This window comes from Danaus plexippus (genome assembly GCF_018135715.1).
Source record: "Danaus plexippus chromosome 9 unlocalized genomic scaffold, MEX_DaPlex mxdp_24, whole genome shotgun sequence".
Classification (NCBI taxonomy): Eukaryota; Metazoa; Arthropoda; class Insecta; order Lepidoptera; family Nymphalidae; genus Danaus; species Danaus plexippus.
In genome coordinates this window covers 297,436-419,331 of record NW_026869847.1, presented here as the reverse complement: position 1 = coordinate 419,331, position 121,896 = coordinate 297,436, and the positions used below count along the sequence as shown (strand labels likewise).

Sequence of the window (121,896 nt, the reverse complement as noted above, 5' to 3'; positions counted from 1 at the left end):
TAGACGTAGCCTGTTCAATTATAGCTTGGGAATTAAGCGGGAATTGTTTAAAGCATAAAAACACACCTGCCTCGGAGTATCCAACTGATAGGATGGTTTCGTACTGTTTTATTACATACTTATTTCCTTTAAAAAAGCTAATTACAATGTAACATTATATAGTTACGGTCGCATGCTAATTATCCGTAAAAGTCATTTAATATGTGCAAGCAGCCAGGACGGGACGACTCCTAGCATTTTTATGGGAATCACCTTTTGTTGTAGTAAAATATTTGGATTGATATTACGAGTCTTTTTCCAACTCCACTTACAACGAGAGAGGGTCGTGAAGTAAGTCGAGACTGTGTCACGTTTGAAGAATTATTTAAAATGTACGCACTAAAGTAAAGAAGCCATTATATTTATGATTATAAGTTGTCATATTTAAAAAAGCTAACATTGCTATGTATGAAAATATGTAATAATTTTTATATTGAGAAAAATTTTTCTTTGAGTAAATTTATTTAAAAAATATTAAGTCCGTATAAAAAATATCAAATTTGTGTGAACGTTTCTAAAATATATCTAAAGAGCGGTTAGATTGTATAACCTAAAGGTAGGGGATAGGGCTATACTGATTATTTGTAGCCAACTCCCTCCACTCGCTTCAGGTTGCCTTCTCTCAGCAGATAGACGTGAACTATTTGTTATTGTAAATGATTTATGATGATAGTAATACTGAACTTAAAGTACGAGTTACGGTGGCACACGCTGTATGTACATATATGTTGCACCACACAAACAAAAACAGCACAATAAGGCATTACCTCTGACGTTATGTATACTAGTACATGTATTATGTACAATGCTTATATACAAATTAAAATGTCATTTAATCACGCAACAGACGATCATTTATTTAGCTAACTATTTATAATACTGGAATTCAGTTAAAATGCAAATTACATTAGCAACGTAATTTATGTTAATGAGCAATAAATGTTTAGTTATAATTAAAGCGTCATTAAAAAAATTAAATATCTTTTCATTTATATTAATATGATCACACACTTGCGGAGTGATCTCAGATAGTACGGACTCGAATTTCCTCTCGAACATATTCCTCGCCTCAGATCAACCTGTACACTATCTAATGTATTCAGTCAGCTGATGTCACTGTCAAACCAATCCGAATGTCACTTGATTGACAGTGATGAGATATCGACCCGTCACCCGTCACCCGTCACTCGTCACCCGTCACCTGTCACCCGTCAACTGTCACGTGACAACATTATTCTCTGAACCGAACGATTTTCTATTCTACAACGTTAATTTAAAGTATGAATACACTATATTTATAAATATAATTTACATATTATTGAATATTATTTATATTTATTATGTGATAACAAGATAAATATTCTAATTGATCTATTTAATATGTAAATATCTATCAACAGTTTCCTAACCTTAACAAATTCCAAAAGCAAAAAAAAAAGAAGGAAGGCCGTCTCATTCAAGGGTCATATTTTGTTCTTCATAAACTTGTTCATGTTACTTTTTATATTTTATTGAGTTGTGTCCGCGTCCGAGACCGTCTGATACTAGTTTAAGATCATTCAGTCATCAACTATTCGTATCCTACTTATACAGCGATCCTTGCACTATATTGTCAACAACATATTAAAACATAACATATTGAAAGCGTTTCTCTACAAATAGACAATTCCTATACCAAGAAATTTGCTCTTCTCAATAAGCTAAGCTGTGTCGACTGTAGAGTGTGTGTGTGTGTGTGTGTGTGTGTGTGTGGTGTATGAGGGAGGGTGGTGGGGGAAGAGGGGGATGGTAGTGCGAACCTTAAGTGAATGAGAACAAAACGAAGGGGACACCGCGTTGATGTAGATTTACGTGCGGCGGCGGGTGCAGTACCGTGCTGACCTGCTCCAGGAGCCCGTGGAGACTCCCTTCGGATCACATTACTTAATGACACTACATATATAACCTGAAGGTTTAGTTTTCCGTTATGACTTATTCCGATAATGAAACTTTCCGGCAGTTTTTGCCAAAATTCACCTCATAACACCTACTTGTAGAGACTTCAACAGCTTTCGTGAGGACAGGTCGCTTCTATCGGCGATGTATCATTTGGTCTGTATCGCTGTCGTCACCGGCCTCCAGCGTCTACACAAGCCGCGTATTCTTTAACACTCGCTAGACTCCACGGGTCCCTTGTCCATTATTTGAGACAGGATCGCGAGCTGTAGATAGCACGGCGGCAGACATTTTTTGCTGTCCATTTTGTTTGTTTGGTTTATTTTTGTTTTCGCTTTGTCCACATACGCTAATACTGACTACCGCTTGTAGGCTCTATGTCCTTAAGGAATTCTTTTGCCGGACTCGTGGAGCATTCAATTTGCAAATAATAACCCACAGTCTGTCCGTTATCGCCCTCCTTAAGATAAACGACTGTTGCTCTTCTTGAAATCTTGACGATATGTTTAAATTATTGTTAACAAAATGTTATTAACGACTAACAGTAACGCCACTTCTCAGTGATGTGAACATAACCAGACATCTACAGAGCACCGCAACACAAGTCCGAAGAAAAATAATGTAGTAATATACATTTAGTATGTATCTAAAGAAGACGGGCTGCTAAAGTTATTTAATTAGTGTCGTGATAATATTCAGGAGACGTATAGATATTGTGTTTTTGATAAACGAATAAAACGCAAGGTATTACTGAGCAGCCTTCACACAAACATTTAATGACTATTATCTTTAAACGTAAAGACGACATAAACACGTGTCAAATTAAAAAGTCCCCTGTTAGCATTAATGATATTAAAATATTTGCCTTTGTTCTGTTGAGGACATTCCAGCAAATTACGTGACGTGTAGTGAAAATAACGCTATGTACACACTCGTAATGCTGGCTAATTATATCGGCTTTGTGGAGGTTGACATCGACGGGGTGGTGACACCGCAGCACACCACAACACCACACAGCGTCACCAGCACTCGGACAGCTGCTCATTAAAGTGTGGTTGCGCGCACGCACGCCTCGAGATACTTTCAGAGTTTTAAACGCATTTCGCTGCTATCTGTCATCGGGAGCGGACGTGTCCCCGGATAGATTACATCTCACCCCGGTGGTCATTATAATAAACTCAGCCGGGATACGCACGGATACCAGCTCAGGGAACCAATCGAATCCATCTCGTTATATACAAGCTTAGGCACACTGCACCATGTGCCGCGGGGCGTCTGCTGGCTCTTGGTGGCTGAGACTTGTAATTCACACGATTCTTATTTTATAGATGTGGAACATTAATTCGGTTACTGTCTGTTCAACGAAAATTTTATAATTAGATAACCGAAAAGGAAACCTCGCAATGATATCTTATACGAATTAGTACCTAAGTAACTTTTAAAAGGACCTTACTTAGTAGATAAACAAATATAGATATAAAAATGGATGTATACCTACTATCGAAAAAAATTTAAAAGGCGAGTTATCTTTTAAAGATGACTTAGAACCACTCGAAAACTGTCCTATACAATTTTCTCTTGATAATAGAAATAGTAGGTACAATTACTTATGACAACTAGGAATTCATTTTTTTTAATTCATTATGGCCAAATTTAGTTAAAAATTATATGAGGTTCAGTCTGTCCATTGACTTAGTTAAGAACTGGAAGTAAGTAGTAAAATGTATAAAAAGAGAAATAAATACATGAAATAATTATAAAAAATGCCTGAATATTTGCTTAGATTCATAAAAACGACGAGTTGTTTAGACTTATTTCTTTATTTTTAATACAAAAATGGGTCAGCACTCTTGAAATTTTCCGCATTTCCGTAAGCATTTAGCGCACTTATTGTTCGATTTATCTGATAAGAGACGTGACCTTGGGCTTATCAACGACACACGTTCGTCAAGACTCAACGTGTGATATGACAACGTGAGATCGCGAAAAGAATATATCGATTGGGCGCATTGATTAAGCGAAAAAGATTGTACAAAACAGAAAAATACACAAAACGAACCAAAAAAACGGGAAGATGAAGTAAGAAAGTCACGAACACAATATCGGTGGTCATAACGCGAGGTTATGGTGAGGAGGCTCATCTCCGAGGCCGCAATCTAAGTTGGCTCGTTGTCGGTCCGTTAGTGTGCCCACTATACCGACGATATCTTCCAAACTTTTAATGAATCACCGTGTTTTTGTTTCTCCACGCACACTTTACCAACTTTGGCGCTTTTCTTCTCTATACAATGATCATATTTAATATTTCTGATAGCCTTCTACATTTCACTTTGTTAACGACATTACGTTCCTTCGTTCCGTTGTTTAGTATGTTATTAATCTTATATATAATATATTTTTCACTCCATTCTCTTTCCATTTCTCCTAAATTATTTTGATATAAAATAATATTTCAGATTTAATATTTCAGACTTCGACATAATTTTCAAACTACTAACTTTTAATTAATTCGAACGATGCTTGCAACGCCATCTGTTTTCATTGTCTAACAACTAAGAAATATTTTAGTATTAATTATAATAATTTCCTCACGCTCCTACTCTACCTCATTGTAATGTTTAAAATCCACATTAGAAGTTACAAATGGCTTCCCGTGCTCCTGGCACCTGCATGACGTGTGAATTTTAATTAAATATATGCTTATTACATTAAAGGGGTGTAAAAAAAATAAGTTTTATTTTATTTTAAATACGTTTATATTATTGTTTACTGTATTATAATTTTTATTGCATGTCTATAAATTCCTTTGCCCCTACACAACCTTTTCTCGTACTAAATTGGCGCGTTTAGTCAGTTTAGTGACAGGTGGCGCCATCTTTGGATCTCATCAGTTAAATAAAACCTGCCCTTTTAATAATAACAATGACTTCATGTTTATGGTGAAATATTAATAATAATTTTATGTTATAAAAGACATAAAAAACAATGACACTCGTTAGAAATTATTTTATTGGTAGGAAATAAAAGATTCAACAAGAAACCGGTTGACGTTTAATAATTAAGATCGAAACGAAGAAAATATATGATAGTGTGATAAATTATTTATTGTGTAATAAACAGTGTAATGATCCAAGTGGTATATAAAAGGTAAACCATTTACGGATATGTTTTATTTAATAAGCATGCAACCCGCGCTTAGTTGTAACGAACGCGGCATAATACAGTGAATATAATGCAGTCAAGTGATCTCGAATGTACGATGGTCTGCTTATGTGTTTTTTATTTATCATGTTTAATTAAGCGAATCGTGGCTCGATGGCGGATGGCGGATGGCGGATGGCCATTGTCCGACTTACCTGTTCAGCGATTTAAATCTGGTCTGTTCCCGCCGACCGGTTACAAGGACTTGTCATCTGCCTTTTTATTTTCCTTAATTTATTTACCCCTCAATATACCACAACACTGAGCCACCATATATCAAAATATTTGTATGTCGTACTCATATCAACACGTGCACAAAGTATCACATTTAAAAAATTATTCAGTCTTCATCATCAAATATCATAGAACAGTCTGTTTATTTTTTTTAATTCGTGTTACCATAACAGAGCAAAGACATTCCGATGTTCAGCCGAACTTTTCCGGTGTATTATCAACGGTGAGTGTTTCGCGCCACGCGTTCAAAACATGGGACGCGTCGAGCGCGTCTGCTGACTTCTGCGAGCTGTCAGTGGCATCCGTCAAACGGGGGCGGACCGCCGAGGGTCGGGCCTCGAACGACTTCGGCTAACTTCGGAACGCTCTTTCCCGCAGACGCAAGGTGATCTGAGTCACAGTGATATTTGCGTACTCGATTTTTCTTATTGATACCGATTATTCGACAAATTACAAATACATCCTGGTGAGTGTTACGTTTGTTCTACTTTTAAATCATACCATATTGCATATATACCGAATTCGAATATTGTATTGAGTATTTCATAAACGTATTTTTAGCAGACTGTAGTTATAAACTTTTAGTAACGAAAACTTGTTTTAAGTAAAAAGGCTATTCATAATCATGTTCAGTATAAATTATAATATTCATTAGGTGCTACGTAACGACTTGCGAGGGCTTCGAACATGTTTTAATTTTTAATTATTGTTTTATAACCTCAAAATTTTGACGTGTAAGTAGTTTGCGCTCCATCATTCATAGATGTCGCTGCCAGCCAGAGTTACAACTGAGGTGCAATTATAAACTTTATGGGCTTTATTAATTAACTTTTTAATATTTCTTTTTAACTGTATTTCATTTATCATTTTTATGTTTTCGTTATATCTAACTTATACTTTCCAGATCTTCACAAATGACACAAAATTTATATTTTTATATACACATACCTTTGGGTATGTATATATATAAAAAATAATTATATGTATTGGAGACAAATACAAATATTCTACATAAAAATTACAGACCATTTTTGTACGTTTTGAGAATTGCGATCTAAGTTAGAGTTTCTTAGGAAGATATTGTCAGGTCGCTTTAGCGAACCTTCCTTTCTTGAGTCAGCGCGGAGATACATAGGTAGTACGTAATAATGTTTAATTGAATTCTTAGATATTGTCTACAAATGTTTAGTTCTTATTGAGGCGATGTAAGCTGAGATACAGTTAAACTTAATATGTGAAAAAATGTTAAACAAGAAATTCCATGATGTGACACGTTAGTTATATTTATGCAGCGGTTATGTTTAAAAGCTGGTACCGACTAGAACCTTGCCCAATTCATAGTATTTGTTATAAGACATTGTGAAAATTGAAAAGGTTCCTTTATTGTTCAAGCCAAGTAAGCATACTAAGGCTGTCGCAGTCCAAGCTCAGCTCCCTCATTCAGTGTCCGACTGTTATGAAGTATGAGGTCCAGACTCCAGAGTAAAAATGTGGCCGATGTTCATTGTTTAAGTGTGAGGATTTCCATCGTCGTACATTATCGTCATAAATACAATATATAAATCCTGTATTGGGAGCCGGTAGTGTACACCAAGCGGCAAGCGGCAAGCGCACATCCACCAGCGTTACGTCATTCACGTTATTTCGTGTACGACTTTAACAACTCTCTTTCTGTTCTCACATTCGTTTCGCATGCATGTTAATTCCGTCCCTCCGTGGAAGTCGTCCAGTACCCGTGACTCCTAGGATCTCTTTATATTTCTCACTGACATCTCCAGCGTCTCGTCGTCTGTGAGGGTTTGTTTAAACGACGAAATCTCAACGAAATAGTTAAAACCGAACATTACTCGCATTTTATTTTTATCAATATCCGTCAATATATTCCATTCCATTTATCTATTTCTTCGGTATAACTTATTTAAGGAGATATTAAAATATTATCGTTTTATTAAAGTAATAATGAAAAAAAAAAACATCGCCGTTCTACATTTACGCCTCAAATCTCAATATAAAATAAAATTGAATTTTTAATCAACTGCCTGTTTGTTTGAAATCAAAACTGCTTGTTCGATGAAATTGTCATTTACAAAAGTTCAACTTAAGGAAGTAATATTTTAAGTACCCTAAGATTATTAACAGATACAACACACACGTCACACACACCTGCAAAGGTGCACGACGTTAAATAAAAATTACTCAAATAAAGTGCTCAATTATAAATAAAATACAATTTTATGGTTCACTAGGAAAATAGCATTAGTCGGATATGACAAGAAACTTGACGTCTGCCTTATTAATAACTTATGTTAATAAAAATATATGATCGTGAGAAACAAACAATAAGCAGAATGACGTTCACGGAACTGTTCATGAATATTAATAGTTGCGTGTATTATATAATAGCTAATAGATGAAATAAAAACACTTAAAACACAGGTGAAGCTGGTAGCGGGCGGGTTGTATGCGGCCAGTTGTAGTACATTAATGTGTGTGTTCACAATCAACCAATTAGCAGGCAATTACAGAAATCATTCGTTAACACTGACGTACAATCTGCAGTATGAACACGCGCTTATAATTTTATTTGACTTATAATCTACGTCTCATTAGTCTGACCAGCTGCTAATTTATTTATAGGCTCGAAACCTCGCCGCGAATTTTGATATTATTTTTACTGATGGAGATAGTTGCAAAGGAGTTGTTTAAATATATATAATATAAAGTATGAATATTTATGAAGTACCTACAGACTACAGCATGATTTCGTAAAAAATTTTGATCGATATATGTTGAAGACAAATTTATTTAAATAAAATAAACAAAGATGTATGTCATATTTTTCTCGTGAATCATCTGGGAGTTACGGTGGAGGAAGTCCCTTTATCTCCAGCCTCTATTTGCATGAACTTTCATCCGAATTGGGTTAAAAGCGAAAGTCGTAATGTGTATTAAAAATAAACACGGCCACGAACCGGCAGCGCCATCTATTGTCCGTGTAAGGTGACTTCGTACAAAATACGACGTTTATGACGGACTGCTGGGAATGTAGTTTATATTTTTAATTTCAGATTATATCTTATTTTTAGTTATGATTAATACTATTGAGACATCATTTAATTTCACTAAAAAGATTAGTGTGAAATAAATTTAAATTGTCCACACACGTCCTCATAAATTTTCATTATAGGTACCTGTTATTTTGGCGACAAACATTTAAGTATGGTTCGTGGACAAAACTTTTCAATATATTATGACTTCCATTTCAACGACCCTCACTTTTTGTACCATTACCTTTAATTATTACCAGTAAAATTAAGACGGTATGTTGTACATTCATCTGTATGTATGTGTTAAATATTAACTGCATTAATATCTTGAGAGGTAAATCGGAGCTTATATTTTATCTCATAAATCTATAATTAAAAAAAATTTTACTTCAAGGAAGCTGACACCTGAACACTGATATAATTCTTAGTGAATCTTAACTATGAAATCTTTATCAAACTTTAAAAATCACCCCACGAGTGTTCCGGAGCGAACTACAAATATACAAAAAACATAATTTACGACCGACAAACAATACTAGTGATGCATCACTCGTCATAATGGCCAGATTACTAACGTCTACATGTGACAGATTTATTACTGTTCGCATAATAGTGGCCTGAGAAAGAAACTCGCCCCGCTCGTCGGCTCGGGGAGACACGTGTGAAGATGTACGGCACCAGGACTCAGGACGGAGCGGACGGTCACGTGACACCCGCTGATCGCTCGATGATCGTCCGCTCGCGAAAGGCGCCGGCTAGAATGTGATCAGGAAAAAGTCGTCGTCCCGAAATATCTGAGCGGGTCGTGTCATATAATGTATAATGCACTAATTAATAATAAATCACTTGTCCCGGATTACACGTGACGCGGCCCGACGAACGTATCCGGCACGGGACGGGCTTTCATTTTTATTTTTCATTATTTTTATTTACAAAATAATAATTTACGAGCCGAGAGACCGCCTTCCGAGAGATTTAGCGAGTGTGTCATAGACTCGGGGACGCGATCTGTGTTGAATTATAGGCATCCCGCCTTTACGGTTGACTCCGGAAAGGTTGATATATCGTCATATTAATAATTTTTATTATTAAAATTCATAATGTCGACTGCAAAGGAAAATCAGATTACGGAACAATAAATACTTCGTTTCGCTCTTATGGAGAAATAAACAAACGCTCCATCTATAAGAGGCCTGTAATTACATTTCGTTTAATGAGGCTTATTTTTTTCAACCGATATACTCGGAGATGAGTTCGATATTAATCGCACTTAATTTTTTTAATGTTCCACATACGTTCTAGACCGCCGTGTCATTCTTTAATTCGCCACACAGATGTTCACGTAATCATCGGATCGTACAAACTGGCACATTACGACGGTTATCATCAATTAAAACATTATATCATATATAATGATCTCCATCTGTCTCCAGCCTGGTGACCGGCCGGCGAGTGCTGACGGAGGAACGTCCCGGTTGTATTACAAGACCGAGTACTAATTCGCCCGTACTCCCACTCGCCCGTACTCGATTATTTATAATAATATGGTTTTGTACGTTTTGTTTTCGATTCAACATAAATAAGATATGTTATTTAAAGTCAATATATCACTTGACAGGTGGTAGGAGACTCCTCGCCGGAGGAGAGGCTAATAGAGACCCTACAGTCGCGTATTAGTGCTCAGAATCGCTCGCAGAGGCCGTCGGGTCGTCGGGTCGGAGCAGACGTTTCATAAGATTTATAAATATATCAAAGTAAAGCTTTGTGTGAATGCAGTGAGAGATTTTAATCAACGTCCGAACGCACGGCAATAAGTCCGGGACCGGGGTTCGACTCCCGGCGCACGGACAGGATGCTCTCGAAGATAACCATTCGTTACAGAAAAATTACTCGTCGATCAAAAATTATAAATGTCCAGAATAATTTGACGCCGTATGACTCGTCAGCATTCAATGTTTTATTAATTAGGTATATTCTAAGAAGTCTCTTATATCCATCGTAGGTACTGTCGCGAGCGTTACACATAGACCTTACTAAAATTGTAGCTGTGTCTGGTTCCAGCACGATAGGCCGGAGACGAACCAATAAGTATAATGAGAAGGAGCAGCCTGTATGAACCTGCGACGTTAAATCTGTTATTTGTTATTGGACAACCTGACACACTCCTCCGACCGTAATGATATTGTAATTTATGACAACAATACGTCACACTATGGATACCGACGTACAGACGGAGATAAACATATATACCTATACACACGTATTATATATAAATTATCTTTATCGAGTATGGACGGTTTGTTTTAAATTGCTTGTCATATTTCAACTTCGCCGAAGATTTAGATCAATCGAACACGCGAGCGTCTCCGCGGTTCATTCCTATATGTATACGGCGGAAGGTGCCCACACTGTATGTATTTCTAATAAACAAAAAGCACGTCGGCTTCCACGGTGTGTGTATATACCGCGGGACAGCTCTATAATAACGACTCCGGTCGGAGCGGCCGTGATTTATGCCATTTATTAAGTGACTGTGACACCATCGACATTACTACACGTTAATTGTCCGTCCACTGCCCGGGACTCATACGACTGGCGCCATCTAGTGGCGCGCACAAGTGATGAAGGACGGTAAGGCGGGAGATCTCCGGCCGAGCTGATGATGGAGGGGAGCGCGTCAGGGTAATGGGCCGAGAGGAAGCGTCGCGGAGTATTCGTGGGCAGCGAAGTGTTCGTTGCGTCGGCGGCTGCGGGCTGGCGCGGCGACTCGGGAACGCTAATCGATGCGCGGCACTGCGCTGTCTTCCGACGGCGGCCATTACGCACCTTTATGACCAGCTCGGCCTCCGCCCCGCGCGCCCCGCGGCCGCCCTGCCGTCGCCCCCGCTCTAAGGCGGCACATGACGAATCAATATGCCGCCGACCGACTCGACACTTATTTATTTGACGCGATTTATTAGCCGAATGCCTGTAAACTTTTATGCGCCCCCTCCGAGCGAGGGATGCTTTATGATGGACACGGCCGTGATAAAATTCTATGTTTCTGCTGCCGTCTACTTTTATTGCGATTTGGAACAGATGTCAGGAGAATTCGGAGGGCTTTCTGTGGGCGAAATTATTCCTAAATTTTAACGACGAAACGTGTCGGTTCTATCCTTTATGCGATACCTCCAGCGTCTAGCGTCCCATCCGACGGAGAGGTTCTCATTAAAATATTAAACAACTCCGCTCACATACATACGTACATTCGTAATAATTCATCTGAACGATCGCTCCTGGTTAACGTTTCGCGAAACACCTTGTATTGTAGCGGGAGAGAGGAATTAACAAAATAATTACAAACTACTTCAATGAAAAAGATAATCAAGAGCTTTTCCTTTTCTACAGTCGCGTAAGACTTTGTCTACTGTTTCTTTGTTCTCGCAAAAGAAACAAAAACTTAAATCCAGATCTGAGCAATCTGAGTCCTGAAATCACAATTTATTTGTTTTTAAATTAAATTTAGTCTCATAACTATTCACGAGTACTTATAGAAAAATAGTTTTATCACAGGGACCGTAAATATCGATAAACATTAAGATTTTTGAAGCGACGAAAAAAAGTAATAAAATTATTTTGAAAATTAATTTAAAGTTTCAAAAGTTTTTTTCATTTAGTCATTCTGTTTCGGTTGAATATTTCTAATAACTCGCAACAGTCAAACGAACAGGACACGGTTCAAACGGCAGCTAGTTTAACATTAATGTCCGCGGAACTGCAATTAACGTGACTTACTTTTAATTTGCTCGCGAGTTCTAGACAAAACGTCGGATGGGAAGTGTACCTATTTTTTTTTGTCAAATATTGCGGAAGGAAGACGTCGCTTCCGTCGTTTGTCTGTTTAGATGTTTTTTATGCTAATCGCGGAGATTTCGTAGATTTTCTTTTAGCACGGCATTTATTTAAAGAGGCCGCGGTCACCCTTAAGGTATTAGCGACGCGGTGACCACGCTTCGCGGTAGTCCGCGGATAGGATGTCGACACTAACAACTAAACTAAACTATGAGTAGCCGGACCTCGGATATCAAGCGCGTCGTACTCCGAGCGATGTGTATTGTACCTACAATACCTAATACAGATTTTTGTTTCATCGGCGCTCTTCCGTAGTGTATAGACGAACCGGGCGACATAATAACCGTAAATCATAAACATTTATTTACGTAACTGGAGGAACAAAATGAACCTCATATAATATATATTATATCGTGTATGATGTTTTGAAATCTGTCCCGCCGGTCGGCGGACTGTTAATTTTTACGGGCGCTGTCTTTATGAAGCATGGTCGCCGTAACGTTTTATGGCCGCCATAGACGAGGACAAAGCAAACGACTTTGTAGTCTAATTAATTTGATAATAAAACACCTCAGCGACCTTACAATGTTTACATGTTTTTACGTATCAAGTTTTGATAGACGAGTATTACGAGTACAGTGGAATCTAATGTAGCTGTACTAGTGTCGGTACTGGCACCTCCAACTACACTTATTCGATGTATGTTTTATAACCAACACTAAGGTGATTAAAATATGTTTTGTCAAAACGAATTATCTAAAGATTTTTGTTGTCAAGTTCCGAGACTAGTGTCTACAATGTTTAAGACGCTACACGCGCCGTACTATAATCTTGCCAGATCCACCTTTTCTCTGTTCATAATACAAGGATATGGAAACACTTCGTGACCTCCATCTTAGTTTGTACGAAGTGCGAAAAACAAACGCGTCTGATCAATCCGCCGATTGAAGGTGGCCCACTTGCGAATGCAAATGTAAAACAATTTCCCTCCCCCCCTCATCCCCCGACCCTCGCGGCGCCCTCCTCTCCGCCAGCCTCGACCCCGGCCGGAGTTTGCTCTCGTACTCGGATGCATAACAGACAAACAGGCTAATCCTGGAGTTATCGTAAATTGTCAGTTTATGACGTGCGGAACGATGCGGAACGGGGGGTAGAGTTTTCTAATTTGGCCCCCCTCGCGCGCCCCCTCACTCCCGTCCCCCTCACTCTTCACTTCTCACCGCCTTCGCCCCTTTGATGCGCTAATTCGTGTAAGCAGTTTCTGAACGTGCTCGTTTCCACTTCACCCCGCTCTCCCCCTCCCATCCCTTCACAGTACACTCGGCTCGGTCTCCGGAGGAGCTCTTAACACCACCCAGTAGGAGCCATTTTAACACGGCACATATGCAATCCCACCTTGCAAGGTTATCGCCGGCTTTCACATAGAGTCGTGCAATTTACATACATTTGTTTGTTGTTAGGTTTTTAAATTGCGTATTAACGGTGTTAATAGTCGATGCTGTTTCGGTGAACGTGGAAAATTAAAAACTTATGAGTATCACCCGCATTACTTACATTTTAATTTTTCGTATAGCATTAAAAACGTCGACTAATATTTTTTTTATAAATGTCTGAAAATATGAAGGCTGTTCAGCTTCAGAGTTTCTGTTGGAATTTATTTATAATGATATTTTGAGATCTTTCAGAAGGTATGACGAAAAACTAACACATATAACACCTGTTCTCAAATATTATTTTACCTGTAAAAATTATTATTTATCTTAATACTTCCCTCATGAAATCATTAGGTAATATTAAACATTAGTACCAATCTTTCTTTAACAGTCCTAGGTGTCTGATGATAAAAGCTGTACGGTCTACCTATCCGTCCGTCCGTCCGTGTGTTGTGTGTACTTGTGTGTGCGTGTATGTGTGTGGATGCGCGCGATGCGGCCGTCCTGCGCGGGCGCATCACCAATTAATACTGTTCATTTAATCGATTTCTTCAATTATTCCCTTTTGATATACGTTAATCCGTCGAAGTCAGCCTCCCGGGATATTGTTGGCTATAATTACGTGGGAGGCGACCTCTATTGACAAGTATTGATGTTTTTAATCTGATGTTAGGATAAGACATCAGTATGCGCGTCCGTCCGCTTTTGATTTGTTGCCGGCCGGCTCATTGGCCAGTAATTATTGTATTTCGACGCGATATTCCTTGGCATTTCTTCTCGGCCTGATTTATTCGGAGTCGTATGATTTTTTTGGTCCTTGTTTTTATTACAATAAATATATTTTTCGTTCATCTCCGCCGGCTCCCCGGGGTGTCTGTAATACGTCATCCTTCAACACGTTACTCGGTAGGACACATGATCACTTCCATTAGGACGGCTCTCCCGACGGATTAGCGCCGCCATCGCCGACTAATGAGATGGAGAAAATATTGGAAATACGACAAATAATATACGTGACGGGCCGCAGCTGAGACCAGGGCTCCGGTGACGGCTACATGCGGATAGCTCATAGCTGATGACACGGGGGTACACGGAGAGGATTCCATTACTATTGGATAGTCATACGAATCTGTTTAAATATTGCTTCGAAATAACATTCATAATTGTTTGAGCAGATCGCGTACATTTTTGCACAAATGACGCTTGATTTCAGAATCTGCTTTTGTCTCGTCGCCGCATTCCATTATATTCCTTGTTACTTAAAATACTCAACAAAATCAGACGACCTCCATCTGTTATCTGTGAGCCCAGCACGTGGTGCGGTAATCCGGAGTCCGAACACGGTGCTTAATATAAAACACAATATTTGTCATTTAGTCTATTTCACAAGCCTTTTTCTAACACCACCTTATCCCTATATAATTAATTACCTTCATACATTATTAGCGACACAAACGCCGAGGTGATGGATTAACGTCAGACGGGAATTTCCATTAAAAACGCAAACAAAGTGGGTAAAATTGCATCCAGCTAATATTCCCTTGCCAATCATCTCGCAAGTCAATTTTCAATTTTCCCTCTTAATAAGCACGTCAACGGCGCTTCGGAACAATACACAAGTGTTTTTAATTTTATTGCGCGCTCTAAATTAAACATTGTACACACGAAACAGCGTTGATATGTGAGGGGGCAGTCTAAACTATGGGTATATACTGAGATTTTTTGTTGATAAAATATTAGATATTTGCAATATTTGAGGCTTTTTTTGTTGATTCTTCTCGGTCGGCACTTAAAAATTTTAGTATTCGTGTCATTATGAGAGAGATATCATTATTAATTAACGTAAAAATAAAATAAAATAACTTTAATTTCCCTGACCGGTTAGATATGGAAATAGTATACAAAATAATTTAAAACTTCACATTATTTCTAAAGTCTTAACATTACAATATAAGATATTTTATTATGAACATTAACAGGTCGGATAGTTTATCTACAACAATTTCGCCAAATACACCAATAGCAGAGTGGCGCAGTGGAAGCGTGCTGGGCCCATAACCCAGAGGTCCGTGGATCGAAACCACGCTCTGCTAAAACACTTTTTGTCTTTTTTATTTTTTCTAGAGTTTAAAGATTTCCATTACTATACAAGCAAAATTTTAATACGTAATTCATTGAGCTTCTTTTAGTTATTCGTGTTAAATCATAAAAGTGGCGCCATCTAGGAAAAGATTATGTATTATTTTGAAAATTTGATTTCTCAATCACTTTACAATATAGAAGTGTGAAATAACAGTAATTAATTGTAACTAATAAAAACGTTATTATAGTATAAAATTTAATAGCTAAGTTTCATATTATTTAATTAGTCGGTATATTATCGCAACGGATTCTGTCTCCGTTTAACACAGCCGAGGTACAATTTAAATGGTAATAATATTACTATTGATGTTTAATAACAGTGAACGTACACAGACTACAGACGACAGAGCACAGTACAGTCTACAGACATTCAAGACCGTCGAGTTTCAACTCCATTAGCGGGCGTCGGGCGAGATTTATGTTTAATTGAAATCTTGGAGTTTATTGTGGACTCCTGATTTATGACGTCACACTATATAACCGTCGGGGATACATTGTTTGATTGACTTCGGGCTGAGAGGTGAGGGGTACTGGGGTGGAAGAGGGAGGGGGGAGGGGGTGGAGGCACCCATATACGCAGCTTCTAGTTAGAAACATTTTTTTTTTCTATCCTCTAAGTATATAATGATGGTAATAAACTAGCAATTATTTCATTTTTATAACTTACAAGGGAGCTGATACTAGTCATTTAGATTAACGAACGTCAAGGAGATGTATCGTGTTGTATCAAGTATACAGGTCCTGGGTGATTGTTGAAGTTACGACTATGAGTGGAGTGTTTGAAGCCAGTTAAAGTATCTATGGTGATCGAGTAACTCACTTGAGAGTTGTAACTTATAACTATGAGTGAAGCGTCTGTGATCTATATCGGAAATCTCTTTAGCATACAGGATCTTCATTTTTGCAAACAGAACACTTCGTTAGTCGATAGGTCAACTCCATATTGTTTTTTTTTACTAATATAAGTAAAATAACTGAGGTGAACTACAATCCTTTAAATATACAGCCATCGTCCATACTTCTTGGAAAATTTATTAATGAATTAAAAAACGTTGATATACTTATCCATACATCTCGATCCAGATTCCAGAGCTACACTAACCTTGCAAGTCTTCAACTCTGCTCATACAATTTAATTTTCACTAGATATGTACACCGTTTTGGATCTGATTGTAAGTACAATGTCCGACGTCCTAACTGACAGTTCATAACCAGGTCTATAGTTATATCAAATAAATGCTCAGTAACAAAACATTCTCTTCACGTTCTTAAATGGTATAATTCTTTCGTCCGTCCAATATACTAGTTTTCACAGGGCGTGTATGTCTGTGTGTGTGTTCGTATTAATCTCCCCTCATATATCGTCCGTCCTGTCATTAAGGGCTGTCCATGAATAATATTAAACTCAGTCATTTTCATCTCGGTATAAGTACAAATGAAGTCATCCTCCTCTCGCAGGCGACATTAGCATCTATCGCATGGAGTCTAAAGCCTACAGTCGTGTCTAACCCGCGGGAGGTCAGCACGAGAAGGAACGAACACATCAATTTCCACAAATCCGTGTCAAGTTTAAAAAAAAAAGCATTATAAATATCTCGTTTCCACATATTATTTATTGGCCGCCGGCGTGGTGCGGCGTGGCGCGGCCCGGTGCCTTGTGGTTCCTTGTGGTGCAGAGATCCAGCCTCCGACGTCTGCTTAACGATGACGAATACGAGATACGTTTGTGGAGTCGTTTACAATGACGCGTGATATATCGAAGAAGCGAGCGCATCATAAAAAACGCGGCGGGGTGCGCTAGCGACGAGCTCTCATTGGACGGAGAGCGCACAGAACTTCACTGATGATGGCCGGCAGACGGACGATTGACAGGGAGACCCCACATACATACATAGGTAGAAAGAGCAGAAAAAATATGTATCAAAAAGTTTTTGAGCAGACAAATGGCTCGCTTGTACATAAGAAGGTTCCACTGAGAACGCTCGGCAGGACAGGGAGCATGTAGTATATGGTCTTCAGGGATAGTGACGTGTATTAAACGGTTCAAAGGATATCTCATATCAAATTTACATGAACTTTAAAATTTAAATTAGAAAATATAGAATGAAAAATTGATCGAAGCGAGTAGGAATCGAACCTGTAACATAATTTCACGAATTTACAAAATTTCAACATTCCTGACAGCCGAGGTACATATGTTTACTTTGCAATTTATTTATTTCTCTTGGAAAACAATAGTTTGTTTGCTCTCCCTCCTAATCAAATCACATATTCCATTCTCTTTAAGATCTGTTCAGCACTTTTCGTATTCCTAAATTATTTGTCCCATATTCAAGCTTGAGAAGAAACAAAAATTATTTACATTACAAATCCAATGTACGATATTCAAAACAGTTTTCTCTAAAGTAACATTGTAAAGGATCGTATCAAAAAACTAATGTTTGTAGACTTACACATTCGGGGAAAGTTAATCTGTTTACCCTTGTCTGGGAACAGAGGTGAGGGTTCACACTTCAGATACCGCTCTCGGTGAACTGAATGTTTCAGACGGACAACCCTAGCCATACATATAATATAAAAGTACATATGTACATATATATGTAAAACTGCATCAGTAGGTACTCATTGTTTTAAGACCATATATAAATGGTTCGTATTAAACGGTTTTATTTCTGTCAAATCATTGGTTCTAGTAGATATACTCCGATACTAGGTATTTATATTCACAAAACACACACATTTGATAAATTAAACTTCACACGAATGTAATTAAGTTAACCGAAGAAATACTTTACACTGGAACAAAAGAATAGTAGGTACAGTATATAGACGCCGAACAGAGAAACACACGCCGACGTGCAAGTTGAAGCAGGTTGATCGGCTAGTTGGGAGGGAATCAATTATAATTCCCATTAGATTTAGGCGGGGCCATGGATTTATAGCCACCGCAAAAATGCACCTTGCGACTCCATACCGGACGTCGGTATAATATTGTATTGCTCTACGAGTAACATTACATTCAACAGTACCCCGCTAGTTACCGGGTTGAGAACATTTTCTATCGTTTCTATTATCATGTTTCATTTATTTTCCACTTCAAGTACTTCATGATGTTACCTGGATTATAGTTACTAAGAATCGTTAGTTTTTATTACGGAGCGGAATCAAATCAACGCACATTATTTTGGCTTAAAGACATCAATGTTGTTGATAAGTTTAAACAGACAAAGAACGACAAATGACAGCGACCGACTGTACTGGTTGCTCACTGTACTAATTAGTTAAGGTGTGATAATATAATGTATGTATGTTTAATATATATGTGTGTGTTTGTGTATGTGTGTGCGTGTAATATTAAACAATTAAAGTTTTAAAGTCTTCTTCCACAGTCCATTGTTCTGTAGGTGAGTCGTGAGGGCGCCGCGATCGATGCCGACGTCGTTATTAGGACGACAGCCTTTGACGACGCGGCCTGCTCTCGGTTCGGACTCCACCTCGACACATTTCTATAATATTATGTTACGATACTTTAAAGTTAGGACTATTGTGGTCTATTATGAAAAATTAATCCTGCTTTTAATCCTACGTTACTGTATCATAAGAACACTTTTTTTCGAATTAATTCGGAGTAAGACTCTGCCACTTTTAAAATATTGTCCTAACATATACTGTTTTTTGGTATTCGTGTTTCTATAATATTTTGCCGAACAGCGAGCACGCCGGGTATGTACGAGACGTCCACTCGCGGACAAGTGAATGACGAACGTCACACACACTCGAACAAATACTTTTATGTAATATTTTGTTTATTTACAAACCGCTGTTGAATATTTAAAAACCTTGTCGAACACCGTCATATTATTATGCTTCTAAAACAATTTCAATACACAGCTTAAATGTCACTATGCAAAGTGCAAACACATCCCTTGACAAAGAGCTTAGAATAAGGGCCCATTGTTCCGAGTGTTGCGTTATTGAATTTATTAATTTAAAATCTTCAATCTAAAATTACCATGAATACTAAAGGCCATGAATTTGTGCTAGGTTAATAATACTGAGCCTAGATATTTTTCATCACAAATTAATCAAGAAAGTTTTAGAGAGAAATTATGAAAGTGAAAACAGATAAAGAATAATCATCTACTCGATTAGTATAGCAATGTGCCTAAATAATAAGAATATGAATGTCAATGTTCCGTCACTGTTGCAGTTATGATATCGTAGTTAATTTATATTAATACGACGACTAGCAACATCGCTAATGAAAAAGGCGAATTATTAAATACACCGCGGTCGGTGTAATGACATTGATGACATTAATGACATGTCGGTGACAGCGGCGTGTCATTTGTCAACAGTCGTTTGCCAGTCGTTTGTCTGACACAATGGTGTCGGGCGGTGCGGGGACGGCGGGGACGGCCGTCACACTGTCTATTAAACGACGATTCGACATTTCGACTTACTCAAAAACATTACAAACGATTATTCGTACGGAAAATGGTACGAACGAGTTTCTAAGTAAAGCCCTATGTTAACGTACTTTCACCTAATGATTTATTATTTTTCACCGATATTTAAATGTAATTTAATGAACACTAAGTTGTGTAAGCCGTTATAAGTTTGAGTAATCTCGACGAGTTGCTTTGATTGCGAGCGCGATACAACAGTGTCGAGCTAGGTAGGAATCAGTGTCCGATCTAATTCCCAGCCGACTGTCGTGAAAGTATAGTAGAACGGCGATGGAATCGGACAGGTGAACGGCGCATTATTAATGACCCTTTGATTTGTACCTCGGACTTGTCCTTCGTTATGTACACGGCATTATGTACTATTCGCTGTCGACATAATCTCATAATAAAAACACCCTTTCACAACGATCGCACGGGCTCACTTTAAAATTTATAGGATGTCATATTGCACCAGTTCCTTATTTAGTCGCCGGCTCGACGACAATCACATTCCCATTCGACTTCGCTAATGGTAACGGTGTAATAGATAGTTCTATGCAAATACCGGGTTATGACAAAACAAAGTTTCGCTGTAATGAGACCTCGGTGACTTGCATATATTATCGATCATCACGAAACGGCTAGGTATTCAGTAGTTAAATAATCCTAAGCATATTTACTGCCCCAGTTCATCGCGACGACCTCCGAGACGTCACCGCTTAATATCTATGCACCACGCGATTAACGAGTTATTTCCACCCCTCGACGATGTCACCACCCGTCCACCCGCGGCGCTATCCTTCCTCCGCTATCAATCTTGTCAGCGATCTTTGTCTTAAGTTTATGCTGCAATTTTCAGATGCTCTCGCCTCACGATGACGACGATGACAACCATCTTTGCATTAAATGTAATGCCACTATTATTGGCCTCGATAACTATGTGAAACACAGAAAACAAGGATGCCGTAAAAGAAAAATCGATTCTAAACCAGAACTCGCTTCCATTGATCCATTGGAAGCGACTTATAACCTCGGTGCGGACGTATTCTTTCAATCTTTGGAGTTGCAGAGCAGCGTGAAGAGGTCACCGCTATCTCGACTGACGCCTCCAACACCCGTTACAAAAAATAATATCGATAAAAAAAACTCATTGAATGTAGCGTCAACGTCTAGAGACATCCCTAGAATTAGTCCCATTGAAAGTAATTTAAGGGGTGAAGATTGGATTGGCGGTCACAGCTTGAGGATAGGGAGTAACGAAGATAACCAGACTAAATTAATCAACGCTGTGGCCAATATCAGCGGATCTGTTAAAAAAGAACCCCTAAATTCCTATAATATAACTAACTTTAGCGTCTACAAAGAAGACAATGATTCTGAAGAATCGAATGTTTCGGAAGAAGAGGACGAAGATGAAATAGTCGTTGATGAAGGTTCATGGCCACCTCCACCCAACTACACCGGTGGCAAATGGCGACCAGCGTCACCAGAACAGGAATGGGATGTTAGAGAAGAACAGGAACAAGTCGACCGGGACTACGACTATGACGCTCCTCCGCCAGAACACACCAAGGGAAAATGGATTCCGGGGGCTAACGAAAGAACTCAAATCATGCAAACTACTATTCAAACCAAAGGCTCTGTCCAGTACTGGTGCGGTCCGTGCAATCGGCGACTAGGCTCTAGAGCTATTTACGAAAAACATTTGAAATCAAACTTGCACATGAGAAAAGTCCTTCCTGAACAGGAGTTGGAATTTTCTGGAAGTTTGGTTTCCACTAATAATTCCCTAGTTAGACCCAGATCAGCTGGTGCAGCGATGTTTGTTAGCGCCGTTTATTCATCGCCGACAAGAAAAAGAAGTAAAAAAGAGTCAAAAGTTAGCATTAAAATGAATAAAAAGAAAAGGAAAAGAACATCGTGCTTTGTTCAATGCTCCGGCTGTAAGACCAGAGTAAAAAGAAATTTAATGGGGAAACATTTGATATCTCACTACCACTTCAGAAAGGGAACCGTCGTTAAGAACTTTTTATACAAACAATTAGTGCTCAATAACATAGACGCTATCGTGCACCAAGCCCCTTTCCAATGCAGTCCATGCAAATTTTACACCAACTGGCAAACCAACTTTATGCAACACTGGAACTCAGAAGAACACAAAAGTACCATTTCATCAATAGAGGGTGTATATTGGTGTTCATTTTGTAAATTTGAGTCGGAAACGTGTGAGGAGATGTCCGCCCATATAACGAGCACTGAACACGGGGAAGTGGCGTCAGTTATTAATAGGTCTATGCCCATTATAATACGCAAGAAATCTGTAATAAAATGTCATACGTGCCCGATGATGTTCCGATACAATGTGGAAGTAAAACATCATTGTCGTACAACGGGGCATGACTTGCCGTACTCCGCCAGCGACATCTATCAGGAAGTGCATCGATGTCATCACTGTAAAAAGAAATTCAAGTTATCCATCTCACTTGTGGCGCATTTAAAAAAGAGACACAATGACAGCGTATATTTCTGTCTCCTTTGTTCGAAGACCTTTAATTCAGCCGTAGAAGTCAAGAATCATCGGCAGAGCACAGAGCACCGAGTCAAGAGGTTAGAAGTATTGCGCGAGCGAGGACTACTCACCAAAGACATATCGAAGAAGTGCCCTTATTGTCCTCAGTATGTCGTGTTAAAAAATACGTTGGAACTGAGGGAGCACATCATAAACGTTCATCCGAGCATTAAGAAAAAGTAAGTTGATTGTTAGAAACTTATCGTGTGCCAATTATTGGGCCTTCCATTACTTTAACACCAACCAACTCACTTGCCAATTGACAAAATTCTAGAATTTCCTAAGATTCTACCATTTGGTTCTTAATGTTTTTTTATGTTCTTTCTCAGCCGATAACTTGTAAGTTTCGTCCATTGTATCTTTTATATTACAGAGGTAAAATATTTAATAACCGCTGAATATTTTTTTTTTAATATTTGACAGGTATAGGCAAGTTGTTTATCTATATAGAATTAGCTAATGATACCTATGACTTAAAAAAACTTGACATGACAACTATGAGCTGCTGCCATTAATAATTGTTATAGACAGGAAATGTAAGACTTATTAATGAATTTATTTCAGATGTCCCAAATGCGGAAAGGAATTCATTTTCTCTCAGGAGGTGTCGCGGCACATTCGCTCCAACGCTTGTAAGCTACACAATCCAGAAGCACTTCAGTCATCCATTACATGGAAGTGCAGCCAGTGTCTGTTCGTCACGGACTCGCAGGCGGAGTGCTTCTTCCACGAGGTCCTGCACACGGAACCGAGCACCGAGACTACTAAGACGAATAAAATTATCAAAAAATACAAATGTCCGCTTTGTCCAAAAACCTTCAGGAAGCCATCGCTCAGGTTGCACTTGAGACAGCACACTTTCGAGAGGCCTTTAGTTTGTACTATCTGCGGAGCTAACTTCACGCGGCAGTCGACTCTGGCCAACCACACGCGGACCGAGCACAGCGACCGGCGACCCGGCACCGACGACCCCGCCGAGGATCAGACTCTCAAGTGTCTGAAGTGCAAAAAAACATTTGACCGAAGGTAGGTCGCTCCGTACAGAACTTGCCCGCATTAAAGCACCATACCAACAGTCGGCTAAGTCGCTGAATGAGCTGTTAATGCCCTCTCTTGAGATCTTTTGCTGTAATCATCATTTATTAGATTTTTAATGACGCTTAATTTAAATGAATATTCAGTGAGCATTCAATGTATGGTCGACGAATTTCCTTTAAAAGAATGACATGCGTTGAATGGATATAAGTTTAAAGAAATCGTTTATTGTTGTGAGTCGGGACTTTATATGATTTTTATTTTACGACTTTTGTTGGTATAAATTGATACAAAGAATTGAAACACAAGCTTGTTGAGTTGTCGTTAACTATCAGTCTGTCAGTGTTCAGGTTGTTAGGAATACACAGTGAACTAGCTAATGAATTATTACACATATATCCCTGGCTCCGGATGACTGACACGTCTAGCCTCAAATTTGTTTCCATTGTGATAAATGCTACTAATATGCGTCACATTAATTTGGGTTATCGCCTCGTCCCGTATCTGCACCGTTCACCAAGGATCCGAGGTGGGTGGTAGCGGGTTCGATGCGCCACGTTGCTGAGCTGCGGCGTACGAATTTAACATCGCGTCACATCACGTTGCATGTCAACATCAATTTGCATCACCGACGGCCCCCGGATGCGTCCGTGTCAGCCGTCACACAACTCCTTCACAAATATAAGGAAACATAATTTGACACCCGCTTTGATAGAACATTCCCGGCCGCCGTTGTCGGCGATGATGTTTTTATACCCGACTGTAATAAATTCCCCCGGATACTCGATTCAAAGACGCTCAGATAGAGTGCCGCTTGATTTTATTAAAAACACATGCATCGGTTTTGCGGATCGTCAAACGTGTGCCAAACGATCTCCGAGTGTACTTCGGCAATCCTCTCATGGAAATATTTATGTTGAAGTATATTAATAAAACTCTCGCTCCTGTCATGTTTCCCGCCGCGTCATAACATCTCGTGAATTCGATTTAATTCGTCGGTCCGTGGTGACGGTGAAGCGACATTTAAAGCCGTAGACAAAGGAATGTCGCGCGACACTAACGGCGGTCATACGGAACAGCACAGAAGTAAAGATTAGTTCTCATTAAAGTGCGAGACGTAATTCGAGCCGCAGACCGCATGAATCAAGTCAGCACCGCCATTAGTGGAAGTTTCATCGTATCTAGAACATTGTGGAGCCATTGAGGGAGTCTAACACCGTTGATGATCTAACTTGTGTAATATCTTATGCATTATTGCGCCCGGTGCCTGCATTAATGCACGGAGAGCGCTAACGTTCACCCAGCGGATGCCACGAAACTGTCAATGGCGCCATTGCCAGATCTAACATTAGCATTACGACTTATAACTTCGACTGTACTCTGTACCGCTGTCCGCTGTCCGCTGTCCGCTATCACTAATAAAACATATGACATACTCCCCAGGCCCGACACACTCACACCCGACGTATTATTCTAATCATATTTTTCTTATATCGTCCTCACTCAGTAGTGATAAGTACAGTTATAAAAATTATAGACTTTTTTTATATTTTTAAATAAATTATGAGATTTTGAAATATAAGGTTTTTATGTCATGTATAGAGTTCATATAACTATCAACTACTTAACGCGAAACCAAAAATTCAACTCAAAAAGAACGTTCGGAATCTGTTTAGGCTGTAAAGAAATATGAAGTTCCTCAGTAGTAAAGAGGCGCGACGTCCTCGGGAGGTCGGATTATTGGATAATAATCCCATCATCAGATAATTGCATGTATTGAATTCAAAAAGAATGAAGAAATAAGTTTTATAACAAGAGAGACAGCAACGCCCGTAAAACACTATAGAAACTGCACGTGCAAACCGGTTACTGGATGATGAACCGACAGTTTGTGACTTACTAGGCTTTCTTCTAAATTTCGAAAAATAAAAATATAAAATGACTCTATTTAACTCCCTACGCACTATAAAAACACTTAATCTATATTCATATAATTAAGAGATAGTTTAAGACAAACACATTATTGTCATTCTACGACAGATTTATATACTGCGAATGATTCTATAGAAATCCTCTAGAACTCTCTTAAACTCCTAAATGTAAGCGACACAGTAATAAAAGTATCAATTAACGACCAGTCCGTAGTACGTAATATATGGTGACACAGCACTCGGGCCCTACTCCGTCCGTCACATTCCGGCGCGGAGAGAATTCCTCACCGCGCGTCCTCCGTCGCCTCGGCCGAATTTAATAATGTAATTAAGGCGAACTCTGTATTTATTACCCGTTTACTAATTCACGTGATTGCATCAATCCTCCCGCACTCCAACAAAATATCTGTGTAACGAGCGTTCGTAATGATCGCGAGAGCGAATTTAACTTGTAGGAATGTTCACGTATTAATATATATTATCATACAATATTATATTACGCACACCTTTTTAAAACTAAAACTTATATATTATCACGTCATTTTATTTCGTCCGTCTATCGCATGTCGCATTACACCCTTCTGCGGACTGTCTCACTGACCCTGTTGCAGTTATATACCTACTTTTTTTAAATGAAACTAGTATTATTCGGATTTACTACGCGGATTTTATTATTTAAAAACTACATAATCCCGACGTTTCGGTTACTTTGCAGCAACCATGATCACGGGCAGACGAGGAGACACCTTGTCTGCCCGTGATCATGGTTGCTGCAAAGTAACCGAAACGTCGGGATTATGTAGTTTTTAAATAATAAAATCCGCGTAGTAAATCCGAATAACACTAGTTTCATTTAAATGAATACTCGCGAAAATCTTAGATCTCATTATGTATATATATATATATATATATATATATATATATATATCTAATATAATACAAGAATATTAAACAATGTAGCGTAAATTATACAAGAAAATAGATATAAATACGTAGTACGCATAACTTATATCTCTGATAGAAAAGTTATTGTAATTTAAAATATGATTTTTGTTTGGCTTTTTAAAAAAAGGAACTTACGAAAACTGTGTTCTTTATTAGCTGTGTTCTTTCTCATACATCAATCATTAAAACATTATTAAAAGGTGATTTTAATAACATAAAGAGATTTTTTTTTATTGCGAGTTGGACGCCGCGATCAAAAAAGATTCACTCTAATAATGAGATCTAGGACCAACTGACAGACACTCACACCTCGTCTGCTCGTGATCACGGTCGCTGAAAAGTAACCGAAACGTCGGGAAGATGTAGTTTTTTACAAAAATAAATCACGCGTAGTTTATCCGAAAAATATTAGTTTCATTTAAAAGATTCACTCTACCGTGGATTTATAAAACTACAAACAAAACTTTATTAATGGCAACAGTGACAGACATTTTTTTCGTTTATTTAAGAGGTTTTTTTAAATCCTTGCTTCAGTTAACCTTAAATCCATAACTACAACTAGTGAACCCCTGACCTGTGACATGTAACCCTTCAGAGTGTCCCTGACTCATCACGAGGTGACGTGTGAGGGTGTGGAGCGCCGCTGTCCCCACCCCGACTGCTCCTACATCGCCTCTACCGTGGCTCAACTCACCAGGTTACACTTTACTACTAATAATGTTTTCAATAAACACTAACTATTCAGTATAAGACGGAATTGTTTTGACAAAAAAATGTACTTCTTTATTTTATTTTGAGTTTCAAGTTTCAACTAATCGATGATCACTATATTCATAAAGTTATATTGTTGGGGGAATAGTGAATTTTATTCTATTATATATTTATCAGTAATTCTCTTCGCAACCCGTTTAACGGCTCCTTACTAATAATTTCAGTATACTGCCACCTATAGGACAAGCATGGTACTTTTCTTATAATTTGGATTACTCGCTAAGAGTTTCACTCGGTCATAATGCTTGTAGTTAATAGATGGCGCTAGTAGTCATATTAATTAAATACGTCTTTTTCCAGGCATCGTTATGGGCATAAAGAAATTGTAAAGCAGTACGAATGTCCGCACTGCGACTTCAAAGCCGAAAAATCGAGTCATATGAAGAGGCATTTGTTTTGTCACGAACGTATTAAGCCTTACGCCTGTCCTCATTGTGACTTCACGTGCGGTAGTCTGGTAAGACATATTTATGTTGGTAACCGGGCAGTGAAAATATTACTCTGAACTTCCTGCGCCTTCTAAATCTAAGCCTACATTATAATAAGTAATGTGTTATTTAAATATACTCTACTTCTTAAGACCCATACATTTCATCCTTTTTTTACCGATGTTAGTGTAATGTAATGACAATACAACATGGATTTTACTACTAACATTGGTACTGTTATGTCTCGTACATATCTGAAGCAACACAGTCTAGTGTTCACGTGTGTATGGCTTCTGTCCGTCGTCAGGAGAACCTCCGTAAGCACGCGGTCCACAGCAAGCTCCACGTGGGCCTGTGCTTATACTCGTGTCCTCAATCCTGCGGCTTCTCGTCGGACCGCGCGGCGTCGCTCCGCCGACACCTGACGTCCTGTCACAGTGACGTGTACGACGCGCCCGCCGCCAACAGAACTGTCAAGACGCTGCTCATGACGGACGACGCGCTGTAGACTATACAACCACTGACATACACTTAATAAAGATAATATTAAATATTACATATTTCGTTATATTTATTCCTTATGATAACCTTGAGCACTAAAAATGTCGCTTTGACATATATTGAATTAAAACGACGATCGAATTAAATACAGAAAGCCTTGTCTTTATATATCTGTATAACATGCAGCACCTTGTAGATAGTGATGTTTAGTGTGAATTTAGCCTCATAGCAGAGTTAGTATTGACTCGTTGTTATTGATGTTCTCCTCTCATGAAGGCGCCGCGCCGCTGTTTGTCTTCCGTGTAACGACGGTTTTATTGTTATAAGAAACATTTATGTTGATGATCCTCTGAGAAACGACACTGTTTACGTTGACGGGAGTGAAAGCCGCTGGTGATGGGTGATATAAAACACGAGGCGGTGATCAATAAAAATATAAATTTTCTTATCAAACATACACGGTCGTAAACTTTATTTGTTTATTGTATATGAAAAGTATTTTAAGGAAACGCTGTTGATGAATCTAATCGTTGTAAAATATGTTTATTACCATCAGGAAAAAATACTACAAATTCCGTTAGAGGATCATTTCGTGAGAGATAATTGTTTAAATCCATTTTTCCTTGCGATGGGTTTCAACTCGCCTTATTAGGGTCGTCTGGATACACAGATACAGTACGTCCCTTTAAACGCACTGTCATCGCGCCAATTACACTTCAATTTTATCGATTACTGCAAAAAGCGCAAAACAATTATTTAACTATTTATTACTATCTCTTAGGTTATGGGATTTATCCACAAAAACAAACGTTACTTTCAGCGATCAAATTATATTTATTAAGAGAAAACGTATTGACAAGAACACAGAGTTAACAAAAAGTGACATCACACAAGTCGTGATGTGAATGTTAGTTCAAAATTGACAGCGACAGTGACAGTGGCGCCAAATTTAAATTTTCAAGTTTCTTTTATTAATTCTAATACTCCCACTAAAATTTAACTTTATTCTTTACACAATATTTCAAAATTCTCAAAAAAATATATAAACTTAACCAAATATCTGATCTCTCAGATAAACAAATATTTGGGTTGATAGGGCTTTTGTCAAAATATCTGCTAATTGCTCTTTACTTGAAACATAATTAATTTTGATTAAACCCAATTCAACCTTTTCCCTTATAAAGTTATATTTAACATCTATGTGTTTTGTACGCTTATGATAGACAGGGTTATTAATAAGTCTAATGGCACTTTGATTGTCTACATACAATGTGACACATTTAAAACTATCACCCAAGTCTGCCATAATTTGCTGCAACCATAAAATTTCTTTTGCAGATTCAGAGGCTGCTACAAATTCTGCCTCAGTTGTGGAGAGAGCAACGGTCTTTTGTTTTTGACTAGACCATGTTATTGGTCCACCATTCATTTTAAAAATATAACCCGTTGTAGATTTACGAGTATCTACATCACTAGCAAAATCAGAGTCTGAATATCCAATCAGATCACTGCTTTCTCCATATTTTATACATAAATCTATGGTGTTAATAAGGTATCTAATTATACGTTTAACAGCATTTACATGTTGTTGACTAGGATTGTTTACATATCGGCTTAATACATTCACTGAAAAGGAAATATCAGGTCTAGAAACAGAGCTCAAAAATAGCAGGCAACCTATAGCCTCCCGATAAGGAAAGTTAACAACATTCTCATCTAGATTCTTTGTGATAATAACATTTACATCTGCTGGCGTACTGGCAGCATTTGCAGTACTCATACAAAATTTATCAATAATTTCCTTTATATAATTTCTCTGATAAATACAAATACAGTTATTTTTTCGTTCAATTTCCATTCCCACAAAATATTTTAAATTTAATTCTTTAATTTTAAAAGCTTTGTTTAAGTACTCTATTATTTCTTTAATAAGTTGTTTACTTGAGGAAATTACAAGGGCATCATCAACATATATTATTAAGAATACTTTTATTTTATCAAAAGTGCCAACATAAACACAATTGTCAGCCTGAGACTGTATAAAACCATATTTCTTTAGGAAATCAGTAAATCTTTTGTTCCAGCATCTAGATGCTTGTTTAAGACCGTATAAAGACTTATTCAATTTCAACACAAAATCATTCTTAACAGATACACCCTTAGGAAACTCAATAAAAATATCTTCCTCAAGAAACCCATTGAGAAATGCAGTTTTAACATCAAACTGTTGAATTTCTAAATTATATTTAGCTGCAATAGAAAGAATAATTCTTATTGAATCATATCTAGTTGTTGGTGAAAATATTTCTTGATAATCAACATCTTTTATCTGATTATAACCACGTGCACACAAACGAGCTTTATAACGAATAACTTTATTATTTTCATTCTTCTTAACAGTAAAGACCCATTTCGTAGTAAGGGTTCGTTGACCACATCTTTTCACCATAGTCCAAGTATTATTAACTTTCAATGCAGATAGTTCTTCTTTGATAGCTTCTGACCATTTATCTTTCTGAGGACTTCTTATTGCTTCTTCATATGATTGAGGTATTGACAATTCTATAAGATTGGCTTCAAAACGCCTATTATGCCTTGGTCTCAAGTTGATACTTCGTGATTCTATGTCACTCAATTCTTGAGATGGTTCATATACTGGATCGTCACTATTGCAACTCAACAAACTATCTTCATTCTCAGATGATGGTATTTCAGTTACACTATCATCTACATTTTCTGACTCAGGAATTTCTGTCTCCTGGCTTACAGGTATATCATTATCAATTATACATATTTCTGCAATGTTCTTTCTAGTTTCTGGCACTTGCTGTTCATCAAAGATGACATTTCTTGATATTTTTATCTTCTTGTTATTTAAGTTGTACATCCTATAATTGGTATTATCATACCCAACTAAAATCATCTTCTCACTCTTCTTATCTAATTTTTTTTTCAACTGATCTGGAATGTGAACATAACCAACACTTCCAAACACCTTCAAATGACCTATCTGAGGTTTTATACCATTCCATAATTCAAAAGGTGTCTTATTAGGGCACTGGCTAGAAGAAGTCCTGTTTAATATATAAACTGCACAATTAACAGCTTCAGCCCATAAATCAAGGGATACATCTTTGGCATACAACATTGAACGTGCACTTTCTACTATAGTTCTTTGTTCCCTCTCAGCACGGCCATTCTGTTCTGGGGTATAGGGTGCTGTACGCTCATGAACTATCCCCTCTCTATCCAGATACTCCTGAAATATCTTGTTGACATACTCTTTCCCATTGTCAGTATGTAACACTCTAACATTATGCATGTATTGATTTTTAATAATAGCATTGTATTTCTTGAAAACTTCCATGACTTCATTTTTATTCTTAATGAAATATACATGCCTGTAACTTGTGGCTGCATCTTTAAATAATACAAAATATTTCATACCTTGTATTGATTCATGACTCATTGGTCCACATACATCACTATATACTAGATCTCCTGGCTGTAATTTTCCTCGTACAGATTTATGAAATGGCAGTCTACACTGTTTGCCATATGCACATGCTTCACAAATAAAGTCACTTTGTTCATTGTCTTTGATTTTCAAGCCTTCAACAACACTATTAGAACACATATTTTTAATTTGCTTTAGATTAATATGTCCAAGTCTCTCATGCCACATTTTAAGGTCACTTTGGGTATTTTGAACCAGGTTGCAAGTATTTGGAATCACTGTTTTTATATTTAACTCATACAAATTGTTTTCTGTAATTTTAGCAATCATGACTACTTCACTATTTTTGTAAATTAAAGCATTTGTGTCCTTTTTAATGATAGTAAAATTTTTTCTTATTATTGCCCCTTCTGAAAACAAGTTTCTTCGCAGGCTGGGAACATAGAGTACATCACACAATTCACTGTCCTCCCACTGTCCATTGACATATCTCTGAATTAGAATTTTACCAATACCAGACACTTCCACTGATTGTTTATTTCCCAATGTCAATGTTTTCTGACTGCTCTCAAAAATGTCTATAAAGAATTCCTTTCTATAGGTCATATGTGCGGAAGCACCACTATCCAATATCCAAATATCTTCTGGGTTACTTGTGTAATTACTTTCTATATTAAATGCTAACATATCTGCGCCTTCTTGCTGAGGCTTTCTGTACTTGGATTTTCTTGGTGCACGACATTCCTTTGAAAAATGACCACGCTTCCCACAATTATAGCACTCAAACCTATGTTTGCTATTAGTTTTGTTTTGATTTGGACCACTATGTTACGTACGCGCTACATATTATAAAATAAATGAACATCGCCGGGGCAACATCGTTGTATGGATAAAATATCATATAACGACTGACGCCGCTGACTCCGCGGAACGAACACCCAGCCGTGTGAACCAGAAGATTCCTGATACCACACAAGCTATGGAATGGCATTGCTATCCTAACATCGGGGCAATCATGTAGTTCTAGGTGTAGGTTATAAGTTTTAATATGTAATTTTTTATTATGATATACATATAAGTATGTTTCGTAGTTTTCCTGGAACCTCCGGTTGCCACCTTATATAATTGGCGCAGTCGGTAGGATTTCCGACGTTAGTTAGATTTAGGATTTTCTAAAATCGAAGACCGTCTAACTGACGAAGCTTTCAAGCCTTATCGGAAGTTCAGAACATTATGGAATAGGGATGGCTGCTGGAGCTCGTCACACATCGACCTAGGAAGACTACGACTAAAATTAAGTAAGTACACCAGAATCGCTCTTGTGTTACTTCTTTCCTTATTAATAAGATCCTCTATTCCTTTAAAATTGCTTCGAGCAAATTTAAGGTACATAATAGTATATAAGTAAATGAAAAATGCTATATTTTCAAAAATTAAAAGATAAATGAATTTTTCATTTTGATTTTATCCTTTCTTTAAATAAAACTTTTTTATTCTCATAAAATGAATAGATTATTAAGCATGGTTATGTTTAATTAAAACTTTTTATCCTATATCTACTCGTGTCATATTGCCTTGTCCTCTAAATTATCCTATTAATTAATTCTCCTAAGTAACCACAATAGCATTCGGTGTAATAGCGGCAGAAAGCCCGAAGTTTTAATAATAAAGTCTTCTATGGCCAATCCGATAAATTAAAACCTTGAAAAAAAAGGAACTAAGAATCTGGATCCATGGAACACTGCGGCAACATTTTACTCTGTGGAAAATGGTTGCCGATCTGCGGGTGGAGGTGTTACGTACGCGCTACATATTATAAAATAAATGAACATCGCCGGGGCAACATCGTTGTATGGATAAAATATCATATAACGACTGACGCCGCTGACTCCGCGGAACGAACACCCAGCCGTGTGAACCAGAAGATTCCTGATACCACACAAGCTATGGAATGGCATTGCTATCCTAACATCGGGGCAATCATGTAGTTCTAGGTGTAGGTTATAAGTTTTAATATGTAATTTTTTATTATGATATACATATAAGTATGTTTCGTAGTTTTCCTGGAACCTCCGGTTGCCACCTTATATAATTACTACTACTAGGTTTGTTTTGATTTGAATGTTTTTTCAATCCTTTATTGGCAACAAGAAGAGCTGTCTCTTGTTGTTGTTCATCTTCACATGCCAAACTTGCTTCTTCATCTAACAATCGAGCAGTTAAGTTAATGATTGTTTGTTGTTCTGGATCCATCGACATCCAAGCTTGCCGCAGTGGTCGATACTTGGAAGGTAAAGTACCAAGTATTTTAGTAATGATGGCCATTTCACTGACTTTTTCACCATTTTCATTTAGCTGTTTTGCCAGAGATTCTACTTTTGATATGTGTTGAGCTACACTATCATTTGGAGACATTTTATATTGATAAAATTTTTCATGGATTAACATCTTACATAGTTCACTCTTTTGTTCATATATTGATTCAAGTTTCAACATGATTTCTTTAGCAGTTTCACAATTTTCAATTAATGTGATCTGACTTAAATCCATTGACGAAGTTATGATAAACATCGCCATGCCATCGTTTTTCAACCACTCCGTACTATTTCCTTCTGGTTTCGGTATAGAAATATCAATTCCTTTTGCTTTCAGAGCACACTTAACTTGAAATTTCCACTGTCGAAAGTTATTTCCATCAAATTTTTCCAAATGCATTGACCGCGTGGGATCCATTTTGAGGTTATTCTCTCGGCCACAATGTAACTTTTTCTTTGTCTATATTTCTTCTTCACTTTTATTTCCAGAGTTCGCTGGGCCCATAACCTCTTAGGTTATGGGATTTATCCACAAAAACAAACGTTACTTTCAGCGATCAAATTATATTTATTAAGAGAAAACGTATTGACAAGAACACAGAGTTAACAAAAAGTGACATCACACAAGTCGTGATGTGAATGTTAGTTCAAAATTGACAGCGACAGTGACAGTGGCGCCAAATTTAAATTTTCAAGTTTCTTTTATTAATTCTAATACTATCGAACGCACGTAGGAAATATTATACTATTTCGGAATAAGATAGATAGATTAGAGAGATTGCCATCCTTACATCGACCCGAATTCGTATCTTTCTTCTCTTTATACTCGAAATCTCACTTGTTGCACAGCCTCTATTTCCAGTGCTATTGAATTTTTCAGAACATATATACTTGAATTTATGCTTGTCGAGTAGCGAGTTAATTTACTTTTCAGAAAATTTAACAATTTAAAAATTTTACATATTGAGAGATATAGCGTTTATGTATAAATAAGTTATGAGGAAATAGAATTAAAAAAACAATTTTATATATAAATATTACGTAAAGTGCCATCTATACTTCAAATTTAGAACTACTATCAACTCTATAATGATTCATATCAGAGACATTCAAGGTTGATGTACTTTTAATTTTTAAGATTTATTAACGTATTTTTTATTATTTTACTTAATAACTACTTGTTTTTTAATAATTTCATAAAATAGATATTTTCACCAAAAATAATCGCCCAAAGATGTTACTGGCAGCACTGCTTACAGCTGTCATGTCATCTAAATCGCGCGCCAGCTGCCGACAGCGCTTGAGGGAAAAATTATTGCTTTACAAGCGGCGTAGCGCGCTCGCATGTCTTGAAGTACATCAAATATTAATCGTTTTTTTTAGAATTAACGATCGGCAAACGTATACTTCTATATAGGACATTTACACTAAAACGAGTACACTGTTACATAATGTAAAATTAATAACTAGGGAGGTAGAAGTATTATGTATGTGTAAGTAAACAATATATATTGTAGTGCAATTATCGTTGAGAAATGCAATTTGTTGTTTATGTGTAAGTAGTGTTCTAAGGAGTTCCGTGACATCAGTAAATATGTCTTTAAAGGTAAGTTTTAAATTGTAAATTCTATTAAATGTGGAAGTAAGGTGCTGCAATGCGGTGCAAATAGCTCGATGAATATGTTGTTAACAATCCATTGAAACGAATGAACAGAAAATTGAAACGCGTTTAAATTATTTTAATTATATACCTCACGGTATATAAAGACTTAAGTAAATTGTGATTCATTATTGCGGATTATGCAATATAAATTGTTAAAGATTGAAAGGGCAGTCGATCCATTATTTCCTATTTTATATGTAATCAAAATAATCGTGCGGGAAATTAAAACATTTGATAAGACATTACATTTTCGAAAATATTTTTAAAAATCTTAATCTATCGCTATATTTTATTCAGAAATAAATAGAGTATTTGCTATTTAAAATTCCATTTAAAATCTAATTTATTATTGAATTGAAAGAATCGCGAAGTATCGATATTTTAACAAAAAAAAAACATATTTATTGAGAATTTTCATAGCATTATTAAGTTATTCTCTTAGAAGAAAAATGTAACATTATTATTGGTCGTAATATGTCGTTGTATTGATGGATAGAGCGACATACAGGATTCATCAGGAAATATGGTGACATATATTTGAGTGCACTCTGCTGTCACATGATTGCAGGTTCTATATGATTCCAAAACTATCCCTTTCTGTGTTCGTTGAACTGATCCTATAAGTTCATAACGGACTATTCTTAGTGATTCATCCAATAAAGTTAAAATCAATACGTAATTATTATTTTTTAATGACGCATTTCCTAGTCATAAACGAGATCGAGACAGATTTATAGTTAGCGGTTTGACAATCTAGTGTGTTTTCCATATTTAGACCAGTTGCCACAGTTGCTATATTCCGACCTAACCAGTTCCTAAACCAGTCGGCGCCCAGTCACTGAACGAAAAACCACTAAGGATAGTCCTCTTATGTAGTTAGTTCATTGTTAGTGTGGGCACCAGGGAGCAGGGGATAACGTCACCCCATGGGAAGATAACAATAGCGAGGCTGCTTAGGAAACCGCGACAAATACACAAAAAAACAATGTTACATTTGAATAAACACTTAATTGTCGTGTGTACAGAATGACAACAGAGGTAAGGTAACACATGTTCGGAACATTCGAAGATTCAGCCATGAAACGTTTATAATTTTCTTAAAATAAAATATATAATTATTTTTCGTATTTATTTAATCACATAATATTTCATCCCAGTAGTCCAGATAAACGTCGTCGTTGCTCTTCATGGGTAGCGCATATAGAATCGACCTTTGATAATCTATATTCATCTGGACAAAGAAAAGACAGATTCATCTGGACAAAGAAAAGATTGTTGTTCACAATGATATGTTTATTGCTTAATTAATAATCTTTAATTCAGAGATCCGGATCTCGATTTCCATACCCCCATGCTAGTCGGTTCAAAGTGACATCAATATGTAGTAATCAGACTCCTCACAGTTCTTAACTTTCATCCCATCGTCGCTGTCGTATTCAGAGTGAAACCGCATCCTCGCTCCGGAAAGGAATTAGAAATTAGGGTCACGGGAATAATTGTGACGGATACATTTCGTCTTATTGTAAATTTCTCTCCATACAAGGACTGAAGACGTCGGTATATGGATAGTTTAAGTTGAGGCTTAGAACTATGAGACATTTACTCTTTTTACGATTTTGCTGAATGTGGGCCGTTTAATAGCTTATATAGTAAAAATATCTAAAGAAGACTCGGTCGCCTGGATCGATCGTGTAGAACTGGCCACAAGTAAACAGACTGGAAGATTAAGAGATCTTTCTAAGAATATATTAATTGTATTATATTGTATTGTATTATATAGTATCATATAGTATTCATAGACGATCAACTCATAGGTATCCAATATACCTACCGCTTATAGCTGGCTCTTAAATACATCTTAATATGACAGAAGTGAACCGTGATTGCCTAATAGTAATCGTCGAAAATGGCAAATTACAACATCATGTTTTAAGATAACCGCTCTACTTGCAAAAACATATATAAAGTTGTTTTATTTACTTTAAGTAATTTGAAATAATTATGAGCACATTTCCATTAATTACAAAGGTTATTTAGAATAATTAAAAAAATGTTGGTCTCTATGAATATAAAATAAAAACCAAATATTCTAAGCGGGTCATTTGTTAAGGACATAGATTGTGTACGATTCAAGTAGACAGGTTGTGTAAGAACTAAGTTAAAAAAATTATGTCTTTTGTTTTCACACAATCAGTTTATTACTTCATAGGTCCGCTCTGTGACAACATGACAAGGTCACAATAAAACAGAATATTATATATGTCTCAGGTAAGGCTGGACCGAACATAACCAGGAAGTTACAAAATATGATGAGATGACTTCAAAATAAAAGAAATATTTCACTATGAGAATTACAACGAAAGTATCACTTACGTATCATTATGTACATAGTAGAAATAGGAACTTTATCTAGTGGTGGAGGAGCTTACTGCTTACAAGTTACGGTCATATATTTTTGAAGTTTTTATCATTTCAGTTAATCGTATTAGTGTCATGTATCTCGCTTTATCACTGAAGTAAGAAAGAAATCATACCAAGCCTAATATGGAACATAATATTGTCATTCATTGGATGATAGTTAATTAAAATTGTCCCAGGAAGTGAGCGAGTCTGAGATAATAGAGCAGAGAGTTTAATTAACTGTAATGAACTAGTTAGCGTTGCGCAAGCGCACTGGCCGGGTACCGCCTGCCAGCTTGTTGTACGGACGATGGGATTCGTATAATCCGTTAAGATTCGACCGTCACGTAACAATTAACAATTATATTGATCACTTTCACTCGTAACAATTCGACAAACTTTATCATTACTATAATAATGAGCACTGTATATCCAATAACACTATGATAACACCTGTCACCTGTTGCGTGATTACCTACCGCAGTGTAGCTGTTGTCAGAGGCAGTCAGATTTCGAGCCAAATGTGTCAGGAGTTTGACACACATTGGATATTACGTAATGATCGTAGAGAGTGAGACCACACGTACATGACCTGATGCTAATATTGATGACCTGAATGACAACTTTTAATATGACATTAATTAATCATTTGATTAATATTAATAAAATAAGTTATGTACAAGCAATTATTAATTTAAGACAAGCAACAAACAAACTTCTTTAATTAAGTTCAAGTATAACGTAATGTGTTCTTAAATTCTACAGTTTTATTTTAAATTTATTGAATATACTTAAATTCACGAAAATTATGGTTTGGTTAGGAGTACAACGTTCAATGACATTACGAATGATTTCAAAAAACATGAGATAAATGTGAAGTTCAAACACACATTCCGATTTATCTTTAGATATGACGTCTGCGTGATGTCATTTATCTGATTTCCCGGACTTAACATACTTTGATGTTGTTTCGATAGGCACGCAGTCAGCATTGTTGAGTAACCAGTGATATTGCAATAATGTTTACAAACAATAACCAACCTAATTTAGTAACCCTTATCATTATAACTAAACTATTGCATAGTTAAGAAATCCCAGAAAGTTGCCATATATTGGCAACAATTAAATTAGATAGTATCGCTTTAATCCATTTTTCCATGTAGGTACTTTAACGGGGAAATCCATAAACGGCCAAGCGAATGATATATTCCACTTAAAATATTCCAATTTTATATCATGCGAAACCTTGGTTAAGGATAATACTAGCTTGCTCCCCGGTAACTGAATTTGCATGTAATCGTGATCTACAAGAATCCATACAAACTTAACCCTGACCTCGTTTACCGAGGCCTCTAATAACAGCCTTTCCTGCACAGCAAGCCCTCCTCGTAGGAACAGTGTATACATTATAATCAATTGTATAAAAGACGACAAAACCAAAGTAGTATAAAACGCCTTCCATATTTTATGTAATATACAGTCGAAGCAGGTAGCATAGCTTAATCGATTCCCGAGCGTTCCGCGCCACGACCCCCGTTCCCGCGGCTCGTTTGACTCCCGGAAGAATTTTCATTTTCATTTTCATTTGAGCTTTGCTAGTATTATAAAAGAACAGTATAATTATTATTCTAACTTATTACTGGAAACCTTTATATTATATACTTATAATTATGTATCTCCTTTTATAAACATTACTTTATAAAGACATTTAGAAACATTTATAAACTGTATATTTACATAATAATTTATGACCCATATATAACGTCTCAAAACCTTTCCACGTCTACATACTCGTTCCAACGTTCGAGTTGTCCTAATCTGAGCCTCCCACTTATTTCCTTTTCCTAACAATGTTCCATTAAAATCTCTCTTTGATCACTCACGTCATGAATGTCGTGGTATTTTAAGAGTACGTCTTCTTTGTTAACATCATCTGTTATTTTTGTTCTTTGAATTTAATCTTCAAAGTGCTGAAAACTTGTGATAATCGTGTTTCCTCGAAAACATTTTCATTATATACAAAAAATAAAAAACAAACGGTCATACTTATCTACTTTTTATACTAATTAAAGTAATATTGAAGGACGACAGTATTTTATCATTAAAATCATCTAAATACATAGTTTAAGAAAGTACAATAATCATAGTATTTTTTAGGACGAGACATACGAATGTTAAATGTATATTCATAAAAGTAGTACGCGACCTTGGATTCAAACATTAACTGATATAAAACAGAGCTCGTTGCCAATTTATATTATTTGATGAAGTCTAAGTACACATCTCAAGGATGCTGGCGTCGCAACACATTCTCTTGATATACTTGTCATTAATTATGATAAAGGAAAATGATACAAAAATAATAAGACAAAAAACTACCGACACCATCTGTGCTCGGCTTCTAAGTCATGTGGTTTTTCTAATCGCACAAACCTAACCGACGTCTCAGACTTTTTAAATGGATCATAAACTCCCTACCGTCAATAGAGAGGTTTTTAAGAATTCATCGGTCGTGTTTAAGAAACAGATGACTTGAAGAATACAAACCAGTATCAGTAACAGGATTTTTTCATACCAGAGGTTGAATGACCCGGTGCAAACAGCGGAGTCCCATGTGGTGTGTGTAGGAACCGCGACGGAGAACGCATTCTGAAGTGAATGCAGACGTTATTGTGAGGAAAACAACTAAAAAGGACCGTCAATAAATACGGTGCCGGTGAATGTTTTGTGAACTGCATTTAGTTCCAAGGTCGTCTTGAATTCCTTGACGTGTTTTCTTTATAATTCGGAACGCCCGATCACAAATTTATTTACAATTTAGCAACCAGTCTGAATTACAAAAATTCTTCATCTAGTGTCAAGTACGAGTCCAAAATACCGTTTACATTCCATCTACTCCTCGAAATCGTTTCACAATTGTTTTGAACATTATAAACAAAGCAAGAAGCCGTTGATGGTATTGCGTTATTAAACTTATATTAAGTCGCAGTCAAAAGTCATAAGCAATCACAGTTGGCGTCATGGCGCAAATTCAATCTGAGATGTAATAATGACATTTCCTGGTAATTGCTGGCGTCGCAACCATGCAAACAATACTTGTATTATTGAATAAAAGTTAGGGCATGCCCTAAAGATCGTTGACCCTTCCAGTATTTCCTCTCCAACTTGTTTTTTTTGCTGCCTACAAATTTTTAATTTTTTTTTAAATGATAGTAAATTTTAGATCAGTTGTGAAATCTTTATAAAGAAATTATTAATTTAGTACAGAATTTATTCTTTACTAATAATAAGTTTGAAAAGAATAGAACCTTTAAAAGGTTAACAGTTTGTATAATTTAGTTTTAAAAATTTATTGTCGTCTCATCACTTACAAAATAAATTCGTTACGAAGCCAATTACAAAATAACGTTGGTGTTTTTGAAGGAATTTCCCACGACAACCTGCAATTGGTTGAGAATAATAGAAGGTTAGTTGAATGCTTCTTGATGGTTGACCATTCGACTTTCTCAAACCAGAGGTCCAAACAAACTAAACAAATGTTCTCACTCACCGTCAGTACTCCGCTAATTATAACTGTAGCTAGGTTAGAGCGCAGGGCCATTATGCAACTATAATGCACTGCTATTGTGGCTACTAACGTCACACGAGGCTACAGATTTATTGTTTTCGTGATTAATGGACGTTTATTACTTAATAAAAACATTTATTTTTCATTGAACCACTACCAAGAAACCTTCCTTCCTATTTATCTGACGACTCTCCTCAACTTTATCTGTATTTATAAATAGTTTAGAGACCTACAGATGACGCTCCGTGTGGCCGTAACCTCTAACGTGATCGGTTAGTTTGAGGTTTTGTTATCATCGTTAAGGTAATACAATGCGCTTTCTACTAAATCATGCAGTGTTTCCACGGTGGGTGGATATTAATAACATATTTGCACGCGACGCGAGAGAAAGTTTACTTTTGACACCGATAACGTTCCTTGTGGGTCACACGGCTGCGGGCAGAGCGCATCACTCACATCTTATCAAACATCTGTTACGAGGAATGAGCAGAATATAAATTTAGATTAGTCCCGAACAAACATCGCTAAGTGTTCGTTGTACGAAGACTAAGGTAATTGTAAGGTAGTTTACACTTTCTAAATAATTCAAGGTCGCTATGAAATGTTTGGCGAGAACAGAGTCATTGCTGTTAATAATGGTCACCTGTGAATTACACGGACGAGCTGGTGTCACTAACTGTAACTAGCCCTGCTTTGACGTCATCACTCGGTTCGTGACTATCAATAGAAAGTTTTCATGTAAACAATGGTTCAATGTCCTGTGTCCATTGTGATACTTAACAAAACATTTCCCTACTCGTTCTGCCCACTCCCCGTCCTCTGGATGTCCTCCTCCAGATCTCTGATGTCGTCACATTTGTTACGTAACACTGCTAATGTCAGTCCCGTTGTACGATCATCCGTCATTTTTTGTCCATCACAAAAAGCCGGCGCCGTCCGGACATAAACAACTCTCTGTTTCTAAGACGCTCGGTTCAAACACAAGTTTATAGCTTTTATATAATGTCTAGAGGCTCACCATGTCTCTCTTGAATCGAATAGTATACATTATATGTGTAGTGTAACTTTATAATGTTCGTTAATTTTTTTGCCACTATATCATACGTCTGTAACAATTATCGGAGCGAACGATAAATTATAGAAAAGAAAGCTTTTATTTATATAAATAATGAATACCAAATGAATCTTAGTAATAATTGTGTTAAACGAAGTAAAAATATACAGGAGGTTCATAACTGATTATTTAAATACTTTTTGTTGGTTAAAACAATTAACGATCTGGTTGAGGCAGTAGGCGGTAGGTACGTTTCAAATTAATTGCTGTAATTGATGCTTAATTTCGTAGTAATGATCATAATGAAATTTTTTAGACAACAACTAGTTAATTCATCATGCTCTGTTTAAAATTTAACAATAATTTAATTTTTTTACAGTAACCGAATATAACGTAAGGTACGTCGGACGAGTCGAGGCCATTTTAACTTCTATATAGACCAGTTGTATATTTTGTTGTTTCGCAATATTTATTACATTTAGATAACTTTCTAAGATTTGCTTATTAAATTTTATGATATATTTCTTCATGATTCATAATTCGGTTTAATTTTAAGATAATAATTGAAGATGAGACAATGACTTAGTTAATTGTAAGAATTTAACTTGTGTTTTTACATTGAACAGTAATAAGATACAAAATGATCGGACTTCACGTTTGAAACTCAAGGTTCTTGCTTATTAACATATTACTTGAATTATATACACAGGACGGCTGTATGTGTGTTGGTCGTTCGTTCTGAAGTGTTATATTAATCTATGTGTGCACGTTGTTTTTCATTTACCTCTGGTTTTTGTTATTCTGTGTCGTTACTATCTCAGCTGTATATGTCGTTGTATAACAGGTCATAGTGACACATAACGGTCATCTGTAAGTCTATTCTTGTGCTTTGCTCAATGCACTTTCGGGGCGATTTGGTTCTTGAATCTGGATGACCTTCTCCATTTAGATTGATTTATGTAACGATTATTAGTTGTAAGTTGCTAATATAAGTGTTCCACATTCCATGCTTATATATTTTAATCTCCGATTCATCACAACAGACGACCCAATTTAGTTAATTGTCTAGTATACTTAGTGTTATTTCAGGCGTTCCTGTTGTTGTGTTAGATAAATGTACTTCCTGAAATACTCTTCATCGTGTAAACAATGTTTTATTTCGTGTCGGACGCTACACACTACACACATTCGAGTCTTATTAAAATCTCCTTTGATATTTAGCGTTTTGTTCGTTAGTATTGGTGTCGTTATTCGCGTGTGTGTGTGTGTGTGTGTGTGTATGTATGTGAATGTAACAGGACACTCCTATATCAACATCACACAGTCACCAAATATTAAGGACATGAAATACACAACGTATTTCTTATCGGAGCTATATGAAATGTAACCCGCGAACACGATCGACCACAAATTCTCAATTTCATTTCCATTTGATCTATATCGTGTGGATTCTGTTTCCCGTCCGTACAGTACTGATATCAGTGAAATCAGAATATTTGAGATCAGTTCTTTTATTCAGTAATAATCTAATGTATTATTTGTGTCCCATGTCTGTGGTGTCGTGTGTACCTTGTCTACACACTATACATCGACTCCACTCGACTTTTCCCTCACGATATCGTCTTTACATTATGTTACCGATGACTGAACACTCAACACACTCTCTGTACGTACACACATGCACTATCGCTGTATATTTATGTATAATACTATACAATTTATTACTGTTCTTGAAGAAGGTCAAGTGAACTTGACCTTTTTTATTACTCGATAATGCTATGAAATTGGTTTCACGTTATTTAATCAATGCGTTCAGACATATTTTATCAACAATTAATTATTTTTATTTCAATATCAAAACAAATTTTATTATTTTACAAAACATTTTTATTCCCGAAAAATACGAATTGGGTCACATGAACAATGTCACGAGGTCGCTTTGTTTTAATTACAATTGAATAAAAGGTTTTATGTCAAGTATTTTTACTTTTTTTAGTCCGGATTTTCTTTAAACACGTGGACACATTGTATGGACAATGTGCCCGCTGTAGCAGGAGGTTTAGGTCAATGAATAAGAAAATTAAGGTTAAGGTTTTAAGGACACTATTTTATAAGTGTTTGTAGTGACATGTACCCGTATATGATGATACATGTGTATTATACACAGATTGAGTTTATATCAAATACAGAATTATTGTGTTCTTATAGCAGTGACTTCAGTTAGTTATAATAACGGAAAAAAAAGTACATAAGGCACTCATTTATTCAACAAGCAATTTATTAAATAACAAATTCGCCTACTTGCAACAAGTTCAGTATCATATCTATGAGGAAACTCTTAAGACGCGAAGCGTCTGCGAAATGTTGATTTAATTAAGATACTGTAAGCTTGACAAGAAACATTAAATTATCAAAGTAACTCTTAGTGAAGTGCATTTACTCTGAGAAAATTATATAAGATAGCTACTACACATGCTCAGTTGCATGTTGTTTCAACGGATAATATCTAAGAGTAAACGACACAGCAAACGTTTCAAAACTAATTCACAAGTCATGTCCACAACAATTCTCGTTCACTGATAGTAAGGTTAGATCATTAGCACTGTTTTTGCTCCTTTTTTTTTCAAACGAATGGCGTAGAGTTATAGAGAGTTATGACCGAATATTGTATGACAAATGTTGCTAGGAGCTTTGTCTGCTATCATCACATATTTCCGTATATCCCAGATTTTAAACTGCGATCAAATGGAGAGTCCTTTATAATTTTTTTTATTTAAGTTGTATAAACAAATACGTGGTCTGAAAAACACATCAGTCACCTCTGTAGTAGTAAAGGCATGAACACATTAGCGGTGAGCGGATGTGTACTGTACATTATAATATGAACAGTGTCGTTCACAAAACAGAAGAGATTCCAGACTCATGAAGTAGGCCTTTTTACCGCAATCCGCGCTACGATCACTCACTTTATACAGTACAACGAACAGATTCCTCTCCACCGAGCGACCGTCCGTCTATAACGCGACTGGGTGACTTGGAATGCAACATATAACTTATTCACAGAACAATTTATATAATATATTTAATATGTATATAAAAGAAAAGTAAAATATTACATTCCGTTGTATTCAATAATTGCTGTGTCCATCCTATATACATGGTTCAAGTCTCCCCTCGTTCCCCTCCTCTATATCCCGTCGCGGGAAATGCAATCTAGTAGCCCCATAATATATTCTATATACAAATTAAATATTGTGTGTGTTATAAGGTACATATAAGCTATTTATATCTTGATTAGCAAATTCCATAACATTTTAAACGCTTTGAATAAATGTGCAATAAAAGATAAATACTATGCAGAACACTCAAATGATTTTTATTCTTTCAAATTATCAATTCGCCGCAGGCTGTATCGTTTACCTAAACGATCGCATCGCGTGAACGGGACTGATGAAGTTACTTTGTGCGGCTCTCTGTGCCTAAACTAATGGAACTGGTTTTTTGTCATTCTCTAATAGTGTAGTCATTTTATACTATTACCTGGAAACTTTTTAAATTCATACCTATTTGTATTTTTTATTGTTTTCTCTATATAACTCCATACCTGCCTGTTATTTTTAATTGTTGCACACACCTCTCTGTTTTCAACAATCAGAATAAGGCGATCGTTTACTACAAATTAAGAGATTGCATTTTCCTTTTAGAATCAATAGTCATGTCATAGGGGGGCCGCAGCGTAATTCATGTTGTGTTTTGACGGTAAACCTTGAAGAGATGGTTATCACGATAAAATAACTGTAGAGGAAACGAGTAACCTTCGTTTAACAATGTCACAAATTTTCTTAATAATAAAAAATAATAGCGTTAATATTGTATAATATTACAGAGCAGTAATAATAAAAAAAAAGATAAAATATACTTTGTGTTAATTATATCAAAGGGGCGAGCGCTCATTACTCCGAGTCCGGATCTTATTACTACTGAACGTTGCTACTAAAATTATTATACTATTAATTTTGATATTTTACGATCTGTGTCACGCAGTCTGTGTGCTGATTTATTTTCATATGTTCTTTGTTTTCTGTATCAACAGGAGTAGAAACTGAAAATAATACTGTTGAATGGAATAATATAACTACCATAATTCATATACAGGACTGTGATGTCTACATCAAGACATCCCAATACTCCTCTTACAGCAGTAAGTCACATGTCTATTATGTCTCCTTCCAGAAAGAGTCCCGTACAGACGTACAGTTCCACCTGGCGGCGCTGAGGGGTGACTGTGAACGACTCAAACAACTGCTGGATACAGGGAAAGTACACATAGACTCCAGAGACCGGGTGAGCCTACACAGACGTAGAATACAACCTACTGTTGTATATGTTAGGTACATATGTTTATGATCTTAGAATTATTGTTGCCTCATTTATATTAGCTTCATTTAAAAAACAAGCGTGAAAATGGAGCAGCTTGCGCATTATAGTTTACACGTTTGAATCATCACACTACACACGCAGCGTTTCCCGTCTCTCATTCAACAAGGCGATTAATATTATAATGTGACAGGATTTAAGGGGACAAACGATTAACACTGGATTTTGATAACCCGCTAGTGATCAGTATTGTGTTGCAACTAGGAATTTAAATAAATTATTACAAGAATTCATCTCATGTGATTTTGTCAAAATACTGACAAATTCAAACCATCATTCCCTTTTTAGCTTATCATAAAATATTAAGATGAGGAGCGATCGATAAAAAAGTAATTGTACAGAGTTTATAAACAACTTGTCAGTCAACAAGAAGATTTATCTTAATCAAGTACTAACTCATTAACGTTGTTTATCGTTCATGAGGCGAGTATTTCTTGGTATGAACATTATTAGTACAAGTCTTTATAATGAAAGAAAAGTAAAAACACGTAGTTTGTAGTATGTTAGTTACTAATAACGGGGAAACTGAAGGCCAGTTAGAAGCGAACCCGCGTTATAAGAATGTATTCTATCAGTAATAGATCTAGCACGGCCCACGTGCTGTGCGCTCCGTTGACAACACTCCGAGAGACAACTCTTTAAGATATACATAGTACAAGATATTAACTCGACGCTGGTTCCGTGCTAGGAGATGAGTCATGGTCGTGGGGCAACACAGTGTGCCACTTTCACTAAGTATCCTTATGTTAACGAGTTGCGCAACACACGGCTTATAGCTTTAGGTTAACGACGCGCTGAACAAATGTGACGCACGAGGAACTACCGAGCGACACGTGGATAGACACACGACGAAGATTCCGACAACACAAGGAGCTGCCAAAAAACAACACGGAACGCTTATGCTTATGTGTACATACTAGATACGAGTTACAGGATAGGGAATTCATATTAAAATACATATTACAGTGACAAGACTCGCTTTGATCTATGAACGATTGATCGATGCCTTTTACAGAAAGACCTGGTCGAAAAAATAATTCTCTAAGAGAGAGACAGACGGCGCATGTTAAGACGAGCCACGGGGTCCCGTTTAAAGTTTATGAATATGAAAACATGAGTCGGTGCAGCGCGAGGCGACCTCGGACACACCACGACTCTATCTATATGTTATGTTTTATATGTCCAGGACGGCACCACTCCGCTGATCCTCTCGGCGGCCATGGGGCACACGGACTGTGTCAAGGAGTTACTGGCCCAGGGCGCAGACCCCACTTGTTGCAGAACGGTTGGTACACACTACACACTCGTTACTAGAAGATAGATATATTGATAAGTACAAAAATTATTTGTACGTTATACTTTGTTATATTTATGTCTTCCTACCTCCAAGCACTTATCCTATTTAAGTTTTCTATACCTGTGCATTCAATAATAACGGTGTTCCACATTCGTAACATTTCCCCTAAATATGCCATGAAGTTATCCCAGTATCACCGTCTCTCTTCCAGACCGGTACCAGCGCCCTGTTCTTCGCTGCTCAAGGCGGGTTCCTGGAGGCGGCGCGCGCTCTGCTGGACGCGGGCGCTCCTGTCGACGCTCCCAGTGTGGTAACTGCCAGATTCTAACACCCGACCTCCCGGCTGTACTTGTACTCTATGAATTTCTCGCTCAACACTACTCACTTATTGATACGCGGTGTATCGTGAAGGAAACAGTACGTGATATGTTGGACATCATTCTATCACAGATGTACACACATCAGCTGACTAGTGTTCCTCAAAGCTATTAAGTTAGGGAATCCTTTTCTTGTTCGTTATGACTGGAAACCAAAGCTCAACCGTCTCAATGAAAGCAGCTTCAGGCGCCGAGACTGACAGGGTGAGGTCGAAGGGGCGGCTTTATAATAGGAAGGAATATCACCTGCAGCTTAGGCTTAGGTTTGTGGAGAAACAAAAATTGCTATTTGAATCCTGACTCATACATGTCTGATTGTGCATGAGCAAGGCCCAAAATACAATACACTAACGACGCCGTAGCCACTATTTTCTCTAAACCTGGCTCCGTAAAGCTTCCCTTGTTGTCAAAACTAACGAGACTCTTTAAAAGGTGGTTCTCTATACCAATGAAAACGTAAAAATATTAGCAAATGTAAAGTTGAACGAGATCACGAAAACTGTTATTAGTTAACGGCTTCGAATGCTCGATTTAAACTTGGTTAGAATACAATAAATTAAACAATAGTTATAAGGAAAACAGAACAATATTATAAAATAGGTTTATGTCCAGGACGGCGGCACGGCTCTGTTCGTGTCGTGTCAGTGCGGTCACCTGCCCGTGGTGGAGGAACTCATACACCGAGGAGCGGACGTCAACTGCGCCATGAAGGTAAACACACACAGGCACACACACACGCACGCACGCACGCACACGCACACACAGAGCAGTACTATGAACCTTCCGTCCTGACTTCCTCTAGAGGAGCCTTGTCGCCTCGTTCACTCGTTGTTCTCTCTCTCCCGCTTCACGTGTCTCCCTGCCGGTCCGCAGGACGGCGCCACCCCGCTGTTCATCTCGTCCCAGAACGGCCACGCGTCGGTGTGTTCGGTGCTGCTGGCCGCGGGTGCCGCTGTGGACGCGCGCCGCTCGGACCGCGCCACTCCCCTGTGGATCGCGTGTCAGTGCGGACACGCGGCCGTCGTGAGGCTGCTGCTGGCGGCCTGCGCCGACGTGGACGCCCTCCGACAGGTAGGACCCGGCACTAAGTCAACCATGGCTGTCTTATCAATAAACTACCGTGTTAAGTCCTCGTACAGTAGCGTCTATCCTCCCTCTTCCCAGGACGGTGCGAGTCCCCTGTTCAAGGCGGCTCACAAGGGTCACGCGGCGGTCGTTTCCGAGCTGCTGCGGTACCGCGCTAACAGAGGCCTGTTGCCGGTGAGTGTACACACGAACTATACACTGGACACTATACATACATCACCCTGGTGTGAACAATTGACACAACACTCACAACTTGGAGCCGGCTGCGAGTCCTCCATTCTACATACATTCCTGTCACCTCGACCCGCACTATACAGATCCGCTGAGTTAACCCCGTGCTTCTGTTTGAATACCCCTACTAAAGTCCTGTTGAGTCCTCACTATTCACTCTCCTACTGTATCATGATCGCTCCACTCAGTCTCCTTCATTCCTCTCGACTCTCTCCGCCACTACTTCTCCGTACATGTCTGTTTCACTATATTATTTCTTTCTATTTCCTTTTCCTCGCCTCGTGATGTACGCAGGCTCCATTCCTGTACAATCTGTTTTACCAACATAACAGACTGGGTTTCTTTAAGATTATAGCTCGCCAAACATTTGTAGCTTCACCGTCCCCTCCCTGTCCGCCGCACGGTTCCCTGTTCCAGTCCCGTAACTGTTTTTCTTGTAGCCACCAGTTCGTCAACTTTATGAATGGGGCTTGACCTCCGGATTATTACGGAGACATTCTGCACATATTTTTTAGCTTAATCAGTAAGTAAGGCACGGGCTATAATGATCCACAGGTCATATTGTGAATGAGGTCACGTGACACAGTCCATAGACGTCGCTGCCAGTTAGTTACCAAATGTATAGATTCAACAACTTTTCCACATCTCTCTTGGAGTCTATGTGTAGGAAGTCCAGCCACAACCAGTCCGCACACACACATAATGTATTATTCTGTTTCTATCTCATCAGAACGGCCAGTCCGCCCTCCACGGCGCGGCCATGTTCGGCCACGTGTCCTGCGCGCGGCTGTTGTTGACCGGCTGTGACGTCACAGCCGCCCTCCGGCTCCGTAACGCGGCCGGGCTCACCCCGGCGCAGGCCGCCGCCGCGCACGGCCGCCACGACATCCTGAAGTACTTCGACTCGCTCAGTAAGCCGCTCTCGTGATGCCAGCGGCTGCCGGCGAGGAGTCGCTCCTCGTGTCCGCCGCGCCCGTCGCTGGCCGGATCACGAACCCGTTGTTCAGTTCCTACTTCATAACTCGACGAGTGGATGCAGCACCGCGCCCCGAGCCGTGCGCAGCGCTCGCACGGGACGCGCATGTTATATATTTTTATATGTATACAATAATATTAGTCTCAGTGAAGCACAATAAATAATAAAGATTCCCTCAGACACGGAGTAGACGCTCCCAGACTGATCTTACCCCTCCTGCCGTCGCGCCTTGTCAGTACTACTGCAGCTGTCCTGCACTATCCTCGTCCCTCGCCGTTTCTTCTTTCTTCCCGTCTCTCGTTCCTCCAGGTATCTCGTATCCTCAGCCTGTATTCACACACAGTGTACCGTATCTAATATTCTCATATATCGTCGGGTCAGTCACGAGGCGGATTTTAGTTAAGTTATTTTTAAACTAAGTTTAATTTTTTAACTTCAGTTAGATATTAACCGGTGCTTTAACTTTATTTCTTCTGTAAGTACATTTAAATCGCTAGTCAATTAGAATTTTATCTAAAACTATGAATTTGTGTTCTACGAGTCTCGGAAGAATAAAAGTAGCTGTAAATATTGTTTTAGACATAATTACTTCTTTGAAAGTTGTTTTTAATCTCGCCCCGACGCTCCTGTTCACTGTAACGTTAGTGTTGACAGCGTATTTCAGCGTACCTTATATACATCAGACTGTTATCCCCGCCCGCCCCCGCCCGCCCGCCGGTGAGTGTCGAGCGCGGGGTCGCCGGCGCGGTATTTTTATGGTTGAAATTTATTATAAATATAGTTGTTGTAAAATAATTTCGCATTTGTTATTTCCAAGCTTCTCCCGGATACATTTCGCATGCAGTGACCAGAAGCTTACTGAATTAAAAGTGCCTTAAACGTTTCAAATAATTAACTTTATTAAATTTCTGTTAAAAAAATACATATTTCGATATTAAAGTGAACCAAGTAAAATTAAAGTCATGTAACCGTTACACGTGCAGCTTTGTACGACCTAGTGTTGTATACTACACGGTACTATAACTCACTCCGTTATCCACAACAGTTTAAAGTTATGACAGACAGATAGTAATCAATGCAGAGAGCATGTTTTCATTACACTAAGTCCTGTGGACGTTTTATAAATAACTCCATTGTATCAAGATTGTGTCAGTCACGTTCCATGTTATCTAAACACAGCCGAGCGACCTCGGCCAGGGTGCAGGCCGAGGGTCGGTCACTGGCCGTGAGGGATGTGCAGTGGAAGAATAATGTTAGTGGAGCGGAGTAACGTAGCTCACAGATGTTACCGGGAATGGGAGGGACCGTGCCTGCAACGACAAATATGTTGACTTATTGTATGTAGTAGATTAATATTCAGTAGCAAATTCTTTTGTCGCTACCATTAATATAAATAACTTATTAGAATTAATAAAAGAAACTTGAAAATTTAAATTTGGCGCCACTGTCACTGTCGCTGTCAATTTTGAACTAACATTCACATCACGACTTGTGTGATGTCACTTTTTTTTTTGTTAACTCTGTGTTCTTGTCAATACGTTTTCTCTTAATAAATATAATTTGATCGCTGAAAGTAACGTTTGTTTTTGTGGATAAATCCCATAACCTAAGAGGTTATGGGCCCAGCGAACTCTGGAAATAAAAGTGAAGAAGAAATATAGACAAAGAAAAAGTTACATTGTGGCCGAGAGAATAACCTCAAAATGGATCCCACGCGGTCAATGCATTTGGAAAAATTTGATGGAAATAACTTTCGACAGTGGAAATTTCAAGTTAAGTGTGCTCTGAAAGCAAAAGGAATTGATATTTCTATACCGAAACCAGAAGGAAATAGTACGGAGTGGTTGAAAAACGATGGCATGGCGATGTTTATCATAACTTCGTCAATGGATTTAAGTCAGATCACATTAATTGAAAATTGTGAAACTGCTAAAGAAATCATGTTGAAACTTGAATCAATATATGAACAAAAGAGTGAACTATGTAAGATGTTAATCCATGAAAAATTTTATCAATATAAAATGTCTCCAAATGATAGTGTAGCTCAACACATATCAAAAGTAGAATCTCTGGCAAAACAGCTAAATGAAAATGGTGAAAAAGTCAGTGAAATGGCCATCATTACTAAAATACTTGGTACTTTACCTTCCAAGTATCGACCACTGCGGCAAGCTTGGATGTCGATGGATCCAGAACAACAAACAATCATTAACTTAACTGCTCGATTGTTAGATGAAGAAGCAAGTTTGGCATGTGAAGATGAACAACAACAAGAGACAGCTCTTCTTGTTGCCAATAAAGGATTGAAAAAACATTCAAATCAAAACAAACCTAGTAGTAGTGGTCCAAATCAAAACAAAACTAATAGCAAACATAGTTTGAGTGCTATAATTGTGGGAAGCGTGGTCATTTTTCAAAGGAATGTCGTGCACCAAGAAAATCCAAGTACAGAAAGCCTCAGCAAGAAGGCGCAGATATGTTAGCATTTAATATCGAAAGTAATTACACAAGTAACCAGAAGATATTTGGATATTGGATAGTGGTGCTTCCGCACATATGACCTATAGAAAGGAATTCTTTATAGAAATTTTTGAGAGCAGTCAGAAAACATTGACATGGGAAATAAACAATCAGTGGAAGTGTCTGGTATTGGTAAAATTCTAATTCAGAGATATGTCAATGGACAGTGGGAGGACAGTGAATTGTGTGATGTACTCTATGTTCCCAGCCTGCGAAGAAACTTGTTTTCAGAAGGGGCAATAATAAGAAAAAATTTTACTATCATTAAAAAGGACACAAATGCTTTAATTTACAAAAATAGTGAAGTAGTCATGATTGCTAAAATTACAGAAAACAATTTGTATGAGTTAAATATAAAAACAGTGATTCCAAATACTTGCAACCTGGTTCAAAATACCCAAAGTGACCTTAAAATGTGGCATGAGAGACTTGGACATATTAATCTAAAGCAAATTAAAAATATGTGTTCTAATAGTGTTGTTGAAGGCTTGAAAATCAAAGACAATGAACAAAGTGACTTTATTTGTGAAGCATGTGCATATGGCAAACAGTGTAGACTGCCATTTCATAAATCTGTACGAGGAAAATTACAGCCAGGAGATCTAGTATATAGTGATGTATGTGGACCAATGAGTCATGAATCAATACAAGGTATGAAATATTTTGTATTATTTAAAGATGCAGCCACAAGTTACAGGCATGTATATTTCATTAAGAATAAAAATGAAGTCATGGAAGTTTTCAAGAAATACAATGCTATTATTAAAAATCAATACATGCATAATGTTAGAGTGTTACATACTGACAATGGGAAAGAGTATGTCAACAAGATATTTCAGGAGTATCTGGATAGAGAGGGGATAGTTCATGAGCGTACAGCACCCTATACCCCAGAACAGAATGGCCGTGCTGAGAGGGAACAAAGAACTATAGTAGAAAGTGCACGTTCAATGTTGTATGCCAAAGATGTATCCCTTGATTTATGGGCTGAAGCTGTTAATTGTGCAGTTTATATATTAAACAGGACTTCTTCTAGCCAGTGCCCTAATAAGACACCTTTTGAATTATGGAATGGTATAAAACCTCAGATAGGTCATTTGAAGGTGTTTGGAAGTGTTGGTTATGTTCACATTCCAGATCAGTTGAGAAAAAAATTAGATAAGAAGAGTGAGAAGATGATTTTAGTTGGGTATGATAATACCAATTATAGGATGTACAACTTAAATAACAAGAAGATAAAAATATCAAGAAATGTCATCTTTGATGAACAGCAAGTGCCAGAAACTAGAAAGAACATTGCAGAAATATGTATAATTGATAATGATATACCTGTAAGCCAGGAGACAGAAATTCCTGAGTCAGAAAATGTAGATGATAGTGTAACTGAAATACCATCATCTGAGAATGAAGATAGTTTGTTGAGTTGCAATAGTGACGATCCAGTATATGAACCATCTCAAGAATTGAGTGACATAGAATCACGAAGTATCAACTTGAGACCAAGGCATAATAGGCGTTTTGAAGCCAATCTTATTGAATTGTCAATACCTCAATCATATGAAGAAGCAATAAGAAGTCCTCAGAAAGATAAATGGTCAGAAGCTATCAAAGAAGAACTATCTGCATTGAAAGTTAATAATACTTGGACTATGGTGAAAAGATGTGGTCAACGAACCCTTACTACGAAATGGGTCTTTACTGTTAAGAAGAATGAAAATAATAAAGTTATTCGTTATAAAGCTCGTTTGTGTGCACGTGGTTATAATCAGATAAAAGATGTTGATTATCAAGAAATATTTTCACCAACAACTAGATATGATTCAATAAGAATTATTCTTTCTATTGCAGCTAAATATAATTTAGAAATTCAACAGTTTGATGTTAAAACTGCATTTCTCAATGGGTTTCTTGAGGAAGATATTTTTATTGAGTTTCCTAAGGGTGTATCTGTTAAGAATGATTTTGTGTTGAAATTGAATAAGTCTTTATACGGTCTTAAACAAGCATCTAGATGCTGGAACAAAAGATTTACTGATTTCCTAAAGAAATATGGTTTTATACAGTCTCAGGCTGACAATTGTGTTTATGTTGGCACTTTTGATAAAATAAAAGTATTCTTAATAAATATGTTGATGATGCCCTTGTAATATCCTCAAGTAAACAACTTATTAAAGAAATAATAGAGTACTTAAACAAAGCTTTTAAAATTAAAGAATTAAATTTAAAATATTTTGTGGGAATGGAAATTGAACGAAAAAATAACTGTATTTGTATTTATCAGAGAAATTATATAAAGGAAATTATTGATAAATTTTGTATGAGTACTGCAAATGCTGCCAGTACGCCAGCAGATGTAAATGTTATTATCACAAAGAATCTAGATGAGAATGTTGTTAACTTTCCTTATCGGGAGGCTATAGGTTGCCTGCTATTTTTGAGCTCTGTTTCTAGACCTGATATTTCCTTTTCAGTGAATGTATTAAGCCGATATGTAAACAATCCTAGTCAACAACATGTAAATGCTGTTAAACGTATAATTAGATACCTTATTAACACCATAGATTTATGTATAAAATATGGAGAAAGCAGTGATCTGATTGGATATTCAGACTCTGATTTTGCTAGTGATGTAGATACTCGTAAATCTACAACGGGTTATATTTTTAAAATGAATGGTGGACCAATAACATGGTCTAGTCAAAAACAAAAGACCGTTGCTCTCTCCACAACTGAGGCAGAATTTGTAGCAGCCTCTGAATCTGCAAAAGAAATTTTATGGTTGCAGCAAATTATGGCAGACTTGGGTGATAGTTTTAAATGTGTCACATTGTATGTAGACAATCAAAGTGCCATTAGACTTATTAATAACCCTGTCTATCATAAACGTACAAAACACATAGATGTTAAATATAACTTTATAAGGGAAAAGGTTGAATTGGGTTTAATCAAAATTAATTATGTTTCAAGTAAAGAGCAATTAGCAGATATTTTGACAAAAGCCCTATCAACCCAAATATTTGTTTATCTGAGAGATCAGATATTTGGTTAAGTTTATATATTTTTTTTGAGAATTTTGAAATATTGTGTAAAGAATAAAGTTAAATTTTAGTGGGAGTATTAGAATTAATAAAAGAAACTTGAAAATTTAAATTTGGCGCCACTGTCACTGTCGCTGTCAATTTTGAACTAACATTCACATCACGACTTGTGTGATGTCACTTTTTTTTTTGTTAACTCTGTGTTCTTGTCAATACGTTTTCTCTTAATAAATATAATTTGATCGCTGAAAGTAACGTTTGTTTTTGTGGATAAATCCCATAACCTAAGATAACTCACAATATAAGGACAATAAAACACTTATGACAGAGTAAAACAAAACCAATCACCGTATCTACTGAAGTAGTCGATACTGTCATCAGACATGACACTGTCATCGAGAGTCTCGTCGATGGAGTGAGGAGGGGCGAGAGCTAACATCTCCCAAAACGTAAGACCCAGTGACCAAACATCTGTTCTGTTAGTGATGACTCCTCCGTGGATTACTTCCGGAGCACTCCAAGCTTCAGTACCTACAGCAAATGTATTAATTTGTTATATATATTGCAAATGGCACATTTTTTTCAGCAAATTGAAACTTTGAAATAATGAAAAAACATTAATTTTTACTTCCGATGGTGCAAACAAAGTATAAATAAATAAACTCACTCCAGGTGTAGAGCCTGTAGTGTAACAATAATGTTGTAACACCCACTGACTATAGTTCTGTTTGGTTCATATTGAACTCTAAATTTAATCGTTTCAGTGTTTGATTTATTGCTAGCGTTCATGATTGCCTCATCTATAATTACATGCAATACATTATCTTCCATCATATGAACATGTTTTATAATTACCATAGTACACAACATTGCCTGCCTTTTCCTTGTGGAAAACTCCATTCTCATCAAGAGGCAAAGTGACTCCGAAATCACAAAGTTTACAAATGATAAAATTACCATTCACCAAAATATTATATGACTTCATATCACCGTGAAGGATTTGCATCTTAGTGTGGAGATAACCTAAAGCACTGCCAATGTCAAGTGCAACCTGAAATATATTACAGTTCACTTAGTCAGGAACAGTAATGAAACCCACAAATCAATTGATATTCATGTTGTCGATAGTTCTAACATTCCAAAATATTGTAATTGAAATTATACCTTTACTATTTGCCAAGGGGCGAATGGCTCACAATCTTGTTCTTCTACTCTTTTTTCTATCATGTCACCGAGAGACAAATCACAGGCTTCCATTCCCAGGTATAAGATTTTGGATTTACTGAATGCTCTAAACCCTACGATGTTGGGATGCGACATACGCTTAAGCAGGTCGGCCTCGGCCTGCAGTCTTTCCGTGTATACTTTGTTTGGTTTTACACGCTTGTTTAACATCTTGAGAGCCCATGGTGACCGAATCTGTCCGGCTTTGGGCGATCTTACTAGCTGCATAACTGACACACCTATTTAAATAACATATTTATAAGTTAAGCATCTCAGTCGAATAACAGTTTCAGAATAACTAGTTAGAAATCTTATACCTGTTCCATAACCGAGTCTATTTAAAAATGGCGAGGGTGGAATAACGATTTTATCATCAGGTTTAATGATGTCTGTGTTTTAACTGGAGTTTTAAATTCGGCCATTGTATTAACACAATTACTACTATTTTGACAATATTTCTAGAGAATTTAATTATTTCCGTTTATATAGAAATCACATAAACAGACGAGTCACTTATTCATTAAACTGTAATATAATACTTCAAAAACAATTCAAATTGTTTAGTATTCAACGGAAAATTATAGTTTGACACTTGTAATGACATTGAAAAGTTGAAATATCTGATAGTGATTGGCTGTGTAGAGTGTACGAACAGGATCTTTTTTTTTGTAAATGTTTTTACGGCTCTGGATATGAGTCCTTTTGACCACGAACAGGATCTTTATTTTTGATATTGCCATATATAATTAAATCAATTATTATTTTTACAAAATATAAGTTAAATAGGTTATATGATAAAGAAAAGTCATTAATGTTCTTGAGCTCAAAAGCATTCTTCGAACTGTATCTTTTATATGCGCCGAATCCTGTGGAAGGGTGGGATTTTGCATCTTTTATTTCTCACCCCAAATTGACATATAAAAAAATTTGCCGCACTGTCGTAGGATTTATTTATATGTAGTGACTTCCTCTTTACCCTATTTTCCTATGAAGTTGACGTCGGCACTATCGCCGAACCTCTTTACAACACATCAAAGGCCTATTGAAAAACTTTAATATAAACAGCTATGTGAAAGGCAGTACAGCTGAACTTTTTTTGCCCTAGCTGAGAAAATATCCCTATAGGGCACTTCAAAATGTAGACATGGAAACGCAGTATAAAATTAGGATTTCCCCGGTTCAGTATTTCGTATTGCGACCCTAGTTCATTTTAAATTCAAAAGAGACAAAACTACTCAGCATTTAATGGATTCCTTACGGGTGCCAGGTCCACCGCGTTGCAGGGACAGGAGCTTCAACAGTGCTTGGGACTTGCAACCCAGGTGTAGATTTAAGGGGCCCCTGTCTAACGCGTCTTGAACGCTCACCTCCAAACTTCTCTCTATCTAACAAATTTGAAACGAGCCTACTAGAGCTGCCATTGAAGTATGTACGTTCTAAAAATAAATTGATGTTAGTTTTAGACAGGCCCAAGTATTTTAGTAGTTTATAGAGAGATTGAGCTAGTATACCTCTTTTTTTTTCGAATTGACAGTAGCTGTTAGCCCTATTGGCTTTTATAGCGTCACCGGGATGAGAGTATACCTCTTGCTCCCACTTCTAACCCTACAAAGTTACGACGGACCTATTCTTAGTGAGTTCGTTAGTGAGCTCATAATTTTTATTGACATTAGGGCATGGTCTTTGGGGAAGTTGGTTTCTCGAGTACCCGTAAGCACAACGCGTTTTAAAATTCGCGAGTACAAAAATATATCTGGTCTGGTCGCCGACACACAAACATCTTCTAGGATTTTATATTGTTTCTCATACGTATGCATCATCATAGTCCAATCCGGAGCCACTTTAAGGACAAAGTAAGGCTAGACGTTTGATTTTATAGCCCTAGTGTTCTCTCACAAAATCTATTGGTTATATTTGTTTGTTTACAACGAATAATTTTCGTTACACAAAGGTAAAATTGTTGGGATCTTGAGAATAGATATATTGAAAAATCTTTTTGTAGTCATCTGTAAAGCAAAGCATTATTTGTGTTCTCCAAAAGGGCGACTAAATGATTATGTCTGCAATTACTGTACAAATTGCAGGTTTTCACGGACTGTTTGCTTCTCTGATTTAGGGCTCTCAATTGTCTATTAAATCAGAAAATTTAAAGGAATTATTAAACATACTAAAGTCGTTACCACATATACACTCCTCGCTGTAGGTTTGGAAGTCATCCACAATAAATGGATGCTAATCTTTCTGAACGTGTTCGGTCAATGCGTTTCCTGAAACTCGTCCCCCTGAGAACTACAATAAATAAAAGAGAAAGTTACAAGAAATATAAGAGAAAGATGGATGTTAGTTTTTGTTGGTCCATATCATTTGGAATGGGAAAGCTGTCAGTTATTTCTAGAATGATAATACAACATTATACAACTTGTAAATCGATGTAATCTTGAGTGCGTCCGTTACTAATATAATTGATTGTTCCTTTTCTCAACTTATTATAATTATTAAAGTCCATTAATGTTTTTCGGTTGGTAAGGAACAGTGAAGGTCGCTGGTCAGTAAAGAAAATCAGTGAAAAACAACGAATTTATTGAATAAGAGTATCCTCTGTTGTTCTGTTTATCGTTAGTCAATGGACGGAAGTATAGTAAGGCGTGCATCACACTTTAACATTGAAAAAATCAGACAACAAAGTTTATGTTGTTGAAGTGTAGTTAGTCGTTTTATATACGAATATAAATTGAATAAAATAAATACACACTTTGATTTCGAATGTCTCAATGCAATTTTTCATTTAATCTTGATGTCAATACATAAATTAATTTGACTTCATCTGAAAGTGGGCAGCATCCTTCAGTGATTAAAAATATAAATGTTGTATATTGAATTAGTAAGGTGATTTTGAGATTCCATTTTGGTAACTATTTAATTTATCGATTCCTGTAAATCTTTACAGGCTTCAGTACGTTTTCATTTTAATAATAGAGGCTACTCTTGACAGTGACCATAAGCACTGACTTATGAGACATATCACAACTTATCTGTATAAAAATATGGCATACAAAGCGTTAGTTTCGCCCAACTAAAACAAAACATCTATGTAATGAATACATATTCTGAAGTGTATTCAGTGCCGCGGTGTAGACCCCACTTTATACAAACATTTTAATCGCTGAATATCGACTAATAATAATCGCAGTGATCGTACATCGTCCGCAGCGCCCGCGCGTGTTTGATATCATGTGGCCACAGTGATGAAATGTATTGTCCTATCAAGATGTCACTGTGCAACTCTTACAGGTATGTGAATTAGTGCGTTACCGGTTACCGATCATAAATTTAACAATTTATTAACTGATTTTGCGAACTTTGGGAAAGAGGAATTTATTAATATACCGGTTTAAATTTCTAGAAGAAATGAGAAAAAAAAAACTAGTCTATCTGAAATGTACGACTGTGAGTTCTTCGATTTGCTAGAAAGAACTGTTCTTAATTCATTCAAATGTAACGCTGTTTGGATAGTCTGGATTATGAAAGTATTAAGTAAGGTCGGTTGCAGTCACTAATCGTAGCCGAACTAAATGGAAATTAATCTACCACATATATTTTTTTATTGACAAATTAACGCCAGCAAAACAAACCGGCCGATGACTTGAACCAGAAAAAACGGTATTACATGAATAATGATAACTCGTTAGGTCCAACATTACCAGCTTTCCCTCGATTTGTTTATTACGACGTCTACTATTATATCTTCAGTCGCCATCTCTACTACATTACTTAAAATAGGTTGCACTTAGAAGTTTTCCAAACAAACAACATTTATATTTCTACTTCCCAAAAAGTATAACACAATAAATTTCGTATTATTTTTTGGTCATTTTTTAATAACGTATGTATGTCGTCGCGGCTACCATCAATCCAATTATATTAATTGTTATCAAATACAGCACACTACTAGGAGCCACCCTATGAGGAGCAAGATTACAATAACTATACTCATGATTCCTAATATTACCATTTTTCAACGAGCATTCAAATAAGCTCTTGGGCTTTACTGTCTTAAGACATTTCCATGGCGAACGAATTTTAAAAGGAAAAGTACTGTGATCCTGAAACAAATAAGAACCTAACTAAAGAAACTCATATTAAGTAAAGGTTATTAAAAATTATGTAGTTATTGTTATTATCAGATCATTTTTATAAATGTGAGTAAACAAATATTAATTTAAGACCAGTATTAGGGGATCAATATATATTGTGAACTTAAAAAAACTGCATGTAGTTCAGAGCATATTTGGAGTCGACTGTCTTAGTATACAGAAACGCGACAACTTAGAAGGTAGAAGACAGTATTTGAGAATGACAAGATAGAAGACAGTTCTTGAGTATAAAAATTTAAACATATTTATAATTGCCGAGGTTCGTCCGGAAGTTAAATAATAATAATAATAGTGAGACGAGACATAATAAAGATATGTGGTCAGATTTAGTGTCTGAGAGTTTAACAAAACATTCGAATACAATGGTATTATATTCGTTTATTTTATAAACAATGCTAAGGTACTTATAATAAGTAACAGCTCTTATAACAACCTTTAGGATGGGCTCGACGGTTGAAACTGGAAGTATTTTTTAAGGAATTCTTATTCAGCGGTTTCTATCCGCAATAGTTTTTTAATTATGTTTATATAAACGTTCAGTTCCGAGACTCCTGTAGCGTGTCTAATGCGTTCTTTCTCGTTCATTATAATGACATCTTAATTTATAACGCATTCATCCGTCCGTTTGTTAATGTTCATACATTATGATGATGTTTCGCGTGAGAGCTGAAATGTGCGTGATTGTGTTCAGCTTGAACGCTATCGTCGGCTGTTGGGAAACAAAACTAAATTACCGATCGATTCGGTTACATCACGACTGTCGAGGACGATTTAAAAATATTACAACGATAGTGTAAGTTTTATAAATTATTGTTACAAATAAGGTTTTCGTTCCAGGTTGATTGTCGGGTCGTGTATCGTGTTATCGCTTATTGACACACACGCAGCATTTACGCTCCGCCGCCCTACTGACGATAGTGATGCCAGGGACCTGGACCCACAAGAAAGTGTCTTACTGGAAGTCAAACACAATTTGAACAGACCAAACGATATCAGGAATGATTCCCAAAGAAATGCAGACGTCACTGGGCTCAGCGATGACGTCGACTTGACTTCATCACGACCACTTACAGACATAATGACGGTCACTTCGAGTGAGAGAGTTATGTCTACAGAGAAACCCATCCAAGTAAACACGGACATCTCGACAGATGCAATTTACATTGAGAAAAGTACTAATGAAAACAAAGGTACTCAGACCGCTGTTGAAAATTATGAACCCACAACATTGTATTTGCTATCACAGAGCCCAACCTTAGACGTAGAAAACAGAACTACAACTTTCAAAGAAAATTTTGCGTCTTTAAGTTCTAGTTCAGTGTCACCTCCAAGAAGCAAATCGAGTAACACTTCGCAAGAACCAAGGACTTTAAGTGTATCTGAGGTTACAAAACCATCTTGGAAGAAATATACAACGATAGAGAGAACACGTTCCAGTACCACAACTCCTAGCCCTTCGACATTAAGGGAGGCGACTACGAGCTCTACAACACTAGGGACTGGTGTGAAATCAGAAACGAAATATTTAAGGAATTTATTCCAGAATGCGTCCGATATAGCATCATTAGAGAAATTAAAAATTGAACTTTTGCTAACAACTCAAAGACAACAACTTCAGGCATCAGAAAATAAATTTTCTAGACTTTATTCATCAGCACCTCCGACAACCGATCAGTACATTAATATTCCTTCAAGCGTTTCAGAAGAAGTTCCAACGACTGAATCAAATATATCGAATGTATCTGGTGATGATAAATATACAGTGGCATCTAGGAGAGGTGGATATTTAGATTATTCAGCAAAGAGCACAGCTGATGATGTGGTTATAACTACGGAAACTTCTCCTTTAGAAGCTTATAAAGAAAAAGAAGTGCCGTATGTTAAGCACGAAGTTGAAAACGAGACTGATGTTCCTTATGAGAAGACAGGCTTTAGAATGGAGTCGCAGAGCCAGTTGGTGAGTTATGATATATATTTAAACAAAAACTTCGTTTGTACTTAAACAAAAGTGAAGAGCTAAGAGGCATCAATAAACACCACCAACCGCGACAATCAAATATTATAATTTTTACTTTTCAATATTAAAAAATTGAAGTATACTTTGATAATTATAAATAACAATAAACATATTAGTTCGCTACAATTATGCATTATGGTTCGGAACATGAAACGTCATAACTGTTCTTTCTATTTTACACTTTATCTAAAAGGAGATCTCATGTCTAATTCATCCGATAATCCGTAAAGTAGTAATTTTATTCCGGGACCACTAGTTAAAGAACTCATTGATGTGGAGATCGACTGTGTATAGTGTAGGCTTCTACCGGTATTAATTCCTTCAGTACCTATGCCCTAAGCTTTACGCCTACTATGTGCAAAACCATATTTTAGATAACTGAGGTGCTTTAGGCTATTTTTTAACTATATTTCTAATAATTAACATTATTCAAAATGTGTTGTAATTGATTATTTTCAACCTAGCAGTTTTTTTCAGAATACTTCTTAAGTACGAATGCAGGTGAAGCAGAATCACACCTTATGACTACTGCCGGACAATGTGACATATTTCAGATCACTTACCTTAAATTATTGTATTTTTCAGAATGAAGATGCTTTAAAGGAAGAATTATTGAAAGAAGACGTATTGATAGATAACGAAGAAAACGCGAAGCGTATTCGAGACGATCGGATAACTAACTCCTCGATTGTTGAAATAAATAATAACCAAGATAACCCTCAAAATAATTCTCTTATAGACGACAAGCTTATGGTGAAACCCATAGATATGAACACGGAGAAAAATACTATTTTATATCCCGTTGGTTCTAACTATAAACCTTTGAAAAAAATAGAAGTGAAACCACCGAAAGTGTTCATCAGAGACCCAGACGATAACAGTTGGCGGAACGAAAGTCTCAGTTCCTTAGGAATTGTTTTTAAATCAAAAAATTCTTCGAAGCCTTTTACACAGGTTTTGAAAAATAAGACCGAATCTGAATTGAACAAATTAAATGAAAAAGACGAGAAAAACGAAACACCAGAGCTGAGAGAACGGCTACAGAAGATGGCGGAGATCAGGAAGTCTAAGAAAAATAAAACTGACTCCTTGGGAAATGTTGTGTATTTTGATTATGAAGAAAGTGTTTCCGGAGAAAAAGTAAAAACATCAAAAGAAGAAGTTGTCACTACTTTCAATGAAACAAACTCGAACCTCGGATCTTCTGAAAAGTCTTCAGATATAACGACAACTTTATCATCATCATCATCAACAACAACAACAACCACGGAAAGATCAATTTTTGAGGAATTTAATCCTCCGTCAACAAAAAAACCGAAAAAATTCTTTAACGTTCTCGAATACTATGATAATACAGAAGACGACGACACAGACTACCTCAATATGGCTAAGATAGACATAAAAAAATACACAACAACCAAGATGTCAACCACAATGCCAAAGATAAGAGATTGGTCACGACCCACAGTTTTCGACAAGCAAACTCATGTTTCATCACCGGAAAGAAAAGGAACCGTACAGTATTTCCCGCCGCTTACAACACAGAAGGTTAACATCAACGATTACGATACTGACTTTAAATCAAAAGTGAATTCTTTCACTACTGTAAGCGAACTACCGAAGAACGTGATACCGGTGTCGACACCCCTTCCGACTAAAAAGATACATGGAACAACAATACATTACAATGAATACAAAAACCAACGAAGAGAATTTACACCAGTTCCTCAACAAAACTTCGACAAAAATTTATATCTCACAAGGCCGCCTTTAACGACCGAACTATTTACTTTACCTGGCGATGGTAGAGACGGATACGTCGTAAAGCATTACCGAGATTTCATCAATCAGGCGGCGAAAGACGAAGAATACGATAAGAATATCGATTACGCTTACATAACTCAAGCTCCTATACAAGGAGTCACCAAAACAGATCTAAACACATACCAGAAGGATAAGTCGAGACCTAACACTGGCGACGAGTACGACTACGAAACACAGTTCCGAAAAGACGTCCTACAGAGATTCGTAGACAACTTCAACCGAAACAGTCACAGGTATGTCTTGTTGTCCCTACGTCTATGTTAGTATTGTAGAGTTGAAGAGTTTGTCCTTGGTGGTGAAAGCACTAGGTTTATGAATTACTGGTCCTATTTGAAAAACAATTTTTCTTCGTTAGATACCAACTTCAGAGTTTACACTACACGATATTGGTTGTTTTTTACATTCGATCAAACATTTTAATCTCCATTCGCACTTATGAGAAAACCTGACTGATCTGAATTCTGACTGATTTGAAAAGAAAACGAATGTATATATTATCTATAAAGAACTAAATTGAGATAGTTTTTGATGTCAAATGTTAAGGTTTTTTTTATTACCTTTGCTCTTTAGCAATGTTTTGACCTTTGCCAAAAGTTAGGATAATATGTGTCCTGTTGTTGGAAAAAATGCATTTGGTAGTTTAGTTTAAGTTACTACTCTCCCACAAAAAAAAAATTCTTTTTGACTATTGATTGGCAAGAATGGGCAAGTAAGGCATATAAAAATTTAAACTAAGGCGGACATTCCTCGGCATCAAAGACTGAACTGAAGTATTGAAATGGAAAATATATTATTCAATGGTGGGGTTTTGGCGGGCTTGAGTTGACGAATAATTTTAATCTGTTCATCATATTTCTAATTAAAAAGTGACTAGAACAATGTACGCAACATGTTTTACTAATTGTAATCTCTGAACAATGGTCACCGCGAGGGACCGGGCGGGAGACTTAGTATATGAATTATTGTTTTATAAAAAAGTAAAACACAGCTTTATGTTGATATCCAACAACTTTAATTATTGATGTCTGTTGATATTTATACATTATTGTAACGTAATTGAGGATCTATACACTAAATGCTATTCACGTATTATATCGAGCTCCTCTAAGCTCCTTGTAGTTTGGATACTCCAAGACATTAGCGGACCGGAAGTACTGTTCAATCGATATAATCAACAAATGTTTACATCAACAGGTTCAAATCTGAGTTCCCGATACTGTTCAACAACAGCGTGATCCACAGTGAAGTCAACACTGGAGGCGAGGTGGCGTCGTCTCGTGCGTTCATGCGAGGTCTGTACGAGAACAGGCTGAGGTCAGGATCACGGCCGTGTGACCCTCACTGTGACGTCACCGTGGAGCTGTCCCCGGCCTACGAGTTGCACTACTACGTGCCGGAGCAGGAGGAGAGGCAAGAGGCCGCGCCGCCCACCGTCTCCTACCGCGACGTGTAGCCATCGTGTGTACCGACTGACTGTTACTCGCGAACATTCTAGTTGCCATTCACGAGTGCTTTGTAGCAAACATATATATGATAAGAACGACATTAACTTTCATCAAATAAAACCGGTTAGGGTTTAGTCTAAACATCGAAATAAACATTTAATAGAAATACGTATCCCTCAGAGATTACTTTGTCTTGTAGGTGACTGTATCTGTCACGAACAACCTTCACTTGTGTCAATGAATGTGTTATATTATATTTCGTATAATGAACCCTTTATTTTTATTCAAACGCCATCTCTGCCTCCATTGTCTGCGGTCTGGCTCTGCAGGTGCAGTCCTAAGCACTCGCTCTATGTATATATTCTTTTCTCGCTGAAGGTTGACGCCAGTCGTAAGAGTTAGGTATTTATTGTGAAACAATGTCTTCCTCAGATGCGTCAGTAGAAACTTAGGAAACTTTAATAAACTTGTAAATAACCATCTTATACGGTAGTCGTAGTTGTTAGTGCTGCATGTGTGTCGTGGTCTGTATTAAATGTAAATGTTGGCTGATATTATAATAAACTTACTGACACCAAACACGGCGTTTTAATGTTACTTAATTAAATTGAATTTTTAAAAAATAACACAGTGGACAAATATTCGTAGTTTAAGGATTACGAAAGAAGTCGAGTTATCCAACACAAATATTTTAATTTATTGGAAAGTTGTATTCTGTTTTACAAATGTACTCTTCGGGTGCAGAAAACACGAGTTAGCGCGACAGTAATGGAATGCTTACATGTATGTGTTAACTACGAGTGGTAGGAGGTGGACGACAGAAACAAGGCTGGCTGTTTAAAATACCATTTTATTGACATTTTCATTTTATAGTATGTAGTAGGCAAACATCACTCGGTCGGTAGATCGTTACCAGTTGTCATTTGAGCATCAAATATCAGATAAACGGTTCGGAAGAATGACACCGCGGAGGAAACACGGCCCGGGACGAAGCAATACACGACGCGCGATACACGACGAAGAAAAACTCAAATAAAACAAGACGACTCCATAAATGAACACATTGCTCTTTGGATAAAAAATAGTGATTTATATACAACGACGGAGCGCCGCTGGCCGGGGCCGGGCGATACAAATAAATACATAGCAACAGAGGCAGCTGAGAGACGAGCTACAAGAATGACACGAAGAGTGCAAAAACATCGGTAAAAATAACTTAAAAAAATACATCTGGAATACGACGTGGACTCGGCGTCGACCGCCGCACAGCTGTGTACGGCGCACAGCTCCCGGACACACGCGGCGACCCGAGCGGCCTCTTAATACTGCGTTTAATATAACAAACGCAGGCAAAACGTCGGCTCGGCCGGCTGCGTCATCCCGCCACAGCGAGGGCGCTGCCTGTGGCTGGCGAACGAGAACCGGTCGGTGCTCCGAGCTGCGGCGACCGGTGTAGTCGTTAGAATGTCGTTTTGTATAAAACCTGTTAATTCAATCTATCGCTTTCTTTCCACGGACTCCGCACGCCGCAAGCCGTGTGGATTTAAACGCCTAATCTTAGTACATAGACCCTAGGTCGCGCGGTGGTCCGCCTAGTGCCCTATCTATAGATAAAATTCGTCTATATCTAAACCTAAGCTCCACCGGTCGTGACGTGTCGGGGGTCGAACGCGACACGAGCATCTTAACTTTTCCTCATCCGATACGTCGATAAACAATGATATAAAAAGTAACCAATAAATATTAAAGCAATACGTCGCGCCGGAGACGCGCGGCCCGCGACGGAACCCGAGTACGGTGTCGATACATCGTAGTTTAGACTAAAAGCGACTATATACAAGGGCGCGGCTCCCCCCCTCCCCCGCTCTGTCTCGTCCCCCTCCTCCCCCTCCCCGCCCGTAATGTTATCCAGTCTTTCGTTTCCACTACACTAAGCGCTCGCACTCTAACGTCGTAGATATGGATCGAGGTCGAAGCTTCAACTAAACACTAAATAATAATAATAATAATAATAATAATAGATGGAGTGTCGAGACGGCCGCGGCTGACGAGCCGCGACACGGACACCTCGCATACACCTCACGCGTGTCACCGCCGCGAGACGAATAGGAACTGAGAGCACCAACGGAACTAGGAACTCGGTGCACTCGCTTTATAAATGCAAAACGATCGTTGCGACACGACGCGACGACACGCGGACGACACGACTCGCGTCCGGCGCTACCTGGACATGACGCGGGACCGGACACTCGGCTGCGGTAGTATCGGACGCGTGCAGCTTACCTTGTGAAAAGCGAAAAAGATAAACAAAATAATGTCCGCGAGCAAATTTCGACCTTACTTCGATAGTGAGTATGTTTCAAATTTCCGTATACTTACATAACCATATCCATAAAGCTCTAAGAGGAAGCCTCACTATAAATATATTAATTAATGTAATCATTTCATTAAATATTTTTTAAATATCATTTACACATTCATACAAACCCTAACATCACTAAAGCATCCTCGATGTCCAAACGAACCGCTACGGATCTTTCCGAACATATACTTTTTATACAATTTACATGAGGAGACGGTGACGTCACTCGCCAGCGGGACGCGCCTCTGTGACGTCACCGTCTCCTCGGAGTTAGATTCATATCGACTAGTAAACGGTTTCCTCGGCGCTGTGACGTCACTGCTGGTGTGCGATGGGTCCGAGCAGCTGAGAGGTCACACTCCGTCGGCACGACTCAGGAAACAATATCAACACTACCATCGATTCGTGCAAAAATACAAGTTCTCGATTAAATCTCTTTCATAAGACACTATATATTATATGTATTTTTTATCTTAACATGAGGGTTGTATGTTCGTTCGTGGATCCCTAAGGTGTGAGTTTTCCCTAGGGCCCGTCCTCGCCCCGTCTCCAGGCGGCTAATCATTTTATTAATCGTTAAAAGCCGTGCGCTTCTTAAATTTAAATGCCGAAGGTCATGCGCCAGCTCTTCAAAATCTTATTTTGGATATACGCCTACAACAGACCGCGATCTGTAAATTTCTAAACCCCACCCCGTCCGTAAATACCTACAACTACTAATATATACATATATAATAATTTTTGAAAGCGAACGACCTAACGTAAATGTTCGAAATTCCCAGTCCCTTCGACACGAGACCGCGAAGGGGCCAATGATGTCGAAGGTCAGACACCAACGAAGACGACTTTACAAATGAAGCAAACGGAATCCTCATATATAGATACAGCACGTGTATCGGCGCCTCGGTCGCTGACAGCCGACTGGCGGAGACGGCTCGCTCGCCCTCCTTATATAGTGTTGTGTGATGGCGGCGGCGGGGGCGGTGGTGGGGGGATGCTACTAGCTGGCCACGTGCGTCACTCGCTGGCCGAAGCTGCCTCGCAGGGAGTCTTCCATCAGTCGACAGATCTTGTCGCGGTCGGCCTGGACACGAGAGGTCGTTTTGAGCAACACTATATCGATATTATTATTATACTACTAACAGCACTCCTCCACTTCTGACTCTGAAAATACATTATCCTAAAGTTTGATTAGGATGCCTTAGTTTTAGTGGAATTCTTTCGTATATATATTTTCGTAAGATAGTTTATACATGGGCCGGTGTGCGCGTGTGTGTATGTGTGTGAGTGTGCGCGTGTGTGTCGTCTCTCACCTCGTGTATGAACCCCAGGGCGACCAGCTCTGCGGCGAGGGCGGCGGCGGAGTCTCTCCTGGTGACGGCGCACGTCAGCTGGCGGTTCATCTTGTCGTCCATACGGAGCAGGATCGTCATCTGCAGGAGGAGTTAGCGTGAGGGACGGACACAGACACGGGTCACGAACTATAATGACGGGTCTCTGTTTTTTTAACACGGTTTTATTAGCTTGGGTTGTAAGTATGAATGTAACGGGATCTTTGAGCTTAATGTTCACCGGGCTGTAGAAGTCTGAAGAATTTGAAACTTTGCACGTATCAAGGACCGATGACAATGCAACTATTTGATAACAGTGTTGCGTTATCCGCATCAGGGCCGCCAGCATTAGTGAATTCTTTTATGAATCCTCTGTAGTGGAGTGAGAGAGATAGAGCTAGTGCGCGGTCTGCAGTTAAATGATAGTTTAGAATATTTTTTTTTTAAATTAATTGAACTAAAAAATTAAAAATAAATAATAGTTAAAAAAACTCATAATGAAATTTAAGTTATTGACAGAATCCATTCAATTCAGAGTAAAAAGCGTGGGGGGGGGGGGTTGAATTGAATTATTCTGTTAATAACTTAAATTTCACTTTGAGGTGATTAACTATAAACGATCGTTTGACCTTCTACTACTGTAACATAATTTTTTTGTAATTTAATATTATTTTCTATTTTTTAGCTTGGTTAGCTATAAAAGCGTGTTTTTTTTTAATTATTTATGTTTTATATTGTGAGTTAGCAATAACAATATATTTTCAATTAAAAAAAAAGCCCAACGAGATGTGAGAAACATCTCTAGTAACACAGAATCTATAGAATCTATTGCAAGAAATCCCTTATCGATCTCTATATCTACATATGTCCTGGTATCTGACACCTGTGTGCGTCTTCCCTGCCCCGTGTATCGGTGTGTGGGTGTGTCTGAGTGCGTGTGTGAGTGTGCGCTTGTGTGTATACTAACGAGCAGGTCGTGCGTGTGCGCGGGTGCGGGCGCGGCGGGCGCGGCGGCTGGCGCGGGCTTGAGGCTGCACATCATGTTGACGACCCTCCTGGTCTCCAATCCCTCGCGCGAGGCTCGGGAGATGCGGGCGCGCTCTCTGACGCCGCGCGGGCGCGCTCGCACGGGGACGACGACCGCACGGACGAGCCGTACGCTGTCAGCGGATAGATGCCGTATCTGGAACGATTACGATATGCTGGGAATTAAAACTAGGGTCACGGAGAAGGACAAACAGACGAGTCACGTTATGAGGGACACGTTTTTATTACGAGCTCTAGATATAAAGCGGAAACTTATAAAGCGCTCGGTGTTTCTTGTAGCGCAACCGAAATGAAAAGAAACACGTAAAAAAATATTTTCTCTTTTATCAGATTCTTATTATACATTTTTTTCAGGATTTGTCGAATACTCTTCAGTAGCAACATGTGATAGTGATATATATGTGTCAGCGTGTCTGTTAGGTCAGCGTGTCTCACTTGACGTCCTCCACGAACTTCTCCAGCTTCTCCGCGTGCGGAAGGTCGCGGGCGGCCAGCTCGCTCCGCGCGCCGCCCCGGCTGCTCCAGGCCGCCACTCCGCCGCCTGAACTCATCTCGTCCGTGATCGTCTCCGATATGTTCGCTGGAAGAACGTTCACCGAAAGCGTTTTACTTTCTGACCGACTATTTAATTTAAAGACATGTCGGTACAATTCTATAAAAAACGGTCAAAATGTATAGTTTCTGTATGAGTTACCACAGGTGTTTACGAGCGTGTGCGCTGCGAGCAGTTTCAATGAATGGACTTCGAACAGTAAAGGATGGAAGAGGAGCTCCCTCGCGGTGGGCCTCTTTGATGGGTCTTTGTTGATGCATCTGGAAGCATCATATTTACAAAATTAAACATTGCCATAAAATTACCAATAAAATGTTCATTTTTCTCTACGGCGTCACCAGTGGGGTCTCTGTTCCCCGTCATCCCCTTCATACATCTTCCCTCACCTGTATATAAAGTCCTTCTGCCGTGTTTCCTCCAGAGACTCCACGGTCCTGATGACGTGTTCGTCCGTCACATGGCTGCCCGTCTCTCCGTTCCCCTGTATCTCCAGGGCGGCCGTCTCCAGCGCACACATACCGAACGAGTATATGTCCATAGCCGGGGTTACCATTTGTGATGCTGTTTGGAAAATTTTTATATTTCATAAGTTACTTGACAGGTGTAGGACGTGATTGAATGTTTTTCTGTAAATTCGCTTTCTTCGATATGCCTATATAGAAAAAATAATGTAAAAAAATAATTAATTGTACCAATTAAAGACTTTTGAGTGCATCTTTAGCAATATATTAATGTATCGTGATGGGTGACTCCTAGTACTAACATCCATATTCAGGGGCTATCAGATGCATGTTCCTCATGTTCTCCCTGCAAGTCTTCACGTGATGGTGGATGGCGTCCGGGGCCACCGAGCCGATCTTCACCAGGCCGTTGTGTTGAATGAAGATCGTATCGCACGTCAGATTGCCGTGTACTATCGGAGGAACGCAGCCATGGAGATAACTGATACATACAAATGTATATTAAACATTCATTTGACGTGTGCTGTAAGAGGTCGCGCTGTCTCCGAGGGTGTACCTGAGCGCGGAGAGTATCTGGGTGCACCATCTCTTCCAGGCTTGCAGCGGTAGACGTTTAACGTTTCGTTTGGTCCGTTTGAGGAACTGCTTCAGCGAGCCGCAGGACATGTACTCCGTTATGAATATAACCTGAACATTACCAATACAATTTTTCTTTTAAAGACCTCGGTCAGAATTCTTAGTGTATATCGTTATAATACGAACCCTCGGTTTGTCGTTGTGAGTGTCTGTCCAGTACCGGTGAAACTTGACTATATTGGGATGCTCCAGCCTGGTGAGGTTGTCGAACACCATCTGTATTTTGTCCTCCTGTGCCTTGAAGTTCTTCCGTTCGGAGAACTGCACCTCGTTCCAGACAACCTCCACCCCCTCCTCGGTGTCCATCGCGAGGTGAGCGCAGTCGATCCCGGGGACATCGCGCTGTTCCACCTGAAATTAGCACAGAGACACATTGGTTTAACTTTCATAACAAATATATCATTCAAAAGAGAATTCACAAATGTAACTACTTCATGTAGTACCCATTACAAAATTTCTTGGTATTATTTTATAAATATCTAAGAGTTTTTAGATATTCATTTTAATATCGAGAGAATAAATCTGACATATAATGTTATGTTGAATAAAAACAGATATTCCGTCTTCCCGTCATTTCAGAATAATTCTACATAAGAACAGCACATTGGAATTGAGTTAGTGAAGCAATCATTGTATGAACTTAACATTGGTGTCATTGTGATCTGTAATGTTGATAATCTGCTAGAGACAGATCGTGTATATAAGGTCGATCAATTCTGCGTCTCAACTTCAATCGAGTCATAGTCGTCCTATTTTAATATTATATATATTATCACGTATTATTTCGTTATCGTTCGCAGTTCTCTGATGATCACGGTCTGTCGTCAGTCCTCAGCGTCCTCTCGGATCAATCATTCAATTTAAATCTCTGCGCACTTCACAATCTATTTATAGTGCTTCCTCTGTGTCACGTGATGAGGACATTTATATTGTCTGTTATTTTATCGAGCGTTTTATTGTATTTCTGTATGTTATTAATAAAATGAAGCGTGTTGTGTTTGTGTCTGTGTGTTGTTTCATTACTTTGTAATGTTTCTCGTTTTCGTTCCTCTATCCCTCTGAGGGTGTAATGTTTTTGTAATGTGTCCTTGGTAAACCTTGGGGAGTTACGTCTTTAGGGACTTATTTTAGACGCTCCAAGTTTTATATATTGATTTAATTGTAAATATCAAAGTTAGTTTTAGCTCAATAAAATGATGAGACGCTGGTCTCGGCTCGATATCGAGGCGTTTACTTGTCTATGCAATAATAAATTATTTATCACCTTCAGGCTTTTAGTTAAGGCTATCGCACGAAACGGAATCGTTAATAGACTGTTTGTTATTCAGAGAGAGCACGGTGTCGTGATAATTTAAGGAATATACTCGAACCATAATTAAACAACAACTCTGACAGTTGAATAAGAATATTTGTTTTAAATGTTCCCTATAACAGTTTCATTAATTTATGTGCAGTTTTAATTTCTCTTTTAAACACTATATCACACGAGTACACACAGACCTACTGTTCATAGTATTTCAGAGAGATTGTAACGTTCAAATGGTAAACTTATTACGGAGCGTGTTGCACGCTCTCATTTGCATTTGACGGTTTCGTACCGGCCACGGCATCTTTGTCTTCATACGTAACGACTGCTCACGTTGAATGCCCTTCATTTAAACGGATTCTTTTGATAGTTATAATAAAATATTTCTACCATAGAACCACCAACCAAATCACATTTATCATCTAAACAGTTGCAGTTCTATTTCCACAAATAACTCGATCATATTGTCCTGGACTCCATCGAGGCAGTGGTTATCCAACGTCGCGTTTAAATCGCCTAATGAGCGTTTTCTCTCAACTCAATTTATTCATCGGCAAACGATGTCGACTTCGTGATGTTCAAACATCGCTACGTAACTTATTTATTATTTTTTTTAACATAAAGAGCTAACCCCTCGAGCGCGCACTCGTGTGAAAATGAGTGTAGCGACATTACTTAAAAAACTTTTCCCATTTCATTTCGGAATTTACGTTATAATTTTCTTTTAATGTTTAATTATGATATAATAATATTGTTAGAAAAAAGTCATGTAATATATTGTAAACTTGTTTTTATTAAAATGCTTCAAGTGTTTAAAGATTTAATAAAAAATATAAATGTGTACACGTGCGTGCTGTATGTAGGTGTGTCGGGTACCTTATAAAGACAAACAAACCAACGAACATTAGATACATCGGCCGGCTGTCGTGTTTCTACGTTCAGAGATTGTTTTCATCGTTAATAGTAAACATATTTCAATTGATCGTTTACTATAATTCATCGCTAGTCATTAGCCCGAGACGTTATCGACGCCGGCGCAGGGTTTGTTAACACGCACCGAGTACACAAACAACTATAATGTAGCTAACGTGTACGTACTATATATAAATATTATAAACAATGATATATTGCTACAATTGAAATTAAATGTTTAACTTAAACATATATGAAATAAATTTTTTATCAGTAATTTACAATGAACGATAAGTTTACTCGAGCAGGGATTGAATCTGGAACTTTAGGAATTTTGCCTCGCTACCGATTGGAAAATTACGCAACAGTGACTAAGCAATTTTTTTTTTAAGTTGTCAAAAACTGTAACAAGTACTTGAATTTATGTTGCCTTTGATGTCTGTAGTAACGGGTTTGGAAAAAAGCTTTGTTTTATTAAACAATATTGTCAAAATATACGTTTACTTTATATTTCATAATAAAATATGAAAAATATTGTTTATTATTTTATTTATATCTGAATATTCAACGAGAGATGACCAAGAAATATATTTTAGATCAACAACAAGTCACAACTATGACATTATTGGTTTAGTTATAAAAAAATGTTACAGGAATATGAATAACAACAGAACATTCGTCGAACTATAAGATTGCTAATGATTCAAACAATGTGACGTTACCTCTGAAATACAGCGAAAACAGAAACACTCGGCCATTGATTCATTGTAATGATATATCGAAACAGTCACTCGTACACCTCCACGATTACCAGAATCGTTAAGCGTGTTACGAATTTCACTGTAAGCGAGATGGTTGTTGAATCACCGTAACGAGCAATCACAGGGATTAATGTCTAGATATATAGAAAAATGATCTTCATAAAAATACTATTTTAAAAACATATATAATGTAAATGTTTGAAGCCTAACATATCAATTTATATCAAAACTCGTAATACCGAAAACTTTGACGTAACACCGAACAGGCGCAGCGATGTATGTTAAAAAATAGTAAATAAATTATGATTTATATGAAGAAATCATGTCTAATTCTAAGTTTGTCATTGACTGAGAAGCATTCGGGTTATACAATAACAGGGGGGGCAACAGAACGGGCGATATTATTTCCTATGAATATAAAAAGCATTCAAACACGAAACGACATTAGAACAATAAACGTAGCTAATGATTAACAGCGAGTGCGTAAAGTTTTAAAATACGTTCACGGTACGGATTCCGTATCAGACGAGCTTAAAGGCGCCGCCTGAAGCCCTGAGCCTCCGCCCCCCACACCGGCACTTGGCACGCTCGTGACATTCACGTCGCTTACAGACTGCGTCAACGAGACTATTAAGGTCGAAGGTGGTAATATATATTTACATGTATGTTATATACTTAACAATGTTAGCGTCGTCCACGACCTCCCATATAGTCTATACTCTATAGAAATGACAAGACGCGTTGTCGAAAAAGTTGTGAGCTAATCGACCCGACATTGACCTTCGACTCCAATCTGTGGATAGTGTCCGGTAGCCCGGCAGTCAGTGAGAGAGGTCCCAGGAGCGTGACGCCACACACCATCTATTCCGGTGCAGGTGCCGGCGTCACGAGCGTCGTCATAGCCATCCGTCCTCTGCATGTTTTATGTTAAACGCGCCCGTCTTCTTGTAAGACATCATTCGTCTATTATAACAGTACGTTACGAACCTCCGACCGCCTCTGCTTGTGACGTCATTGTTTATATCGGATTATCGAAACTAAAAGGAATTCTTGGCTGAAACCCTAGGACCTGTCATGTTGAATGTTCATACAAACATTCACATAAATAATAATGATTGTTATAAAATTGCTTCATGAAAGATTTACTCGGCTCGTCTCGTGACGTAACGATACGGTATTGATTTTTTTACATGAGTTCTAGCATATGATAAGCGTCTTATCATTAGTACACCCACGGCTTAGAAACATTTTCAGTACCTAATTGGTTAAAGTGTGATTCACTTTCAACCTTTTTCGGTTGATGTGTGCTGTACCCTGTGTGTATGTGCGGGTGCTGACCAGCCGCGGTGGCGAGCGTCTGTTTCTGTGATAATAGTAATATTCATTATAATTCTGCGGTTCATATCAGGCGGCTAGTCGTCCGGTGTCGTCGACCCTGCGCCGACGCAGTATTCGCCATGTCCTGGCATCACTCCAAATGCCTATGCACTATCTCTAAACATGTCCTGTTCTACTCGCTGATCCGACTCGTCTCAACTCAGACAATAAAAGTATATTATTAGTCTAGGGACGTACATTTATTATTAAAATTTTAATATATTTGTTGCGAGTCGTGTGTAATCTTACTGCATGCCGATGTCTCGATGCGTTTCAACGTCCGAGTGTTTATTTGCTAATGAACGCGTCGCCGGTTAGTAGTTGAACTATTTACTGAAACATGAGTAACCGTTCCGTTACTGCATTGTTCATTTGGTCAAATAAACGTGCGAAGCGAGTCGGTTTACTTACCTTACGTTTATCATGAGATGTAAACACAAGTCGGTGTCACTAGCTGTTTAAGACAGCGGTACAAAGCTATTTATTTGCAAATACTTTAAACGATTTTTATATATAATGTTCCTTGTGCCTATTAAATATTTATCAAGTGTTTATATAGGGTTGCTGTTAGGGAGGTGAGCAGACTGATATAATTTTAGAATTGCCGGCAATTAAATCTCTATTTCATATGTAATAAACGTCAATAGTCCACGCGGATGTTTGGGCCATAAATATTTCATTATCAGACAACTGTTTACAATGTCGTACGGGTCGAAGGTCAACAAAAAATACAATTTCGCTAGACTATTAAAGTCTATGATTAAATTATTGAATATATATGTTTAAATTGTCGTAGATTACGGTTTATGTTCGGTTAAAGTGAATCTATCCGTCTGTATATAAAACACGATTGTAATACGAACATAAGGAACAGCAGGTCGTCTTTAAATAAAACACAATAAAATGACTCCAACAGCGGAGCATGCGATTGGTGTCTCACAGCCTACCACCCACCGACCACCAATGAGATTCATCTCAACTTATCCATGACCATCATTGTATTTATTTTTCCACAGGCTCCGCTACAGTGATCTATTATTACCTAAGTCTCATAATATCTATATAAATTAGAACAAAATCTCAAGTATCCTGAGCGCTATAGTTCACTAGTAGCTTGGAAGTTAATTCTAAGTACCGAGAGAATCACGACCGTATTATTAAGTGTTAGAAGTAATGACACAATATTTTTATGTTGTACGTTGGATGTAATCGGATCAACCGCACACACTCGACGTCGTTGCTTCCACGGACATTATAAACATTCCGCAACAACGCCACTTATCCTCTTAACGGAACCTAAGACTTCGTCTACAAAGAAACACTATTCTTTGTTGACTCATCTTCGGTTCGGCTCGGTTTGCTGTACAAGCAGCCTTATTGGATTCACCAACGGGTGTATCCAACTTTAAATACATTCTATATAAAGGCGATTATCGTACAGTGTACGTCGCGGTCGGCATTCTTATCCCTTATTTGCCGTTACGACGGATGCGGCCTGCTATAAATAACACCGTATGATATTTCTTATTCTTTTTGCTGTAATGTAGCACAATAAGTAGAGTACGGCCCCGCTGTATGATCAAGTACAGAAATTGGAACATAACTTCACCCGACCTCTGTTACTACATACGTTCTCGTTTCTTTCTTGTGTAGTCCAAGTCTTTACATGGAACCTAGGTGTTATGTATAATGCTCCACCGCATATAAGTTTGGAGAGTGACTCGTCATCGTTTCCCTGAACTCGGATATATTATTTCGTTTTAAGGTACTACGCTGAACGGTTATCTCGTCACGATGTTTGAATGCTAGTACATGTCCGTCCTATTGACACGTATGACATCAAACATTCAATATTATTGTCAAATATAATTGCGCAGTTCCACGATAACAGTCACAGTCTAAATTAGATTTTAGCGCGTCACGTGTTTACTACATCACGGAGAGACCTCGCCGGCTGGACGGAACTGAGAGCGGCGGTCCTATTGTCATTAACTACGAGTTCAAACTCGATTAAATACCTTCATTAGAGATATAATGAGATCAGCGTTGAAGCGGAACTGAGCTGGTTACAATATTATAATTGCATAAATAGAAAGAGATTATGAAATAATTTTATATTAATGGCTCATTAAAGAAACTTCGATGGCACAAATTCGATCAATTCTGACGATAATAAACTTTTAAAAATAAAAACTCATTATTGCAAATTTCTTCATTTGTATCATTCAGTTACAATATAGACAACCATTTAGTGTGTGTTTGTTTGTGTTCAATAGGATCTAACGTCGTTTAGAATCAAAATGTTAAATCAGTCTGTTATTATGACACTTAGCAGATACCTTTTTTGTTTTCACCCAACTAACTGCCACGTTTGACTAAAATGATATCTCGTCAATATTATTTATATGGGATATTATTGTCTAGATAGATACTATTGTTTCTGTTATAACGAATGACCACATTTTTTTTCATTTCAAGATAGTTGTGTTTTGTTACGTAAGGTGACGTCACATGAGTGACTATTATCAGATCCGTTTATAAGATTTGTTATCACATTCTTATCAGTTATCGGTGATGGTTCGATTATCGAAAACAGACTGAAACGTATTTAATGAGAAGATATTGTAGTAGATTCGTCTAACGGCGCTGAAATGAATAAAAACTGAACGTTTTAAACGGTGGAGATTTGTTTCAGAGGATTCCTTAAAATATAAGTGTCCGTTCATTAGAGTATAAAGAAGAGAACTGGCGAGGGAGGTCTCTCCCCGAGATCAGCTTCTTTTAATATAATATGCTAGCCAGCTTTTGTTCGATCAAGTCCATTGTAACACACTACAATGGAACAGAGTCGTTATGAATTTAAACGATTTTGTTCTACAACGCTGTATGTTCTAGTAAAGCTATACTTGAATAGGCGTTACTAAAATGGAAGAATATTGAATACAGATATTTTATCAGTGACGGTTCGCCTACTAATTTATTTCATTCATTTTATATTTCCCTTTTTATCGTCAGTTATAAAATTGATCTCAGGTAAAATTTGTTACATAAATTATTTTACATTTCAGTAGCACGAAAATAACGTGAAGGTGCGCCTTCAGCATCTGTACGTCGCACAAGTCATATACTACATAATACTTGAAAATATATACAAATGTGGAACGTTCATATTGTATGAGATACTATGACGAGGAAGGAGAGGAATTGTTAGATTCAATATATTTATTTCTAGCGGACTTCCAAAGTACGTTCTCAGACAGACTCGCACGCCAGCCTTATCCGATATAATCCGATTACGTTAAGTCCATTTCGTTAGAGACCGTGTCTTGTTCAGATGTTTCTATATCGTGTACATGATGATGGCACCACTTCACCAGCAGTTACCGTCACCACCTTACTACTTAGTAATTAGTAGTAATACTCCAAAACACAGTTAAATCGCAATTGTTTCAAATAATTTTACATTCAATACATTAATATATATATAGACTGTATAAGAACCATGTCATTGTTAAAAATCAATTTTAAATATATTTTCAATTAGTATTAATTCATAGTTTAAATATGTGATATCGACTATCGTCTCCAGACAACAATAAATTGCTCGAACATGAGAAGCTATAAACGTCTATCTGTCCAATAAGATATGTTAATTACTTTGATAATAATTTGTTACGTGTGACTTTTAATGAACCGAGTGTCGGCCGCGTTATCGGCGCGCATCAACTGTTTCATAAATTAAACACACAATTGTCAAAAATATTGTTATAAAGAACAAAAAACGTACGTAACTAACAATGAGATGTATCCATAGACAGTTTATTCATTGACAGCTGAAAGTAAAGCAAGCCTATATAGCAACTGTTCTGTGATATACGTTAACCATAGCGTCGTTAATTAATCTATATTATATTTCCAATTCGGCAAGTTACTTGAGTGCGTGACGTCATCAGCGACCCCGCAGCCTCACCTTGTTTGTAGTGTATATAACTTACGAAATATTAATTGACCATCGTTACACGCGTGGACATGACATGAACTCTATGTAACATAAGACTTTTAACACATCGATACTCACTGTTCTATGTTTAAGGGAAACTTCGGTCGGTACAAAACTTATAAACTTATAAAACTTTAAACTACCTGCAGTTTTGATTGCACTCCACCGGCCCGAGGAGCAATGTAAGGTCAGAACAACTTCGTAAGATAATACTATATAAAACAAACATACATTCCAATAAGTATATAGAACGCTCTGTTCGACAAACCTACCGACTTCCGAGTATCGAGATGAAATCATCACTTTCACTCATACCAAACTTCACTTTGTTAGATTAATTAAGATAGTTATAGTCAGCAATATAATGGTTGGGGTTTTTTGTTATTTAAGACAACCTTGATATTACCATAGACCTTTCACGGGCGAGAAAGCATTACCCTTTTAGCTTTCGTGACTTACCTGAAACCAAAGGGGCTTCTTAGACTATAAATTATATATTGCAATATAAAAATAAATTTAAAATAAGAGATTTTTAGACGATGTAATAAACGTTACATTTGAATAAAATTGCTTTAACTATATGTCATTATAATATAAGATAACTCATAGGCAAAGAATTTTTTATATTTGTCAAAGATATTTCGCAGTGTTCGAGTGACGCGACTATATCTTAGATATAAGACACTAGTCAAGTAACGGCTGTTAAAAGTTTAGTTTAAATTTTTTTAATTAGTTTTAATTTGCGTTGAAAAGACAACAAGCACACTTTTTTAAAGTAATTATGTATTGTATACATATGGGTCGTAACTCGTCACTCGTCAGTCGGAAGTCACAGAGCCACAGCAACAGATTTTAGCAGATGAGTTTTGTTTAGTTATTGAAGTGATATATACTGTAGGAATATTTAACGCCAACAAGTGAGAACTGATTAAAATCACTGCATGATGTTCACAAGGTTTAATATTTATCCAAATCAGGCTTAGGTTACTTTTCGACTGACCTCCAAAAGGAGGAAGATCTCAATTCGACTGAACATTTGTTAAGCGATTACTTCTTCAATTAAAATATTATTATTAAGCGAAAGGGCATTTGGCCTTAGGTAGTTCCAGTTTTACCAAGTTAGGATCTGATGAAGGGAGTCTTAAGCAATCAAATTTAAACTTATGTGAATGACTAGGCACAGCCGCAGAGCAGCTAGTATCAAATATAAACTTATTTACTTATTTATGGTGTGCAACTGTTTGTGTATATGTATACTAAACTATATACACATGTATCTTATGTATTGACAATGGACAGAAGTATTGAATGGGGACAATGGATTTTCTGCGATGTTGAGTGTTGACATGTTTCCCTCGAGATGCATATATATTACTATACTAATGTGAAGAAGTATTAGATAGAAAAATATTTACATGACACTGGTATGTATAGTATTGTTATATCCATTAAAAATATTTGTATCTTAAAACGATATAGAGGTGTCTGGTTGACGTTAAACCGCAGGAATGTTTTATTTTATTAATCGTATTGTTATATATAACACTTGTTCAGAGACAACTCGGAATAACAAAAGGTGCCGGGTAAAAGTTAGCTTAAACAAAAAATATTTGAATAACTACCTTAACAAACATATACTGACACATTAAGACAGGGCGACTCACAATACGCTAAAATATACTTTATTCCGAAACAAAACGTCTCATTTGCAGAAGAGACTTCATTATTTAATCAAACATTTTAATTAGTTTATAAAGAGCCTTAATTTGTATAATATATGGATAAGTAACGAAAATTAGTGAATAAAGTTTATATTCATGATATAAGTGGTGTTATTAGGTGTATCAGCAAGCAACAGTACGTGGAGTGTAACAGGAGTAGGTCGGGTATGAGACACCCGACCCTGAACACTACACGGGTCAACGTGACACCATCACACGAGCGATCAGGATTGATATGAGATCACGTTATCAGGGCCCGAACGAACCTATACTGTAGTTTATTATTAATCGATTGATATCGATGTATCGGTAACAACATCTTATGGTTTATTTCAATTGTATGGTAATTTTCTTTGTTATAACTAAACCGTGTATCAAGAGCCCCCGGCAGTATGAATGTTTTCTATGCTGTACTGTGTTTATTTATCAAGTTAATAGAAGTAAAGGCCACCAGAGACCATGAACTGAAGGTGGACTCCATCACGAATATAACATCAGGTCACCACGAGTACATTATACAAACAACAGTTCGCAGTCGCACGTCTCTGTGTCAACAGTTTTCTACAACAGAATCGAGTTCAAATTCATGGACATTAGAAGTGAATTGGCTTATAAACAACAAGTAGAGTATTCCTCGTACGACAACACAACAAAATGGGAGGTGAATTTCAACATTCATATTACATAATAGCTGTGCCCGCGACTTTGTTCGCGTAGTAAAAGGATCTTAATACAAAATTTCCTCGTACAAGTTCACGCTGTGTACGTGAACGCACAGTAAGTAACAACGATCTAATCGTGTATTGCTAACCACCGATAAGGCCTAGGAATAACGGGCGTAAGTATGTTGGTAATTCGTATGTACCTATAAGTATTTCTTTAGTTTTCGGGACGATTACAGCTTGACCCCGTAGGTGGACGCTGCTATGGTATGAAAGCTATTAAACGGCTGGGCTGATTTGGTTGAAATTTTATCTATATAAGTAGCAGTTTTGAGTTAGTCCTAAATGCTATTACTATTAGACCCGGTAGGTGACACTGTTGTCGGCATGGTCTCAAAATATAAATTTGTTTACTTCGCTGTGGTGTCAATCGATTTTTAATTCCTGTTAAATACAATAAAAAATTGCATCTTTTGTAAAATTTTAACCACCTTGTATATGGTTTAATTATTTAGTATAATTATTTGGTATATGCATTTACTTAGCTTTCGGGATGATTACAACTGATTCCGGTAGGTGGCGCTGCCATTGGTATAAAAACTTTAAACCACTGGGCCGATTGAATTGAATTTTTCCTCGGAAATTGGTACATTAATTAAATACAACATGTCATTATTAAAGCCATTAAGTGTTCAATGCAAGTAACTCTACATAAGTTTGCTTCAAAGTATGTAGTTTAAAAATATTCCTATGGGAATGAGGCATTTTCGAGCGGTAAAAGGTACCCTAAATGTTGCCACCGGTGATCAGCAACCCCCATATAACATTTTATTGAAATCCGTCCAGTATTTTTAAGTTATAAGTGTACAACAGACGTATAGACAGACAGACAGACAAAAATTTCAAAAATCATATTTTTATCATCTGTTTCTTCTATGAATACCCCTATAGGGATTTGTTCTCATTTATTTTCAATGTACAAAATTGACTCCGTATACGATTTCGTTATATGTATAGATAGTGTAAGCGTGTCCGTGTATATCGAGTGGTTTATCGTAGTTCGTAATTTTTAACGTTCCACCTGCGTCTGGGAGGGATACTAAATGGGTCAAATGTTACGGTCTATAACAACGAACGCTGTTTTATGATCGTTTGTTGCACATTACGTGATTGATCGTATTGTGTTCACGACGACGGACATTACAAGTGGCGAAGGTTGCGCATCAAAATGTTTAATTTGTCGTCTGTTATGTAACATTGGTTTGATGAAACTTCAAAAATGAAATACATATTAATATATTTGACATGTATCTATAATCTGTTCTTCTATTATAACCTCGTTATACTCTCAGGTGTCACCACATCGTTATGACGTCAATGAACACGTCCGAATTGTTTTCAGTAACTTAATTAAATAAATCCATTAACAAAGAAAACGCTGACGTATCGGCTCATACAACACAGCTTGTAATGGATAGTCGAATTATTAAAATTCATTAAATATAATATTAAAAAAGTAGTATCAAAAATATTTAAAATAAAATATGTACATCAAATTTAACATTTAGATCCCCTTTGAAATTAATACTGTGAAATACTTTGAAATTAATACATTTTACACTAAGTAAAAATAATTCAGCAGTATGTGTATGTTTGTCTATCTGTTCGTTCTATATTATGACCGCAGCCATTTCCATTCCCTACTCACCTGAGTGTTCGACCGTCACATGGCATCACTGACCTACCTCAAGTGACGTCACAACACATGAAGGAATCAAAAAACATCTGTTCGTCGTTACAGATCGTGAATGCCGCCTTATTATTAGTGTCATGAAAATAAAGCCAGTGTAGGAAGGGTGTATAAGTTGTTTGAGGTATGACTATATAATTTTATATACACATATATGTGTATTGTGTATATATATAAAGCACGTTGTTCGCCGAATCTGTTCGATATATAACAGCGTCGTTTGGACTCGATCCAAATAAAACCATCCAGCTAACATTATATTATGTACCCGTTAGAACCGCGGCTGGAATTTGCCTAATACGATTACGGAACTGTTAGCTCTATGTAAACTCACTGCAAATAGGACATGGAAATATTTGCATACCTTCAAATAGAACATTGTTCATTACTCTACTTGTATCACATTAAAGAAGGGCATGATTTGCAATAATAAACTAACAACATACAAAAAAATAATAAAAAAAATATCGTCATACATTCTTTAGATTAGAATAATGACAAATTAGATATTATTTTAAAATGAGCAGATACTTAAAATAGATAAAACAGTGTTGAATTACACAGAGTGATAGCGGGAACAACCGGGTTTCATAGATTAGAAGGAAATAGCTGTATGAAGAATGTACCTACTTACTAATATATATTCATAAAAATATGAGACATTAAAAGATAATCGGAATCATTCCCTTCTCATTCAACACATAATTAATGACATAACAAACTGAACAATAGTTATAAAGTCATAAATACTGTACAAACAGCTTGGTTTAACAGCCTCAAGGATAAAGCAACTATGAGGCTGACAAAAAAAGCAAACTTCTCGGAAAGCCGAGTGACAGAAATACACAGATAAGTCATTGTTAGTCGATGGCTGAGAAGGGCGGACGAGGAGCGGGTCACGTACAGGGGCGCTGGCCGCTTCAAACGCACAGCCCTATCATTTGTCACGACCCTCCCCCCGACGTGCCCGGCGGGCCACAATAGATGCTGTCTGACTGTCCGGGGATGTTACACGCTCCTGATGATTAATTAACGTCTCCAGCTTTTACCGGGCTCTTGCTTCCTATGTCCTGTACAGTGAACTGTGAGGGAGCCGATTTGTTAAACAGATATATTGTTGTATCATCGGTAGCTGTTAATCTGCATGATACTTTTATCGTGAGAGACGACACACTTTATTTATAATCATCATTAGACTGAGGATCTCCAGAGTCTGTGGGTATCAAGAATAGTACAAGTTAATCATTAGTAAGATCAATCGAACCTTATTAATACACCCACGAGACTACCGGCGCGTCTTTCAGTTGCAGTATGAAAGGAAATAGAGTAGGACTGAGATTGATTCAGAGAAATAAGTTCTTAATATAATAAGACTTCTTTGACTAAAGTCGTGTTACAAATATAAGTAGAAAAAGTAGACTGATATTAATGACGCAGTATCCTCCGAGACGTTTTTAGATCACAGGAAACATGACATAATATACGATCCGTGTAAATTATGCTGGAACATATGAACCAAAAACTAAAACTAATATTTTTATCTAGAAGCGACCACACCGGGCTGGTTGGTCATCACAGATCAGACAAGAGGCCTATTCTAGAATTACAGAAAGGTTTTGTACGTCGATATAACTTTTTTCAGATAAGAAACCCTGATACAGGTTGTAATGATAATAACAATCACTTAAATACAATAATATTTAAACTGAATCTGTTATTATAATTTTAACATAAAGGTCCATACTAGCTGCACAAGTGTATTTTGTTCGCCCATGATGGTATATGTAATTAATACTGTTTGTTACTCCCGATTTCCTCGTTTTCTAATCAACTACCGATCCGATAATGACTCAAATGAAGGAGAAACCACCAACGGATTTAATATAGTGTTTCTGTTCTTTGAAACAATAACGTATTTCTCTTGTGACATGATCTAAGCTCTAGGTATAGGAAGGTATGTTTATTGACTCCTAAATAACAAGAAACGGATTTCAGCGAGCCTTCAGGCTACGCCGAGAACATAATAGAAATACTATAAAATAAAAAAGGAAGGCTTCTACGAATGCTCAATATATTATGTATGGAATGACTGGGCCAGTGTGCAACTACATAAACATATAAATACCTACGTGTTCCTTTGCGTAAAGGCTTTGCAAAAATATCTATACTATTCAAAAAGATACGATATTAATAACATATTGACACATATTCAATATTAATATGCGTCTTAGCAGAACTTAACGCTAACTTGCATTTTCTATCAGATAAACATAAGGATGTTGACTGAAGAGGAAGAAAAAAGTAACAAAATAAATAAATGACAAACTATATATATAAATAAAAAATGAAGCTTAAAAGGATACTTTGATTTTATAAACAACCTTGATACAGTGTAAATGAGTTTGTTTTTTAGTAATCTGATATGTTCGTGTACAGAGTGTATATAAACAGTTGACGTACAACGCACCGTAAAGTAGTTAGTTGGTCATTCATTTTCCAACATTATTATTAATATGTTGTGACAGCTGAGTTGTCTGACGCACACGTACACACGTACATACATACATACGTTTTAGTCCTCGGAGTCGGCGCCGGCGCTCAGCGGACTCGTCATTATTATCAGCAAAAAATGTACTCTAACAAGTGTTGGCACGATGACACGATACTATTAAAATACTATACAAAACAATTACAACTGCCAAACGATTTTTACATCAGATTTAAAATATATTCCATGTACCGCCATCGTTTAATAGTAGATAAAAATAAATGTGAATTCTAGAGCGCGTAATATGGTATTGGAAGAACGCATAAACCTCTATAATGGACCCGTTTTAGAAAACACTTAAGTGCAATAAACATAAATGTTTATTATAAACTTAAAAAAACTCCTTATGAGCCAGCCTTCACGATGACGCAGTAGCACGTGCTGTAAGACGGCAAAGAATGAATTAAAACCGTATGAATCAGAGAGGGTCGGATGATTCACGTGTGACGTGCCAGGGCATTGGAAACCTTATGGTCATGGAGTAAGGAAAGTTATAATATAAATCATCAGACACGCGTGGAAAAAAACTTCGGCGACGAGATTGTGAGCAGACTACTTAAAGCAAACTGTTAAACAATGACATCACGAAACACGACAATTACTGTGGCGTTGAAAAAAGTCTATCGTTATTAATTGATAGCGAATATCTTTATCAGAATCTCAGATAAACAAACAATATGATTATTTCAATGAGGATGTGGTTAGGGCGAAATATTTACCTCTTGAGGATTACAGTATTGTCAGTTTTTTTTTGTTAAAATTTCATATAAATTCATTCAAATGCATAGGTTATGTTTAAACCGGAGCAGATCCTGAGACAAACCAGTTACCTGGGTGTATAAAATACAAAAATATATGTTTAAAAAATGTTTAAGTTCTGTGAAATAAATAACGTCATCGATCAATCTATTTAGTATTTATATAATAAAACTTTATTCGCAAACTTGTACATGAGCACATGTTCCCCGGACGAAGATCACGGATGTAAAGATCTCCCAAACAAACTTTAGTAAAACATCCAATACGCACTTGTATCCGTAAACTTACCCAAAAATAAAAAATAAACTGTTTGAAAATTTATGTAATTTTTTTTTTATTTAGTCTTAAATACACTCTTACCTAGAAAATGGAAAGGCGTCGATTGGAATAATGTTAATACATAAAATCAGGTATAGTTGTAATTTCATTAATAATTTATTTTTAAAATATGCAATGTTTAACAATTTCTGTATATATATTTTAAAACCACTTCATTACAGAGTCTTGACCCCGGCCTTAAACAGTCACTACTATTCAGCGCAGAAAAAATATTATTAATCGTGAACAGAGATCAAATGATGGCCGTCCTAATTTGTTAGAAGTCTTATTGGTTATTGGCGGGCGCCCCTTACTTAGCTTCGTTAATTAATAGCAAGTATTAAAAATGCGACATTTTAGGACGACGAGTGTATGTTTTGTCGCTCTTTCAAGAAAAATAAACTGAATGGAATTTGGTAAAACTTACCAATATTTGTAGCTTAGACATCGGAATTACATAAATGCTATAATAATTAATCACTCCATCCGTATAGTTTGCAAACACATGTTGACAGTTGTATGAAGTCCAGTCAAAGAGTCTGTCTCAACATAAGAAGTGACTAGATGTGGCTTATGGTTGGTTAACATACATAGATCTATTATAGTAATCGTTATTATTTCTCTCGAGAAAATATTGACGACAACGCGAACGAAGCCATGGACAGAAAGAAGAAAGACCGGCAACGCCGTCAACGAGTGTTCATGGGCGGCGATGAGCACTTACCATCAGGTGGCTAGCCTGCTCGTTTGCCTCCTATCATTAAAAAAAAAGAATGAAGTTAATGCTATATATATATGAACGATGAATATAACTGGTCGAGCTTGGGCAAAAGTTACGTTTAATTGAGTGTATAAAATTCATAATTATTATAATATTAATTGAGTAAAGCCTTCATACAAATTTTTATTTAAATAATCCGTGTATGATTTTTATTCAAGACTACCTTGTTTTATCTCAAGTCCGTTCGCCGCGAGAGCTTATCGGCTTCAGTAAAACGCGTTGGCACTTACACGACGGAATTCTACACTTAACGTTATATAGAAGTAATGCAATAAATTATGAAAACTTTATGGTATAATAATGTATAATAGTTGACAAAACTTTGTGAACTATTCCCCGCTCGGTCGTCGGGCCAGACGTGATAAAAACACATATCAGAAGCGAACTTACGTACTCGCTCATTGTAAGAGACCATAAATCACTCTCTGTATTCTTAGATGTTCTTTGTTGCTGTGCAATTTTTCTGGCACATAAATCTCATTTCAGAGCTTTATCGACGATGAGATCCGATAAACTATGTACATAACAATAATCCAGACCACAATGCCGGCGTGGGCGCTGTGGGCGCCGTGGGCGCGCCTCTAGTCCCGACGGTAATAACATAATAAATTTAAAAACCCGTTGAGAAAGTTCTCTGCGTACTGCCTGCTCTGTACTCTCTGTTGCAATTTATTTGCTCTTCGTTAACGAACCACGACACGAAAAGTATTTATGACGTGTTCCATATCAAATATTTTTATAACAAATGTTACCAGAGAATGAATTTTGAGGGTAGAATTTCATTATACTGTCTGCTCTCGGACACATGGATATAAAAAATTCTTTAAATACGGAAACTCAGTATCAGTGTGTCAATATATAATTTATTTATCCTCGTAACAACAATTCTATTATCTCAAGGATTCCCGCTAAGCGGTTTAATTCTAGGAATGCGTCTACTAAAGGACTCTCCAAAGGTTCATTATCCTAATGAGGTAAGACGATGAATTCCTTCGGCTGCCGACGGATAATGGTGTTATGTGAAACGCTTCAATGCGCACAATAAAATGGTTGATATGTTTATTGTAGGCACTACACGAAACACGGTGTTGTACATGCCCATGAGACCCAGTTGTATTTGCAATATTTATTCATTATAACAATGGCATAACATTGCCATGGTATTATTACAGTAATCATGCGGTTATCAAAAAGCCACAATAATGGAGGCAATAAGCTCGCTCGCAGTCGCAACGAGTCGTTTACACGAAATTCAATGTGGCAAAAACGGAAAGTGAGAAGCTGCATTACGGTTTTAGTTTAGCAGCCGCCAGCTCGTCCGCATCCTACGAGACAAACGACGGGAGAAATTTATAGTTGGCTCGGAGTTGATCTGTTAGGGATCGTGTTGCTGGGGGCAAAGTACGAATCACTTAAACCGGGTTTACTATACACAGTACACGTACACAGAGATAGAATGCTCACGGCAGCCGCGGAATATTCACTTTCAAAAATCGCATTGGAAACACTTAAAATGTCACTTCACGATTACTCCAATAAAATATATAATGTTATTTGTGTAACCTTTCAAGAGAAATGTGCACTTGAAGATTGAATACAGCTTTTTATGTATGTGGAGTTAATTATATATGTGTGTTGACTCGTTAATGTAAAAAAAACATTGGTGCTTTACATTTCCGTTAAATTAATTAAAACATAAAAATAATGAGAAATATATATATGTACTTCCTAATGAGCATGTTCTTTCATTTCTAAGTGTTATTCAGAATTTGTACAACATGCTAGGAAAACAACCTTGGTTTTCTTTACTTTTACAGAAAAAACAAGACGGAGGCTTAAAATATGAAAATATCGTTCAGTGACGTGTGAGCTAGATCAAGTGACATCATTATAATAACAAAAGCAAACTACTGCAATTTAATCAAAATGGTCCTGGGAGACTTAGGAGGCTTAACTTATAAGCAGACGGGCGTTTTTATAATATATTTATCTGTCTCTTACAGCTCAATGGATACATTAAATGTCAAGTGTCTTAATGGTATGAAACTATCAAAACAAACTAATAAAGAAAAAATATTAGCGACAACTTCACTTGTCACTACTTACTTTAATAAAATCGTGTATTTATTGGATTTTTATTTCTATAAGATAAAATTAACTATTAACTATTATCTCTCATAATTTAATATTCTAATCAAACTCTCGTTTCATCAACTTTGTGCATGTATTTTTATTATGTTGTATTACATAGTCCGATGATTCCTTGATTCGTCTGAATAATCTAATGCATTCTAATGTATTGACCGTTAGCACTTTATCAAAACATCCAAGTACAGAATACTAACGTAAATAATATATTCTTGAAGCCAGATGTGGTATACCGATAGTACAAAATAATTGAAACAGCACTCGAGAGATAGGAAACGAGATGTCGATAAAGAGAATGGAACATTTATAATAAATCGAAAGCTGATTAGAAACAGCGACTGCAGGGAAATAACACATACATACATATTGGACAGTCGCTATTCATCTACAGTGAGCTATAACAAAATATGTCGGATTATATGGACACTGATTGATGTATGTTAAACTCTGTGATACCTATTATAAACCGTCACGCGAAGCCGATGTTATTAGTACATTGCTTTATGGTAATACTCGTCACATACACCCGCGACGCCTTCGACTTTAAGTCTTAGCGTCTCCGTCGTGTGGTCTAATGCAGCGTGTCGTCACCGTATCTCTGCTATAATCCACCGTCATAGCCCTTGTTAGGAGCGTATTGTGCGCCGTGAGAGGTCGGCCCCCGCCCTACTGGCTGAGTCATCGCCTTTCTCTCGTCTGCCGGCCGTCTGATCGTCTGGCTGCCTGGCTGCCTGGAGGTCTGGTGGCCTCAGATGCGGTAACACTTTCACATTGCCATTGTATTTATAGAACCCTATAATGCCTTTGGTATTTTTATCTTAACGGATGCGTTCACTGAACGCGACGAGGAATGCGACGTGTTGACGAACTGAACGATATTTTTTCTTCTAATTCGAGTAAACGATCTGTGTTTCAAGACATTACACGAGAATTGCATTAAGGAATCAGCTCTCGGATTTATAAATCTTTTACGTAAAGGTCATTAATTTTTATATATAGATAATTTTTTTTAAGGTGAAAAATTAAAAATAAAATGACAGCCGAATGAATGCATTATTATTTTGTTTTGTTTTGTCTTAATTCGAGGAAATTATTAAAGCGAACAAGTCTCCAGATCTGCTACACAATGGTTGTACTTTATAAAAGGTATTTTTTTATTTATACCAGAGTTCCTCTAACGAGATGTCGTTTGCGGATTCGTTTAATAAACTCGTCATAGTGAACTGCTGTGAGTTGAACGCCCTACTAATGTTACATTACAGTGATCATATATTTTATTCATTATAAATGTTTAAGACTGTTTACTCTTACCTTACGATACGACCTGGAACAAACACTACTACATTTAAACCGCACTGTAACTTTCATATCCAGTAACGAATGCGTCATTAATATTATAATTATTTATATATGATTAGGTACTCCTAACGTTAGAAGTAATGGAATTCATCTCTTAAAAACAATATCATTTGGTAACGCGCCTCTCATTAGTGAATCATACGTATCAGTGTAGAAGTTTCCGACGAGTTTGAATCAGACCGGTTCGATGAATACGAAAATAATACGGGGAATTAATAGATTTAGGAAATTAGCATTGATTGTGTAAGAGATTAATGCCGCGACCTTGAGGGACGAGATCAGGATCCAGGTGGACCGAACGACTCTATAAACACATCAATATATTGAACTGAGGAATGTTTTAATACAATTATACGATATAAATGTACTAGTGTCGGCTCGTTTAATTTGATTTTAGCATGTTATGTGGCAACAAGGATCAATGTACCCCGGAGCGTGCCGGACTTGTCCAGACAAGTTTTAGTTAACAATATTGAAATACTTAACTCAATGTTCACACTATATTGTATATAAACACACACACACACACACACACATAATAAAACATAGCTAATATACTGAGTTAACTTTTTAAAATGGTTTCGTTTTACAATTTATCACTCTACTCTTATGTTATAATTATAGTAGTCAGCGGTAATTACGTCGGGTATGAAGGAGAATAAATCACAGCTCCGCTCCTGTAATGAGTATCAGGTTAATAGAGATGTCACCCTAGATTTTAAAACAGAGACACTCGACACTTTATATCTAACTATGTAACCGAGTTAATTATTAATAAGGTAATTTCGCTATATTTGTTGCAATGTCCGTACGACGGTTCTTCAGGAATGTATAAATGAATTTTGTGATTCCATGGTTTCCTCTAGCTCCTACGCATTAACTGGTAGTTACAGGTGTCGGTCAGGGTTGATGAGTGTTCGGGACTGTCATTGCCTTTGCAGAAAACACGACGCTCGAGACCAACCCCGCAACTATACATACATGAAGAAATGTGAAAGAATGAAGGATGATGAATGTTACTGACACGTCGTAAAAGAAAGCATTGATATAGAAGAAAGACAGTGGTAAGAACTCAGAGCTGATGTGAAAAATGATTTTAGCATTATCATACGAATTCATTTACAATAAGTATTTCAAATTGACTTGGAGTGAAGCGATTATACACGCATCTCTTTAATTAAACATGTTTAACAAACAAGTAACACCCCTAATATACAAATTCTTTTTCTAAGACTAAAACTTTGTGATTTAAATATATTAATATATTAAAATTTTCATGAGGCCAATACTCATAATATTTTAATAATGTCATCACAACAACATCAAACATAGCTCCAACAGAATAAATCTCCAACCTATAACTTAATAATAATTCAAGTTTCCAACAATGAGAAGCTTTCACCGCGCCATAAAAGCGCTGCTGCAAAAAGGCTAATGTAAATCTCAGCTAGGCTTTCTTTCGACAACATCATCATACAGGGATTTTATAAATTTACTTTCGCGGTACGAGACGCAGACTGTTATAGTGACCCAGTCAGTGCACGATTTTAATAATTATCACTCAAGTTACACGAATATAACACTAATGACATCCGCGTAAGGTTAAAAATCATAGAAGTCAACACAGCGCAAAAAAACTCGCACGATTGATGATGAATAGATTGGCTGGAACAAAAACTTGACAGTCAGAAAGTGGTCGCAGATTATATATTAGACACGACCAAAAAAAAAAAACTATAGAACTATTAGATTTGAAAAATATAAAATTTAACACTCGTCCAAAAACGACGAGGAACATGAGTTGGATGACTGACAGACATACAGACGACGTATTGATTTCATAATAAACAATTACAAGTTTGGAACGAACAGTAAGACACAGGAGATAAATCACCAGGAGCACTCGAACAAGCAAGTACATACATTAGTTATATCATTAAGACATCGAAACTGGTCTAAATTGATGTAACAATGTAATATCATGAGAGGAAAGATAATTTTGTTGGTCGTTTTACATTCAAACAACAAAAGCAAAACTAATGGTTCCTGGGTGGTCGTACAGAATATACATATACTGTAATGTATTTCCAATCTCATTTATATTTAAAGACATCTATTATTAGATAAATCCGTAATGACTTAAATAATTCTCAATTTGCATGTCGAGTGACATTAAACGAATTGGAATCTATAGATAGTACTGTGGTTGTTTGTTTCGCATGTCTGAGCCGCTCCTTACAAATAACGGCTCTTCACTAATTTATTAAACGACGAATGATGTCGTATTTATTTGAAAATATATTACAGTGATTACTCATAACAAGTGACAGATCGTTTTTGTTTCAACTGGTTTGTGATGTTTGCATTGCTAATTTACATAGACGGAGGTCGTCTGAGCCTCGTCGCGATATTCTTCTAGAGAAAAAATATCTAGAAGCGAACAAATCGACCTGACCTTGGGCGAAGGTCACGTGGGGCTGGACAGTTGACAGTCGGCAGATGAGGTCGCGGTACTGACACGGATCAATCAGCGTGCGACTCCACTCCGAGTCGTGTCATATATACAACGTGTTATGTCTTCATACAACGTGGACTCTCTTAATGTGGTGATACTTATAAAGAATAAAAGCTTCTAGGACAATCACAGACAGATGAAGACCGAATTAACGGTGACTCTACACAAGGTATCGCAATGAATAGTGTCATTATAATAAATGTAATACGCGAAAGTGGTAACTCACACGACATGAAACGTGTAACTTTCGTTCCACACTTGAAGTTGTTCGATATTCACTATAATTATACTGTAATCACTGATTATAACTTGTTAGCTTTTCCAATAAACACTCCGCAGAGTACAAATGTATCTTCGTTTCTCAATCGTTCATACACCATCGTAAAAATCAACAACGTGTAGTATCTATAGGTCAGAGATATCAGACCGCGATGTAAACGAGATAATGTGTCATCAGTACAAGTAACAGTACTATTACTATCATACTAGCCGCTGCATGCGACTTCATGTGAATTATTTGACATGTTAATGTAACTAAAAACGTAGTACTTGAAATAAATTGTCTCTTAAAACTTTAATAACTGTATATAGGATTTCATTTTTGCTAGGGAGCCCGTGTCCGAGACGTAAAACTTCATTGAATTCCATCCAGTGATGAGCAAACTACCTCTGAGGGTGATACCTGGGGACCTCTGCGGAGAGATAATATGAAAGCGTAATATAACATGTACATATATTTAGAAGACAGCAGTTATAATATTACTTAGCTATATGTAAATATTTTTGATTTTCTAAGTGCCTACCCCAGAAAGGCGAATTTTTATGTTTTATACAACACAATGGTTATGAGCTGAAATCTGAAGTATAAGGATCAAACAAAGGCTAGGCAGAAAAAAAAAATTGAATTTAGTAAATTGATTTTTTAAAAAAGGTATTTCGAAAAGTATCCAATCTGCATCTCCTGGTCCTAAACGAACGCATTGTCAGTCAAATCTGTCCAGCCGTTCGCGAGTTATAAACACGACTTTCTTTCATGCATGCAGGTTCCGTTACTATGCATAATATATAGGATCATTAATCGTTAAAGAACATTCAGATTTTCCTGAAGATTATTATTAGAACTATTTACTTTTAATTCTTCCAGTCAATGTATAGAAAAAATATTGTTTTATTAATTTATAATTTATTTAAGATTTCTCATAATGAACTCAGAGTAAATAACCCAACATGTAATGAATACTGTACATATTTTTTGAATGGTTCAAATTATTATCAAATGACTTCTATTTCCTACACCGAATAGTAAAATAAAAAAAAAATCATTGTTCTACATAAGGCAAGTACTAGCACAATGAGTTATGGACAAGCTATTTTTATTCAATACTCAAAATTGACAAGTGGCAAATGAATACCAAGTGTTCCGCATTTGTTTGTATCAGACGACTCCGTTTGGTGTTGATACCAGACTCGTTTCTGTAAACAGGCTTTCGCTGGAAACGCTACTGCCGGTTGCTGAAAGACAAATACTAACAAACCTTGACAACTGCAGGTTCTAATTTAAACTAACTGCCCAACAAATGTTCAGGTCGTCAGTGAGATATGTCTCAAGAAAAAATCAATCTCTAAGAAAATTTCCGAAAGGGCTGAAATCCAGCGCTCCGGCTTCGCAGCTTTCCGGATATCTGGTGTCCGGTATCCTGCCAAAACACTACGTTACATGTCTTATTAACACACGTATCCTGTAATATCTGTTAGGTTTGTTATAATGTGAGGAATTATTGTAATCTGTTCGATCATAATCGACACTTCCTTCTATTTTAATTACTTAGCGATAAATGTTAACGTTCCGATAGGCAAAGGCATAACTCATATTACTCACGGCTGTTTACTGAACATAAAACGTCGGTATAAACATCGATATCCCGTCGTGATGTTCAACTCGGTCGTATCGATTAGCCATATCGATTATCGTAATGAAAAATGACCGGAGGCCTAGAAAGTGACAGTGTTTTTGGTTGCGCAAGCGCCGAATAGTACGGTCAGTGACCGGCGGGGCGCGGCGGGGAAAGTCGCGGCGAGCAATGAGTGTTTAATTACCTCTCATCTACGAGAGAATAGCTCGCTCTAGACAGATAGTACAATTCACTTCGTAATTATATTATAGTTTGGAAAAAATATTTTTTTTATACTAAAATCAAATTCTTTTTATATTGCCATTCTCGCTGTTGTCCCCACCTCGGACGAGGGAATGGGTTCAACATACACTAATTTATTTTAAATAAGGAAAGTTTTTAACATTGAATATTGTGAATACCTCAGGTATTTCGTATTTTCACTGATTGTTATATTTATGTTTTAAATAAAAAAAATGATTTTTACAAATTCTTTGATGTTTTGTTGTTATTTTTTATTAAATCCTTACATTTTCAGGTACTGTTACCTTTATGTGGGCATGTACAGAGACAATCTAATAACAAACATTTGAAAAGAATGTCGTCTTCCATCGAATGACACTCTCCATGATGACCAAATCAAACAATACCTATGAAATTCAAAAAATAAGACTGACCGAGGTGAAAGTCTAAATAAAGAGTCTATAATATAATTAATGTAATTAAAAAGTATTATACAAAAAACATGATACCTAATGTACTATTCATTAATAAATAGAATTAGTGATCTTTAATATCCGTTGTTATTTGACATGATAGTTAAATAAATTCAAACACCGCTAGCAGGTAAATAGTTCCAAACGACTACAGCGACAACATATCATTCAGTTATATGACAAAATACATATATAACCAAACACAATTAAAACAGATAAGAGCCATCAAGAAGCCTAAAAATCTAACAGCAAGATAAGTTGTATTCTAAAATATATTTATTACTCTTAATGCATTAAATAAGGACAAATAAAAAAATCGGCTACTGAAGTAATTTCATATAAAAATTATTTAGAATTATTATTCCCCAAACATTATAAGAGATAATTATTCTTTACTTATATACAAAAAAATATTAGCAAACGCAATTTAAATTTCCAAAAATATATTATCTTCATTGAAAACAATCAGTTGTTGTACCTTTCATACAGACGAGTAGTAATAGAGTAGAACCTTGAATGTCGAAAATAATTCTTATTCCTTGACCTAATGACAGAAATATTATGAATTATGAAATGTGTGAAAAACAAGCTGATGCTTTTACTTCACAGGTATTGTAAAGACAAAACTGGACTCGTCTTAAAGTTCAGTTGTAGTGAAATGTAGGAAATAAATTGTTTGTGTAGTAAATCCGAAAAATAGTAGTTTTACTTAAATGACTCGCCAAAGTCTTTGATCTCATTATGTTTAGTAGGAGTCTGTGTTATCAACTAGTAAATATTTAAAACCACATTTCATTTATTATAAGTAACTTATAAATTCGACGACTTTGAAATGTGAGACAGATAATATGTTTGCGATTTGGTTTAAATGGGTCACAAATAAAGGATTTCCTATATTTAAAAATAAGGAACTGTTTGTTGTGTTACCGAGTCAGAATAATGGCACGTCTATTAGACTTGGATGAATTTTTACAATACCCAACTTTCCCAATATATCTCTAACTCTTTACTAAATAAGAGTGGAAATATTAGAGAAGTATTGAAATAAAAATATATGGAATGAGTAATATATTTGCTATCTATTCACTGAATGATAATTTGTTTATGATGTTACTTTCAAGCCAAACAAATATAAGAATGCTGTGAAGTTTACTTTTACCTTGGGGACTAAACACGGAAATTAATAATGAGATTAGGAAATAATCTCTTTTTTAATATAGTTTAGTATAATGACATTCACAATAAAGGCCCTCCAACAAATATAAATAAGCTCAGTTGACTTATAAATGCTAACCTCTGAAATAATTTGTTATCTTTTATATTATATGTACACCAGGACTATACATTATACGTTCGTAAAAATTAAAAGTTCCTCAAAATCATATGTACAAGACATACAACATAAAAAAGTATTTTGTTAAAACATATTTAAAATAATAATTTTGTTCTCAATACAGAAAATATTCAGTAAAGGAAAATTCAAAGATAGCTCTTAACATCGCATTGATTACAAAACAATCTTATTTTTTACCTTAACTAACCTTGTAAATCAGCTGATGACAGACTACTGTCCTACATTTAAATTATTGTGAACTATTGTTAAATGACTCGCAACACGCTTACCTCTTCACGACGTTTCAACCAACGGCCGCAGGGACTTTCTTCTAGGATTTCGCTTTCATCCTCAGAGTCCTCACCGCTTTCCCTGGGCGACTTGCGCTCTTTGTCGATGCTCCTACCTCCCGACATAACACCGATTTTTAAACACCACAGCAACAACGCAACACCGCACAGTCAACTGATATTTCACAGATGTTTTCCCGAAGAAAACACTAGGAAATATTTTCAGAAAACACTTTTTCTTGTAACCATAACCAAGGTTGCAAGACTGTAATATGTCACTAACGTTTCATCCCAAACCATTATTCATTACACAGCACAAAATAAAGATATAAATTATTAAACAAATAAAGTTCAAAGATTTCTTTATATAGAGCAATAGAACGCAGTGAGTCTAGCAAGCTTACTCATGATAATTGAAATAAATTGTTCACCGGCGTATCTCTCGACGTATTTCTCTCGGACACAAATATAAAACCATAGACAAATGTTTATTTTTTTTTTGATAGTGACATAGACAACAGACAGTTTTCAATGTCATCTGAAAATAAATTTATTTTATTAATTTTACTTATATGAGATAAAATATACATTAAAATAAATTTCGAAAGATGAGATAGTTTTATAAGGTTTTATAAGTTACGCCATCTAGCGAGATTTGAGGTAGTAAATAATATTCGATGACATTTTTTATATCTCATTATAAAAGTATTTATACTAACTGATATTGAACTAATGATATGTAAATAATTGCTAATGGAAGTTTTTAATCTACTTTCTATCCCTGTCAAAGTATAACGAGAGTCACCTTGAGAATTACTTCAGAAGTACATGGGAGTCATCTGCAACCAGTCGTACTATTAAGTAAATCATAATCTACCATAGATGGCGCTGTGATAATTTTTGATATGCTCATAAAAATAACAAGTATTATTATCGAGTAAAAGAGTTATACCTATTTGCTTTATAGTTTGGGATTACAGTTTTCTTAACAATAAATCAAGTCTACTATTGGTTATAAAACGTACTACTTATAATAAAGAGTATAAAATATAATGATATCTAAGATTCTTTTTACCCATTTGAATAAAAGTAAGTTTATCGGATACTACGCGTTTTTTATTATTTTATATCTAAATAATCTCCACGTTTCGGTTCTTATACAGCAACCGTGATACTAGATGAAAATGGTGGGATGAAGAAACTTTCAGCTCCGAAAACTCAGTTTCATTTAAACATAAAATATGACTAACATCCTATTTTACATAGTCATACTATTTTATTCATGTTTTTTTGTGTTAGCGATTTGAATTCATAATTTGCTATAGAAAAATAACAATCAATAGCGAAGGTCGCGATCGTATTCAAACTACGTTATTGTTGAACAGATGAATAGAAAATTTCACAGCTTATTTCATTTAATGCAGGAAGCCCGAGCAGTTCTCGAGGCAGTCGCTAAGAATCGTCTAAGTTACGTGAGCTAACACGAGGCAAGAAATTGTAGTAGCAAAAGAAGTTGATGTAGATGTCTCATTTACGACACCGAAGTGTCAAGAACGAAGAACTGTAAAAGACATATATTTAGTTAAAGGGCCATCAGCCACAGACAACTGATGCAGAAAGTGACCAGTTTTATTACAAACCTTCCAACATATATAATAAGCCCATCCCAAACTCACCCAAATGAATCACACTGACAAGTTGTATAAGTAAGTAAGGTCACGAGAAAAACATACAACCCACAAAGAAAACGTTTTACAACAAGAAATACAAATTATATTCAGATACAGCTGATGTTCCGAGACAAACAAATAAAACATTTGATTAGTAGTCTCTGCACTAAATCAGCGCGAGCTGCAGAAAACAATATTAGTGAAAAGCAAGAAAAAAGTTCATGGTGCCGTTAATCCACGAAGTTACGTTAAACATAGTGATAAGAATCTTTAAGTTATTGCACTGAAACTCTTCCCTTTTGATTATTCCAAAAGCTGAAGAATATTGAACGCTCAGAATGGTAATCTAATATAAGTAAATATATTGTAACCAAGGTACATAGACGCCAAATAGCTCTTTCTGACTGCAATTAAAGACGATTTTAATTTTTAGCGTATATCAATACGGAGGTTTTAAAATTTTGTCTAGCTTAATGAATCCTAACTGCCGGATGAACTTTGATTTGGGCGCGAACTTGATCGAATACTAAATAACAATGCTGTTCTAATGTGATTCTATTTAAATTTCAGTTTGTTCTGTCTCTATAACCCTTTCCGTGCGTGGCAAGATTACTATTCTCAATACAAGGTATAATAAATCTGACAACAATAAAAGTATAAAAAAAATACCTCGTTTATTTTCCATTTTAATTAATTCTCTTTATAAATGGTAATTGTGGTGTCGCCGCACAGAAATTGCGTTTCTGACACATGTCAATTTGTCATGACTAGTGATGTAGAGTGAATAACATTAATAATATTTGAAGAAGTTAGTTTTTGCATGACGCTTATTTTTTCATTCCAATGTAAATTCATTCAGTGTTACAAAAAATTTCAACCATGTAAATAAAACTGTTTTACTATTATATTAAGTTATTATATGATAAAAATTGCTTCGCTACTTTGGCCCATCACTTTAAAACAGAACAGTCTTAGGTGGGCCAACAATAAAAATGTCTTATTTAATCTACTCATAATTTTAAGCCGAAAATTTATAGTTTGTTGTGAACTAGTATAATTATTAGATGTTTTATTGTTATCAATCGTTAGTAAGGTAGATGATACGAGTATATATTTAAATGTTACCGTTATTTGTAGCCAATTCTTAGTTACATTTTCTGTTCGATCACGACCTGTCAGAAACGCAACCCTAAGCTCCTGCTATTTATAATATTATACTAAACTATAGGAAATTAATAAGGAAAGGTGTATTTTGATTACACTTCCATCAGCTAGTGAATTAATTCCTTTAAATCGACCTTTAAACTATAAGGCGGTTGTTATTTGTGTATTTAATCTTAATATGTTGTTAGTTCACCATCCCGTAATTATAGGTTCACATAAAAATAACTGTAAAGTTGATTGTGTGGTTCAAGAACTTAAAAAAATGAAATTAATTTACTAAAGGGATGTAGGATTAAGTACCAGCTAAAAACCAAATACCAATATTAAAATTCAACTTTATGTTTGTAGGAATTAGATTCATATTCAATTGAATTAGGTAGCTACCAACAAAAATATTAATTAATATTATTTTGTAACATATATATGTTTACCGAATAACAAACATAATATAATGGTTTGGATAAAATCGATGAAGTGGTTTTAAATAGTAACAAAAAGACATACATTGTAACAAGATTTTGTAATTAAAATATTCGGAAGACGACCCTGCAGTTAACAGGCCTCAGAAAAACTTTAAAAATGATTCAGTTTTTTTTTTATATAAAATTTATTTAGCTTAGAAGAGAAACCAAATATTTCAATAAAATGAACAAGGTATGTTAGGTAGTTTAGTTAACGTCATTAAGTCTGATTCATAATATGTTTATAGTATAGTATATAAGAAATAAATACTATTTCTTCTATTAATATGTTAAGAAACTGTGAGTCAACACACACCAGTGTGTACCAATGGAAATGTAGGTACGCCCTGACCACTACATCAACGTCGGACACAAAAATATATCTATAATTAATCAACATATTTTATTTGAGATCTAAGATTTTCGCGAGTATTCATTTCAATAAAACTAGTATTATTCGGATTTACTACGCGGAGTAAATCCGAATAATACTAGTTTTATTTAAACATATTTTATTTATTAAATAAAATACTAAACTTTAAACCATCTCCCTAATAACGAGATGAATGTTGTTCGTTCGTTTTTAAAACGTTTTACGTCCGCCAAATGTCTAATGTCGAAACGGTTCTCAATTCTTCTTAATATCCCCATAGCAATCCATGTTTTGGGTGTTCCGTTCATCCTCTAATTCGATTAAATCAAATCAGACTATTGTGTAAATGGCACGATGGCGGGGACCGACTATGTTTTGTGAGACGTTTCTTCATTAATTCAGAGTTTAAGATCTTAAGACAGGGATTTAAAGTGTACCCTCAGTCTGCGGTTCCCAACTCATTACTAGAATGATCCGGTTGAGAAATTTATTCTAAATACCTGCATTGTTGTCTGAGGATTTCGACTATAGTTACATGTTCCATGTATAAATGTTAAGAGCTTTGTGATTTTATGACATATATGAATGAGAAGTAGTGTCTCTTACAAGTTAGTTATTTTTAGTTACGATGAATCGATTGAATTACCTTGTAATTTGAATCAATCCAAAACACTCTTGCCGGCTGTTGTCAATCATTGATATATACACACACATATATATAGTCCAATTTATTATATTATACGTTAACTCGACTCCGAACTAAGATATGTATTGTATGTATAAATAAATTACATTACCTTCATGTACAAAGTTACATACATTAACGTTATAAATATATCTAGTGCACCCATACTGCCATTTTGAAAGGCTTGATAGAAATATCGTCCGCTGGGTACCTACTGACAACATTGTAGTGGAGGAGGACATTTCTATTAATCTTAAAGTACGTCGTCTTAGTGTACTGTGGCGTACCACCCTCATAGTCAAAGACATCACTCAGCATGCTACGTGTATAGTGGATGGGAGTTGCAAATATCCAACACTCGAGAGAGTCGTATTAAGTGCATGTTCTATATCCTCTGCATCATTCGCACTACGCAAGTCGAACTGCTTAATCTTAAGCTGGAGGGGGAAAAGCAATCTTAAAGTAAATGTCTTGGTTGTCGTGCAACCGTTCACATGTCTTGGAAGTATTGAGTGTAAAAATGACGTTTATCGCTTAAGGAATGACCAAAGCGTGACCAACTGTACATAGCTTTATATAATATTGTATGGATAACGCGCCAAGAGAATACTGCAGCAGTAAGTTGTACCAGTCAGGCTTACAATCAGTTCTGAAGTAATGTACAAAATGTGTTGTGGTGGCTGCGAAATAGATTTAAAACAGGAAAGTTTTAACATTAATACTCTATATTCCATAACATGACTAAAATCATTATGTTTATTTGCTTACCAATTTTCCGCCACCCTATATACATGAATATGTTAAATGATATTACGAAAGACGAAGTTCAGTTATAAAAAATCTAATACAATATGTGCATATGATTTAAGATATGGTTTATTGAGACTTTTTTGATCTGTTAGTGGGAATACAGAATTGTTGCGTTTCTCTAATTTATTTATACGTCATATATTCCTTATAGTATAAATCCTGAACTTTGTAAGGATGTATGTTATTATGCAAAAGGTTTTGCAGACGGGCGGATTTTAATGAAACATTTAATAATTTAGCTCACACTTTGTCCCGAAATTCTGCATGTCTTGCGCGATCAGAGCATAACATTTATGTTTTGTCTAAAATCGCGGGACACAAATTGTAGACGGCGCTGCGGTTTATTCATAAAATATTTTTTACGCCCTACATACAATTATCTCTAAACCTAACTCCAATAACCAAGCGGACGCTATCGCCGTCAGAACTGTGTACTGTAAATGAATTAATTACACTTACATTCACTTTTACTAGACCTAAAAAAACGTCACGGGAAAAAGTATTAGGGTCTACTTATATTAGGAAATAATTGTAAGGGTTAAGTTAAATACGTTTCAAATGTTACATGATTCGTGCTGATGACAAAATCTCTACTTTAAATTTATAGGTTCTATAAACGTATATCTTTAGGTGGTAAAGCCTAGCTGTGGTCAACTTACTACAGCTCGAATATGGGCTGGCTCGACCGGGGAAGTACCACTCTCTCACAGAAGATCGGCGTGAAATAGCCTTTAGTGGCTACGTTTCGTCCGATGAGTGAGGGAGCCGGTTACTCTTTCCCCGTTCCCACTCTCTTCTGCCATTTCCTTATTCCCACCCCTCCCTTTTCCTCAACAACTAAGGTTGGCAACGCATCTGCAACATCTATGTTGTGGATGTCCGTGGGCGACGGTCACTACTGCTCACCGAGTAGACCGTCTTGTCGTTTGTCACCTTTCACATTAAAAAAATATATATAAAATATTGATTGAATAACTTTTTTTTTTTTTTTACTATACATTAATAAAATCACACATCAAACTGTATCACGTGATCATGACGCTACCCTGCACTAAAGATCTAGAGCTTGGAAGCTGTGCGGTTACTACAAGCGTGTGTCGTCACACTACAGACGCGGAGTTTCCAGTTTTTCAATGATAAATCGTTACGTGTGGAAACACTGAATCATAATACATATTACCTGCACTGTCTGATGGATGCTTTGTCTCTTTAATTACATTACTTTAGCTTCGGAGCTCTTAATTAAATACTTGCAGCGATTAATATTCAAAAGCTTTGTCTAGGAACTCGTTATAATAGAAACTTTTGCTTTTATTTGACTTTCCGAAGCATTTGCTTCGGAGTTGTGCAACTACAGAGACATATTAAAAATATTCTGTACACAAACACTAATACTGTTGTATGCTTTAGCTTGCTCCCGTCTTTTAACTGAGTCGATTATCTCGGCCAAATAGTTATAATTGTAAGCTTCTATTATTGTTTTTAGGTATGTCGTTAGTGTGAGAGGTTGCAACGGAGTAGTTTAAATAAATGTCTTCATTTAATTTATTTCGGATTACAATTGACAACATTTTGGAAGATACCTAGATTTTTTGTTAGATGAAATGTAGGTATCACGGTTCCTATAAAGTATCTGAAAAGTCGGGTAAAATGTGAAATTATGTAATGAATCCCGCAGCATTTCCGCCAATCGTGGCTTCATGTCAATGTGTGCTCGCGATAGTCTCAGATGTCAATAGTGTGAGTTGTATAATTCCATACTGGACCAACATAGTTTCATATTTCAATACACTCTTAACAGAGGTAATATAAACAAGCAATAACTGGAATAATAGTTTCATACAAAATAAAATCAGTTTTACGTTTAAATATTTTTCAAATTTATAATGGGTGGACTAGTATCTGCTGTCAATACATGTATTCATATTTAATGAATGCCTGTAGGCTAATTTATTTTAATACAACATATATAAATAACTTTATATTTCATTTTATGTACATTATTTTTGCCAGTATGAAGTATTTATGTCTACCAGTGTTTGCGTTTATTTTACTCTACCTCAAATAATTAGTTCTTTAAGTAGTGATCAGTGATTTTATAGTGTTTGAATTCAAATGCGATCTGGTAGCTAACTCATGATACAGTCTCGTCGTTCAATCTTTAGAAAATATTATTAAACTTTTGAGAACAACATATTTTTTAATAATAACAGAAAAATGAAATAAATACGTTTGATGCTAAAACGAAAGCAAGAGAAAAGCTCCGTGCTTCCGACTGACACATTGATATTGTTTCTATTTGGAAGCCTTTTTTGTTTTTAATAAACGAGGTAATCTTAATTCCGTTAGGAATTTGAATTAAGTCACCTAAATTAATATATTCCATAAATAGTTGCGGGACATGGTACAATGAATGTATCTATACATCGCCTTTGTTTGTGTAACACTTAACAAAACACTGGTCTACAGTTAGGGTTTCGGATTCCTAATCATTTATCATCTCAGTCATGACTGACAAAAATTAATTAATAAAACATTACAAAGGCCATTTGTGTCTCCAGTCGCCAGCGCTCCCAGAAGGAACTGTGGAGGGTAGTACAGCCTTTGTTTGACTTTCCTTTCCAAGTGTCACTAATAATATATACAAGGCTTTTGTCTCGTTTACAGCCTACTTAGAATATAACGTTTAATTATTTCCATTCAAAGATTTATACCCGTAAAGATTTGATGTTTTAATTTAATAGCATGATGATACTATACCGAAATATAAAGTTTTATTCCTTAAATATAATTGTAAAGTTCCACTTCCATATAATTTTTCCTATATAAATATCATATTATTGCTGGTTCTTCTTCTTAATACATATGACTGTTGTTAATGACTATTCATATTAAGTACTTCAATGCTCTCATTTCACATCTGAAGATGTTCCCTAACCCGACGTCTAAATGTCAAACGGCTTATCCGTGTCTTTGGCTGACATAACGTAACGTTTTATCAAAATGAATTACTAAGAAAATGTTCTAAATGAGTTTACCTCCTTTTATCGTTCTTGTAGCTCATTGTCGAAATCACATGCTTTGTTTCATGAAACAGTCACCTCGAATTATCACTTCATTGAAAGTACATTATGGTTTCTATCTTGTCATTATCATAATAAATAATACAACCCGATCATGAGATAACATAAAAGCTCAGGGGTAGTTCTGATTTCTAGTTATCTTCTAGGATCTTACAATTTCAGCAAATTCTAGTTAGAGAGTAATACTGTAGGTGGGCGATTACTTCCTACACGTACCTTAATGAGTGAATTTACATAGGATTACTGATATAGCAGGCTTTCATTGGATCCGTTATCTATAAAGATCTTTGAACATGTCATGTTCGGTTTTTGGATTTAAGTGGAAATGGGGAACTGTAAATGTCACATAGATAACCTTATAAAATGTTCGTGAAAATTGGTCGAGGACGTGGAGACGCTTTAATACAGGATTGCTTGTATTGAAACAACAACATTACTAGAATTATATATATAGTTAGGAGCTTTACATATTTAATGTTAGCGATATAGCGATGTAACAAAGTTTTGGAAAAAATTTAATTATTTATTATTCAAACAGTTAATAATTTTCAAACTACTTTAGTGTCTTAATACCACGGATACGGAGATGACGTTGTGATCGAGAAAACAATATAATACTATATTGTGTATATAAGACAACTCTTATCTTATAGAGTTAAAAAGATTTTTTACAAGCTAGAAGGCTAGTTAAATAAAAAAAAATAAGAACCTGGTAGGAGTCTGATCCTGATAGGAGAGGTTTTATATCTATTGTATAAGTAGGGGATTATTTTAACGTGCTAGTGACAGATATCTGTAAGGTGTATAAGGTGTGGGTTGCTATTGAACAAGAATTTTCCAATAACTACTTACTCAATTGTTTTTTTATTATTAATAAATGAAAATGAAAATATGGGATAGATATTCATAATTATACTAGACATTTTTTGTTTAAAAACCAAAAAATCTTGAAAATTTAATCGTAGAAAACCTTTTATCTTATTCACTAAACGGTATCATTCACTTAATATAAAACAACGTACATATTGAGAATTTGAAAATATCGTTATCAATAAACAATAACTTATGAACGACCCTCTCTTACACTTGATATTTGTTCCATAAAATACTGGTATTATTTTCTTGCAAGTTGCTTTTGTTGTTATTGAATTTTGATTTGAATCTCGTAAAACTGAACGATTTTAGAAACTATTAAATTTTATGTTAAAAATGGAATTGAAATCGAATGTGTTATTGACGTTTCTTTGTTCAAAATATATTACATATATATAAAGTGTTCGTGAAGGCGGTTGACTCTGAAGGTCTTGGCTTATACTACAATTTGTATGTATCTAGATTAATCGTGTGACATTACCATCCCACAGATGAGGGACGCATTGAAACCTTAAGGTTTCCTTTATATTAATATTCTTTAGTCTTATTCCCTTTTTTCATAAACCCTCGGAGTCCTTGGGGCTACAAAAAATTGTCGGTATAAGTAAGAGGTTTCATAGCTGACAGTGACTTACCCGTCGGTTCATTGTTTTTTGTGTTTCACGTTTCCTTTTATAAATATTAAAATTTAAAGTAAAAATGAATTGATGTATGGATAGATGGATGGATGGCTGGATGTAAGGGAATATGTGACGAACGCTCGTCCGGAAAAATGAGGTGGATGATTTGTGTAAATTTTCCATAAGAGAGGAGTGAGTGTAGAGATAAGGAATGATAGATTGGAATGGAAAGGGAGAACGTACTGTGCCGACCACACCTAGTGTGTGGTTAAGAGCGGAAAATGTTGATTAGGAATGTACTTATGTATATTACAAAGGTGGTAGAATTATTACAAATCATTTTTATGGATATTAGTGTCAAAAGGACCCATATGAGAATAAGCACTTTCTTTTTTTCTCACTTAAATTTTCAGTTCAGAACCAACTTTTGAACGCACTCACATACATTTACATAAACATATTAAAAATGTTCTGAGTTCACACCACGTGATTAAAAACCTAACGAAGGATAAAATGTGATGATTAAATTAAATTAATAAATGAAGATATTATTTAATTCGTTATTTTATACAAAACCAGTATTTATATATTTTAAAGGGGCCGTTTCTTGTACTATCAGGCAACAAAACATAAAATTGTTAATAAAAGTATGTTTTGCGGATTTATTATTCTACATTTTAGTCGACTTTTTGATTACCCTGCTGTAACTGTGATCATTAGCAGACGAGATGAAAGTATCTGTCAGTTAGTTTTGTGTTTTGTCTTCTAGAGCTAACGTTTTACTAATTTTCAAGCGTATTGCTGCAGATGTAAACAAATTCATTTTATGGTCGTTATGAACATGTGATAGTGGTACTTTTAAAGATGTTATTCCAGGTGTTAGTTTAGGTTGTACAAATCGTTGGGCCCATACCTCTCTATACCACCTCTCATTGCCTCTATGGTCGGCAATGAAGAGAGTTGGCAAGCCGTATTGGTATTGCTAAAGGATAATGCTTGCAAAGGAGGCGGCAGAGAAGGAGAAGGAGGAAACTGTAATTCTCTCACTATCTGTCGTAGTCGACTGGGTCGACGACGTAGAGCCTACATGGCAGCTTCAGTAGAAAACAAGACTTTAATTTAAGGTCCTCGGCTGCTGTGCGCCTCTATTGGGTTCCGGAGGTGAAAATATGTAGAGTGAAGTATCTCTTGTACAGCTTTGGGTCCAGGTACGGACAGCCGCTGACGAGGCTGCGGTGCGTGTTTCGATCCCACAGCCTCTTCCGTTTCGCGGAGCGCAGGAACTCACCGGGGTTTAGTGGGTCGGGCTCCTCCTTCTGAGGTGGTTTTTAACCATCACTGAGCACGTTTCTCGGTATACAAATAAAAGGTGTTAGGTAAGGTTAACTTATAGGTTAGGTTATTGTCAGCAATTTTCTTTATTTAAATTGCAAATCAGAAATAAATAGTTTTATCCAAACGTGTGCTCTCCACAATCTTGGTTATCATTATGAGAATTTATAAAGTAACAATTACAAATTCAGTCACAATAGAAGTGGAAGTAGAAGCATACGTTTAAGATTAAAAGAATACGGTACTAACATAATTGTGTAAGGAATTCAGTTTATGTTTGATATTTTTTAATATACTTTTAAAATATGCATACATATAACACATTTCAAGTACCATATGTTAATTAACTAGACTCGAAAATAACTCGTAATTTGGTACAAAGGAAACATCAAACTGCATTTCCATTCAAAGCTGAACCCGAACCATCCATCATATTATCAGGCGAGTCATTAATATTCATAACAATAGGAGTTGTTTCCCGAAAATACACACATTATTATAATCATCATGATTTGGGAGCCGCTGTCAATTCTGTGTGCATTGTCTTTGTGTTGTCAATACATATTGACATTCTCGTCACATGTGCGGGTTGTGGGAGGACAAACGACCCCTTAATATATTGTATGTATCGTCTCTGTAACAAAATTCATTTGAATTAATTTTCCTCTATTAAAAGTTACATATATATTTATTATAATTGTTGTTACAGTAGTTGACAATACTAATAAAAAATTTACGTGTCAATCTATACATATTATAAAGCAAAGTCCCACGCTGCGTCTGTCTTTCTGTTCGCGATAAACGGAAAAGCTACTGCACCGATTATCAAACAGTTACCCCCCACTCGATAGCTTGATTCTCGAGCAAGGTTTTAGTATATATATTTTTTAAGTTTTTGTATTTATTTGTGAGTATATTAACGATATTTGTTTAAGATATTGGGAAATATTTTTACGTAAAAGCTGCCTAAAGTCTTTGAGATATAACAAAGTAATATATGGTGGAATTGTGTATCTCATATAGGATTTCAGAAAACTCCGCAGTGGCATATGTCTATACCTTAAGTATAACATACTAAATCCATTTTACAACTTTTAAAAATCGTCATTCCTAAAGCGTTTATTGGAAAGCTATTTACATAAATACGGTATTAAGTCTTATCAAAATAAATTTCTTCGTTTTCAAACCTAAATCAGTATCTGTAAATTAATTTTTAAATCATTTAAATCGGGCGTACCAAATCATAATATAAGTTTAATAATTCTCAAAATTAAATAGGCTATTTTATATTTTTTGTAAAGAGCACATGCGAAGCCGGGGCTAGTACCTAGTAAATTTATAATATATCGTATTAATTCATTTAATATTTATTTAAATTTTTAAAATAGACTAAGAAATTATAAAGGGATAACGATATAAGTAAGAATTATACTATATACAAAGTTGTTTAAATAAAAAAACAAATGACGGGTACAGATAATAAAAAAATAAACTTATAACAAACAGTGTGAGGAGAAGGCATAAAAGGAAAGGAGAGAAATTTTTGGAATTTGTTATACATTTTATTTAATTCCAAGACTAAATTATATTTATAAATATTTTTATATAGTACTATGTTCCCTGAACTGACTTTAAAACAGAAAAAAGAAAAGTCTTGATAAATAATAACGTTGGGAAGCAACTTTAATTGTCCCTAATGTTAATCGTAACCACATTATACTGGGTCATATACATGGAGGTAACAACAGCAGAAAACAATTATTGAATTGGATGTATGTAAAGGATCTTTGCTTTTACACGAGGGAATTAAATTAGCGAAGCAATAAGTATTAGGATTGATTAGCATTCCGGGTAGCTATAATAATTTAATGGAAATGATCGTATAATAGAATAGAAGAAATAACTTCACAGGTTTGATTGATCTCAAAAGAAATAAATACTCGCTTTCATATATAAATAGTCATAGTGGTAGTGTAGAACAGGATAAGCAAATTTTTTTTTATTAAATTTAAAACAGTTTTTTTATATAAAATCATGAATTATTTGATCTATCAGTGTATCCTAGCTATAGCCAACTACATAGGCTTATACGGGGGACTACTTTGAAATCTTTATTTATTTTTGTTATGTTATGAACGATTTATTGTTATGATATATTTATAAAACTAATTCATTTCAATTTCAATTCGTTGTTGAATTCTCTTTATTATATTTTTTTATCATTTGAATGTATTCTGCTTTAGCATACAAGCCCATTAGTATGTAAAGTCGAAGTGTTTATAAAAGAAAGAACAGCTTTGGCGGGATGCCAGTTCATTATCTAGAAGACGATTCTTTATGATAGCACCAGCCCTGTTTTAACTCAAAATTGCTGATAGTGTGGTTCTAAATGGCGTTACAACTGCTTTGCCTTACTATTTTAGCATTTCTAAAGATATTTAAGGTTATTCCTACATGAGGCCTATTAAAAGTTCTTAAAGATTGCAAAAGTCTTTTTTTTGTATACTAAAAATATATAAGGACAGATACTTTCACCCAAATTCAAATGATAGAAATGTATGAAAGAGAATGATGTGTAATGATACTCTAAAGACAAAATAATGGAGACAAAGCTAATGCAAATAAAATAATCACAACTTCACTGACATTTCACAAGTTTAAATATATAAAAAAATAATAAAACATATTTTTTTAAAGTGAAACTTATGCGACTTCCAAGAAAGTTGCGTTAAACGTTTTACGCTAAGGGATAGAGACAGAAAAATACACAAATGTAGGACGTAGGAGAAAGAAAGAGAGGGAGTCGGTAGATTCCAAGCACAGGCGCATGGTATTCTTGCTATGAAGTGAAGTATACAGTGTGAGCGTTGTGCAATTAGCTGAAATACATACCTGTTGTGCTGTATTGATTTAGATGTTTCTTTAAGTAAATATACTTATAGACTATTTATTTCTTGTAATTTTTTAAACAGGTATAATGAACTAGGCTGCGGTGCGACTAGCTCTCGGCATCGGTAGTTTAAAATTCGTTAAACTCTTTGTATCTCACTTATCACGAAACTTGAGGAAAAGCTCTCTCCTACGGGGATCGAAATTGACGTACAATATTATGTAATATAAATGTAATAATACCATAAATGTAGTAATAATGTTATGATAGGAGTAAGTTGGCTGTTCTAAATAACACTTTACAATTTAACCAATTCCAAAGGGACAATACCATTAAAATGTTTTGGAACTCTTAACAATGTTGTCTTTACAATGGGGTCGGGTCTGGAGACGGTATCAAATGAGCCTGGCATAATATTATTTAATTCAATAGAAGATAACTTTGAAGAAAAATAAAATAACTCATAACATTTTACAAATGAATTTAAATTATGAAGGCTTTTATTTACACAGTGTATATGTTGTATATTTGCATAGGTAACGGAATCGCTTGGCCTAGATCTCATCTCTGAACAGTCCTTGGGCTAATGCTAGTAATCTCCTGAGGTTTGTGAGCGTGTGAGCGGCAGAACGGGAAAGGTAAACAAATGTCAATCTGACTCAGTCCGCTGCCGACCATTGTGACGGTTAAATTGTTCGAGCCGGCTCGTTTCTAACACACAAGATATAAATCCCCTAAGATAGGTCCGACGATAGTACGATGAACAAAAAAATTTTTCAATCGCAGTGCTTTTTAATTACTTTAATTACTTTTTAATTACTCAGAAGATACGAAACCGAAAAGAAAATAACGCAGATAATATTTTTTTAATATATATATTATATTTTTTTTACCCCCAACGATTTATATTAATAGAGAGAGACTTAAATGGTTGTTTATGCGGACACCTTAATGTCTTTATATACCACCTGCGCATGTTGTCAATCGCGCTGTTCCCCGTCTCATGTATCTACGGACGACTTTTCATATTTCTTCAGATAATAGATTATCATTTTATTTAGTCATTTCTCATTAAAGTTACATTTAAATGTGTACTATTAGCTATTTCTGTCAACTTGGTGAGTAGGTGAATAATATGTGTATTAAAACATGTTCGTATAATACTAACAATTTATATATTTACACCTTAATTCCTTCGAAAATGTGAAAACTGCTTAATTTTAATGATATACTTGTTAGTTTAAATTTAATTCTGTTTATTGAGATGAATAAGTAGAGTTGTTCTCTTATATCTGAATGATCTAAATACATAAGTTGGAAACAACAACGTCATAATATAAATGCAACCGTTACACGTGATTTGTACTAATCAATAATAACGCTGCTTTGAACAAATACTATTATTAAATACAGACAGCCATGAACCAACGTTAGTATCTAACACACGATACATGAAGTGGTCATTGTTATGTTGGTGCACATGTTGTAATCATATTATAAGTTATATTATCAATGTTAATGAAGCATGCTTATGATAAGTATTAGGCTGAAAGCTGAAATAACATAAGGTTTGAACAAAAAGACTAAATATATAGTAATGTTGACAATGAACAATAATGTAAAACATTCACAAAAACCACGACAAGATTGATTCATTTGTTTGATTGCTAAGGAAATATGATAACTGGTCCTTTGTTAAACTACTCGCGATCATCATTGTCAAGCTCTAGTCTGTATACACGTTGACGTCTGTCCTTAGAAGATGGTAACTTGAGACCGCCATACATCATGCCATTCACCACTACCATGACAGGTAGTGGGAGACTTCATGGATGTTAGAGTTCATGCTCCTGATGTTGCAGAAGTGTAATTCAACCGCCGCAAGAAACAATCCTAATCTTACCCCGAAAAAAGTCTAGAACTGTAGTTTTCTTCTTTTTCACCAATAGCAAGAAGGTTTTCTAAAATCGAAAGTTAGAAATAATAATACCTGGTTTAAGTGACTCGTGCTGTGTTAATTGGTCGAGAAAACAGCTTTTGCCCACCTCTAGATTTCAAACTAAAATAAAGTTTTAAATACTCGATGGGTCTTTTATAACTTGTGTAACACTACTGAGATCTTGATTATTACTCAGTCATTTTTATAATTATCTAAAAGTCTCGATCTATCTTGTACTTCTTCCTTCAGAAATATCTCAAATTGTAACACAAACAACCTGCCACATCAGAACAATTAATAAAATAAAAACTATTTCTCTTAAATATGATTTGTCTCTTCTTTGCGTGTGAGTCGAATTCAATTTATCGTAATTGCTTTCCAATCTAAATGTCGTAAAACATAACGAGTTCTGAATTAACGTACCTACATAACGTCCCCATACGACTGAGAGTTGGTAGCTTCAGGACGTCTTTCATTGTTTATATCTTTAACCCTGTAATAAAACACGACCCAAGATAAAATATACTTTAATGAGATCTAAGATTTTCGCGAGTATTCATTTAAATGAAACTAGTATTATTCGGATTTACTACGCGGATTTTATTATTTAAAAACTACATAATCCCGACGTTTCGGTTACTTTGCAGCAACCGTGATCACGGGCAGACGAGGTGACACACCTAAGTAAATCCGAATAATACTAGTTTCATTTAAATATACTTTAGTTTTATTATAAAAATGTCTTCAAGGTCATAATTACAGCCATCACAAAGTTTAATCGATGTGGTCGATTTTAATGTGGCATATACAGTTCAGTCGTTAATAGTATATGTGAGAGCGAGGGGGATCCTCGTGGAACCTTGGCCAAGACCCTATTCCTTTAAAAGGTTTTCGAGTCTGGGCGTTAAGCACCGATGACGATGGACAGGCTTCCATTTTGAAGCAAAGATAGTCTTTACTCAAAATGATACTTGTTTATTGCTAACAAATTCTTACAATGAATGTCAAGAATTGTATAGCGGAGATTCTACCACTGTGGCTCCTAAGAGCGACCAATGTAGAATGAATTCAGTACGATTATGCTTTGACTTTTATATGGTAAATTCTGTATTACAATTGTGGGTACTTGGAAAAATTAATCACCTGATGTATTAATAAAATTATTAACATCGGTGAAGTGGGTAATTTGAAAACAATTATAATGAACGAATACACGAAAAGGAATATTTTCGATACGAGAAGGCTGTCGGCGCGACACGGCCATACTGACGGTTGGTGCGTGCTCAGCGCCAACGTCTAGTTCTCATAATATATTGTGACTTCGAAATCAAATCTGAATATTTCTAGAAATTTCTTTCGATTTCCGATGTAAGGATGCGACTAGAATTTTGGAGAGGTCTATATGTGCATACACTCCACGTATTTTTGCCATCGGTTTGTAGAATTTTGTAGATGTGATGTGCATACACTACACGTGTTATGCCATCGGTTTGTAGAATTTTGTAGATGTGATGTGCATGCACTACGTGTCATGACATCGGTTTGTAGAATTTTGTAGATGTGATGTGCATACACTACACGTGTCATGCCCTCGGTTTGTAGAATTTTGTAGATGTGATGTGCATGCACTACGTGTCATGACATCGGTTTGTAGAATCTTGTAGATGTGATATGCATACACTACACGTGTCATGCCATTGGTTTGTAGAATTTTGTAGATGTGATGTGCATACACTACACGTGTCATGCCATCGGTTTGTAGAATTTTGTAGATGTGATGTGCGTACACTACACGTGTCATGCCATCGTTTTGTAGAAGTTTGTAGATTCAGATGCGCATATCCTGTACGTGTCAGAGAACCTGTTAAGTTTTGGAGAATTTGGTAGATGTTGTTTCAGTTGGTATTCGTAAGCTTGTTGTCATCAAACTCATCAATCTGCGACACTGCCATCCGTTCGTGTGGGCTAGTTGCTTTTAGCAATTTTTCGTGGTTTTCCTCTTCCTGTAACATGCTTAGAAAAATAACGGTTATTATTAAATCTCTTAGGGTTCGCCAAGACCTAGGTCTAATGTTATATTCCCATCTATGTTTATAAAATTTAGATATTCTAATGGAGCAGTGATGATAATGGAGCAATGATGACGTCGTGTCAGTAAAGTTAATGGAGAAATGCTAATGTTTTATGACTTGTAAAATTTTAACGTTCGCTAAAGTCCAATGCAATATGCCATTCAGAAGTTACCAATTTCTTCACGAAACAATTTTTCAAGATGGATTGAAGCACTTTACTGATCCATTTGCTCGGCTAATACCTGGCTATACGGAGTAAATACTAATTCCAAAACGATCACAGAAAGTTTTAACCTCTCCTAACAACTCACTACCCCTGTCAACGATTATATTTCTTTTGGTATACCAAGTTTACTAGCAACGTACACGCGGATGACTTCAAATGCTGAAGAGTCATTTGGTATGGAAAGCAATCCGAGTTGTCTTGATACTGACAAACTTAAAACATTTTCATCCATATTATAACCCGAGGGTAATAATATTCACCAGTGATTCTTTAAAATGGACAAGATGCGGACTGAAGTCAGCATTCTGTAGTCTATCACATTTCTTATATTCAACACCAAAATCAAAATTATGAAGGAAATCTCACCAAGGGTGAATACGTGAAAGAAAAACTCGTTTGTATTTAGATGCTTTCAAGGAGTCAAAGTCTTGTTAATGATTTGAATTATCAACTAAAAAAGAAAGAGTGAATATATTTAATGACGAGGACCACTACGTGACTTTAAAGCTACTACAAATGGTACCCGTTTTCAGCATCAGTAGTTCGTATTCTCCTATAACCGACAGCGTGCTGTCTTTTGTTTTAGGACTTGAATGAGTACTGCCCTATAACCAAGAGAGCTTGCCTCGACATATGTTTCTATAGAAGGGTTTTCTTAAAATATGGAGACAACAGGCTCAGCCGTTAGGAATTATATTATCATATTACGAGTCATCTCTTGTTCGTGAATCGAATTCCAATTATACTTTTCTTGGTTAAGGCGTTATGATGTATACAGAAATTGGGAATAGACTTTCTAAAACTCCCTGCAAGACCGTTGAATTGTATTTCTTGGTTAATGGTTCTGGAAATAGGGAGATTTTATAGAATTTTTTAGTTTTTGTCGGCTGGGACGCACTTTACCTTTTGAAATTACGTTACAGAGTTATTCAACACACTTTTTAGAAGAAAGAGCACTCAATATTAATCGAAAAACTACCGAAGCCATCGGCGAACATATGTCCAAAAAGAGCAAGCAGATGATTTATTTTCGTCTAAGGTATTCACTATTCAGTATTATTTATTACGCCTATAAGTCTGAATCAATATCAACATTTATGAATGACTACGTTGAAGTTTTTAAATGGATCATTTTTAAGAACGAAACCAATACCAACCCCATATGTAACAATAATGGTGAGGCCGGTTTTTTTTTTTTTTTTTTTCTAAAAATTTGTTCCCAAGAACATCTCAACAGAAAGGTCATGAGCTGACAAAACATAAATAAACTGATTATAGTATTATCCGAAAGGAATATGACCAGAACCGAACCGACTCCATCTAGTTCGTTAGTAAATGACGACCAAGGATTTTTTTTTTTTTTAAAGATGCTCTAATAACGGCACAACCAGTACCACTATCAAAAAGGGCAGTAAGAGATAAATTTTGAACTTATTTTACCATAGTGGTGAATGTAGGACTGCTATGTTCACTTATTGCGAGGAAATAACTTTAGTAATTGACATTACTGTTGCAGTAGCATCCTAAGGGTGACGTTGTTTTGCATCTATAGCAAAATAAGCCCGATCCGGTGATAAAATGATAAGATCTAATAATAGTTTGAAGTAAAACGGGAGGTTTCTTGTAATAACCATCGTTAACTCGACTTTTTAATGTTGCAGTGGCAGCTACAAAAATCAGTTTAGGTACGGAATGAGTACTTACGTTCATAATTCTATACTTAATTTTTGTCACCTGCATTTTCAATAGCAGATTCCACAAACGGCATTTTTTTGACTTAATTTGTCGTTGGTAACTCTTCGCCATATGTTTCGAACTTCTTGAAGAAAGGAAATTACTTTCATCCGAACTTCCTACTCGTTCAAAGATTCTGGTTCCTCAATAGGAAACAAGATGCCCCAACGTCTTCATCTCAAAAATTGTGGTGCAACGGTTCTCGAGTCTTCAAAAACGTGCGGAGTTTTATGTTGAACCAGGCGATTTCATGTAGACGATCCAGCGGTTGAAAGTGTGGCGTAAGACGTCCCTGCTTCTGATGTGAGAGCGAGGGGATCCTCGTGGAACCTTGGCCAAGACCCTAGTCCTTTAAAAGGTTTTCGAGTCTGGGCGTTAAGCACCGATGACGATGGACAGGCTTCCATTTTGAAGCAAAGATAGTCTTTACTCAAAATGATACTTGTTTATTGCTAACAAATTCTTACAATGAATGTCAAGAATTGTATAGCGGAGATTCTACCACTGTGGCTCCTAAGAGCGACCAATGTAGAATGAATTCAGTACGATTATGCTTTGACTTTTATATGGTAAATTCTGTATTACAATTGTGGGTACTTGGAAAAAACTAATCACCTGATGTATTAATAAAATTATTAACATCGGTGAAGTGGGTAATTTGAAAACAATTATAATGAACGAATACACGAAAAGGAATATTTTCGATACGAGAAGGCTGTTGCGCGACATATATATGTTTTAAATGTAGTTAAAAAAATTACCGCAGTCCAATAATAGACCAACCATAGATTTAATTTATAAAGGTGTGTTCTATAAAATATAATTCGTGCCCGGTTAGTGTCGAAGTGATTTT

The 121,896-nt window shown here is 36.4% G+C and overlaps 5 protein-coding genes and 1 non-coding gene across 7 annotated transcripts; 4 read left to right on the top strand and 2 right to left on the bottom strand.

The window, feature by feature from the left end:
- The first annotated feature begins 5,745 nt into the window (after positions 1 to 5,745).
- LOC116767656 (zinc finger protein 28) lies at positions 5,746 to 28,545 on the top strand. The gene is made up of 6 exons (XM_061527292.1): positions 5,746 to 5,875; positions 21,170 to 23,058; positions 23,444 to 23,905; positions 27,386 to 27,487; positions 27,862 to 28,018; positions 28,297 to 28,545. The coding sequence occupies exons 2-6, from the start codon at positions 21,170 to 21,172 to the stop codon at positions 28,495 to 28,497; spliced, it is 2,811 nt and encodes a 936-aa protein (XP_061383276.1). The 5' UTR covers positions 5,746 to 5,875; the 3' UTR covers positions 28,498 to 28,545.
- Positions 15,742 to 15,813, top strand: Trnam-cau (transfer RNA methionine (anticodon CAU)). Its single transcript has one exon. It is a non-coding gene; the product is annotated as a tRNA-Met (tRNA).
- Positions 28,546 to 35,513: 6,968 nt separating the features above from the next.
- On the top strand, positions 35,514 to 51,979 carry LOC116767348 (ankyrin repeat domain-containing protein 29). 2 transcript variants are annotated; one of them, XM_032657630.2, is made up of 8 exons: positions 35,514 to 35,868; positions 47,181 to 47,291; positions 48,571 to 48,669; positions 48,893 to 48,991; positions 49,671 to 49,769; positions 49,932 to 50,129; positions 50,223 to 50,318; positions 51,106 to 51,979. In XM_032657630.2, exons 1-8 carry the CDS (start codon positions 35,857 to 35,859, stop codon positions 51,301 to 51,303), a joined length of 912 nt encoding a protein of 303 aa, XP_032513521.1. In that variant the 5' UTR covers positions 35,514 to 35,856; the 3' UTR covers positions 51,304 to 51,979. The 2 variants fall into 2 exon arrangements, with proteins under 2 accessions (XP_032513521.1, XP_061383272.1); XM_061527288.1 differs by lacking the exon at positions 35,514 to 35,868 and having other exon boundaries at positions 47,199 to 47,338.
- Positions 51,980 to 52,225: 246 nt separating this feature from the next.
- On the bottom strand, positions 52,226 to 58,742 carry LOC116767349 (lymphokine-activated killer T-cell-originated protein kinase). Its single transcript, XM_032657631.2, is given in 6 exon segments — positions 52,226 to 52,661; positions 57,258 to 57,440; positions 57,765 to 57,960; positions 58,074 to 58,372; positions 58,451 to 58,508; positions 58,511 to 58,742. Coding segments are annotated over 6 exon segments (942 nt in total). The 5' UTR covers positions 58,556 to 58,742; the 3' UTR covers positions 52,226 to 52,500.
- A 2,564-nt stretch (positions 58,743 to 61,306) lies between these two features.
- LOC116767255 (probable myosin light chain kinase DDB_G0279831) lies at positions 61,307 to 68,152 on the top strand. Its single transcript, XM_032657512.2, has 4 exons — positions 61,307 to 61,424; positions 63,125 to 64,244; positions 64,890 to 66,361; positions 67,323 to 68,152. Exons 1-4 carry the CDS (start codon positions 61,384 to 61,386, stop codon positions 67,579 to 67,581), a joined length of 2,892 nt encoding a protein of 963 aa, XP_032513403.2. The 5' UTR covers positions 61,307 to 61,383; the 3' UTR covers positions 67,582 to 68,152.
- A 251-nt stretch (positions 68,153 to 68,403) lies between these two features.
- Positions 68,404 to 101,573, bottom strand: LOC116767332 (nuclear receptor-binding protein homolog). The gene is given in 11 exon segments (XM_032657603.2): positions 68,404 to 71,019; positions 71,249 to 71,368; positions 72,234 to 72,338; positions 72,341 to 72,449; positions 72,749 to 72,893; positions 73,008 to 73,126; positions 73,253 to 73,427; positions 73,630 to 73,808; positions 73,884 to 74,014; positions 74,090 to 74,314; positions 101,112 to 101,573. Coding segments are annotated over 11 exon segments (1,518 nt in total). The 5' UTR covers positions 101,238 to 101,573; the 3' UTR covers positions 68,404 to 70,935.
- Between the last annotated feature and the right edge of the window lie 20,323 nt (positions 101,574 to 121,896).

Bases quoted from the DNA above. Each gene is read 5' to 3' on its own strand.
- LOC116767656 (XM_061527292.1), top strand. From the start codon at position 21,170: ATGCTCTCGCCTCACGATGACGACGATGACAACCATCTTTGCATTAAA. The intron at 23,059-23,443 runs GTAAGTTGATTG...AATTTATTTCAG, and splicing joins CATCCGAGCATTAAGAAAAA to ATGTCCCAAATGCGGAAAGG. The intron at 23,906-27,385 runs GTAGGTCGCTCC...GTAACCCTTCAG, and splicing joins AAAAAAACATTTGACCGAAG to AGTGTCCCTGACTCATCACG.
- LOC116767348 (XM_032657630.2), top strand. The intron at 49,770-49,931 runs GTAAACACACAC...GCCGGTCCGCAG, and splicing joins ACGTCAACTGCGCCATGAAG to GACGGCGCCACCCCGCTGTT. The intron at 50,130-50,222 runs GTAGGACCCGGC...CCCTCTTCCCAG, and splicing joins ACGTGGACGCCCTCCGACAG to GACGGTGCGAGTCCCCTGTT.
- LOC116767255 (XM_032657512.2), top strand. From the start codon at position 61,384: ATGTATTGTCCTATCAAGATGTCACTGTGCAACTCTTACAG. The intron at 61,425-63,124 runs GTATGTGAATTA...TTTTCGTTCCAG, and splicing joins TCACTGTGCAACTCTTACAG to GTTGATTGTCGGGTCGTGTA. The intron at 66,362-67,322 runs GTATGTCTTGTT...TTACATCAACAG, and splicing joins TTCAACCGAAACAGTCACAG to GTTCAAATCTGAGTTCCCGA.